This window comes from Delphinapterus leucas, chromosome 7 (assembly GCF_059928025.1).
Source record: "Delphinapterus leucas isolate spDelLeu-1000000601 "Yukka" chromosome 7, BTC_Dleu_Yukka2, whole genome shotgun sequence".
Taxonomy (NCBI): Eukaryota; Metazoa; Chordata; class Mammalia; order Artiodactyla; family Monodontidae; genus Delphinapterus; species Delphinapterus leucas.
This window is the reverse complement of record NC_143135.1, coordinates 100,799,100-100,943,278: the sequence shown is the minus strand read 5'-3', so window position 1 is coordinate 100,943,278 and position 144,179 is coordinate 100,799,100. Positions and strand designations below refer to the sequence as shown.

The 144,179-nt window shown below is 39.8% G+C and overlaps 5 protein-coding genes across 10 annotated transcripts; 1 reads left to right on the top strand and 4 right to left on the bottom strand.

Moving 5' to 3' along the window:
- Window positions 1-18,261: 18,261 nt before the first annotated feature.
- Window positions 18,262-21,038, bottom strand: LOC149748831 (protein PIP-1-like). The gene is made up of 3 exons (XM_089915786.1): window positions 20,120-21,038; window positions 19,299-19,412; window positions 18,262-18,601 (listed from the first exon to the last, which is right to left on the bottom strand). The coding sequence occupies exons 1-3, from the start codon at window positions 20,418-20,420 to the stop codon at window positions 18,477-18,479; spliced, it is 540 nt and encodes a 179-aa protein (XP_089771912.1). The 5' UTR covers window positions 20,421-21,038; the 3' UTR covers window positions 18,262-18,476.
- An 8,102-nt stretch (window positions 21,039-29,140) lies between these two features.
- On the top strand, window positions 29,141-35,026 carry ACRV1 (acrosomal vesicle protein 1). The gene is given in 4 exon segments (XM_089915784.1): window positions 29,141-29,192; window positions 31,371-31,801; window positions 33,613-33,751; window positions 34,514-35,026. Coding segments are annotated over 4 exon segments (747 nt in total). The 3' UTR covers window positions 34,639-35,026.
- Window positions 35,027-65,294: 30,268 nt separating this feature from the next.
- CHEK1 (checkpoint kinase 1) lies at window positions 65,295-103,767 on the bottom strand. Of its 3 annotated transcripts, none has more exons than XM_022560365.3 (13): window positions 98,858-103,767; window positions 98,009-98,093; window positions 96,221-96,444; window positions 95,023-95,087; window positions 94,861-94,930; window positions 90,891-91,079; window positions 90,122-90,226; window positions 87,396-87,491; window positions 83,078-83,186; window positions 82,715-82,892; window positions 82,212-82,343; window positions 77,898-77,999; window positions 65,295-76,680 (listed from the first exon to the last, which is right to left on the bottom strand). In XM_022560365.3, the coding sequence occupies exons 1-13, from the start codon at window positions 99,027-99,029 to the stop codon at window positions 76,585-76,587; spliced, it is 1,623 nt and encodes a 540-aa protein (XP_022416073.1). In that variant the 5' UTR covers window positions 99,030-103,767; the 3' UTR covers window positions 65,295-76,584. The 3 variants fall into 3 exon arrangements, with proteins under 3 accessions (XP_022416073.1, XP_022416074.1, XP_022416075.1); XM_022560366.3 differs by having other exon boundaries at window positions 98,359-98,924; XM_022560367.3 differs by having other exon boundaries at window positions 98,632-98,924.
- A 122-nt stretch (window positions 103,768-103,889) lies between these two features.
- On the bottom strand, window positions 103,890-126,424 carry STT3A (STT3 oligosaccharyltransferase complex catalytic subunit A). 2 transcript variants are annotated; one of them, XM_022560287.2, is made up of 18 exons: window positions 126,324-126,424; window positions 124,127-124,253; window positions 123,299-123,359; window positions 120,692-120,813; window positions 120,167-120,312; window positions 118,883-118,973; window positions 117,468-117,574; window positions 115,960-116,124; window positions 114,520-114,700; window positions 113,523-113,678; window positions 112,484-112,575; window positions 111,638-111,793; window positions 111,197-111,385; window positions 110,162-110,278; window positions 109,942-110,044; window positions 105,875-106,063; window positions 104,740-104,855; window positions 103,890-104,176 (listed from the first exon to the last, which is right to left on the bottom strand). In XM_022560287.2, the coding sequence occupies exons 2-18, from the start codon at window positions 124,212-124,214 to the stop codon at window positions 104,138-104,140; spliced, it is 2,118 nt and encodes a 705-aa protein (XP_022415995.1). In that variant the 5' UTR covers window positions 124,215-124,253; window positions 126,324-126,424; the 3' UTR covers window positions 103,890-104,137. The 2 variants fall into 2 exon arrangements, with proteins under 2 accessions (XP_022415995.1, XP_030620383.1); XM_030764523.2 differs by lacking the exon at window positions 126,324-126,424 and adding an exon at window positions 125,633-125,708.
- Window positions 126,425-127,829: 1,405 nt separating this feature from the next.
- On the bottom strand, window positions 127,830-143,861 carry EI24 (EI24 autophagy associated transmembrane protein). 3 transcript variants are annotated; one of them, XM_089915783.1, is made up of 12 exons: window positions 143,711-143,861; window positions 142,155-142,301; window positions 141,112-141,224; window positions 137,984-138,129; window positions 137,332-137,392; window positions 136,405-136,471; window positions 135,787-135,911; window positions 135,350-135,469; window positions 134,883-134,994; window positions 134,090-134,201; window positions 133,472-133,546; window positions 127,830-128,515 (listed from the first exon to the last, which is right to left on the bottom strand). In XM_089915783.1, exons 3-12 carry the CDS (start codon window positions 141,151-141,153, stop codon window positions 128,494-128,496), a joined length of 882 nt encoding a protein of 293 aa, XP_089771909.1. In that variant the 5' UTR covers window positions 141,154-141,224; window positions 142,155-142,301; window positions 143,711-143,861; the 3' UTR covers window positions 127,830-128,493. The 3 variants fall into 3 exon arrangements, with proteins under 3 accessions (XP_089771909.1, XP_022416001.1, XP_022416002.1); XM_022560293.3 differs by lacking the exon at window positions 127,830-128,515 and adding an exon at window positions 131,518-132,538 and having other exon boundaries at window positions 143,711-143,856; XM_022560294.3 differs by lacking the exons at window positions 127,830-128,515; window positions 142,155-142,301 and adding an exon at window positions 131,518-132,538 and having other exon boundaries at window positions 143,711-143,856.
- Window positions 143,862-144,179: the final 318 nt, after the last annotated feature.

Genomic DNA, 144,179 nt, shown 5'->3' with positions numbered 1-144,179 from the left:
AATCGAAATATCTTTTTTTTTTTCAGAAGTCACTTTTTAGAAATCATAAGCAGGGAAGGAAATCAAGATGTCCAAGTAAGAGGACATGGAGTTCACCTTTCCCTCCAAATACATCAAAAATACACCTACATGTGGAACAATTCTTATGCAAAAAAGGTGGACACTCACCCTGGGGAGTGAGCAAGCTGAGCTACAGACAGCATCCCAGTCCAGGTGTCCCATGAATAGGAGACAAGCCCCCTTGGCTGTTTGGAGAACCACTAGGACAGATAGGCTGGAGAAGCCAAGACTCCACTCATGAGGAGCACACAGGTGCTGGCTTGCCACCAGGCCAGGCAGAGAGAGTCCTGCCCTATCAGATGCCACCTTGCCATGCTCCCCTCTCTGATCTGAGTGAACTCCCTGGCACTGGACCTAGGGTGGCCGGGACTAGGGAAAAGATTTGACCTAGGGACACAGAGGTGACCCAGGGGCCTGGGGTAGAGCCCAGGTGAGGCAGCGGTGGCCATTGATGGCACTTACTCAAGCAGTGCCGCAGAAGCAGTCCAGACTTCTGATGGCAGTGCAGCTGCTAGAACTCCTGCAACCACCTTGCTGTGTACCCTAGCCCAAGCCAAGCAAACCGTCCTGGCCAGCTCACTCCTCGGCACAAGGCAGCACTAGACCTGGGGCTGTCACAACCAGGGAAAAGACACAACCATGGACTCCATCTGAGCAGAGCCACAGATACCTGCACAGGCAGAGCTCTGGGTCTCTGTAAGCACACGAGACCCACTTGCTTCAGCACTACCCACCTTTGGGGCAAAGTTCCCAGTGCAAGGAGAGAAAAAAAGCATACTCTTGGAGGGAACAGAACAGCTCAAGCCCAAACCTCAGGGCTTCTGCTCCAGCAACATAGGAACTAACTCCAGCCCTGACAGGGCAGTGCTGGCCACTGAGCAGAGAGGAAGTCCTGCCTCACACCCTATGCAGGCTCTAGCTCTTCCATCTCCAGCCACATGCCCTACCGAGGTAATAGCAGCCAGCACACCCTGAGGAAAGCTGTGACTGGTGTCCACATCAAATCCAGCAGCCCCCCACCAGAGGCATTGGGCATATGCAGTCTACATAGGGACTCGCCCACATAAGAACACCCTTCCAGACCGCATTAGATAACCATTTCACCTAAATTCACAGAGACAGAGAAAGTTAAGTAAAATGAAAAGGCAGAACTACTCTCAATTGAAAGAGCAAGAGAAATACCCTAAAAAAAATAATGAAACAAATAAACAATTTTCCAGATAAAGAATTCAAAACATTGGTAATAAAAATTCTAACTGAATTAGGAAAGATAAGTGATCTAAACACAGATCATTTTAACAAGGAAATAGAAAATATAAAAAAGACCCAATCAATGGGCTTCCCTGGTGGCGCAGTGGTTGAGTCCGCCTGCCGATGCAGGGGACACGGGTTTGTGCCCCGGTCCGGGAAGATCCCACATGCCGCGGAGCGGCTGGGCCCGTGAGCCATGGCCACTGAGCCTGTGCGTCCAGAGCCTGTGCTCTGCAACGGGAGAGGCCACAACAGTGAGAGGCCCGCGTACGGCAGACCCAGTCAAAATAGATAATTCAAGGGGCTCCAATCATGATGGTAGAATAGAAGGACATGGAGCTCACCTCCTCCCAAAAATACATCTATGTGTGGAACTATTCTCACAGAATCCCTACTGAACAAGGGCAGAAGATCTCAGAACCTAAAAGTGCAAGAAAGATCTCCATGTAATGGGGTAGGATGAAAGGAAAAAAAAAAAAAAGTAAGGACAAGACCTGCACCTCTGGGAGGAAGCTCTGAAAGAGGAAATGTTCCTACACCCTGGGAAACCCCCTCACTGGTGGGAAGATCACTGGGACAGAAAGGGAGCTTCAGAGGGTTGGAGGAGAGCACAGCAGCTGGTTTGCAGAAGGCAGAACAGAAAGAGACCTGCACAGACAGTCCATCCCACTACCCTGCACTCCCCAGCCTAAGACACGTATCTGCTGCTACACTTGGGGGCTGGGTGCTAAAACTCAGGCTTTAGAGGACAAACCCAGGGAGAGCCTGAAACTCATCCTGCATGGAGACAGCCTGAAGGGGCTGGAGTGTGGTATGGTGGCAACCAGGGGGTGTATGCAGAAAAAGCCCAGGCCCACCATAGAAGTGAAGCACCAAGGTTAAGGGGCGCATGAAGGGAGGGGTGGGGCCCACCATATCAGCCTCTTTCTCCACCTGCTCTCAACTGGCTCAGTGTCACCTTTACAAGCTCTGGGAGCATGCAAGCACAAGCGGGTTGCCTGCAATCAGAGCCAGGACTGAAATCAGAGCTGATCCCCAGGGCTGTGCAATCTGCAGATTTATACCATCACTGCCAGCTTTGTAAACTCAGCACCTGTAGGACATCCAAGTGGACAGTGGGTGCTTCCACAGCTGGGATGGGTCTGGCTTTAGCAGCTTTGGGCTTAGAGGGTGTGCACACGTGGAGGCAGGGCCAGGTCTGGGCTGCTTCCATAGCTCCCAAGGTGGGTCCAAATGCCTGACTACTGCATTCCTGGTACCTGACTTCAGTGGATCTGTGCTGGCAGATCTGTGCTGGTGGATTTGTAAACAGAGCACCTGAAGGACACCAAGGCCTACTGACTGCATTCCTATGGCTGACGAGGGGCCGAGGGCAGTCCTAACATCAGTGCACTTTGTGAGCCCACACAATGGGTTTCAGGTGACACCACAGAGTGCACTCCCTGATGGACAGCTCTGGCAAGGAATACTCAGTGTCTCTTCTCCCAGTGGGAGTGCTCCAATCCCACCTACCTCACACCACAGCTCAGAAATAGATCGGGGGGGGGGGGCGGGTGGCGGGGATTCCCTTGTGGTCCAGTGGTTAGGACTCTGTGCTTCCACTGTATGGGGGATGGATTCAATCCCTGGTCAGGGAACTAAGATCCTGCATGCCACAAGTCGTGGCCAGAAAAAAAAAAAGTTAAAAAAAAAAAAAAAGAAGCAGATCTGGGCGCTCCTACTCCAACAACTAGGGAGCAGACTCTGCCCTCTTAAAGGGCTGTGACAACCATAAAGCAAAGAGGAGGCCCTGCTCAACATCCAGTGCAGGCTCTGGACACCACAACACCAGTCACAATCCCCTGTCAAGGAGATAATGGCCATCACACATTGAGGAAAGATGTGGCAGGCATCTTTACTAAAAACAGCCCTCAAGCCAAAAATATTAAACCCACATAGGATACACAGGGACACTCCCACATAAAAATAGCCCTCCAAGACCACAGTAAATAATTGTTTCTCCTAAACTCATACAGTAAGAGAAATATAAGTAAAATGAAGAAGCAGAGGAACCACTTCCAATTAATAGATCAAGAGAATTCCCCTGAAAGAACAATGAAACAAACCACTTCAGTCTAATAAACACTGAGTTCAAAAACGAGATAATGAAAATACTGAAGGAATTAAGAAAGGCTATCAATAGAAATGCAGATTACTGTAAAAAGGAACTAAAAACTATAAAGAGGAGCCAAGAAAAACTAGACAACTCAATTGCTGAGACGAAAGCTGAGCTAGTGCCAGTAAATAGCAGATTAAATAATGCAGAAGAATGAATAAGTGATCTGGAAGGTAGAATAATGGAAATCACCCAATCAGAACAGCAGACAGAAAAATACAAACAATATAAGAGACATATGGGATAATATAAATTGCACCAATCTATGCATAATAAGGATTCCAGAGGAGAAGAAAGAGAAAAGGGGATTGAAAATGTATTTGAAGAAATTATGGCTGAAAACTTGTGAAACTAAAAGAAGGAAATAGATATCCAGGTAGAGGAAGCACAGAGGGTCCTAAGCAAGATGAACCCAAACAGACCTACACCAAGACTTATCATAATTAAAATGGCAAAATTTTAAAAAAGAGGATTCTAAAGGCAGCAAGAGAAAAACAAAGAGTTAGTTACAAGGGAATCCCCATAAGGGTATCAGCTGATCTCTCTACAGAAACACTGGAGGCCAGAAGGGAGTGGCAAGATATATTCAGTCCTGAAAGGGAAAAATCTGTAACCTAGATACTCTATCAAGCAAGATTATCATTTAGAATAGAAGGAGAGATAAAAAATTTCTCAGATAAGGAAAACCTAAAAGGATACAGCAATACTAAACATGTCCTAAAAGAAATATTGAAATGTCTTCTCTAAATGGAAAAGAAGCAAAAATCTATAGAAAAGGGAAAATCACATTTGGAAAGTAAATCACTTAAATAAGCCAGTATACAGATTAAAAAATCAAAAAATTTTCATGAAAGTGATGATAACCAAAATGCAAAAAGATAAACATGAAGATGTAAAAGAGGGTATCAAAATCATAAAATGTGGGGGAGGAGAGTAAGAAAATGTAGGATTTTTTTTTTATATGTTTGAGCCTGTATGGCTATCAGTCTAAAGCAAATAGATATAGTAATGGGTTAAATAACATACTTGCAAAACAGTAACCACAAATCAAAAACAAACGATAGAGTCATGAAAAACAAAGGAAGAGAACATAAGCATAATACAAAAGAAAATCATCAAACCACAAAAGGAAAAACAAAAAGGAACAAATAAGAAATACAAATCAACTGGAAAACAAGATTTAAAGTGACAATAAATACATATCTATCAATAATTACCTTAAATGTCAATGGACCAAATGCTCCAATCAAAAGACATAGACTGGCAGAATGGATAAATAAAAAACAAGAGCCTACAATGTACTGTCTACAGGAGATCCATTTTAGGGCAAAGGACACACACAGATTGAAAGTGAGGTGATGGAAAAAGATATTTCATGCACACAGAAATGACAAGAAAGTGGGGGTTACGATACTCATATCAGACAAAATAGACTTTAAAACAAAGGCCATAAAGAAAGAAAAAGAAGGACACTATATAATAAGAGGATCAATACAAGAAGAGGATTTACACTTGTCAACATATATGTACCCAATATAGGAGCAGCCAAATACATAAAACAAATACTAACAAAATTAAAGGGAGAAATTGACAGATATACAATAATAGTAGAAGACTTTAACACTCCACTCACACCAATGGACAGACCTTCCAGATGGAAAATCAATAAGGCAACAGAAGTTCTAAATGATACAGTAGAACACTTAAAATTAATTGATATTTTCAGGAGATTACATCCAAAAAACCCAGAATACACATTCTTTTGAAGTGCACATGGAGCATTCTCTAGGACTGACCACATACTAGGGAAGAATAAAAGCCTCAATAACTTTAAGAGTATAGAAATTATTTCAAGCATATTTTTTTTGTTTGTTTTTTTCTGGATGCGCAGGCTCAGTGGCCATGGCTCACGGGCCCAGCCGCTCCACGGCATGTGGGATCTTCCCAGACCGGGGCACAAACCTGTGTCCTCTGCATTAGCAGGCGGACTCTCAACCACTGCGCCACCAGGGAAGCCCTATTTCAAGCATATTTTCTCACCACAATGGCATGAAACTAGAAATCAACTGCAGAAAGAGAAATGAGAAAGAAAAAAATTACATGGAGATTAAGCAACATGCTACTAAAAAAAACCAATGGCCAATGATGAAATCAAAGAGGAAATTTAAAAATACCTTGACACAAATGACAATATAAACACAATCAGGAAATTCCCTGGTGGCACAGTGGTTAACAATCTGCCTGCTAATGCAGGGGACACGGATTCGAGCCCTGGTCCAGGAAGATTCCACATGCTGCAGAGCAACTAAGCCCATGTGCCACAACTACTGAGCCTGTGCTCTAGAGCCCATGAGCCACAATTACTGAAGCCCACACACCTAGAGCCCACGCTCTGCAAAAAGAGAAGCCACCACAATGAGAAGCCCATGCACAGCAATGAAGACCCAACGCAGCCAAATAAATCAATAATTTTAAAAATAAATAAATAAAAATAAACACAATCATACAAAATCTATGAGATGTAACAAAAGAAGTTACTAGAGGGAAGTTAATAGAGATACAGGCCTTCATTTAAAAAAAAAAAGAAAAGAAAGAAGAAAAAAAGAAAAGAAAATTTCAAATAAACAACCTAAACTACGACCTAAAATAATTAGTAAAAGAAGAACAAACAAAACCAGAAGTCAGCAGAAGGAAGGAAATAATAAAGATCAGAGAGGAAATAAACAAATAGAGATTTAAAAAATAGGAAAAAATCAGTAAAACCAAGAGTTGGATCTTTGAAAGCTTAAACAAAATTGACAAGCCTCTGGCCAGACTCACCAAGAAAAGAGAGGACCAAAATAAAAGAACAAATGAACAAAGAGAAATAACAACTGATACCACAGAAATACAAAATAAATAAATAAATAATAATAAGAGAATACTATGAACAATTATATGCCAAAAAAATCGACAGCCTAGAAGAAATGGACAACTTTCAAGAAACATACAGCCCACCAAACTGAATCAAGAAGAAACAGATAATTTGAACAGACAAATTACTGGAACTGAAATAGAAGCTTTAATTTTTAAACCTCCCTAGAAACAAAAGTCCAGGACCAGATGGTTTCACAGGCAAATTCTACCAAACATATAAAGAAGAAATTATACTGATCCTTCTCAAACACTTCCAAAAGATTGAAGAGGAGGTAACACTCCCGAAGACATAGTATGAAGCCAGCATCATCCTGATACCAAAACCAGAGAAAGACACTACCAAAAAAGAAAATTACAGTCCAATATCTTTAATGAATATAGACACAAAAATTCTCAACAAAATATTAGCAAACTGAATCCAACAATACATTAAAATGGTCATACACCACAATCAAGTTGGATTCATCCCAGGGTCACAAGGATGGTTCAACACTTGCAACTCAGTGTGATACACCACATCAACAAAAGAAAAGACAAAAACCACATGATCATCTCAACAGATGCAGAAAAAGCATTTGATAAAATTCAACATCCATTCATAATAAAAACTATTACCAAAGTAGGTATAGAGGGAACATATCTCAACATAATAAAAACCTTTTATGACAAACCCACAGCCAATATAATACACAAAGTAGAAAGCAGAAAGCCTTCCCTCTAAAATCTGGAACAAGACAAGGATGCCCACTCTCACCACTTCTATTCAAAATAGTATTGGAAGTCCTAGCTACAGCAATCAGGAAGAAAAAGAAATAAAAGGTATCTAAATTGGAAGGGAAGAGGTAAAATTGTCATTAGATGTAGATGACATGATATTGGGTTGGCAAGAATATTCATTCGGGTTTTCAGTAAGATGTTACTATATATAGAAAACCATAAAAACTCCACACAAAAACTATTAGAACTGATAAACTAATTCAGCAAGGTAGCAGGATACAAGACTAACATACAGAAATCAGTTGCATTTCTTTACAATAACAATGAAATATTGGAAAGGGAATCTAAATAAACAATCCATTTTAACATCACATCCAAAAAAATAAATAAAATACTTAGGAATAAATCTGACCAAGGAGGTGAAAGACTTACATGCTGAGAACTATAAAACATTAATAAAGGAAACTGAAGATGATTCAAAGAAATGGACAGATATCCCATGCTCCTGGATTAGAGGAATTAATATTTTTTAAATGGCCATACTACCCAAAGCAATATACAGATTTAATGTGATCCCTATCAAATTACCCATGACATTCTTCACAGAACTAGAACAAATAATCCTAAAATTGATATGGAACCACAAAAGACCCAGAATTGCCAAAGCATTCCTGAGGAAAAAGAACAAAGCAGCAGGCAATACCCTCCCAGACTTCAGACAATACTACAAAGCTACAATAATCAAAACAGTGTGGCGACATCTACACATGGAACAACTCCTACAGAACACCTACTGAACACTGGCAGAAGACCTCAGACCTCCCAAAAGGCGAGAAACCCCCCACGTACCTGGGTAGGGCAAAAGAAAAAAGAATAAACAGACAAAATGATAGGGACGGGACCTGCACCAGTGGGAGGGAGCTGTGAAGGCAGAAAGGTTTCCACACACTAGGAAGCTCCTTCGCGGGCACAGACTGCGGGTGGCAGAGGGGGAAAGCTTCAGACCTGCGGAGGAGAGCACAGCAACAGGGGTGCAGGGGGCAAAGCAGAGAGATTCCAGCACAGAGGATCGGTGCCAACCGGCACTCACCAGCCCGAGAGGCTTGTCTGCTCCCCCACCAGGGAGGGCGGGGCTGGGAGCTGAGGCTCGGGCTTTGGTTGGAGCACATGGAGAGGACTAGGGTTGGTGGCGTGAACACAGCCTGCAGGGGGTTAGTGCACCACGGCTGGCTGGGAGGGAGTCCGGGGAAAAGTCTGGACCTGCCGAAGAGGCAAGAGACTTTTTCTTCCCTCTGTTTCCAGGTGTGCGAGGAGAGGGGATTAAGAACGCTGCTTAAAGGAGCTCCAGAGACGGGCGCGAGCTGCGGCTAAAAGCGCGGACCCCAGAGACAGGCATGAGACGCTAAGGCTGCTGCTGCCGCCACCAAGAAGCCTGTGTGCGAGAACAGGTCACTATCCACACACCCCTTCCGGGGAGCCTGTGTAGCCTGCCACTGCCAGGGTCCCGGGATCCAGGGACAACCCCCCGAGAGAACGCACAGTGCGCCTCAGGCTGGTGCGACGTCATGCTGGCCTCTGCCGCCGCAGGCTCGCCCCGCACTCCGTGCCCCTCCCTCCCCCCGGCCTGAGTGAGCCAGAGCCCCCGAATCAGCTGCTCCTTTAACCCCATCCTGTCTGAACGAAGAACAGACGCCCTCCGGTGACCTACACGCAGAGGCAGGGCCAAATCCAAAGCTGAGCCCCTGGGAGCTGTGAGAACAAAGAAAAGAAAGGGAAATCTCTCCCAGCAGCCTCAGAAGCAGCGGATTAAAACTCCACAATCAATTTGATGTACCCCTGCATCTGTGGAATACATGAATAGACAACGAATCATCCCAAATTAAGGAGGTGGATTTTGAGAGTAAGATTTAGGATTTTTTCCCCTTTTCCTTTTTTTGTGAGTGTGTATGTGTGAGATTTTGTGTGAGATTTTGTCTGTATAGCTTTGCTTCCACCATTTGTCCAAGGGTTCTATCCGTCCGTTTTCTCTTTGTTTTTAAATTTTTTTCTTAATAATTACTTTTTATTTTAATAACTTTATTTTATTTACTTTATCTTTGTTCTTTCTTTCCTTCCTTCCCTCCTTTAGACGACAAATCATCCCAAATTGAGGAGGTGGACTTTGAGAGCAAGATTTATGATTGTTTCCCCTTTTCCTCTTTTTGTGAGTGTGTATGTGTATGCTTCTATGTGAGAGTTTGTCTGTATAGCTTTGCTTCCACCATTTGTCCTAGGGCTCTATCCGGCCGGTTTTTTTCTCTTAATTATTATTTTTTATTTTAATAACTTTTATTATATTTTATCTTATTTTACTTTATTGTCTTTCTTTCTTTTTTTCCTTCCTTCCCTCCTTCCTCCCACCCTCCTTCCCTCCCTCCTTTTTTTCTTTCTTTCTTTCTACTTCTACTAATTCTTTCTTTCTACTTTTTCTCCCTTTTATTCTGAGCTGTGTGGATGAAAGGCTCTTGGTGCTACAGCCAGGAGTCAGTGCTGTGCCTCTGAGGTGGAAGAGCCAACTTCAGGACACTGGTCCACAAGAGACCTCCCAGCTCCACATAATATCAAACAGCAAAAATCTCCCAGAGATCTCCATCTCAACACCAGCACCAAGCTTCACTCAACGACCAGCAAGCTATAGTGCTGAACATCCTATGCCAAACAACTAGCAAGACAGGAGCACAACCCCACCAATTAGCAGAGAGTCTGCCTAAAATCATAATAAGTCCACAGACACCCCAAAACACACCACCAGACGTGGACCTGCCCACAAGAAAGACAAGGTCCAGCCTCATCCACCAGAATACAGGCACTAGTCCCCTCCACCAGGAAGCCTACACAACCCACTGAACCAACCTTAGCCACTGGGGACAGACACCAAAAACAACAGGAACTATGAACCTGCAGCCTGCAAAAAGGAGACCCCAAACACAGTAAGATAAGCAAAATAAGAAGACAGAAAAACACACAGCAGATGAAGGAGCAAGATAAAAACCCACCAGACCTAACAAATGAAGAGGAAATAGGCAGTCTACCTGAAAAAGAATTCAGAATAATGATAGTAAAGATGATCCAAAATCTTGGAAATAGAATAGACAAAATGCAAGAAACATTTAACAAGGACCTAGAAGAACTAAAGATGAAACAAACAACGAAGAAAAACACAATAAATGAAATTAAAAATACTCTAGATGGGATCAATAGCAGAATAACTGAGGCAGAAGAACAGATAAATGACCTGGAAGATAAAACAGTGGAAATAACTACTGTAGAGCAGAATAAAGAAAAAAGAATGAAAAGAACTGAGGACAGTCTCAGAGACCTCTGGGACAACATTAAACACACCAACATTCGAATTATAGGGGTTCCAGAAGAAAAAGAGAAAAAAAAAGGGACTGAGAAAATATTTGAAGAGATTATAGTTGAAAACTTCCCTAATATGGGAAAGGAAATAGTTAATCAAGTCCAGGAAGCACAGAGAGTCCCATACAGGATAAATGCAAGGAGAAATACTCCAAGACACATATTAATCAAACTGTCAAAAATTAAATACAAAGAAAACATATTAAAAGCAGCAAGGAAAAAACAACAAATAACACACAAAGGAATCCCCATAAGGTTAACAGCTGATCTCTCAGCAGAAACTCTGCAAGCCAGAAGGGACTGGCAGGACATATTTAAAGTGATGAAGGAGAAAAACCTGCAACCAAAATTAATCTACCCAGCAAGAATCTCATTCAGATTTGATGGAGAAATTAAAACCTTTACAGACAAGCAAAAGTTGAGAGAGTTCAGCACCATCAAACCAGCTCTACAACAACTGCTAAAGGAACTTCTCTAGGCAAGAAACACAAGAGAAGGAAAAGACCTACAATAACGAACCCAAAACAATTAAGAATATGGGAATAGGAACATACATATCAATAATTACCTTAAATGTAAATGGACTAAATGCTCCTACCAAAAGACACAGATTGGCTGAATGGATAAAAAAACAAGACCCATATATTTGCTGTCTACAAGAGACCCACTTCAGATCTAGAGACACATACAGACTGAAAGTAAGGGGATGGAAAAAGATATTTCATGCAAATGGAAACCAAATGAAAGCTGGAGTAGCAATTCTCATATCAGACAAAATAGACTTTAAAATAAAGACTATTAGAAGAGACAAAGAAGGACACTACATAATGATCAAGGGATCGATCCAAGAAGAACATATAACAATTGTAAATATTTATGCACCCAACATAGGAGCACCTCAATACATAAGGCAAATACTAACAGCCATAAAAGGGGAAATTGACAGTAACACATTCATAGTAGTGGACTTTACCACCCCACTTTCACCAATGGACAGATCATCCAAAATGAAAATAAATAAGCTTTAAATGATACATTAAACAAGATGGACTTAATTGATATTTATAGGAAATTCCAACCAAAAACAACAGAATACACATTTTTTTCTAGCGCTCATGGAACATTCTCCAGGATAGATCATATCTTGGGTCACAAATAAAGCCTTGGTAAATTTAAGAAAATTGAAATTGTATCAAGTATCTTTTCCAAACACAATGCTATGAGACTAGATATCAATTACAGGAAAAGATCTGTAAAAAATACAAACACATGGAGGCTAAACAATACACTACATAATAACGAAGTGATCACTGAAGAAATCAAAGAGGAAATTAAAAAATACCTAGAAACAAATGACAATGGAAACATGACAACCCAAAACATATGGGATGCAGCAAAAGCAGTTCTAAGAGGGAAGTTTATAGCAATACAATCCTACCTTAAGAAACAGGAAACATCTCGAATAAACAACCTAACCTTACACCTAAAGCAATTAGAGAAAGAAGAACAACAAAACCCCAAAGTTGGCAGAAATCATAAAAATCAGATCAGAAATAAATGAAAAAGAAATGAAGGAAGCGATAGCAAAGATCAATAAAACTAAAAGCTGGTTCTTTGAGAAGGTAAACAAAATTGATAAAACATTAGCCAGACTCATCAAGAAAAAAGGGAGAAGACTCAAATCAATAGAATTAGAAATGAAAAAGGAGAAGTAACAACTGACATTGCAGAAATACAAAAGATCATGAGAGATTACTACAAGCAACTCTATGCCAATAAAATGGACAACCTGGAAGAAATGACAAATTCTTAGAAATGCACAACCTGCCAAGACTGAATCAGGAAGAAATAGAAAATATGAACAGACCAATCACAAGCACTGAAATTGAAACTGTGATTAAAAATCTTCCAACAAACAAAAGCCCAGGACCAGATGGCTTCACAGGCGAATTCTATCAAACATTTAGAGAAGAGCTAACACCTATCCTTCTCAAACTCTTCCAAAATATAGCAGAGGGAGCAACACTCCCAAACTCATTCTACGAGGCCACCATCACCCTGATACCAAAACCAGACAAGGATGTCACAGAGAAAGAACACTACAGGCCAATATCACTGATGAACATAGATGCAAAAATCCTCAACAAAATACTAGCAAAGAGAATCCAACAGCACATTAAACAGATCATACACCATGATCAAGTGGGGGTTATTCCAGAAATGCAAGGATTCTTCAATATACGCAAATCAATCAACGTGATACACCATATTAACAAATTTAAGGAGAAAAACCATATGATCATCTCAATAGATGCAGAGAAAGCTTTTGACAGAATTCAACACCCATTTATGATAAAAACCCTGCAGAAAGTAGGCATAGAGGGAACTTTCCTCAACATAATAAAGGCCATATATGACAAACCCACAGCCAACATCGTCCTCAATGGTGAGAAACTGAAATCATTTCCACTAAGATCAGGAACAAGACAAGGTTGCCCACTCTCACCACTCTTATTCAACATAGTTTTGGAAGTTTTAGCCACAGCAATCACAGAATAAAAGGAATCCAAATCGGAAAAGAAGACGTAAAGCTGTCACTGTTTGCAGATGACATGATACTATACATAGAGAATCCTAAAGATGCTACCAGAAAACTACTAGAGCTAATCAATGAATTTGGTAAAGTAGCAGGATACAAAATTAATGCACAGAAATCTCTGGCATTCCTATACACTAATGATGAAAAATCTGAAAGTGAAATCAAGAAAACACTCCCACTTACCATTGCAACAAAAAGAATAAAATATCTAGGAATAAACCTACCTAAGGAGACAAAAGACCTGTATGCAGAAAATTATAGGACACTGATGAAAGAAATTAAAGATGATACAAATAGATGGAGAGATATACCATGTTCTTGGATTGGAAGAATCAACATTGTGAAAATAACTCTACTACCCAAAGCAATCTACAGATTCAATGCAATCCCTATCAAACTACCACTGGTATTTTTCACAGAACTACAACAAAAAATTTCACAATTTGTATGGAAACACAAAAGACCCCGAATAGCCAAAGCAATCTTGAGACAGAAAAACGGAGCTGGAGGAATCAGGCTCCCTGACTTCAGACTATACTACAAAGCTACAGTAATCAAGACAGTATGGTACTGGCACAAAAACAGAAAGATAGATCAATGGAACAGGATAGAAAGCCCAGAGATAAACCCACGCACATATGGTCACCTTATCTTTGATAAAGGAGGCAGGAATGTACAGTGGAGAAAGGACAGCCTCTTCAATAAGTGGTGCTGGGAAAACTGGACAGGTACATGTAAAAGTATGAGATTAGATCACTCCCTAACACCATACACAAAAATAAGCTCAAAATGGATTAAAGACCTAAATGTAAGGCCAGAAACTATCAAACTCTTAGAGGAAAACATAGGCAGGACACTCTATGACATAAATCACAGCAAGATCCTTTTTGACCCACTTGCTAGAGAAATGGAAATAAAAACAAAAATAAATAAATGGGACCTAATGAAACTTCAAAGCTTTTGCACAGCAAAGGAAACCATAAACAAGACCAAAAGACAACCCTCAGAATGGGAGAAGATATTTGCAAATGTAGCAACCGACAAAGGATTAATCTCCAAAATTTATAAGCAGCTCACGCAGCTCAATAACAAGAAAACAAACAACCCAATCCAAAAATGGGCAGAAGACCTAAATAGACATTTCTCCAAAGAAGATATACAGACTGCCAACAAACACATGAAAGAATGCTCAACATCACTAATCATTAGAGAAATGCAAATCAAAACTACAATGAGATATCACCTCACACCAGTCAGAATGGCCATCATCAAAAAATCTAGAAACAATAAATGCTGGAGAGGGTGTGGAGAAAAGGGAACCTTCTTGCACTGTTGGTGGGAATGTAAATTGATACAGCCACTGTGGAGAACAGTATGGAGGTTCCTTAAAAAACCACAAATAGAACTACCATATGACCCAGCAATATTACTACTGGGTGTATACCCTGAGAAAACCATAATTCAAAAAGAGTCATGTACCAAAATGTTCACTGCAGCTCTATTTACAATAGCCCGGAGATGGAAACAACCTAAGTGTTCATCATCAGATGAATGGATAAAGAAGATGTGGCACATATATACAATGGAATATTACTCAGCCATAAAAAGAAATTAAATTGAGCTATTTGTAATGAGGTGGATAGACCTAGAGTGTGTCATACAGAGTGAAATCAGTCAGAAAGAGAGAGACAAATACCATATGCTAACACATATATATGGAATTTAAGAAAAAAAAATGTCATGAAGAACCTAGGGGTAAGACAGGAATAAAGACACAGACCTGCTAGAGAATGGACTTGAGGATATGGGGAGGGGGAAGGGTAAGCTGTGACAAAGCAAGAGAGAGGCATGGACATATATACACTACCAAACGTAAGGTAGATAGCTAGTCGGAAGCAGCCGCATAGCACAGGGAGATCAGCTCGGTGTTTTGTGACTGCCTGGAGGGGTGGCATAGGGAGGGTGGGAGGGACGGAGATGCAAGAAGGAAGAGATATGGGAACATATGTATATATATAACTGATTCATTTTGTTCTAAAGCAGAAACTAACACACTATTGTAAAGCAATTATACTCCAATAAAGTTGTTAAAAAAAAAACAAAAAAAACAGTGTGGCACTGGCACAAAACAGATATGTGGATCAATGGAAGAGAATAGAGAGCCCAGAAATAAACCCACACACCTATTGTCAGTTAATCTTTGACAAAGGAGGCAAGAATATACAATGGAGAAAAGACAGTCTCTTCAGCAAGTCATATTCAGAAAGCTGGACGTAAATCAATGAAGTTAGAACACACTCTTACACCATACACAAAAATAAACTCAAAATGGCTTAAAGACTTAAATATAAGACATGACAACATAAAACTCTTAGAATAGAACATAGGCAAAACCTTTCCTGACATAAATCATACCAATGTTTTCTTAGGTCATTCTCCCAAGGCAATAGAAATAAAAACAGAAATAAACAACTGTGGCCTAATCAAACTTACAAGCTTTTGTACAGCAAAGGAAACCATAAACAAAATGAAAAGACAACCTATGGACTGGCAGAAAATATTTGCAAATGATGTGACCAACAAGGGCTTAATTTCCAAAATATACAAACAGCTCATAAAACTCCAATATCAAAGAAACAAACAACCCAATCAAAAAGTGGGGAAGACCTAAATAGACATTTTTCCAGAGAAGACATATAGCTGGTTAACAGGCACATGAAAAGAGGCTCAATATCACTAATTATTAGAGAAATGTAAATCAAAACCACAATGAGATATCACCTCACATCTGTCAGAATGGCTATCATCAAAAAGTCTACAAATAACAAATGTTAGAGAGGATGTGGAGAAAGGGAACACTTGTACACTGTTGGTGGGGATGTAAATTGGTGCAGCCCTTAAGGAAAACTGTATGGAGATTCCTCAAAAAACTAAAAATAGAACTATCATATGACCCAGAAATTCCACTCCTGGGTATATATCTGGAAAAAACAAACACTAACTCAAAAAGATACATGCACCCCAATGTTCATAGCAGCACTACTTACAATAGTCAAGACATGGAAGCAACCCAAGTGCCCATCAAAAGATGACTGGATTAAGAAGATGTGGTATTTTATACATACATACACACACACACATACACACACACACACACACACACACACACACACACACACACACACACTCAATGGAATATTACTCAGCCATAGAAAAGAATGAAATTTTGCCATTTGACCCAATGTGGATGGACCTAGAGGAATATTATGCTTAGTGAAATAAGTCAGACAGAGAAAGACATGCTGTATGATATCACTTATACATGGAATTTAAAAAAATAAATGTATATGTAAAACAGAAACAGACTCACAGATACAGAAAACAAACTAGTGGATACCAGCAGGGAGAGGGGAGTGGGGAGGGACAAATTAGGGGTATGGGATTAACAAGCACAAACTACTATATATAAAATAGATAAGCAACAAAGATATAATGTATAGCTCAGGGAATTACAGCCATTATCTTGCAATAACCTATAATAGAGTATAATCTTCAAAAATACTAAATCACTATGCTGTACACCTGAAACAAATATAATTTTGTAAATCAACTATACTCCAATGAAAACATTTTTTTTAAAGAAATCATTAAGCTGATTTGAAAATCTTCATGGGACTGCAAAGAACCTAGAATATTCAAAATAACTTTGAGGAAGAACAAGTTGGAAGACTCACACTACCTAATATCAAGATTCACAATAAACCTATTGTAATCAAGGCAACGTGGTATTGGCCTAAAGAGAGACATATAGGTCAATGGAAGAAAAGGAAGAGTCCTGAAGTGGACTTACACCAATATGGTCAATAGATCTTAGATAAATGTGCTAAGGTAACTAAAAGATAAAAGGATATTTTTATAGATTATCTATCACACTATACTTCAATTAAAAATTTTTAAAGGAGAAAGGGTAATTTTTTCAACACATGGTGCTATAACAATTGGACATTCATATGCAAAAATAAAATACCATACACCCACACATAATTGATCATATTTGAGGGAACTGCACACCTAAAAAGCATGAACTTACTGCATGTCAATGATAACTTAATAAATCTGACTTTCAAGAAGTTGAAAGTAATCAAAATAACAGTACAGAACTTGCTAAATAAATGTTGTAGGTATATGATGCACTAATATGTAATCAATAAAAGATGGTAACATAAAAGTATCATTGGAAAGATATCCATAATTTATATAAAAAAGCAGGTTATAATTCTTAATATATATAAATGTATATATATTTATATCTAAACACGCACACATATCATGACCTACTTCTGCTTTAAAAAGCCTGGAAAGACATACCTGAAAATGTAAACAAGATAACATCTCTGCGTGATAGAATGGGACTGCCAGTAATGTCTACTTTTGCCAGTATTTTATACTTATTCTAAGTTAAGTATGGCTTTTACTCATGTAATTAAAAGGCGAAAACAAATATTCCAAAGAAGACCAACCTAAAAACATATGTGATTTATTAGGAAAAAAGCTGAACAGTAGAAAGAGAGGAAGACTGAGAAAGACCACTCACGTGCGTGCGTGCGTGTGTCTGTGTCTGTGTGTGTCTGCGTGTGTCTGCGTAAAATGAGGGTGGTGGTGAAGGAATTCCTTCCAACTCTAAGTTCCATGAATAAGAGGGGGGCAAGATGCTGCAGCTCTCGTGACCCTGGTCAGACTGGCAGTAAAGGAACCACTAAACTGAACACATATGGAGGGCAGGGGTCAGGTCTACCTTATTCACTGTTATATCATCAGCACCTAATTAGAGAGTTTAGCAATCAGGAAATACTTGTTGAAGACGGGAAGGCAGAGCTTGCTATATGCCAGCCAATGATGGGGGTGTGGGGGGAGGGAAGAGAAAGCCGAGACAAAGGGAAGGAGATAGAGGGCTTCCCTGGTGACGCAGTGGTTGAGAGTCCGCCTACCGATGCAGGGGACGCGGGTTCGTGCCCCGGTCCGGGAAGATCCCACATGCCGCAGAGCGGCTGGGCCCGGGAGCCATGGCTGCTGAGCCTGCGCGTCCGGAGCCTGTGCTCTGCAACGGGAGAGACCATAGCGGTGAGAGGCCCGCGAACCGCAAAAAAAAAAAGGGGGGGTGGGGGAAGGAGATAGGAATCTGAGAAAGAAAGAGCACCAAGGGTGGTGGGAAGGAGAAGGCATCTATCTGGTGGGTTAAGGTGTTGAAACATCAACACCTGTAGCTGAGTAGGTGTCAGGGCTGGGACAGTGCTGGGGAAAGATGGCCCAGTCTTTTGAGGCAGAAGTCTAGGAAAGGGCTGAATGAACAATGGAACAGGGCAAAGAAGGGCCAAGTCTCTAAAGCTTGTTACAGAAAGATGAGTCACTGCAGCACACAAAATCCACTCGAGCATTTTGTCTGAAGAAAGACATGGGGAGGCACAGGTCCCCACAGCCCTGGTATCCATACAGGAACCTGTCACCTGGAGAGGAAGAAAGACAAGAGGATCTCTGGTTTGTGGCCTCCAAGTTCAAGTGTTTGCCACATAAGAGGTAAACAATAAATCTTTGTTGAAGGAATGAGTCCTTCGGGACTTCCCTGGCTGTCCAGTGGTTAAGCCTCCACACTCCCAATGCTGGGGTCGTGGGTTCGATCCCTGGTCGGGGAATTAAGTTCCCACATGTCGCAACACGGCCAAAAAAAAAAAAAGAATGAGCGCCTCAGCTAATGAGGAGAAAGAGCACATTGTCCTGAAGAGTCAGGCAGCCAGGTAGGAAAGGACATCAAAGCCATGCTGATTGACATGGGCCACCAGTGGGCCATCCTCTCCCAACCTCTCATCCTGTTGGCACCAAGGCCTCGCGTTCCCAAAACTGCTACCACACACAAGCTCCAGGGGAATATTTAGAATCCAATTGCTGTCCTCCCTGAGTATTTACGGGGACTACCCAAGGATCCAGGGACCCCCTCAGCAAGCACTTTTTCTCCTGATAGGTCTACTGGTACAGTCAAGGCCCAGTGGCATTCCAGCACCAGATCCAGAGGACTCTTTTCTAACGTTTTAGGAAAACAAACAAACTCTCCCACACTCTCTGCTTTTGCCCCCAGGGCTCCTGAGAGAGCCAACTCCCTCAAGATCAGGCTGAGGTCACCCAGGAGACTTCTCAGGCCCCACCTACCTTCGTAGACCTTCCTCAGGAAGCACTGCTGGCTGCCTTGAGTCTGGCAGAAGCTTTCCCGGCTCTCGCAAACCCCGCTGGCGTTGACTCGGTGACACTGGAAACATTCTAGAGCTGGAAAGTCAAAGCAGCATAATAAGGCTCTTCCGGCCCAGCATCCCGGCTGCTCAGGAGGGAGCACACCTGTGACCCAGGTGCGCATGGACACTGACCAGCTCCCAGCGCCTGAGGAATGTGCTGAAAGCAGGTCATTTCTCTGCGCTTGGCTTACACCTGGGAGGAGGCGTGCGCACCTCTAGGCACAAGGTCTGCACCTGAGCACAGAGGGCTCTGCCTGTCCCCCCAGGGATGGGCTGTGCTGCTGGAGGAATGAGGTCAAGCCCTTCACTGACCCCGCTTCTAGGGCTCGTGATCACTCCTCCTTCTGGGAACAGCCCACATGCACCACCCACAAAGAACCTTCTTTGCCCCCTCTCAATTCAAATGTAGGGCTCTCAATAAGAAAGGTTGAAGCATGGGGGAGTATCAGGGATTAGAACTGAGGTGGGAGGGAGGTAGAGGCTGAAGTAAAATGGGGGAGGGAGGAGGAAGAAGAAAGGGAAGAGGAGCAGAGTGGGGCCCAAAGTGGAAGATGCAAAGGAGAGTCGGGGTGGAGGAGGAAAGAGAGGGGTGGGGTGAGGCTGTGGTCACCTCCAAGGCTCGAGCTAGGTCCTTGTGCCTTTCTCCCCACTCCCCCATGCCCATCAATCCACAGCCCCCGTGGGTCTGCCTCACCTAGACCCAGTCCCCACGGTCCTCCCAGATGCCCGGCAGGGGCTCACCTTGCAGGAGGCCCAGCAGCAAGGAGAGGCCCAGCAGCAGCAGCAGGAGGCGCGTCCCCATCTCCGATCGAGGACAAGGCAGTAGCAGGAGGTAGGGCAGCTGCAGGCGCCCGGACCCTGAGGATCTGGCTTTATTACCCCGGCAGGCACGGCAGCCAATGGGAGCCGAGGCGAAGGGCTGGGCTTCCCCAGGATGCGGAGTGAGCCAAGGGCCCGATGGGAGCCCCGCGCCCAGGCTCTGCTCACCTCCACCTGTCCTGCTGAGGGAGCCACGTTCTTTCAAGGCTTCTTTTGCTCCCATTTTAACTAGCTTTTAAATGGGAGAATCATGTCTGCCTTACTCGGCCAAAGGATTTATGAGATCCAGGTGAGCTAATAACCCTGGAGGGGTGGGGCACACACCGTGATCTTCCGTACTTCGGAGACTATTTCCTTGAATAAGGTTTAAGACAAGATACTGAAATCTTTTGATTTCAGAGAAATTAGGGGACTTCCCTGGAGGTCCGCGCTTCCACTGCAGCGGGCACGGGTTTGATCCCTGGTCGGGGAACTAAGATCCTGCATGACGCGCAGCGTGGCCAAAAAATGAAATAAAATGACAAAAATAAAAATTAGAAGAAGTGGATACTTGCCTAGACTGTTGCTCAGTAAAGCACTAAACACAAAGTAGCAGATTTGGGTTTATCTTTCAGGCAGGCTGCACTACAGACTAGAGATTTTTGTTTGTTTACACTGCTTGACGAATGTAATTTAAAAACACTGATCTGGAGGGAAAAGTTTTGTACCTTTGGCTTCAGGCTCCCTTGCAGCCCTAGGCCCACCCCAGATCCTGGGTCCCCCCTTACCCAAACATCAGACTTCAAGAATGAACATATACCCCCGCCCCTTGGCTTTAACCTTCAATCCCAGCTTAAGAACAGGAAACCCACTAAAACGGAGGGCTTATTCCATAGGGGTATAATTATTCCCCAGCCCAGCTCTGAAGTCTGAGGAGGTTGTGTCACCTGCTTCAGCCCAAAAGAGCATGACTGACAGAGCTTGCTGTGTACCAGACACAGTGCTAAATATTGGAACAGTGTTATTCAATTTGATTCTCACACAACAGCCTATCTCCATTTTATCGATGAGAAAACTAAAAGGAAGCAGTTAGTCCCAGGTGACAAAGAGGATAACTGGCAGATTCAAACCCGGATCTGCAGACTCCATTGACCCTGTGACTTTGCCAGGGAAACCTGGCAAGTCTTCTCGGTCCCAAGAGCCACCAAATTAGTGTCTGAGGACTGGATTCCTGCTGCCAGATATGGCTCCTTTAGACTCGGAAGGTCCCTAGCACCAGCTCCACATCATGAACAAGAATGGATGTGTTTCCTCAGAAATAATTTTTTATAATCTGCTAAGAATAAGGATTTTAGTTAGTGTTTTTTTTTCTGGGACTCCCAGTTAGCCCTAGTCCTAGAATGCTCTGGGATTCTAAGGGGAGGAGGGTGGGCCCCGATGCCTAGCCCAGTCCCCAGGGATTCTCTTCTCTCCACTCCCTGAAGCTTCTCCCTGACTCTCCTTCCAGAGGGTCCAGCTGTCCCAGCCCCTCACCGAGGCCAGGGACTATCCCAGCTTCTGTTCACAGTCCTTCCTGCTGTGGAAAAGATAGAGAAGACCCATTTTAACCTGAGGAGTGCTGAGGGACTCCACATTATGTATGGTGCATGAGTTATGGGTGGGGACAGACAATGTCTGAACCTTAGGGTGGGAGGACATGTCATTTAATAAATATATGAATACAGTTAATATAATACACTTTATAAAAGAAAGTAAAACCTAATTGCTTTCTTAGTGCACACTGTACAAAGCTTGACAAAATCATCTTAGCCCATAGAGGTATCAGAAAGCAGTCAACCCCTTTCTCAGCCACCATCAAGGAGGTTTAAAGGGGGCCTCCTTAGGGTAGAGTAAGATTTTATATGTTTACCCAAAAAATGGTATGCATTTTTTTTTTTAAGATTAAGAAACACTTCTCTGTTTCTTACAAAAGAAACACAAAAGACTGTAGACGTTGGTCTCCACCATTAGTTTCAATTATCGTTCCCCATCTGGATTCAGTCACAGCAGAATTCCAGTCTGTTAGTTTTAAAAGCTTTTAGCAGTTGCCCTGTCCTAGATGAGTTCCTATGCTAAATAAGTTTGCAAGATTTCAGTGTTCTGAAGAGAAGTCGATCATCAACTTTCCGAGGTTATAAGCACGTGGGTTTAGTCCACTGGTGTGCTGGTAAATGTTGAACAACTGGCTTGTGGGGTGAAGGAGGGCGGGGAGAGTCCTGATTTGTAGAATTTGTAGATTTACATGGTGTCAATGGCAATTTCAAGCTACCATCCTGACGTCACTGAATTAAGTTAAGAGATGTGCACATCATTTTACAGTATTTCTAACACACAGATACAACAGAACTGAATAACCTTAACAGTGCAGATCAATAGTAAAATGTAGTAAAATAAATAAGGAGTGATGAGGTATTGAGTATTTATCTTCGTTTCTAATATAGTTTGTCAGTTTATATGTTAATTTTTATTAATACCTGTGTTCAATTTGTAAAATTCCTGAAACTCTAACAGTCAGCTCCCATAAGCCAGTTGAAGCCAGCTCTCAGCACACCACTGGTTGAGTCACAATTATGAAAAGCCAGTGAAGGGAAAGGTAGGAATTGCTGTATCCTTTTACTCACACAATTCCCAGTGATAATATCCTTCCTCCCATCCCTGACTTGACTTGTTACAGAAGGGACAAATATTATATGGCCAGCCAAACAGAAGATTTCCCCACCTTTGAACAGGCTGCTCCTTTTGGGTTCATGCAACCTGACGATGGAGAAGGTGTTGTCTTGAAAGGATGGTGTAGAAGTGTCTAACCATCTGTTTGCAGGCTGAGCTCCTGTCGGGATGTAAGGCTACGGCAGCTGAAGCTAGAGAAGCTCTGATCTGAGAGACCCTTATTTGGAGTTTCTGCAGAGCTCTACTACTCAGGATTTTAGTTTTAGAAGTCAGTTTTGGCAACAGAAAGAGAAAGTTCTGATGAGGACAACAGAGGCCGAGAGGAAGCTGTTTCAGTGGTCCAGGGGAAAGGAGATGAGAGCCTGAACTTGGGTTATGCTGGTGGGAATAAAGAGGAGCTGATAAACTAGTTTGAGGTGAAACTGACATAATATGGAGGTAAGGGCAAGGGGGAAGTCAGTTACAGGCACACCTCGTTTTATTGTGCCACACTCCCACCCTTTATTGCGCTTCGCAGATACTTTGCTTTTTACAAATTGAACGTTGGCAGCAACCCTGCATTGAGCAAGTCTATCAGTACCACTTTTTCCAACAGCATTTTCTCACTTCATATTTTTGGTCACATTTTGCTAATTCTCACAGTATTTCAAAGCCTCCAACAGCAAAAAGATTATGACTCACTGAAGGCTCAGATGATGGTTGGCATTTTTTGTCAATAAAGTATTTTTAAATTAAGGTATATACATTTTTTAGACATAATGCTATTGCATGCTTAATAGAATACAGTATAGTGTAAACATAATTTCTTTTTAATTGAGATTTTTTTTTAATTAATTTTTATTGGAGTATAGCTGATTTACAAGGTTGTGTTAGTTTCTGCTGTATAAACATAACTTTCATCATGTGACTTGCCCAGGCATACCTTGGAGGTTGGGTTCTGGATTTAGCACAACAAAGCAAACATTGCAATAAAGTGAGTCACATGCATTTTTTTGGTTTCCCAGTGCATAAAAACGTTATGTTTATACTATACTGTAGTCTAGCAGGCATGCAATAGCATAATGTCTAAAAAATAATGTACATTTCTTAATTTAAAAATACTTTGATTAAAAAGTGCTAACCATCATCTGAGCCTTCAGTGAGTCCTAATTTTTTGCAAGAGTAACAAAAATCGCTGATCACAGGTTACCATAACAAAGTTAATAATAATGCAAAAGTTTGAAATAAGACAAGAATTGCCGAAATGTGACATAGAGGCATGAAGTGAGCAGACGTTGTTGGAAAAATGGCACCAACAGACTTGCTTGATGCAGGGTTGCCACAAACCTTCAATTTGTATAAAAGGCAGTATCTGAGAAGCACAATAAAGTAAAGCACAGTATAACAAGGTATGCCCGTACCAAGCTAAAAGTCCCAGGAACAGAGCTGGAGTACAAATGATGAATTCAGTATCACAAATGTTGAGTTTCAAATATCCTGGGATATCCAGATAGAAATGTCCAGCTGGTAGTTGGATATGTGGGTCTGAACTGGAAAGAGAGGAGTCTATGGGCCAGATTGGTGGATTTGGGGAGTCTTCCATTGGTAGGTGGTGATTGACATGGATTAAGACTTCCCAGGGAGTGTGTGAAGAGTTAAGAATGAATTCTTATCAGGAAGACTAGATGGAGAAGTACAGTTTCAGGAAGGCGGGGAGGGGAACCATGAAAATGCAGAGGGCATTGCATATTCAGAGAGTAATTAGAAGTTGTGTACGGATGTGGCCTGTGATGGAGCTTGGGATGAAGGTAGAGAAAGGGAAGGGGAGGAGTGGAAACACAAGACAGAGAAAGTACATGTGGGGACAGATTGTGCAAGGTCTTGATGCCTTCCCCTGGCAGTAGCAGTGCACAGGTGAAGAAACATGCCTTCCATTTTACTGTGCCCCCTCTGAATTTCAGGAAACTTCAGAATGGTTACCACAGCTCTGACCCCTTTCTAGGTTTCTTAACATAGATCACCATGCTAGGTATCACATAGACCTCCATCCTGGCCACTGTGAATTGCATGAAAGACCTGTGAGGTAGCCTGGCATTAGAATTTTGTGCAAAAGGGATGAGAATGAGAGGTTAAGCCATTGAGATTTTCTCTCTTGAAAACTGAATGTCAGAGTCAAGAATGCCTATTAGGACCAAAGAATAGACAAAGGCACATGTCAGGGAAGTCAGGGGTCAGCATAAGCCATGAATAAGCAGAAGTCATGAGTTAGCAGAAGTAATGAACATTCAGAAACTCTGAGTGAGCAAAAGTTATGAATCATACAGATGGCCAATAGACACATGAAGAGATGCTCAACGTCACTAATTATTAGAGAAATGCAAATCAAAACGACAATGAGGTATCACCTCACACCGGTCAGAATGGCCATCATTAAAAAGTCTAAAATTAATAAATGGAGAGAGTGTGGAGAAAAGGGAACCCTCCTACGCTGTTGGTGGGAATGTAAATTGCTGCAGCCACTATGGAGAACAGTATGAAGGTTCCTTAAAAAACTAAAAATAGAGTTACCATATGATCCAGCAATCCTACTCCTGGGCTTATATCCAGAGAAAACTCTAATCCAAAAAGACACATGCACCCCAATGCTCATAGCAGCAGTATTCACAATAGCCAAGACATGGAAACAACCTAAATAAATGTGCATTGACAGATAAACGAATAAAGATGTTTTACATATATATATATATGTATATATATATATATATATAAATGGAATGCTACTCAGTCATAAAAATAATGAAATATTTCAATTTGCAGCAAAATGGATGGACCTAGAGAATATCATATTAAATGAAATGTCAGACAGAGAAAGACAAATATTACATGATATCCCTTATATGTGGAATCTAAAATATGTTACAAATGAACTTATTTACAAAACAGAAACAGACTCATAGACGTAGAAAACAAACTTAATGGTTACCGAAGGGGAAATGGGGTGGGGAGATGGAGGGATAAATTAGGAGTTTTGGATTAACAGGTACAAACTACTATATATAAAATAAAGAACAAGGTCCTACTGTATAGCACAGGGAACTATATTCAATATCTTGTAATAAACCTAATTGAAAAGAATATGAAAAAGAATATATATGTGTATGCATGTGTATAACTGAATCACTTTGCTGTACACCACAAATTAACACAACATTGTAAATCAACTATACTTCAAAAAAGAAAAATGTTATGAATCAGTAGGAGTTATAAGTAAGTGAAAGTCACAGCATACAGAGTAGACAAAAGTCAGTTTAGAACAAGAGCAGTAAGAACGTAGGCAGGAAGACTAGAAGAAAAGAAGGTCTACCAGATAGCTATTACTAGAACTGCTGTGTATCCAGAACTATTGCAGGTCACAGACTGTGTTCAGGTCTCCATGAGGCCCAGTCTGAGTGGTGTGTATTCTGACATGTATATGTCTAATTCCCCATTGTTTAAGGTTAAGGTAAACCGAATGAGGTCTGGTATCTCTCATCTCCTCTGTACTCTTTTCTCTCTGTTACTTTCTCCCGGACTTCTCAGCTTACTTATCCCCCGTTTGGCCCCAAATAGTGGTCTCAGCACATGAGTCTAAATGACCTTTCAACTCAGCTCCCCATAGCTAATTTTCTCTGTCTTTCTGTGTTTCAACTGCGTATTTCTAGGAGAAGACTCTGACTCAGTTCATCTTTTTTAACCAGGTCACAAACATTACAGGGGCTGAGTTGGCTAGTTCTTTGGTTCATTTGGGGCAGTAGAAATTGGAGCATTAACTCATCTGGGCAGGACCCGGAATACCTCTGGATGTCTTAGCTCCAGAACTGTTCAAGTTCCATAGTGAATTCTCCATCACCACATGGGTGATGGAGCTCTATGATGAGCTCTATGATGAGCTCAGATACTCAAAGGTCGGACTTTAAAGTGCCAGACTACTGGACACAGGGAGAAGATTCCCAAAGTAGAGCCCAGTGAAAGTCAGCCTGGGTGGGGTTGGGGTATAGTTCTGTAAAGCCAACCTTAAAAAGAGGGAGGAAGAAGTTGGAGGATGAGGTTTAAGGAGAGAACATTCAGGCTTTAAGGTCTTATCTGTTAATATTGTCACTCCTGGGGAGGCGTGAGGCAGGGATGTCCCAGAAAGTTCTGATAATTACAAAGAGAACTGCTGGCATACTTTAAACTGGTAGGTGGTATAGATAACACCACTTCCTTTCCACTAATTTCCACTGCTTCTATCAACAAAAGTCTGACTGAATGTGATCTCAGCTCCTAACTCACTCCACATCAAAAAAAGGAACTATTGATGGCATTCTGTGTCATGCCTTTCTCTCCTCCAGAGGAGTGGAGCCGCAGACCTGGAAAACCTAGTTTTGTCCTCCAACTCAAGCCAAGTAGGGTTGGCCTCTGCAACTTCTGATCCCTGAGGTCCTGCTTTCTCCCATTGACCCAGAATCTTCAGCAAGCCCACTCTAGGGGCTGTCTATACATCTTCCTCCATGAAGTAGAGCAAGGTCCAGAAAAGATAATTCATTTTTTCCTTCATGCAGGAAAAATGCACATGTTATGTGTCAAGCATGCTGTTAGGTAGTGAGAATACAACAGTGATCAAGACAGACTGGAACACCATTTTCAAGGAGCTTAAAGTCTAATGGGGAAGGGACTTCCCTGGTGGTCCAGTGGTAAAGAATCCACCTTCCAATGCAGGGAACGCAGGTTCGATCCCTGGTTGGGGAACTAAGATTCCACATGCTGAGGGGCAGCTAAGCCTGCACACCACAATTACTGAGCTCGCACGCCTCAATGAGAGAGCCCATGTGCCACAAACTACAGAGCCCACATGCCCTGGAGCCCATATGCCACAACTAGAGAGAAGCCTGCACACTGCAACTAGAGAGAAACCCAAGCAGACGATGAGCTGTAACGAAAAGATCCCGCATGCCTCAACAAAGATCCTGTGTGCTGCAACTAAGACCTGATGCAGCCAAAAATAATAATAATAAGGAAAATAAATACATAAAATAAATAAATATTTAAAAAAGTCATCACACTTGCCTGCTATGTGTATTAAAAAAAAGTCTAATGGGGGAGACAAGCATTAAATAATTATGAGTGACAAATACATCTATTCTAGATCCAGCATTCAGTGGTACATGTAACAAAGTGGTCCAAGAGAGGTGGGCAGGGAAGAGGGAGGAGATGGGGGCTATGGTAGCTCTGCCACCCAATCCCCCAAAAGTTCTAGCTTAATACCAGGTGGATGCTTCACTGCATCCATCTTCTCAGCAGTTACAGCTCAAGGCACAGCTTTCAAATATGTCTTGTAGATCCCATATCACGTAAATTCTCCTGTTACCCATTTGAGTTTGCCATCTGTTTCCTGCTCAAACCATGATTGATATAGGTCATTATGAAAATACTATTAGCAGAAGTGAGCAGGGTTAAGGAAAAAATATAATAAAGTCAGGGCATCCAAATTTAGCAACTGCAAGAAATCATCATCATTCCTAGGCCTGAGGGAGCAGGGGAAGGAAAACATGTAACCATAGCCTGGTGGAGAGCTGAAGCCATGGAAGAGAGGACACCCTTCAAAAACTGTCACATCAAGACCCAGCCAGTGTCAGAACTGTGGCAGGAAGGTAATAGGAGGAATAAATACTTCCATCTCAATCCGTGTGTATGTGTGTGTGTGTGTGTGTGTGTGTGTGTGTGTGTGTGTGTGTGTGTATGTGTGTGTGTGTGTTCTCTTCTCCAATCTTCCATTGGCTAAACACAATCTAAAGCCAACCCCAACCAGCACTCAGGTGATCAACTCAAGAGAGATCATCCTTCTGGGGTCCAGGACCAAAAGGAAAAAAGGCTGATTTAGAGAGTCAAACAAAAAATAACCAGCTAATCACACCTCACTGTCAAGAACACTTTAAAAAGAGAGTAGATAGATTTTAAAATTTATTACATAGAGTATATGTTATTTTGGCAATATGAGTTTTTAAGGTAGGGCAGAGAGCCCCAATATACCATGGTGCATGAGCCTTCACAGTACAATTTGCCGTGGGTTGCCAGAGGTCCAACCTGCCTGATCGGGCGACATGAGAACCTCAGAGCACAACACATTGTGATGAATCATGGATTGTTTCTGAGGTTCTAGAATCCCAGACTCTGTGGCTCAGCACTGGGAGCTTCTGCTCACAGTCTTTTTCACGGCTCTTGGGTGCCCCACACCAGGGTGCCCTCTCTCCCAAAATCCAGATGAAGAAATGTCTTCTATTAGTGAGTCTGTATCTGCTTGGATCTGCCAGAGGTAAGTCCTCTTGTCTTGGCTCTGGGTGGACATGTAAGAGGCACCTTTAAGGCATTTCAGCCCTTGAAGAAGGCAGGCCAGTATCTTAGTTACCCAAACCAATCTAACTCAGAATTAGGAGTAGCTGAACAAGTTCAACTCTGAGAGCTACTGAACCAGTGGTGGGTTCCTCCTAGTTATGGCTTCACCATCAGAGACTGGCTTAGCACAGTCTCGTTCCTAATACTTTCAGCCACTTGACATTGTATCTGATGCTCTGTGAAATGAGAAGATTGGTCTAGGGGTTCTGTGGAGGTCCAGTGAAGGTTTGCCCCCGTGAACTGAGTGTAGGGGATCCTTGTGTAGTTAATGTAGAAGGAGAGACATGAGGAGATGGGAGTGTGGTATGCCTGGAAAGTCATCCGAGAACACAGCATGGCTCTGGACCAGAGACCTTACAAGCCACTCTTTCATTGGTCTATCCATCCAGTGGTATTTCCTCTTTCAGGACCCCCATTCAGGGTGGGCTCTGTTCCCTCCCCTCCTTCCTCCTACAGGAGAAGTGAGAGGCCATGAGCTCTGAGCTGTCTATTAAATGACAACGTGTTTTCTGTAACGTCAGTTCTCAGAGATTTTGTCTTTTGCTTTCTTAGACTTTCAAAAGTTGACTGAGAAACGTAGCTACATAGCTACCAGAAGGTAGTATGTCCTAGCCACTTTGTGAGGCAGTGAGTCATAAACTATAAGCATGACAAAGAAATTAGTGTGTTTTTCAAGCCTCCCTTCCGTATCAGAAATTTCTTTATTAAAACTTCTGTTAACTTTTGAAGGATCAGTCAAGAAGATGATATTTCTGTAACAACTTTTTAAAATTAAAAATTCCTTAAAGCCTTAGCAAATCTTACCTTTCCTTTATCAACATATTCTAATGCTAGCCTTTTGAAAGTTATTGATTGTAAGGTCTTCAAATCACTCAGAATACATACATACATACACACACACACACACACACACACACAAATATATATATTTGCAGGATTCTTACAGAGCTAGAGTATTTTGGGGACTTAGGTCTCAAAGATCCTGTAATTCAGCTTTTGGCTAGGATTAATAATTTAGTCATTATAGTCTACTCACCACCCTTCTCTAGATTACTCAGTCTAAATCAGTTACTCAGTCAAAGAGTAATAATTTTTAAAAAAAGTAATAATCAAATTGTCTGCTTGGTGCTACACTTAATAAAATGAAAGTTGTACTTAAGGATATTTGTCTGACAGCCACTAATAAGATGGATTAAATGTAGAAGAGAGTGGTCAGAACAGAACGACCAGCTAAGAGTTTTGTAATTCCAAATGCAAGGTCAGGAGGAGGGAAAACTAAAATTAGCTGAGCACTTGAGCAACGGACTAGGCACTTCACAGTTTATCTTATTGAATACTCATGACAACTCTGTAAAGTTGGTGTAAATGATATGTCACAAGGAATCTCAATTCAGGGATATAGAAGCAAAGATTGTTTTTATCTTAATAATTAACAGCAACTTGGCTTTGTGTCCCCAACTCACATGGATTGGGGTTGAGTGTGTGAAAGAACATGAACTTGCCAAGTAAAGGTGTCTTAGTGCCTTCTGGTAATTTTTGTGGGTTCATTAGATATTTGTCATCTCTAGCTTAAAATTTATCTTGTCCAAAGTTTAAAATCTTCCACCCTCAGTTTCAGCTAGAATTACTCAGCTACTGAAACAATTTGCTTTCTCTCCCTCTTGTACCTCCATTCTTACCTTTCACCCACAGGGGAACTGGAGGGAGGCTAGTGGTGGACTTCTGATTACATGAATGATGGGACATTGATTTCCTGCCGTTGGCTCTGTCAGGGAGGCACAGTGCTTTTGGTGCTGGGTGAGGAGGCCCCCATGTGCCCACTCAGGGTACACAGATCCACACAAATGTTGTGGATCTTAAAATTCTTCCCTTCAATCACAGAGGTGGTCTCTGTGTTTCCTTAACACCCCTGTCCTTCATGGCCTCCCAGGTAACTGGTTGACTGCATCCAACATCTGCAGTATCTTCAGGTGCTTGGCCTAGGCCCCCAGAAACCTAGGAACCCCACAACATTAGCCTTGCTCCATAGGAAAGCACTCTTTATCCAGACGTCCTCTCTCACCTTTACCATCTCTCTTCTGTTATTTCTCCATCCCAGGAGCATCAGGTCAATCTGATGAGCTTCCTGGCTCTATGGATCATCAAGCTTCAGTTCAGCAACCTTCAGGTGACTACTTTTCACTTGAAAACCCTTCAGATGGTGAGGCTTTATATGAGACTTCTTCAGGCGAGAACACTTTGAGTGAGCATGGCTCAAGTGAGCACACTGCGGCTGAACACGCTTCAGGTGAGCGCGATGCAGTCGAACATGCTTCAGGCGGGCACAGTGCAGTCAAACACGCTTCAAGAGGGCATGCTGCAGGTGGGCACGCTGCAGGTGAACACGCTTCCAGTGAACAGCCTTCGGGTGAAAAGACTTCTGGTGAACGGTCTGCAGGTGAACAGCCTTCAGGCATCCCGCCTTCAAGCACAATTTCAGGTGAGCCACATTTGGATGGGTGCCCATCCTTGACTTCAGGTGGGAAGTAGGTAACACATACAGAAAACCAATTTTAAGGAGTTTAGAAGAAAGAATAGTTCATACACTTCACAAACAGCTCCCAAAGAGAGCTGTTTACATTTTACATCTCTTTACATTTCTTTACAATAATCCCAGGTGGCAAGATCCAGGTTTTGTGGGGCCCTTTGGAGGTTAAACTGTTCAGAGGGCCCTCTTTAAGAAAAACAAAACAAATATAAAAGTACCAGCAGTCTCTCCAACTTCACTCTATGTAAGAAATTGTGAATACAGATGCCCACAGCTCCCCTGGAAGGGGCTCATGGAAGAAAACTTTGGTGAGCTTCATGCTAAATCTGCCTCTTAACAAACTATGTCAAAATGCTTTGCAAACCCTCTAAAGAGATGTCTAGCAGTGGAGCTTGTAGATCTCGGTTTTCATGTTTGAACACGGTGTCAATGGAAATAATAAACAATCAATAATAATAATAGAAAAGAGTTTTATTTGAGCCAAAGTGAGGACTATAGCCCAGAAGCCAGCTTCCCAGATTACTCTGAGAAACTGCTCTGGAGGAGCAGAGTTTTCAGCACAGTTCTATATCTTGTCAGAACAAAGAACATTAAACAAGTCAGGGATACATTTCTTCAAGGTTAAAAACAAACAAACAAACAAACAAACAAAAAGACCAGCACATACATGTACAGTATGGCCTTGGCACCTGGGAAGGGAGTTTTATCATCAATGGAGTACTGGAACTGGCATCCCATGAAGAGGGGTATTTAATCTTTATTTTTAACATGGACATTTTTTACTTCTGGTTAATGTGACCTTTTCTTTAATAATTAAAGCAGTTGTTCAATAGGCCACAAAGAGGCTGTTTTAGTTAGCATAAAATTCAAGTTAACTAATGTATAAGCCAGAATAACTTCTCCATACCTCACTCAATATGTGAACATTTCTTTCATCAATGGAAAGTAAAGCATGCTGACACTTTTGTCTGTTAGATCCAGAAATAAGTTCCCAGGACAAGTGCAATTCTTTGGCTCTTACTCAAAAGGGGTTCTTTAAGGAAGGAAAGCAAGATCCAAGGTTTAATGTCTCAAGTTATTACCAGACATAGACACTTTATATTTCACCCCATTACATAAGTAGCAGTATTCCAAATTTTCAGACGAGAGAAGTTACATCATCCGGCTAGAAAGTAGCAAACCTTGGATTCAAACTTAAGTCTGACTCCAAAGCTCATATTCTTTCCACTTTATGCTTCCTTAATTAGGGAATTGGCAGTGGAGGTAGAGAGGCAATATGGAATCGCTTCAAAGAGACTGTGCTTTGTGACAAACTGACCTGACTGAAGGTCACTTTGAGAATAGAGAATTGATGTAATGTTTGCAACATTACAGCATTCTAACACAGCTTATTAATCAGTCAGATTTCACTGCAAGTGTTTGTGCCTTGTGATAAGTGAGAGTGTGATGGGGAGTAGGAAAGGGAGCCAGTCACATGAGGAGTTCTATTGCTCCTATTGAGTTAGACACTGCAGAAGGGCATCTAATGATAAATGTCCAGGAAGCCACTGGGTGATGAATTAGAATAAAAGTCAGTACTAGAGAGATAAATGTGGGATTCATCAGTAATGAAAATCATAGATGAAGCAATAAGAATGAAGGCATTTCCTCCGGCACAGAAGAGAAAATATGCTCTTTCAGACACAGAGCCCTCACATCCCTAACAAGAACCAGGAAATGAAATGTGTTGTATCCACCTACTTTTTGCCCATCATCCCTCCCCAGATGTGTGACTCAAGGCTATACAACCTGGATCCTAAGGTTATTTCATCAGGCTGATCTTAAATTTTCAGGCCCAGTATTAAATTGCCACACATGCTCTTATATGAATGACCAAGGAAAATGTCTTCAAGGAGAGGGAGTCTGCTCCACTCAGAATTCCCAGCAGTGCATGTTAAAGAAGATCTTTGAAGGTATGTGGGGACTTCATGAGCCAGTCTTCGCCAGAGAACACATCAACCAGCTTGAGTACTGATGGGGAGGAGATAGGGTGGCAGGGGACGAGGAGGGAACAAGCTGTGATTCCCCAGAAACTTGGAGATCCAGGAGAACCTTATCCTTTCAAGAATCAAGAGCAGAATTCCAGCTATTGAGGGAGAGGCCCTTCCCAGCAGGCTTACGATGTCTTAAAAAGAGGCAGGGAGATTGGCTGTCTCTTCCTATTAAAGAAATGTGTGGGTTGCCCCTTGAGACATTGACAGTAAGCTCAGGAATGTGTCTATCTTGTTCATGGCTATATATTCCTAGCACTTAGCACAATGTCCAGCCCATGGTAGGCATTTACTAAATATTGAATACATAAGTTAAGTAATAAACAGTTGTCCACCAGTCTGTGTTCACAGGTTGGCAGACCTGTATATGTGTCTTCCTACACCTCTCTACCCTTACACTCAGTCCTCATCCTCAAAATAAGGAAGGGATCTTGGTTACTTCCATCCCATGAACTTCCCTTGACTGCCTGACTTCCCTTGTGGTTTGTCTGGTCCCTCACTAGAAAGAGTGGGCAACTGATCAGGGGAAGGGTCCAGAAGCAGCAGATGGAAGGGAGGAAGGGAAGAATATACAAGTTGGAGGACTTGGTCGTGCCTACATAGGGACACTGGGAACCATGGATGAAAGCTAAGATTGGAGGAGGAAGCTTTCTGCTCATTACAGTCTGCCTCTGCTTCTTTCAGGTGGAAAACTTCAATTCATTGTCCAGGGCTGTGAAAACATGTGCCCATCCATGAACCACTTATCCCATGGAACCAGGATGCAAGTTATATGCTGTCGGAATCAATCTTTCTGCAACAAGGTCTAGAAGCCTGTGCCCTTGCTTCCTGCTCTGAGTCAGGCAGCAAAAGTCCTCCATCACCCTACTGGACTCAATTTATATTTAGTTTCTTCCCCAGTCAAAAACTAATCACATCTTCCTCTGCCTATCAGACAGGAAGCTCAAATATCTTTCCTCTCCTATCCATGCCCTGTTACACATTCTTCTCTGGCCTCCAACTTCCCTATCCCCTTCCCCCATCTCTCAACATTCTTTTCTTTTTCAATAAATTCCACATGATTAAAGAATATAGACTCCAGACAGAGTCTTTTCCCATCAACCAGGGGCAGGGTCACTCTGAGCTTCCTTCTGCTCCACACAATAAAGTAGATCCATTTTATTTCTTTCTTTTTCCTTTTTTTTTTTGAATTTGATTTTATTTACTTTTTTATACAGCAGGTGCTTATTAGTCATCCATTTTATACACATCAGTGTATATAGGTCAATCCCAATCTCCAATTCATCACACCACCACCACCCTGCCTCTTTCCCCCTTTGGTGTCCATATGTTTGTTCTCTACATCTGTGTCTCAATTTCTGCCCTGCAAACTGGTTCATCTGTACCATTTTTTAGGTTCCACATATATGCGTTAATATATGATATTTGTTCTTCTCTTTCTGACTTACTCACTCTGTATGACAGTCTCTAGATCCAGCCACATCTCAACAAATGACCCAATTTCGTTCCTTTTTATGGCCGAGTAATATTGCATTGTATATATGCACCACATCTTCTTTATCCATTGATCTGTCAATGAGTATTTAGGTTGCTTCCATGAACTGGCTATTGTAAACAGTGTTGCAATGAACATTGGGGTGCATGTGTCTTTTTGAATTATGGTTTTCTCTGTGTATATGCCCAGTAGTGGGATTGCTGGATCATAAGGTAATTCTATTTTTAGTTTTTTAAGGAACCTCCATACTGTTCTCCATAGTGGCTGTATCAATTTACATTCCCACCAACAGTGCAAGAGGGTTCCCTTTTCTCCACACCCTCTCCAGCATTTGCTGTTTTTAGATTTTCTGATGATGTCCATTCTAACAGGTGTGAGGTGATACCTCATTGTAGTTTTGATTTGCATTTCTCTAATAATTAGTGATGTTGAGCAGCTTTTCATGTGCTTCTTGGTCATTTGTATGTCTTCTTTGGAGAAATGTCTATTTATCCTTCTGCCCACTTTTGGATTGGGTTGCTTGTTTTTTTAATATTGAGCTGTATGAGCTGTTTATATATTTTGGAGATGAATCCTTTGTCCGTTGATTCATTTGCAAATATTTTCTCCCATTCTGATGGTTGTCTTTTCATCTTGTTTATGGTTTCCTTTGCTGTGCAAAAGCTTTGAAGTTTCATTAGGTCCCATTTGTTTATTTTCGTTTTTATTTCCATTCCTCTAGAAGGTGGATCAAAAAAGATCTTGCTGGGACATGTCAAAGAGTGTTCTTCCTATGTTTTCCTCTAAGAGTTTTATAGTGTCCGGTCTTACATTTAGGTCTCTAATCCATTTTGAGTTTATTTTTGTGTATGGTGTTAGGGAGTGTTCTAATTTCATTCTTTTACAGGTAGCTGTCCAGTTTTCCCAGCACCACTTATTGAAGAGACTGTGTTTTCTCCATTGTATATCCTTGCCTCCTTTGTCATAGATTAGTTGACTATAGGTGCGTGGGTTTATCTCTGGGCTTTCTAACTTCTTCCATTGATCTATGTTTCTGTTTTTGTGCCAGTACCATATTGTCTTGATTACTGTAACTTTGTAGTATAGTCTGAAGTCAGGGAGTCTGATTCCTCCAGCTCCGTTTTTTTCCCTCAAGACTGCATTGGCTATTTGGGGTGTTTTGTGTCTCCATACAAATTTTAAGATTTTTTTGTTCTAGTTCCGTAACAAATGCCATTGGTAATTTGATAGGGATTGCATTGAATCTGTAAATTGCTTTGGTTAGTATAGTCATTTTCACAATATTGATTCTTCCAATCCAAGAACATGGTATATCTCTCCATCTGTTGGTATCCTCTTTAATTTCTTTCATCAGTGTCTTATAGTTTTCTGCATACCGGTCTTTTTTTTCCTTAGGTAGGTTTATTCCTAGGTATTTTATTCTTTTTGTTGCAATGGTAAATGGGAGTGTTTCCTTAATTTCTCTTTCAGAATTTACAGCATTAGTGTATAGGAATGCAAGAGATTTCTGTGCATTAATTTTGTATCCTGCAACTTTACCAAATTCATTGATTAGCTCTAGTAGTTTTCTGGTGGCATCATTAGATTTCTCTATGTATAGTATCATGTCATCTGCAAACAGTGACAGTTTTACTTCTTCTTTTCCAATTTGTATTCCTTTCATTACTTTTTCTTCTCTGATTGCTGTGGCTAGGACTTCCAAAACTATGTTGAATAATAGTGGCGAGAGTGGACATCCTTGTCTTTTTCCTGATCTTAGAGGAAATGCTTTCAGTTTTTCACCATTCAGAAGGATGTTTGCTTTGGGTTTGTCACATATGGCCTTTATTACGTTGAGGTAGGTACACTCTATGCCCACTTTCTGGAGAGTTTTTATCATAAATGGGTGTTGAATTTTGTCAAAAGCTTTCTCTGCATCTATTGAGATGATCATATGGTTTTTCTCCTTCAATTTGTTAATGTGGTGTATCACATTGATTGATTTGTGTATATTGAAGAATCCTTGCAACCCTGGGATAAATCTCACTTGATCATGGTGTATAATCCTTTTAATGTGTTGTTTGATTCTCTTTGCTAGTATTTTGTTGAGGATTTTTGCATCTATATTCATCAGTGATATTGGTTTGTAACTTTCTTTTTTTGTAGTATCTTTGTCTGGTTTTGGTATCAGGGTGATGGTGGCCTTGTAGAATGAGTTTGGGAATGTTCCTTCCTCCACAATTTTTTGGAGGAGTTTGAGAAGGATGGATGTTAGCTCTTCTCTAGATATTTGATAGAATTCACCTGTGAAGCCATCTGGACCAGGATTTTTTTGTTGTTGGAAGATTTTATTTTTCGGTACGCGGCCTCTCACTGTTGTGGCCTCTCCCATTGCGGAGCACAGGCTCCGGACACACAGGCTCAGTGGTCATGGCTCACAGGCCTAGCCGCTCCATGGCATGTGGGATCTTCCTGGACCGGGGCACAAACCCGTGTCCCCTGCATTGGCAGGCAGACTCTCAACCACTGCGCCACCAGTGAAGCCCTTGTTGCAAGATTTTTAATCACAGTTTCAATTTCATTACTTGAGATTGGTCTGTTCATATTTTCTATTTCTTCCTGGTTCAGTCTTGGAAAGTTATACCTTTCTAAGAATTTGTCCATTTCTTCCAGGTTGTCCATTTTATTGGCATAGGGTTGCTTATAGTAGTCTCTGAGGATGCTTTGTATTTCTGCGATGTCTGTTGTAACTTCTTCTTTTTCATTTTTAATTTTATTGATTTGAGACCTTTCCTTCTTTTTCTTGATGAGTCTGGCTAACAGTTATCAATTTTGTTTATCTTCTCAAAGAAACAGCTATTAGTTTTATTGATCTTTGCTATTGTTTTCTTTGTTTCTATTTCATTTATTTCTGCTCTGATCTTTATGATTTCTTTTCTTTTGCTAACTTTGGGTTTTGTTTGTTCTTCTTTCTCTAGTTCCTTTAGGTGTAACGTTAGATTGTTTATATGAGATTTTTCTTGTTTCTTGAGGTAGGCTTGTATAGGTATAAACTTCCCTCTTAGAACTGCTTTTGCTGCATCTCACAGGTTTTGAATCATCGTGTTTTCATTGTCATTTGTCTCTAGGTATTTTTTGATTTCCTCTTTGACTTCTTCAGTAATCTCTTGGAAATTTAGTAACGTATTTTTTAGCCCTCATGTGTTTGTGTTTTTTACGGTTTTTTCCCTGTAATTGATTTCTAATCTCATAGCGCTGTGGTCAGAAAAGATGCTTGATATTGGGGCTTCCCTGGTGGTGCAGTGGTTGAGAGTCCGCCTGCCAATGCAGGGGACACGGGTTCGTGCCCCGGTCTGGGAAGATCCCACATGCCGCAGAGAGGCTAGCCCGTGAGCCATGGCCACTGAGCCTGCACGTCCAGAGCCTGTGCTCCGCATTGGGAGAGGCCACAACAGTGAGAGGCCCTCGTACCGCAAGGAAAAAAAAAAAAGATGCTTGATATTATTTCAATCTTCTTAAATTTACTGAGGCTTGATTTGTGACCCGAGATGTGATCTATTCTGGAGAATGTTCCATGCACACTTGAGAAGAAAGTGTAATCTGCTGTTTTTGGAGGGAATGTCCTATAAATATCAATTAAAACTATCTGGTCTATTGTGTCATTTAAAGCTTGTGTTTCCTTATTAATTTCCATTTTGGATGATCTGTTCATTGGTGTAAGTGAGGTGTAAAAGTCCCCCACTATTACTGTGTTACTGTCGATTTCCTCTTTTACAGCTGTTAGTATTGCCTTATGTATTGAGGTGTTCCTATGTTGGGTGCATATATATTTATAATTGTTATATCTTCTTCTTGGATTGATTCCTTGATCATTATGTAGTGTCCTTCCTTGTCTCTTGTAACATTCTATTTTAAAGTCTAGTTTATCTGATATGGGTACTGCTACTCCAGCTTTCTTTCGATTTCCGTTTGCATGGAATATCTTTTTCCATCCCCTCACTTTCAGTCTGTATGTGTCCCTAGGTCTGAAGTGGGTCTCTTGTAGACAGCATATATAAGGGTCTTGTTTTTGTACCCATTCAGCGAGCCTGTGTCTTTTGGTTGGAGCAATTAGTCCTTTCACGTTTAAGGTAATTATTGATATGTATGTTCCTATTATTATTTTCTTAATTGTTTTGGGTTTGTTTGTGTAGGTTCTTTTCTTCTCTTGTGTTTCCCACTTAGAGAAGTTCCATTAGCATTTGTTGTAGAGTTGATTTTGTGGTGCTGAATTCTCTTAGCTTTTGCTTGTCTGCAAAGCTTTTGATATCTCCATCAAATCTGAATGAGATCCTTGCTGGGTAGTGTAATCTTGGTTGTAGATTCTTCCCTTTCATCACTTTAAGTATATCATGCCACTCCCTTCTGGCTTGTCGAGTTTCTGCTGAGAAATCAGCTGTTAACCTTATGGGAGTTCCCTTGTATGTTTTTTGTCATTTTTCCCTTGCTGCTTTCAATAATTTTTCTTTGTCTTTAATTTTTGCCGATTTGATTACTATGTGTCTTGGCGTGTTTCTTCTTGGTTTTATCCTGTATGGGATTCTCTGTGCTTCCTGGACTTGGGTGGCTATTTCCTTTCCCATGTTAGAAAAGTTTTCGACTATAATCTCTTCAAATACTTTCTCGTGTCCTTTCTCTCTTTCTTCTCCTTCTGGGACCCCAAAATGCGAATGTTGTTGTGTTTCATGCTGTCCCAGGGGTCTCTTAGGCTGTCTTCCTTTCTTTTGTTTTTTCTTTATTCTGTTCTGCAGCAGTGAATTCCACTATTCTGTCTTCCAGGTTACTTATCCGTTCTTCTGCCTCAGTTGTTCTGCTATTGGTTCCTTCTAGTGTAGTTTTCATTTCAGTTATTGTATTGTTCATCTCTGTTTGTTTGTTCTTTAACTGTTCTAAGTCTTTGTTAAACATTTCTTGCATCTTCTCGATCTTTGCCTCCATTCTTTTTCTGAGGTCCTGGATCATCTTCACTATCATTATTCTGAATTTTTTTTCTGGAAGGCTGCATATCTCCACTTCATTTAGTTGTTTTTCTGGGTTTTTTTTGTTTTTTTTTTTTTTGTGGTACGTGGGCCTCTCACTGTTGTGGCCTCTCCCGTTGTGAAGCAGAGGCTCCGGACGCGCAGGCTCAGCGGCCATGGCTCACGGGCCCAGCCGCTCCACGGCATGTGGGATCTTCCCGGACCAGGGCACGAACCCGTGTTCCCTGCATCGGCAGGCGGACTCTCAACCACTGCACCACCAGGGGAGCCCTTTCTGGGGTTTTAACATGTTCCTTCATCTGGTACATAACCCTCTGCCTTTTCATCTTGTCTTTTTGTGAATGTGGTTTTTGTTCCACAGGCTACAGGATTGTAGCTCTTGCTTCTGCTTCTGCCCTCTGGTGGATGAGGCTATTAAGTGGATGCATTTTTAAACAATTCCATATTCCTCAAAGTGAAGGGGTTCCCCAGGACAGGGACCATGAAGAGGAATGCAAAGTAGGTGTTAACCTTTTAGGAGCTTAAAACAGTATTGCAGATCCTTCTCTCTGACCCCAACCTTTCCATCCCTGTAGACACCATACCCACTTCTACTTATCACGGTGTTCAGAACTCACCCCTTCTTTGGCTCTTGAGACTTTTCAGTGAAACGTCCACTCTTAACATAATTATAACAATAAAATGACTCCTTTTAATTTATTTGCAACATAAACAGAGCATGTCATAATTATCTTAATTAAGTCTTTTTCTCACACACAGTGTTATTGGTTCATCTCAGCATAGAGGGGCAGGTGGAAATAGTATAATAATCCCTCTTACTTTGTTTTAGTGCTATGTTCTTCAAAGTGTTTTCAGATCTCATCCTCAGAAAAGAGCCCAGAAAGGTAGTCAGGAAAGATAATATCATCCTTAATTTATAAGTAAGAAAGTCTGACATAGAAATGTTTTATTTATTCATACTCCATGTTGTTCCAAACTTGCCATGTTTACAGAACAACAGTGAGCAAGGGCCAGATTTCAAAACCAAATCCGGGGGCTTCCCTGGTGGCACAGTGGTTAAGAATCTGCCTGCCAATGGGACATGGGTTTAAGCCCTTGTCTGGGAAGATCCCACATGCCGCAGAGCAACTAAGCCGGTGCACCACAACTACTGAGGCTGTGCTCAAGAGCCCGTGAGCCACAACTACTGAGCCTGTGTGCCACAACTACTGAAGCCCACACGCCTACACCCTGTACTCCACCAAGAGAAGTCACTGCAATGAGAAGCCTGCACACCACAGCGAAGAGCAGTCCTCACTCACTGCAACCAGAGGAAAGCCCGTGAGCAGCAACAAAGACCCAACGCAGCCAAAAATAAGATAAATAAAATAAAATAAAAGCTATTTAAAAAATCTGCTAAGTCTTTTAGATACAGAAAAATATTTCTGGTAATAGTTCTCTTCCTGATACATACCCCCTTTCTAAATTCTTTTCGGCAGTTAAGGAGGAGGTAGAAAACTTTTCCTGAGTCTGCTTGATTGTGAATGCCTTTAGCTCAAAATAATTCACAGGACAAAGTGGCACATTTTGGCACATTTCTGCTCCCTTTTAACTTTTAAAAAGTAAAACATTTAAACTAGATTCCTTACTTCCCTAACATCTTTTATCTTTAAACAGTGCTAAAATTCTGTCGTTAACATTCCTTTCCAATGTCACATATGAAGAATAAAATACCCATGAAAGACATAGTCCTTCTCTAGATGGTGTCTGAGATGTTAAGGGAGAGTGATGTTATTTATGGGGATAACCTTGACCAGACTGTAATTCATAAAAAATGAATCATTCTCAAACTGCGGTATCTTAAATATTGTTTGTAACAAGTTACCTATAACACATCCCTATGACTGATTACAACACAACCAATTTGTCACTTTTCTAGCTCAAAATCACTGGATTACAAAAAGTTGACCTTTTCAATGGATATTCTAAAGGGTTTGTGCAAATCTTACATTTTAAAGGAAGATTCTTCTGTGTGTTATAAAATGTCATCATAATTTGTCTTCAAAAAAACAAAACAAGGGCTTTCCTGGTGGTGCAGTGGTTGAGAGTCTGCCTGCCGATGCAGGGGACACAGGTTCGTGCCCCGGTCCGGGAAGATCCCACATGCCGCGGAGCGGCTGGGCCCGTGAGCCATAGCTGCTGAGCCTGCGCATCCGGAGCCTGTTGCTCTGCAACGGGAGAGGCCACAACAGTGAGAGGCCCGCGTACCGCAAAACAAAAAAAACAAAACAAAACAAAACAAAAATCTGCATGATCTCAATCTGAGCTGTTTCCACCACACGATGAATATTAGCCAAAATGTTCTTTCAAGACCAAAATCAAACCTCTGTCCTACACAAGCCCATTTCCTATCAGCTGTTGCTCTTCACACTTCTGTTTAAAAGCCCCTGAAGAAAATAAATAGATAAAATCCCTTGAAATCAACTGGGTAGTCTTAATGGTGCCTTTTGCAGAGCAAAAGTCTTTAATTTTGACAAAATCCAATTTATCAGTGTTTTTGCTCTGGTTTTTATCAAGGTTTTTTTTTATGATTTATAGGAGAGATTTATTTGAAGAAATATTATGACATATAAAAGCTACATCACATCTTAATTTCCACTCATACAGCAGTAAATTTGATATAATGCATAATTAAAAGATTTTAAAATCCAGAATAGACAAAGTACTGCACAGTCTGATCACAAAGTCAAATTAGTTGATAAGCAAACCTCCCAGAACAGCTTCATGTCAGCCGTGGCTGCAAACGTCATGTACAACACACCTGAATTGACAGATTGTATGTTAAAAAGGTAGCAACATCTGTGCACGTTGGGGATCCCTGGTGCCAGAAACAAAAGAAGAAAAACAAAATCCTACTAACATTGTAGACACTTTTTTTGAGGGAGGGGGATAAATATTAGCTAAATATATTAAATACAGCTAAATCTATCAGCTATATATGTTGAGGAAATAAATTCACGTATGTTGTTACAATTTAAGGGTAGGGAAGTTCTGGCTTCCAATAATCGTGGATTTGTTTGGTTGAACTAACCTTCCTTCAGATAACAATGATAAACTCTGGATAAAAAAATTAAAAACTATTGGAAAGTTCCTCAAAAGGAACTGGAGAGAAGTCACCCCTAAAAAGACCAGGACAGCACTGGGTGAGATTGACGGTTCCGTGGCTTTATGCCTCAGGGAACTTCTCAATTCACATATCATAGGGTGGCAAAAATCCACAGTTTACTGGTTCGAGGGTTCAAAGAACATAGGTGGGGGCTGAGCAGCTTTAAAATTAGGGGGAAACCTGGAAAGAAGGGAACCACAGAGGGGATAAACTCTAAACCTTGAGCATAAACTGTGACCAAATTCTTGGCTGACACTGACTCCAGAAGCTCAACAGCAATAGCACATGGAAGCAGAACGAACTGAGCAGAGATTTTAGCTCTTGTCTACCTCAAAGAAGACCGAGCTTGGAGTTCGAGTCAACCCAAGTTAACTACCTACTAGAACAAAAGTCAGTATTCTTCAGAAGAACATACACAGTCCAGAATCTCTGAAATGCATCATTCACTATATCTATTATATAATAAAAATTATTAGACATAGAAAAAAACAGGAAAATGTAACCCACAGCCAAGAAAATTAAAAAAAAAAAAAAAGATATTGGCCCCAAGATGAACCAGACATTGAAATTAGTGAACGAAAGCAATAAACAACTATTTGAGATATGTTCAAGAACCTAAAGGAGAGAATTAAGAGGTACAAACTTCCAGTGACAAAGAAGTCATGGGGATGTAATGTACAGCATAGGAAATATAGTAAATAATACTGTAATAACTTTGTATGGTGATGGATATTAACTAGACTTATTGTGGTGATCATTCTGTAATGTATAAATATATCAAATCACTATGTTGTACACCTGAAACTAATAGAATACAGCAAGTCAATTATACTTAAAGATAAATTAATTAAATTTTTTAAAATAAATTAATTAAAGGGGGGAAAAGAACCTAAAGGAAAGTAGAGTCATACAAATAAACAGGGAATCTCAACATAGAAACTGAAACTATTCTAAAGAACCAAATGGAAATTTTAGAACTGAAAAGTTCAATAACTGAAAAAAAAAAATCACCACGTCTTTAACGGCATATTGGAGACCACATAAAGCCAGCAAATTTGAAGAGAGATCAATAGAAATTATCCAATCCAAAACAGAGAAAAACATACTAGGAAAATTAACAAAACCTCAATGACATATGAGACAATATCAATCAATATAAGACATAAGTAACTAGAGTCCCAGAGCGGGAGACAAATAATGAGACAGAAAAAGCATTTAAAGAAATAATGGCCAAAATTTTCCCAAACTGGGTGAAAAACATAAACTTACAACTAAGAAGCTCAGTGAACTGAAGGTAGAATAAATATAAAGAAGAACAGGCATAAAATAGTCAAATTACTAAAATTCAAAGATAAATAAGAAAAACTCAAAATTGGTCCAAATAAAAGAAACATTGTAATAGGTAAATAGGAGAACACTGATACAGATGTTGGCTGACTTCTCCTCAGAAATAATGGAGAGCAGAAAACAAGAGAATTACATGTTCAAAGCAATTTTTAAATTTTTTAATTAAAAAATACCTGTCATGGGACTTCCCTGGTGGTGCAGTGGTTAAGAATCCACCTGCCAATGTAGGGGACACAGGTTCAAGCACTGGTCTGGGAAGATCTCACAGGCCGCAGAGCAACTAAGCCCGTGCACCACAACTACTGAGCCTGCACTCTAGAGCCCGCGAGCCACAACTGCTGAAGCCCGCACATCTAGAGCCTGTGCTCTGCAACCAGAGAAGCCACCTCAGTGAGAAGGCCGTGTACTGCAATGAAGAGTAGCCCCTGCTCGCCACAACTGGAGAAAGCCCATGCACAGCAATGAAGACCCAACACAGCCAAATATAAATAATATATTAAAAAAAAACACTTTCAGGCAGAATATAATAAATAAGACAATTTTCCTTCAAAAATGAAGGTAACAAAGACACTTTCATATAACCAAAAACTAAGAGAATTTACAACCAACAGACCTGCACAAGAAAAGTTAAAGGAATTTCCTCAGTCTAAAGGATAATGATACCAGATGAAACTTTGATCTACAAGAAGAAATGTAGAGAACTAGACATAGTAAACATGTAGGAAAATTTAAGACAAGACATAGTAAATATGTAGGAAAATTTAAGACATACATACTATTTCTTTTACCAATTTTAAAGGACATGCCTGAGTAAAGCTAAAATTATTTTTAATGTAAATAGATCTAATATGTTTGACAATAGCAGCACAAAGAACAGAGGGAGTAACTGGAACAATGCTTTTCAAAAGTTCTTATTTTTAAGTGAAGTAGTAAATATTAATGTTAATTCAACTGTGATAAAATATAGTAATCCTAAGAGAAAAATCATTTTTAAAATATAGAAGGGTACAGCTAAAAAGCCAATAGAAAATTAAAATGGAATATTTAAGATATTTGATTAATTCAGATAGGGCAGAAAAGGAAGAAGAGAAGAATAACAATTGGTTGGGCCAAATTGAAAAATGGTAGACGAAGTATCGAATTGTAAATAAAAATCCAAACATCAATAATCAAGAAGGACACATCATAACTACAGTGGTCTTCCTATCAAAAGGAAATTAGGTATGTATAACTGGATCACTGTGCTGTGCACCTAAAACTTACACAATATTGTAAAGCAACTATACTTCAATAAAAAAAATTAGACTCCCTCTTTTGAGAACACCGGAATCACAACTAACTGCTGAACAATCATCGACAGAAAGGCACTGGAACTCAACAAAAAGATACCCCACATGCAAGGAGAAGCCACAGTGAGATGGTAGGAGGGGTGCTATTACAATAAAATCAAATCCCATAAATGTTGGGTGCATGACTCACACACTGGAGAACACTTATACCACAGAGGTCCACCCACTGGAGTGAAGGTTCTGAGCCACACGCCAGGCTTCCCAACCTGGGGGTCTGGCAATGGGAGGAGGAATTCCTAGAGTATCAACTTTGAAGGCTAGAGGGATTTCATTGCAGGACTTCGGCAGGACTGGGGGAAACAGAGACTCCACTCTTGGAGGGCACACACAAAGTAGTGTGTGCATCGGGACCCAGGGGAAGGAGCAGTGACCGCATAGGAGACTGAACCAGGTTTACCTGCTAGTGTTGGAGGGTCTCCTGCAGAGGCGGGGCGCAGCTGTGGCTCACCAAGGGACAAGGACACCGGCAGCAGAAGTTCTGGGAAGTACTCCTTGGCGTGAGTCCTCCCAGAGTCTGTCATTAGCCCCACCAAAGAGCCCAGGTTGGCTCCAGTGTTGGGTCACCTCAGGCCAAACAACCAACAAGAAGGGAACCCAGTCCCACCCATCAGCAGACAAGGGGAGCTGTCTGTTGCCAGGCAGAGCCAACAGTCAGCTCTGTACACCACCAGTCCCTCCCATCAGGAAACTTCCACAAGTCTCTTAGATAGGCTCATCCACCAGAGGGCAGACAGCAGAAGCAAGAAGAACTACAATCCTGCAGCCTGTGGTACAAGAACCACATTCACAGAAAAATAGACAAGATGAAAAGGCAGAGGGCTATGTACCAGATGAAGGAACAAGATAAAACCCCACAAAAACAACTAAATGAAATGGAGATAGGCAATCTACCAGAAAAAGAATTCAGAATAATGATAGTGAAGATGATCCAGGACCTCAGAAAAAGAATGGAGGCAAAGATTGAGAAGATGTAAGAAATGTTTAACGAAGATCTAGAAGAATTACAGAACAAACAAACAGAGATGAACAATACAATAACTGAAATGAAAACTACACTAGAAGGAATCAATAGCAGAATAACTGAGGCAGAAGAACCTGGAATTGACCTGGAAGACAGAATAGTAGAATTCACTGCTGCGGAACAGAATGAAGAAAAAAGAATGAAAAGAAATAAAGACAGCCTAAGAGACCGCTGGGACAGCATGAAACGCAACAACGTTCGCATTATAGGGGTCCCAGAAGGAGAAGAAAGAGAGAAAGGACACGAAAATATATTTGAAGAGGTTATAATTGAAAACTTCCCTAACATGGGAAAGGAAATAGCCACCCAACTCCAGGAAAGGCAGAGAGTCCCATACAGGATAAACCCAAGAAGAAACATGCCAAGGCACATAGTAATCAAATTGGCAAAAGTTAATTAAAGACAAAGAAAAATTATTGAAAGCAGCAAGGGAAAAATGACAAATAACATACAAGGGAACTCCCATAAGGTTAACAGCTGATTTCACAGCAGAATCTCTACAAGCCAGAAGGGAGTGGCATGATATACTTAAAGTGATGAAAGGGAAGAACCTACAACCAAGATTACTCTACCCAGCAAGGATCTCATTCATATTCGATGGAGAAATAAAAACTTTGCAGACAAGCAAAAGCTAAGAGAATTCAGCACCACGAAATCAGCTCTACAACAAATGCTAATGGAACTTCTCTAAGTGGGAAACACAAGAGAAGAAAAGAACCTACACAAACAAACACAAAACAATTAAGAAAATGGTAATAGGAACATACATATCAATAATTACCTTAAACGTGTTAAGGACTAATTGCTCCAACCAAAAGACACAGGCTCACTGAATGGATACAAAAACAAGACCCATATATATGCTGTCTACAAGAGACCCACTTCAGACCTAGGGACACATACAGACTGAAAGTGAGGGGATGGAAAAAGATATTCCATGCAAATGGAAATCAAAAGAAAGCTGGAGTAGCAATACTCGTAGCAGATAAAATAAGACATTTTTTTAATATATTTTTTTGCGGTACGCAGGCCTCTCACTGTTGTGGCCTCTCCCGCTGCGGAGCACAGGCTCCAGGTGCGCAGGCTCAGTGGCCATGGCTCACAGGCCCAGCTGCTCCGCGGCATGTGGGATCTTCCCGGACGGGGGCACGAACCCGTGTCCCCTGCATCGGCAGGCGGACTCTCAACCACTGCACCACCAGGGAAGCCCAAAATAGACTTTAATATAAAGAATGTTACAAGAGACAAGGAAGGGAAATACATAATGATCAAGGGATCAATCCAAGAAGAAGATATAACAATTATAAATATATATGCACCCAACATAGGAGCAGCTCAATACATAAGGCAACTGCTAACAGCTGTAAAAGAGGAAATCGATAGTAACACAGTAATAGTGGGGGACTTTAACACCTCAATTACACCAATGGACAGATCATCCAAACAGGAAATTAATAAGGAAACACAAGCTTTAAATGCACAGTAGACCAGATAGTTTTAATTGATATTTATAGGACATTCCATCCAAAACCAGCAGATTACACTTTCTTCTCAAGTGCACATGGAACATTCTCCAGGATAGATCACATCTTGGGTCACAAATCAAGCCTCAGTAAATGTAAGAAGATTGAAATCTTATCAAGCATCTTTTCTGACCACAACGCTATGAGATTAGAAATCAATTACAGGGAAAAAAACAAAAAAAAAAAACACATGGAGACTAAACAATACATTACTAAATTACCAAGAGATCACTGAAGAAATCAAAGAGGAAATCAAAAAATACCTAGAGACAAATGACAATGAAAACACGATGATTCAAAACCTATGAGATGCAGCAAAAGCAGTTCTAAGAGGGAAGTTTATAGCTATACAAGCCTACCTCAAGAAACAAGAATATCTCATATAAAGAATCTAACCTTACACCTAAAGGAACTAGAGAAAGAAGAACAAACAAAACCCAAAGTTAGCAGAAGGGAAGAAATCATAAAGATCAGAGCAGAAATAAATGAAATAGAAACAAAGAAAACAACAGCAAAGATCAATAAAACTAAAAGCTGGTTCTTTGAGAAGATATACAAAATTGATAAACCATTAGCCAGACTCATCAAGAAAAACAGGGAGAGGACTCAAATCAATAAAATTAGACATGAAAAAGGAGAAGTTACAACAGACACCGCAGAAATACAAAGCATCCTCAGAGACTACTACAAGGAACTCCATGCCAAAAAAATGGACAACCTGGAAGAAATGGACAAATTCTTAGAAAGGTATAACCTTCCAAGACTGACCCAGGAAGAAACAGAAAATATGAACAGACCAATCACAAGTAATGAAATTGAAACTGTGATTAAAAGTCTTCCAACAAACAAAAGTCCAGGACCAGAAGGCTTCACAGGTGAATTCTATCAAACATTTAGAGAAGAGCTAACACCCATCCTTCTCACTCTTCCAAACAATTGCAGAGGAAGGAACACTGCCACACTCATTCTATGAGGCCACCATCACCCTGATACCAAAACCAGACAAAGATACTACAAAAAAATAAAATTACAAACCAATATCACTGATGAATATAAATGCAAAAATCCTCAACAAAATACTAGCAAACAGAATCCAACAACACATTAAGAGGATCATACAACATGATCAAGTGGGATTTATCCCAGGGATGCAAGGAATCTTCAATATACACAAATCAATCAATGTGATACACCATATTAACAAATTGAAGAATGAAAACCACATGATCATCTCAGTAGATGCAGAAAAAGCTTTTGACAAAATTTAACACCCATTTATGATAGAAACTCTCCAGAAAGTGGGCATAGAGGGAACCTACTTCAACATAATAAAGGCCATATATGACAAGCTCACGGCAAACACCATTCTCAATGGTGAAAAACTGAAAGCGTGTCCTCTAAGATCAGGAACAAGACAAGGATATCCACTCTCACCACTATTATTCAACATAGTTTTGGAAGTCCCAGCCATGGCAATCAGGGAAGAAAAAGAAATAAAAGGAATACAAATTGGAAAAGAAGAAGTAAAACTGTCACTGTTTGCAGATGACATGATGTTATGCATAGAGAATACTAAAGATGCCACGAGAAAAGTAGTAGAGCTAGTCAATGAATTTGGTAAAGTTGCAGGATACAAAATTAATGCACAGAAATCTCTTGCATTCCCATACACTAATGATGAAAAATCTGAAAGGGAAATTAAGGAATAAAAATTTTTTTTAATAAAATACCTAAGAAGGGAAATTAGGCAAATTATATGAGATAACTGGCCTATAATCTTTTAAAATGTCAAGGTTAAGAAACATAAGAACAGAGAATTGTTCCAAATTAAAGGAGAATAAGGAGATATGAAAACCAAAGATGATCCTGACTTAAACATAACTCAAGGGGGAAAATTTTTATAAAGAATATTATTGAGACAAATGACAAAATCTGAATATATTCCGTAAACTGTATGTTAGTATTAGAACAATGTTAAATTTCCTGATTTCTGTAAACTAAACTAGGTTTTCTATGAGAAAATCCTTATCTTTAGGAAATACATATTAAATTACTCAAAGGAAAAAATAACACTAACTGAGACTTAATGGTGGAAAAGATTATTTGGACTAATACTCACATTGAGAAAAATAAGTAAAAAACTGGAAAATATTTTAAATATCCTAAAAGACCCGAAGGGCTAACAAGATAGTATGGAATTGACACACCAGAGTTTGTTTTGTTTTGTTTTGGTTTGGTTTGAGGTATTTTTGGGTGGCGGGCATGGTGGGGCATGATGAATGGCCTGTGGGATGTTAGTTCGCTGAAGAGGGATTGAACCCAGGCCCTTGTGAGTGAGAGCACAGAGTCCTGATCACTGGACCGCCAGGGAATTCCCAGCACAGCAGAGTTAAACAGAATCCAGAGAGTAAGTGAACAACTGAAGCCACTTTTTTCCTGTGAGCATTTGACAATTTTATTAAACTAGACCTTTTATTTTGATGGTCAAAGGGAAGGAAATTTAAACCCACAGCACACAAAGAAGGTAGAGACCCTCTACTGCCTATACCCCAGTGTGGAGGTGAACCAGAAGTAAACCAGCCCTCTCAGAACTGAAGTTCAAATTCCCATTTCCTGGAGAGTACAATAAACCTCAAGTATTGAACTTTATTTAAAGTGGTTCCAAAGTGTTAGTGCCCAGTAGAAGCAAATGCACATCTTCTCTGGATGACGTTTTCTTCATTTCATGTTCAATTTACTCCTAGGAATAATTATTTAAGGATAATGAGCAGCACATTGTAAAAGATAACCTAGCAGACAAAGAAATAATCACAAGTAACAGTAGAAACGACACACAGAAACAGATCCACAAAGACTTCAGGTTGGAATTTCAAACACACAAAACTGTGTGCAAGAACCAGAAAAGAAGAAGAAATTAACTAGAATGTAGCACAGAAACAAAAATAAGTGAGAGATCAAGAGACAGGAAAGACAGAAGATCTAAACAAGTTTAACTGGATTTTAAGGAAAAGAAGAGACCAAAAAATGGGCCAAAGGCAATATCTGATAAAATAATGACTGAAAGTTTTCCAGAATAAATTAAAGGCAAAAATTCACAGACTGAATATGCCCAATGAATCCAAGCAAGATAAATAAAAATAAATCTACATCTAGATTTAGTACAGTGAAATTGTAGTTACCTCAGACAAAAAGAAAATCTAACACATCAACCAGAGAGAAAAAACAGAGTCCCTAGAAAGGAACAATGGTTAAACTTACAGCTGACTTCTCAACAATGATGGAATGGTAGTATCACTGAAATAACTATCAGCACAGAACTCTCTATAAGACAAAGCATATTCTTTAAGAATTAAGGTCAGGACTTCCCCAGTGGTGCAATGGTTAAGAATCCACCTGCCAATGCAGGGGACACGGGTTCAATCCCTGGTCCAGGAAGATCCCACATGCCGCGGAGCAACTAAGCCCATGCACCACAACTACTGAGCCTGTGCTCTAGAGCCCACGAGCCACAACTACTGAGCCCACGTGCCACAACTACTGAAGCCCCCGTGCCTAGAGCCCATGCTCCACAACAAGAGAAGCCACCGCAATGAGAAGTCTGCCCACTGCAAGAAAGAGTAGTCCCCACTCGCCACAACTAGAGAAAGCCAGCACACAGCAACAAAGACCCAACACAGACAAAAATAAATAAATAAATAAACAAAACTAATTTTAAAAAAAAGAATTAAGGTCAAATAGGGCATTTTCAGACAAGCGAAATCTAAGCACCGGCAGATCCTCGCTACAAGGAAATTTAAAAAGATAAAGGAAAGGAAAATGATCCCAGGTAGAAGACTCTAAGAAGGAATGAATAGGAAAAAATAATTAGAAGAAAAACATATGGCTGAATCTACACTATATGGATAAAATAACAATAATGACTTAAAGGATTAAAAAAATCACACATTTACATTTAAAACTTATTTACACCTAAGGGCTTCCCTGGTGGCGCAGTGGTTAAGAATCTGCCTGCCAATGCAGGGAACACGGGTTTGATCCCTGGTCTGGGAAGACCCCACATGCCGTGGAGCAACTAAGCTCATGCAACACAACTACTGAGCCTGCGCTCTAGAGCCCGTGAGCCACAACTACTGAGCCTGCATGCCACAGCTACTGAAGTCCATGAACCTAGAGCCCGTGCTCCTCAACAAAAGAAGCCACCACAATGAGAAGCCCAGGCACTGCAAGGAAGAGTAGCCCCCACTCACCACAACTAGAGAAAGCCCGTCTTCAGCAACAAAGACCCAACGCAGCCAAAAATAAATAAACAAATTTTTTTTTAATGAATAAAATCTATCTTTCAAAAAACTTATGTACATCTAAACTGCTTCTGGGAGATGGAGTAAGCATACTTTTCCTTATTCCTCCCTCTGAGTACAACCCCTGGACATTATTTATAAAACATAAAAAGAATCCTTTGAAAAGGAAACAAAAATGTAGAGACCTCAGGACTGAAGGAACAACGCAGGGTTGAGTTCTCTGGGATTTTTTTAACTTCTTATATACCAGATAGAGAGCTGAAGAATCCAGCAACCCAGAAATGCCAATGGGCAAAGACAAAAATGCCAAGGAAAGCCTATCTCTAAAAAATGAATCAATTAAGAGGCAATTTGTCAAAACAGAAAACTTTTAGATGATAACCACTCCATTAGAGCTAAACGCCACAGAAAAAACTATGGCCCCACCCCTACCTGTGCAAGCAAAGCCAAGTGAGGAGGCTGCACTTCCACCCTAATGAGGCTACAATTAGGTGCCCAGCACCCCTCCTGGGGTTGTGTCAGAGAAGGTAAAGTAGGGAGCCAGCAATTTCATCCCACGGGTCAGTAACAGGACCCTTGCCAAAGAGTGTCAGTGGGGGCCATGGGGGAAGCCAGGACTTGTGCCTCCAGTCGGTAATAAAGGGTAGTAGCTTCCCACACTCACTGGAGCTAGATCAGAGGAAGTCTAGTGGGAGTCAGGACATTCACCACCACCTGGCACTAACAAGGCAATCCTCATTGCAGTATCAGTAAAGACCACATGTGGAGCTGAAACTCACACCCCTGCACAGCAGTAATGAAGAGCTCCCCAACCTGCGTGTTAACAAAGGCCAAATGGTGAACCTGGACATCTAGCTCTACCTAACAATAACAAGTTAATATCCCTTCTCATTGCTGGAGCAGTATCACAAAAGGCCAACAAAAGCAAAAGTTCAAAATAAGATTCAGAGTACAGAACATAATTTTTGAAAATCCAAATTTCATTTGAAAAATCATTCATCATATCAAGAACCAGGAAAATCCCAAACTAAATGAAAAAAGACAATCAATCAATGCCAAAGCTTAGATGACGGAGATGTTATAATTAGCTGAAAAAGATTTTAGCAGCCATAAACATGTTTCCATGAGGAATTACAAACATCCTTAAAACAAGTGAATAGAAAGCCTCAGTTGATGAAATACCAAATGGAAATTTTAGAACTGAAAAATATAGTAACCATCATAAAAAGTTCAGTGGATTGGACTCACGAGCAGGATGGATGGGTGAGAGGAAAGAACAAGAGAGCCAGAAGATAGAACAATAGAAATTACTGAATCAGAAAAAAATAACAGAGATAAACAAACAAACAAAAAAAAATGCAAAGAATAGAGACTGAGGTATCCATGAAATTTTAACAAAAGATCAAACATTCATGTCATTGGTGTCCCAAAAGAGAAGAAAGAAAGCAGGACTGAAAAAGCATTCAAAGAAATCATGGCTGCAAACTACCCAAATTTGGGAAGAGACCTAAACTACATTCAAGAAGCTGAGAAAACACCAAACAGTAAAAATCTAAAGAAATCTACACCAAGAACCATTATATTTAAACTTCTAAAAACTAAAGACAAAGAAAAAAAAATCTTTAAAACAGCCAGAAAAAAATGACACCTTATGTATAGGAAGAAAACAATTAGAATTATAGTAGATTTCTCATCAGAAGCAAGTGGCACAGCATTTTCCATGTGCTGGAAGAAAAGAAATGGGAAAAAAGAGACCTATACCCAGCAAAATATCCTTCAGGATAAGGAGAAATCAAGAGTCTCATATTAAGGAAAACTAAGGGAATTTTTCACCAGTGGAATTACCCTAAAAGAATGCCTGAAGGAGGTATTCTAAACAGAAAGGAAATGATAAAAGAATGAATCTTGGAACTTTACTGTGGTAAGCAGGAAAAAGGTGCGTATCCTACCCTCAAAACAAGCAAATATGTCACCTTACATGGAATAGGAAAATTAAACTTGTGATGGAATTTAGGTTGCTAACTAGCTGGCTTTAAGATGGGGAGATTATTCTGGATTATTCTGTATGGGCCCAGGGTAAACACCAGGGTCTGTACAAGTGGAAGAGGGAGGCAGAAGAAAAGGTCAGAGCGATGCCATATAAGGACTAGATCCTCTGTTGCTGGCTTTTTTTTTTTTAAATTCATTTATTTATTTTTGGCTGTGTTGGGTCTTCAATGCTGTGTGCGGGCTTTCTCTAGTTGTGGCGAGTAGGGGCTACTCTTCGTTGTGGTGCATGGGCTTCTCACTGTGGTGGCTTCTCTTGTTGTGAAGCATGGGCTCTAGGCGCTCAGGCTTCAGTAGTTGTGGCACGCAGGCTCAGTAGTTGTGGCTCACGGGCTCTAGAGCGCAGGCTCAGTAGTTGTGGTGCACTTGCTTAGTTGCTCTGTGGCATGTGGTATCTTCCCGAACCTGTGTGCCCTGCATTGGCAGGCAGATTCTTAACCACTGCACCACCAGGGAAGCCCAGTGTTGCTGGCTTTGAAGTTAGAGAAAGGGGATAATGAGCCAAGGAATGTGGGTGATGCATAGAAGCTGGAAAAGGCAAGGAAATGCCTCCAGAAAGGACCACAGGCTGTGGCCAATACTTGGATTTCAAACCACTGAGACATGTCAGACTTCTGACTTATGGAAGTGTAACATAATAATTTTGTGTTGTTTTAAGCCATTTGGTTTGTGGTAATTTGTTACACCAGCAACAAACAGCAAATACAAATAGCCAGACAGAAAATCAGTGAAGATATAAAACTCAAAAGACTATAAAACCAAAGGGATCTAATCAACATTTATACACACCCACACAGCAACAACAGTTAACATCCTTTGCAAGTTCCCATGAAAAACACAGCAAGATGGACCATATCATGGGCTACAAAACATACTTCAACTACAAAAGAATTGAAATCATGTAGACTGTGTTCACCAAACAAATGGAATCAAACTAGAAATCAGTAACAGAAAGATAAGAGCAGACAACAAGGGCACCTACCAGGCACCGGTAGGGGACCATGGACACCTAAGGGGACGGGAGGAACCCCCAGCGACTGGCTTGCAGGATCTTGGTTCCCAGGCTGGAGGTTGGGCCTAAGCTCCTTTGGTGGGAACTCCAAGTCCAAACTGCTAGACTAACAGAGAACCTCAGACCCCAGGGAATATCAATTGGAGTGAGGGCTCCCAGAGGACCTCATCTCAGCACCAAGACCCAGCTCTATCCAACTGCCTGCAAACTCCAGTGCTGGAGGCCTCAGTCCAAACAGCCAGTAAGACAGGAATACAGCCCCACCCATCAAAAAAAAAAAAAAAAAAGAAACAACAAAAAAATATGTTACAGACGAAGGAGCAAGGTAAAAACCTACAAGACCAAATAAACGAAGACGAAATAGGCAACCTACCTGAAAAAGAATTCAGAGTAATGACAGTAAAGATGATCCAAAATCTGGGAAACAGAATGGAGAAAATACAAGAAACATTTAATAAGGATCCAGAAGAACTAAAGAGCAAACAAAGAGTGATGAACAACACAATAACTGAAACTAAAAATACTCTAGAAGGAATCAATAGCAGAATAACTGAGGCAGAAGAATGGATAAGTGAGTTGGAAGATAAAATGGTGGAAATAACTGCCAGGGAGCAGCATAAAGAAAAAAGAATGAAAAGAATTGAGGACAGTCTCAGAGACCTCTGGGACAACATTAAATGCACCAACATTCGAATTACAGGGGCTCCAGAAGAAGAGAAAAAGAAAGGGACTGAGAAAATATTTGAAGAGATTATAGGTGAAAACTTCCCTAACCTGGGAAAGGAAATATTCAATCAAGTCCAGGAAGCACAGAGTCCCATACAGGATAAACCCAAAGAGAAACAGGCCAAGATACATTAATCAAACTATCAAAAATTAAATACAAAGAAAAAGTATTAAAAGCAGCAAGGGAAAAGCAACAAATAACGTACAAGGGAATCCCCATAAGGTTAACAGCTGATCTTTCAGCAGAAACTCTGCAAGCCAGGAGTGGCAGGACGTATTTAAAGTGATGAAAGGGAAAACCCAACAACCAAGATTACTCTACCCAGCAAGGATCTCATTCAGATTCAATGGAGAAATTAAGACCTTAACAGACAAGCAAAAGCTAAGAGAATTCAGCACCACCAAACCAGCTTTACAACAAGTGCTAAGGAACTTCTCTAGGCAGGAAACACAAGAGAAGGAAAAGACCTACAAAACCAAACCCAAAACAATTAAGAAAATGGTAATAGGAACATACATATCAATAATTACCTTAAACACATAAGGACTAATTGCTCCAACCAAAAGACATAGACTGGCTGAATGGATACAAAAACATGACCGGTATATATGCTGTCTATAAGAGACCCACTTCAGACCTAGGGACACATACAGACTGAAAGTGAGGTGATGGAAAAAGATATTCCATGCAAATGGAAATCAAAAGAAAGCTGAAGTAACAATTCTCATATCAGACAAAATAGACTTTAAAATAAAGACTATTACAACAGACAAAGAGGGGCACTACATAATGGTCAAGGGATCAATCCAAGAAAAAGATATAACAATGGTAAATTGATACAAACAGATGGAGAGATATACCATGTTCTTGGATTGGAAGAATCAACATTGTGAAAATGACTATACTACACAAAGCAATCTACAGATTCAATGCAATCCCTATCAAACTACCAATGGCATTTTTCACAGAACTAGAACAAAAAATTTCACAATTTGTATGGAAACACAAAAGACCCCGAATAGCCAAAGCAATCTTGAGAATGAAAAACGGAGCTGGAGGAATCAGGCTCCCTGACTTCAGACTATACTACAAAGTACAGTAATCAAGACAGTATGGTACTGGCACCAACCCAGAAATATAGATCAATGGAACAGGATAGAAAGCCTAGAGATAAACCCATGCACATATGGTCACCTTATCTTTGATAAAGGAGGCAAGAGTATACAATGGAGAAAAGGCGGCCTCTTCAATAAGTGGTGCTGGGAAAACTGGACAGTTACATGTAAAAGAATGAAATTAGAACACTTCATAACACCATACACAAAAATAAACTCAAACTGGATTAAAGACCTAAATGTAAGGCCAGACACTGTAAAACTCTTAGAGGAAAACATGGGCAGAATACACTATGACATAAATCACAGCAAGATCTTTTTGACCCACCTCCTAGAGTAATGGAAATAAAAACAAAAATAAACAAATGGGACTCAATGAAACTTAACAGCTTTTGCACAGCAAAGGAAACCATAAACAAGAAGAAAAGACAGCCCTCAGAGTGGAAGAAAATATTTGCAAACAAAGCAACAGACAAAGGATTAATCTCCAAAATATACAAGCAGCTCATGCAGCTCAATATCAAAAAAGCAACCCAATCCAAAAATGGACAGAAGACCTAAATAGACATTTCTCCAAAGAAGATATACAGATTGCCAACAAACACATGAAAGGATGCTCAACATCACTAATCATTAGAGAAATGCAAATCAAAACTACAGTGAGGTATCACCTCACATGCGTTAGAAAGCCATCATCAAAAAATCTACAAATAAATGCTGGAGAGGGTGTGGAGAAAAGGGAACCCTCATGTACTGTTGGTGGGAATGTAAATTGATACCGCCACTATGGAGAACAGTATGGAGGTTCCTTAAAAACTAAAAATAGAACTACCATATGACCCAGTAATCCCACTACTGGGTATATACCCTGAGAAAACCATAATTCAAAGAGTCATGTACCACAATGTTTACTGCAGCACTATTTACAATAGCCAGGACATGGAAGCAACCTAAGTGTCCATCGACAGATGAATGGATAAAGAAGATGTGGCACATACATACAATGGAAGATTACTCAGCCATAAAAAGAAACGAAATTGAATTATTTGTAGTGAGGTGGATGGACTTAGAGTCTGTCATACAAAGTGAAGTCAGAAAGAAAAAAACAAATACTATATGCTGACACATATATATGGAATCTAAAAAAAAAAAAAAGGTTCTGATGAACCTAGGGGCAGGACAGGAATAGAGGCAGATGTAGAGAATGGACTTGAGGACACAGGGAGGGGGAAGGGTAAGCTGGGACGAGGTGAGAGAGTAGCATTAACATATATACACTACCAAATGTAAAATAGATAACTAGTGGGAAGCAGCTGCATAGTACAGGTAGGTCAGCTCTGTGTGTTGTGATCACCTAGAGGGGTGGGATAGGGAGGGTGGGAGGGAGATGCAACAGGGAAGGGATATGGGGATATACATATGCATATAGCTGGTTCACTTTGTTATACAGCAGAAACTAACACAACATTGTAAAGCAATTATACTCCAATAAAGATGTTAAAAAAAAAAGAAAGATAAGAGCAAAATATCCAAACAACACATAGAAATTAAAGAAAATATTTCTAAATATTCCATAGGTCAAAGAAGTATCAAGGGAAATAAAAAATACATTGAACTGAATGAAAAGGAAAATACAACATGCCAAAATTTGTGGCACAAAGCTAAAGCAGTGCTGAGAAGGAAATTCGTAGCAATAAATGCACACTTTAGAAAATAGTGAAAGGCTCAAATAATTTTCCTAAGTTCCCATCCTCAAGAACTTAGAAAATGAAAACCAAAATAAACCAAAACTAAGCAGAAGGAAGGAAGGAACGATAAAAGCAGAAATCAATAAAACCAAAACCAGAAAAATAGAGAAAATCAATAAAACAAAGAGCTGGTTCCTTGGAAAGATCTATTAAAACTGACACAGCTCTAGCAAGACTAACGAAGACAATAAAGGGAAGATACAAATTGCCGATATCTAAATGAAACAGGGGATATTACTACAGACTCTGAAGACACCAAAAAGATAAGGACTACTATGAACAACTTAGATAAAATGAACCAATTCTTCAAAAAACATAAAGCACCACTACTTGCTCATTATAAAATTAATAACTTTATAACTATTAAGAATATTGAATCTATAATCTAAAAACTCCCCCCAAAAGAATCTCAGTCCTTGATGGTTTCACTGGAGAATTCTACAAAATGTTTAGAGAAAAATTAACACTAATTCTATACAATCTCTTTCAGAAAACAAAAGTGGAAGGAACACTTCCCAACATTTTAAGAAACCAATGTTGTTACCCTAATACCAAAACCAGACAAAGACAGTGCTTAGAGAGAGAGAGAGAGAGAGAGAGAGAGAGAGAGAGAGAGAGAGAGAGAAACTGCAGACCAATATTTCTCATGAATATAGACCAAAAAGTCCTGAACGAAATATTATTCAACAGAATTCAGTAACATGTAAAAAGAATTAAACCGTTAAACACCATAATCATGGGATTTATCCTGTGGATGCAAAGCCAACTCAATATTTGAAAATTAATCAATGTAACACATCTTATTAACAGGCTAAAGAAGAAAAATAACATTATCATATCAATTCATACAGAAAAAAATTACCAAAATTCATCATTCATGATAAAACTCTCAGAAAAACAGAAACAGGAGAATTTCCTCAGCTTAAACAAAGAAACTACAGGTAACAATTTCCTTAATGATGAAAGACTGATTTTCCCCCAACACTGGGACAAGGAAAAGATGTTTACTCTCACCACTCTTATTCAACATAGTGCTGGAAGTTCCAGTCTGTACAATAAGAGAAGAAAAGAAAATAAGAGTCATAAAGACCAGAAAGGAAGAAATAAAACTGTCCTTATTTGCAGATGACATGATGCTCCATGTAAAAAATTTGAAGGATCTACAAAAACACTCCTAGCCCTAATCAGTAAGTTCAACAAGATCACAGAACACACTCTCAATGTACAAAAATCAACTGTACTTCTATATACTAGCAATGACCACTTAAACATCAAAACTAAAACTACAGTATTTTTTCCAGTGGCTCAAACAAAGTGAAATATTTAGATATAAATCTAACAAAATACGTATAGGCTGTGTAGGTTGAAAACTACACAATGCTGATGAAAGAAATCAAAGATCTTTGTTTAAATGGAGAGACATACTATGTTCATGAATTGGAAGACTCACCACAGTAAAGATTTCAATTCTCCCTAAACTGATAGCCAGGTTTAATAGAATTCTTATTCAAAACTCAGCAATAAGGAATGACATTAGCAAGATGACAAACTAGGTAACTCCAGGCCCTCGTTCCCCCATGGAAACATTTTACAAAAGCAATTAGAGACTTGCTAAAATACCTTTATAGGAGCTCTGGAAAACAGTCAAAGGTCTATAGCAAACAAGTGAACATCCAACCAAGAAAAACCCACATTAAAAATGATAGGAAATTTCATGGCATTTTTCACTTATCCCTGCCCCATCCCCTTTTCCAAATGGTATAGTCAGGAGGAAGCAACAGCCCACAGCCAATACACGCCCTCCAATGTGAGTGAGCAGAGCAGCCCTTATCAGCAAGCTTCTAACCTGTATGGGGGCTGCCTGAGGGACTGCTCTGTTTCAATCAACTCCAGAGCTCATGTAGGAAAAAGCAGAATAGCTCAGATCTCAGGCTGTAAATAAACATGGGAAGCAGTAAGCACTGCTGGTGAAAGCTGCAGAGGGACTGCAGACTAAGAGATGCCTAGGCAAGAAATTATGAGTGGGTGGTAGGAATGTAAAATGGTGCAGCCACTATGGCAAACAATATGGTGCTTCCTCAAAATATTAAAAATAGAATTACCACATGACCCAGCAATTCTACTTCTAGGTATATACCCAAAAGAATTAAAAGCAGAGACTCAAATAGATATTTGTATACCCTTGTTCATAGCAGCATTACTCACAAAAGTGAACAGGTAGAAACAATCCAATTGCCCATCAAAGGATAAAAGGATAAACAAAACATGGTATATAAAATAATGGAATATTATGCAGCCTTAAAAAGGAATGAAATCTGTTACATGGTACAATATGAACAAAGCTTGAAAATAAATGCTGAGTGAAGCGAAAACCAGACACAAAAGGAAAAATATTGTATGATTCTCCTTATATGAGGGATTAGAAGCAATCAAATTCACAGAAACAGAAAGAGGAGTGGTGCATGCCAGGGGCTAAGGGGGAAGGGGAAATGAGTTATTTTCTAATAGGTATAGAGTTTCATTATGGGAAGATGGTTCTGGAAATTTATGATGGTGATGACTGCACAATGGGAAGGTACTGAATGCCACTGAACTGGACACTAAAAAGTGGTGAAAATTATAAATTTTATGCTCTATGTATTTTGCTACAACTAAAAGTAAAACCCAGCAAGATAAAAATAAAACCCAGAAAAGATTATTCTGAAATTTATATGAAAAGGCAAAGGACCAGAATAGATAAAGTAATTTTGAAAAAGCAAAATGGAAGGAATCAGTCTACCCAAATTGGTATTAACATATACACACTACTATATATAAAATAGATGGTCAACAAGGACCTACTGTATATCACAGGGAACTCTACTCAATACTCTGTAATAACCTATATGGGAAAAGAATCTGAAAAAGAATGGATATATGTATATGTATAACTGAATCACTTTACCGTACATCTGAAACTAACACAACATTGTAAACTAACTACACTCCAATAAAAATTAAATTAAAATTTATAAAAAATTCATATTATATAGGTATGGTAATCAAGACTGTGAGGTATTATTGGATAGACAGACATATACGTCAATGGAACAGAACAAAGAACCCAGAAACAGACCTACAAATATACCCAAATGATTTTTTATAAAGGTGCAAAAGCAATTCAATAGAGGAAAGATAACCTTTTCAATAAATGGCAGTGGAACAACTAGATATTCAGAGGCAAAAAACTTACACTTGACCTAAGGCTCACAATTGAGCCTAATTTTTGAATTATACAAAAATTAACTCAAAATGTATAACAGTCTTGGGCTTCCCTGGTGGCGCAGTGGTTGAAAGTCCGCCTGCCGATGCAGGGGACAAGGGTTTGTGCCCCGGTCTGGGAAGATCCCACATGTCACGAAGCAGCTAGGCCCATGAGCCATGGCTGCTGAGCCTGCGCATCCGGAGCCTGTGCTCCACGACGGGAGGGGCCACAACAGTGAGAGGCCCGTGTACCAAAAAAAATGTATAACAGTCTTAAGTGTAAAATGAAAAACCATAAAACTTAACAGAGGAGAAAATCTTCAAGATCTAGGTCTAGACTCTTTGTCTAATAAATACCAAAAGAAGAAAAATCCATAAAAGGAAAAATTAATAATTGGGCCTCATTAAAATTAAAACCTTTTTCTGTCTTCAGACCTGTTAAGAGGATGAAAATGCAAGCTATAGAATGGAGGACATATTTACAAACCACATATTCCACAAAGAACTAGTATCTAGAATATATAAAGAACTTCTACTACTCAATATTAAAAAAATCCAATTAGAACATAAGTGAAAGACATAAAGAAATATTTCACCAAAGAAAGAGAGATGGCAAATAAGTACATGGAAAGATGTTCAACATCATTAGCCACTAGGGAAATGCAAATTAAAATCACAATGAGATATTACGACACACCTATCAAACAGAATGTCTAAAATAAAAAGTAGTGAAAATACCAAATGCTGGTGAGGATGTGAAGAAACTGGACTGCTCATATATTGATGGTGGAAATATAAAATGGTATAGAAAAATTTGGAAGTTTCTTCAAAAGCTAAACATGGGACTACTATGTGAATCTGCAGTTGCACTCCTGGACATTTATTCTAGAGAAATAACTACATTCACACAAATATCTATACACCAGTGTTTATACCTGTTTTATTCATAACAGCCAAAAAAGTAGAAGTAACCTAGATGTCTTTCAACAGGTGAATGGTTAAGTAACTGTGGTACATCCATACCATGAAATACTACACAGCCATAAAAAGGAATTAAATCAGTATAGGATAACAGCCTGGGTGAATCTCCAGAGTTATGTTGAATGAAGAAAGCAATTCCCAAAAGTTACAACACTGTATGATTCCATTTATATAACATTGTTATAATAATAAAATTATAGAGATGGAGACTAGATTAGTGGTTGCCAGAGGATGGGAGGGAAGTGAGTGTGGTTACAAAAGGGAAACCTGAGGGATTCTTGTGGTGATGGAAATGTTCTCATGACTGTATCAACGTTAACACTCAGTTTTGACATCGCTTTACAAGATATTACCATTGAGATAAACTGGGTAAAGAATAAACAAGATCTTTCTGTATTATTTCTTACAACTACAATTTTGAAGCTACAATTTTCTCAAAAACGTTCATATAGACATATTTACATACAAACACACACATAATACTAAAATACACAACAACAGTATATAACCTAGAAAAGTGTAAGGTCTCTTGATTATCCAGAGTACTTGGAATTAATGTCAGACTTTACATAATTCTGTAACCCCCCAACCCCCAAAGTAGAAAAGAGTTATAGTTTCAATCTAGGAAAGGAGGAAAAAATAAATGATTTTAAAGAAAATACCAAGCAAGACAAAAACAAGACAAAAAAGGGAGAAAAGAATATAAACACAATGGGACAAAAGTAAGATGGTAGAAATAAATCCAAATAATTACAAGTAATTATAAATCCAAGTAATCACACTGATGAAAATTAAATAAGTGTGCTAGTTAAAAGACAAAGATTGTCAGATTGGATTTAAAAATAATCAAAAGAAGTATACTTCAAAAGAAGAATATTTTACACACGATTTAGAAAAGTTAAAAGTAAAAGGATGAAAAAGATATGCCATGCAAACATTAACCAAAAGAAAGCTTGTGATGCTGGATTTAGTTATTTATTTAAAAACCTTTTTTTGAATTAACATTAAAAAAAAAAGCTTGTGAAGCTGTATTAATATCAGGCAAAACACATTACCATATCTATAAAGTGGGTCACTTCTAAATAAATAAATGATTTAACTCACTAAGATATGACCAGTTTGCACCTGTATGCAACCTAAGCACATAGCCCCAAAATATATAAAGCAAAATTAATAGAATCAAAAAGATAAATACACAAGTCCACATAGTGGATTTTAACTTACTTCTTCAGAAATTCATTGAATAAGCAATAAGGATATAGAAAATTTGAATATGATTACCTGATTACATAGATATATATATATAGAAGTCTGTCCCCAACAACTATACATACCATATTCTTTTTAAGCACAGATGGAGTTTTTACAAAAATTAACTGTATTCTGAACAACCAAGCAAGACTCAACAAATTTCAAAATACTGAAACCATACAAAGTACGCTTTATGACCACTTTTAGCTTTTTATTGAGCTAAAAATCAATTTAAAATGCTCATGAAACTATTACCACACAGGAATTCTCTATTAGGTATATACCCAAGGGAATTGAAAATGTATGATCACACAAAGACTTGTACAATAATGTTCACAGCAGCCTTATTCATATAGACAAAAAGTAGAAGAAACCCAAATGTCCATCAACTGATGAATAAACAAAATGTGGTATACATGTACAATGGAGTACTGATACATGCTACAACATAGATGAACTTTGAAAACATTAAGTAAAAGAAGCCAGACACAAAAGGTCACATATTATACAATTCCATTTATTAAGAATTTACAATAAGCAAATCCAGTCATACAGAAGGTAGATTAGTGTTTCCCAGGGGCTGAGGGAATTAAAAATGGGGAGTGACTAAGGAAGCTCACACAGCATCTTAGATAGCCTCATCCACCAGAGGGCAGACAGCAGAAGCAAGAAGAACTACATTCCTGCAGTCTGTGGAACAAAAACCACATTCACAGGAAGACAGACAAAATGAAAAGGCAGAGGACTATGTACTAGATGAAGGAACAAGATAAAACCCCAGAAAAACAACTAAATGAAGCGGGGATAGGCAACCTTCCAGAAAAAGAATTCAGAATAATGATAGTGAAGATGATCCAGGACCTCAGGAAAAAAATGGAGGCAAAGATTGAGAAGATGCAAAAAGTGTTTAACAAAGACCTAGAAGAGTTAAAGAACAAAAAAACAGAGATAAACAATACAATAACTGAAATGAAAAATACACTAGAAGGAATCAATAGCAGAATAACTGAAGCAGAAGAACAGATAAGTGACCTGGAAGATAGAATGGTGGAAATGACTGCCGTGGAACAGAATAAAGAAAAAAGAATGAAAAGAAATGAAGACAGCCTGAGACCTCTGGGACAACATTAAACACAACAACATTCACATTATAGAGGTCCCAGAAGGAGAAGAGAGAGAGAAAGGACACGAGAATATATTTGAAGAGACTATAGTCGAAAACTTCCCTAACATGGGAAAGGAAATAGCCACCCAAGTCCAGGAAGCACAGAGAGTCCCAGGCAGGATAAACCCAAGACGAAACACACTGAGACACATAGTAATCAAATTGACAAAAATTAAAGACAAAGAAAAATTATTAAAAGCAACAAGGGAAAAACAACAAATAACATACAAGGGAATCCCCATAAGGTTAAACAGCTGATTTCTCAGCAGAAACTCTACAAGCTAGAAGGGAGTGGCACGAAATATTTAAAGTGATGAAAGGTAAGAACCTAAAATAAAGATTACTCTACCCGGCAAGGATCTCATTCAGATTTGACGGAGAAATCAAAAGCTTTACAAACAAAAGCTAAGAGAATTCACCACCACCAAACCAGCTCTACAACAAATGCTAAAGGAACTTCTCTAAGTGGGAAAAACAAGAGAAGACAAGGACCTACAAAAACAAACACAAAACAATTAAGAAAATGGTCATAGGAACACACATATCGATAATTACCTTAAACGTGAATGGATTAAGTGCTCCAACCAAAAGACACAGGCTTGCTGAATGGATACAAAAACAAGACCCATATATATGCTGTCTACAAGAGACTCACTTCAGACCTAGGGACACATACTGACTGAAAGTGAGGGGATGGAAAAAGATATTCCATGCAAATGGAAATTGAAAGAAAGCTGGAGTAGCAATACTCATATCACATAAAATAGACGTTAAAATAAAGAATGTTACAAGGGACAGGAAGGACATTACATAATGATCAAGGGATCAATCCAAGAAGAAGATATAACAATTATAAATATATAGGCACCCAACATAGGAGCACCTCAATACATAAGGCAACTGCTAACAGCTCTAAAAGAGGAAATCAACTGTAACACAATAATAGTGGGGGACTTTAACACCTCATTTACACCAATGGACAGATCATCAGACAGAAAATTAATAAGGACACAAAAACTTTAAATGACACAATAGAACAGATAGATTTAATTGATGTTTATAGGATATTCCAACTGAAAACAGCAGATTACACTTTCTTCTCAAGTGCACATGGAACATTCTCCAGAATAGATCACATCTTGGGTCACAAATCAAGCCACGGTAATTTAAGAAAATTGAAATCATATCAAGCGTATTTTCCGACCACAATGCTATGAGATTAGAAATCAATTACAGGTGGAAAAAACGTAAAAACCACAAACACATGCAGCTTAAACAATACGTTACTAAATAACCAAGAGATCACTTAAGAAATCAAAAAATACCTAGAGAAAATGACAACGAAAACACAACGATCCAAAAACCATGGATGCAGCAAAAGCAGTTCTAAGAGGGATGTTTATAGCTATACAAGCCTACCTCAAGAAACAAGAAAAATCTCAAGTAAACAATCTAACCTTATACCTAAAGGAACTAGGAAAGAACAAACAAAACCCAAGTTAGAAGAAGGAAAGAAATCAATAAGATCAGAGGAGAAATAAATGAAATAGAAACAAATGGTACAGATGAACTGGTTTGCAAGGCAGAAACAGAGACACAGATGTAGAGAACAAACGTATGGACAGCAAGTGGGGAAAGCAGGGGGGAGGGGGGAGGGGGCTAGTGGCCGTGGGACGAATTGGGAGATTGAGATTGACATATATACACTAATATGTATAAAATAACTAATAAGAACCTGTTGTATAAAAAATTAAAATAATATAAAATTCAAAAAAAAGAAAGAAAACAATAGCAAAGATCAATAAAACTAAAAGCTGGTTCTTTGAGAAGATAAACGAAATTGATATACCTTTAGTCAGAGTCATCAAGAAAAAGAGGTAGAGGACTCAAATCAATAAAATTAGAAACGAAAAAGGAGAAGTTACAATGGACACCAGAGAAATATAAAGCATCATAAGAGACTACTACAAGCAACTCTATGCCAATAAAATGGATAACCTGGAAGAAATGGACAAATTCTTAGAAAGATATAACCTTCCAAGACTGAACCAGGAATAAATAGAAAATATGAACAGACCAATCACAAGTAATGACATTGAAACTGTGATTAAGTATCTCCCAACAAACAAAAGTCCAGGACCAGATGGCTTCACAGATGGACTCTATCAAACATTTAGAGAAGAACTAACACCCATCCTTCTCACACTCTTCCAAAAATTGTAGAGGAAGGAACACCCCCAAACTCATTCTATGAGGCCACCATCACCTGATACCAAAACCAGACAAAGATACTACAAAAAAAAGAAAATTACAGACCAATATCACTTGTGAATATAGATGCAAAAATCCTCAACAAAATACTAGCAAACAGAATCCAACAACACATTAAAAGGATCATAAACCATGATCAAGTGGGATTTATCCCAGGGATGCAAGGATTCTTCAATATACGCAAATCAATCAATGTGATACACCACATTAACAAACTGAAGAATAAAAACCATATGATCATCTCAATAGATGCAGAAAAAAGCTTTTGACAAAATTCAATACACATTTATGATAAAAACTCTCCAGAAAGTGGGCATAGAGGGAACCTACCTCAACATAATAAAGGCCATATATGACAAACCCACAGCAAACATCATTCTGAATGGTGAGAAACTGAAAGCATTTCCTCTAAGATCAGGAACAAGACAAGGATGTCCACTCTCACCACTATTATTCAACATAGCTTTGGAAGTCCTAGCCACAGCAATCAGAGAAGAAAAGGAAATAAAAGGAATACAAATTGGAAAAGAAGAAGTAAAACTGTCACTGTTTGCAGATGACATGATACTATACATAGAGAAATCTAAAGATGCCACCAGAAAGCTATGAGAGCCAATCAATGAAGTTAGTAAAGTGGCACGATACAAAATTAAACCACAGAAATCTCTTGCATTTCTATACACTAACAATGAAAGATCAGAAAGAGAAATTAAGGAAACAATCCCATTCACCATTGCAACAAAAAGAATAAAATACCTAGGAATAAACCTACCTAAGGAGGTAAAAGACCTGAATTCAGAAAACTGTAACACTGATGAAAGAAATCAAAGATGACACAAACAGACGGAGAGATATACCATGTTCTTGGATTGGAAGAATCAATATTGTGAAAATGACTACCATACCATGTGAAAATGACTACTATACTACCCAAAGGAATCTACAGATTCAATGCAATCCCTGTCAAATTACCAATGGCATTTTTTTACAGAACTAGAACAAAAAATCTTAAAATTTGTATGCAGATGCAAAAGACCCCTAATAACCAAAGCAATCTTGAGGGGAAAAAAAGGAGCTGGAGGAATCAGACTCCCTGACTTCAGACTATACTACAAAGCTACAGTAATCAAGACTATATGGTAGTGGCACAAAAACAGAAATATAGATCAATGAAACAGGATAGAAAGCCCAGAGATAAACCCACACATCTATGGTCAACTCATCTATGACAAAGGAGGCAAGGATATACAATGGAGAAAAGACAGTCTCTTCAGTAAGTGGTGCTGGGAAAACTGGACAGCTACATGTAAAAGAATGAAATTAGAACACTTCCTAACACCATACAGAAAAATAAACTCAAAACAGATTAAAGAGGTAAATGTAAGGCCAGACACTATATAACTCTTAGAGGAACACATAGGCAGAACACACTATGACATAAATCACAGCAAGATCCTATTTGACCCACCTCCTAGAGAAATGGAAATAAACAAAAATAAACAAATGGGACCTAATGAAACAAAAGCTTTTGCACAACATAGGAAACCATAAACAAGACTAAAAGACAACCCTCAGGATGGTAGAAAATACTTGCAAATGAATCAATGGACAAAGGATTAATCTCCAAAATATATAAACAGCTCATGCAGCTCAATATTTAAAATAACAAACAACCCAATCCAAAAATGGGCAGAAGACCTAAATAGACATTTCTCCAAAGAAGACATACAGATGGCCAAGAGGCACATGAAAAGCTGCTCAACATCACTAATTATTAGAGAAATGCAAATGAAAACTACAATGAGGTATCATCTCACACCAATTCAAATGGGCATCAGAAAATCTACAAGCAGCAAATGCTGGAGAGGGTGTGGAGAAAAGGGAACCCTCTTGCACTGTTGGTGGGAATGTAAATTGATACAACCACTATGGAGAACAGTATGTAGGTTCCTTAAAAAACTAAAAATAGAATTACCAGCAATTTTTGGTATGACCAGCAATCCCACTACTGGGCATATACCCAGAGAAAACCATAATTCAAAACGACACATGCACCCCAATGTTCATGCAACACTATTTACAACAGCCAGGTCATGGACGCAACCTAAATGTCCACTGACAGATGAATGGATAAAGAAAATGTGGTACATATATACAATGGAATATTACTCAGCCATAAAAGGGAATGAAATTGGGTCATTTGTAGAGACATGGATGGACCTATAGACTGTCATACAGAATGAAGTAAGTCAGAAAGAGAAAAACAAATATCGTATATTAACACATACATGTGGAATCTAGAAAAATGGTACAGATGAACCGGTTTGCAAGGCAGAAATAGAGACACAGATATAGAGAAAAAACATATGAATACCAAGGGGGGAAAGCCGGGGGTGGTGGTGGTGGTGGTGGTGGGATGAACTGGGACATTGGGTTGAAATATATACAGTAATATGTATAAAATAGATAAGTAATAAAGAGATAAATAAATAAAAATGGGGAGTGACTATTAATGCATATAAGGTTTCTTTCTGGAGTGATGAAAACGTTCTGGAATTAGATAGTGGTGATAGTTGCACAACTTTGTAAATACACTTAAAGCTACTTAAGGCTTTAAAAGGTGAATGTTATGGTATATAAATTGTATCTCAATAAATGTTTTTAAATAAAAACAATTCCGAAAGCTTTGGAAACTCAGAAACATAATTCTAAATAATCCATGAGTCAAAAAGTAAATCATAAAGAAATTCGAAAAAATTTTGAGCCACATGACAAAAATATTTGTGGCATGAAATAAAGTGATACTTAGAAGGACATTTATGATTTTAAATACTTATATGCAACACATATAATTGACACAGGACTAGTATCCTGAATGTCTGTATTTACAGAAAACACACAAGACAGATGAAAACATGTAGAAACTGAACCACAGTGATGCAATCAGAAATTCAGACTAAAGAAAATTATACAGTAAACCAGTTGGATTCTTCTACCAATAAACTGCAAGGGGAAAAAAAAAATCAGAGAGAGGGAGGATGAAAGGGGGACTTACAGACCAAAAGCAACTTAGACACCAGTCAATTGCTAGTATGGACTTTATTTGGATCCTGTTACAAAACATACTGTAAAAAATAAGAATTGGAAATCTGAACACTAGATGTATATCAATGAAGAGCAATGAGAAAAGGATAATCTTTTCAATAACCAGTGCTAAGTTAGATAGGCATATGGGGGAAATATGAAAATGGATTTCTATCTAATATTATACACAAAAATCATTTTCAGGTAGATTGTAGATCTAAAGGTGAAAGCCAAAACTATAAAGCATTTGGAAGATAACATACAAGAAAATCTTCATGATCTTGAAGTAGGGAATGAGTGTGTGAATAGGAAACAAAAGCTGCTAGCCAGAGGAAAGTCTTAATTGGACTACAAGACTACAATCTTAAATGAAGTGTGAAACAATAAGCCACAGAATGGTATACATGCAACACAGAACAAAGAACTAGTATGCTAAACATACAAAGAACTGAAATCATTAAGAAAAAGAAAAAGCAGTAGAAAAATGAGCAAAAGACTGGAACAGGCACATCGTAAGTTACCCAACCTCATTTAAACTTAAGAACAAGCAAATCAACAACACACTGAGATATTATACACCAACTACTTTGTGAAAATTCCACTGACAACATCAAATGTAGGTGAAAATTTGGAATACTAGAAACATGTTCTGCTGCCATGAAAATTCCTATGCTTTAGTAGATCATTTCAAACTGTTTTTCTAGCAATGGCAAATTCTTTTCCTATGGCAATATAAGTTGGTACAATCACTTTAAAAAACAGTTTGCCATTATTCTACTGAAGCGGAAAATATGGATATCCTAAAACCCAGCAATTCCACTTCGATACATACAATAGCATGAATATAAAGTAAAAGCAACAGACAAAAAATACATACAGCCCAATTTTATTTATATAAAGTTGAAAAGGGGCTTCCCTGGTGGCGCAGTGGTTGACAGTCCGCATGCCGATGCAGGGGACACGGGTTTGTGCCCCGGTCCAGGAGGATCCCACATGCCGCGGAGCGGCTGGGCCCGTGGGCCATGGCCGCTGAGCCTGCATGTCCGGAGCCTGTGCTCCACAAAGGGAGAGGCCACAACAGTGAGAGGCCCGTGTATGGCAAAAAAAAAAAAAAAAAAGTTGAAAAAAGGGAAAAACTAAACTGTATCATTTAAAAATGCATAAATAGCTGAGAAAACTAAAGTAAGTCAAAAGGATTACTATAAAAATAAATTTTGTGATTACTTTCAGGGGAAAGGAATAGGTTATGATTGGGAAGAGGTACATTAGAAGGCTGCTGAGTGTCTCGAAATGATCTTTCTTCAATTGAATTGTGGTTAAGCAAATGTTGACTTTATAAATGCTTGTTAAGCTGTACATATTTTATGTATTTATATTTATCTCCACAATCACACACACTGCACACACCAAACTAAACACACACACACACACACACACACACACACCATAATGGATCTTTTCATCAAAGTTTTAGCTGCTATAAATTCTTCTCCCCACATTTCCACACTCTGAAAATTTTCATTCATAAGCAGCTATTACTTTTCATAATGGGAGTAAATACCTTCTCCCAATAGCATAATGAACATGGCTGAAAAATTATGGCAGCTAATGTTTATTGATTACCTTTTTATGCAACACAGTATACTACACTCTTCATATACATTAACACATTTAAGATAAAAAACAACTCTAAAAGGTAGCTATGATCAGCCTCTTTACAGAGGTAATTGCCAGTGTTCACATAATTATAAATGTCAGAGTTAGTCAATCTGAACTGCACTTTTCCCACCATTCTACACAAAGTCCAATAGTTGATAGTTTACTAACCCTTCATTCACCTTCCCCTTACAATATTCTGTGGCATTTTCCTCATCTGATATTTAACTACTTCATTCATTTATTCAACATTCATTCATTTATTCAACACATTTATTTAGTATCTACTATATTCCAGGTACTGCTCTATATACAGGATATACAGGGGTGAAAAGTAATGACAAAGTCCAAGCTTATATTTTAGTGGGGGAGGCAGACAATAAACAAATAATTTCAGATAGTGATCAGTTCTGTAAAGAAAATAGAATAATGTGATAGTGATTAGGGGGTAGCAGAAACATTTGGGCTGAGATTTGAGTGCTAAATCAGCTATGCAAACTACTGGAAGGGGTTCCAGGCTGGGGACGCTATAAATATCAAAGTCCTGAAAGGGAAATGAGCCTTGGCATATTCAGTGAAGAGAAAGAAGGCTGCTCTGCCTGCAGTACAGTGAGCAAAGAACACAGAGAGTGAACCATGCAGGGCCAGGTCAGCCAGAGCAAGGAACTTAGATTTCATCTTGATGCAGTGGGATGACATTGGAAGCTTTTAAGGGAGTGTCACAGAACAATTTACCTCTAAAAGAAAAAAAAATAACTTAGGACCTATGTAAAGCAAAGACTGTTGGGGTAGGGGGTGAGGGAGTACAGGTGGGAAATGACAAGAGTGGAAGTGGGAAGATATCCGTTTTTATTAAGAAACCCAGGGAGGAGATGAAGGAGCTTGAACTAGAGGGGTAGCAATAAAAATGGAGAGAAGTGTTCAGCTTCCAGACATATTTTGAGGGTAGAGCAAATAAACTGAATGTCTATTTCTTTGTTAAGTATTTATTGCATGCTATAATGTACCAGGCACTGTTCTACGTGCTGGGGATGCAGAACTGAATAAGACAAATAGGGTCCCTGACCTCAAGGAGCTTATATAGTACATATTCCAATGGGAGAAATAGACATTTAATAGATAAATAAAAATACCCCATAATGTCAGATAATAAATGCTATGATGAAAAATAAAGGAGTGTGGCAGAGGTGGGGTAATATATTAGGTAAGTCGGGAAAAAGACTTTGCATAGGAGGTGACACTTAAGCAAAGACTTAAAAGTGAAGCACAGGCCACACAAATACTTTGGTAAGTACTCCTGGCAGAGGGAAGAGCAAACGAAACGATCACCTCAACGATTTTGAGGTGAGAATGTACCTATGTTGTGAGCAGAAGAGCAAAGCCGAGGTGGCTAGCGTGGGATGAGCAAGTAGAAGTGGCAGATGAGGCCAAAGAGAACATATCCCATAAAGCCACGTAGGTCGTAGAGAATATTTTGAATTTTATTTGAAGTGTGACAAAAAGCTATGAGAGTTGAGAGCAGGAAGGGATACTTGATTCACATTTTAGAAGGACCAGTCTGACTGCATTTCTGAACTACTGAAGGACAAGCAATATGAAAAGAGAGATAACGATGGCTTCGATTAGAATGGTACTATTAGAGGTATTACATTTGCTGAATTAAATAGGAGTTGCTGAATTGAATACAAAATATGAAAACCGTGTCGAGGATGATTTCTAGAGTTTTGGCTTAAGAAAACTAGGGAGTGAATATAACGTTTACTGAGATGGGGGAAGCTAGGGAGGAATAGGTTGGAGGACAGGGATCAAAAGTTGTTTTTGTTCATGAGATGACTATTAGTCAAGGGGAAATTTCAGGTAGGCTGTGGCTATAAAAGTCTGGAGCTCAGGGGATAGGTCAGAGACAACTTTGTTTTTGAGTTACTAATGGCTGGCTGACAATTCTCAGGAACAAAATTTCTTTCATATTTGGGAATGTACTGGCTCAATTCTTAGGAGCCACCTATAAGTTCAATCGTATTCCTCCTATGGGTATACTGCAGTAATACCATTTACCAGGATATACTATATATGATAAACTCTATAAAATTTCATGTCCTTGGCTTCCTTTTTTTTTTTTTTTTTTTTTTTTTTTGCCACATCACACGGCATGTGGGATCCTAGTTCCCTGACCAGGGATCAAACCCGTGTCCACTGCAGTGGAAGTGTGGAGTCCTAACCACTGGACCACCAGAGAATTCCCTGTTCTTGGCTTCAGACTAAGATAATTGATTAATTTTTATAAATTACCAAGAAAAGAGAATACTGGGTCCCAATCTAACATTCAAAAATTAATATAAATTTCATTGAAAGAACAAGGTCTTACTAAAACTAATAGGTAAAAAAAAGCCAGGAATCAGATCTACGTCCATTATAGCTTCCTTACATCCCCCCCCGCCTTCTTTCATGCCTTATCACCTAGAAGCTTAGTCACCAATAAGTTCACAGAGTTAGCTATTCATTTTCAAAATAGAATTTATTTCTGTAATAAAGAATTAAAATATAGCTGTGAAAGTAGAAAATAATATAGAAAAATATTTAAAATGTGCAACAGTAATTTTGAGTAAAGGTAGTTAAGCACTAGAGGTTATGCTCAACTTCTACTTGAAAGACCAATCATATATATTATTACCTACACCAGAAAAAACATACCTACTTGCAATTTTAATTAATAATTATAATTCAAAAACAGGTTTACACACCTGGTCAGGCTCTTTTAAAAATATAAGTATAAATCTTGGGGATATATTTTTTGAAGCTGGCTTCACTTCACAGGCTTATAAATCTACTGTCCCAAAATCACAAGGTTGTTTTTACTAATTCATCCATGTAATCAAGCCAAAGTGGCGGAAATATGTACTTTTTGGATGAAACCTAATGTTTTGGTAAAAATGGAACAGGAGTATCATTTTTCATTATGTTGCTATAAAAGCTGGTAAGCTCATGTATCCCCAGAGCTTGGTTTCCACCAGGTGGGTCTCAAATTCAGACACTAAATGCAGATGAAGAAATATCTAGTGAATTCTATCTATCCCTTCCCCAAAGTTTTACTTACAATTAAGATATAGGTATTATTTGTATGAAGAACATACAAAAAGAATTGGAAACTGTTTGGCTAGAGGGAAGACAACTCTTCAGGGACTACTGTTTGCAGTTTGCAGAACAGGATAATCTTCTCTAGGAAGAATAATGTCCACATAGCAGCACTATATTCACCAGGAATCCCAGAGCCAGTGGATCTATCATGTAGCAGGAAGCCAAACCTTCTGGCTGCTCACAACATCACTCAGCTTCCCTTTAATCTTCAGGAAGTGTCTCTTGAATTCCAATCCATCACCCTATATTAGGAATAATATCCAAAACTAATGTCAAAAAAACAAGAAAAAGAGACTATGCCATAAAATCAAACTTTCTTTAGGGGTAAGTAGAGACAAACATCCATGGATATGTCCAGATACAGTTATCTTCCAGTCCTCTTATGAATACAAAATATCTTGGTAGAAGAAATGGCTACATAAATAATTCTGACTTGACTTTGGGCCCATCACTGCTCCCACCACCCTGGGCCCAGAGAGCAGAAACAATGGCATCCTGTCCATTTCAAGGGTTGGTATCTCTGGACCTGTTTTTCATAGGTGTTTATAAACTAAAAATAAGCTACACAACTATGCTTTAAGTCTTGCCACAACAGAGCCAGTGATTCAGTTATGAGAAGGGTTTCTCTACACTAGGATCTTAATTTAATTCCATACCAAGCATCTGGACAATAGCACTGCAGCAAATCTCCAACATAAAGAATGTGACCAACTCCTCCAACCTCATTTAGAGCCACATACAATCTTTCGGTAAACAGAGGATATGATACTTTGGTCTTATATTTCAAGGGCTTTAAAACTGTAACCTCAGAACCAATAATTTCTAAAGAAAGAATCAGAAATGTGAACAAAACTCCATGTATATGAGTATTAATCATAGAGTAGCTTGTAACAAACAGATAAAGGTTCATTAATTATAATGTGCAAACATTTGGACAAATCATAATTTTTATGAAAAATATTAAACACAAATTCAATAAGAAAAAGCTTAGAATGCTACAAAATATTAAGGGTAATTATTTTAAGGACAAAAATAATTTAGGACTATTTTTATTTTTTTATTTGTTATTTATTTACACATTCTACAAAAAACAAAAACTTTTATAATAAGGAAAATGTCATTTGAAAAAACTGTTTTAGAATAGCTAATGACAAGAACAAATGTTCATAATATTAAATTTAAAAAACCAGTTACCATATATTTATAAATATAATGCCATTTAAAAAAAATCTACACATAAGAGTAATTCCATAGAGGATATATTATAAGTAATAGTAAGGTTATTGTAATACAATATCAAAAATAAATCTGTATTCTCTTTGGATGACAAAATTAAAGTTGATTCTTATCTTCTTTATACTTTTTTGTGTTTTTAAAATTTCTAAAATGAACATGTAATACTTCTTTCAAAATAGCAAAACAAAGTTTTTTCTTTTAAAAAGTGTTCTATTCTACATACCTTAGAAAGCCGGAAGTCGACCAAGATCTTCTCATCCATTTCTACCAAATTCACTTTGAAAATGAGTTTATTGTTTCTTCTATCAGTTGTTGATACAGTAACCTAAGACAATGAAAATAAGGTCAAACCAGATGTGTGGGCAGAAAATACTCTAAATAAAAACTATAATCTTAGTTCAGTGATACTACTGGGATAAAAATTTGAGAGACGCTTTTATAACAGGAGCTGCGCCAGCTGAAAATCCCACTCCTTCTAGGACTTTCCTCTCCCAATGGGTATGTGTGTGTCCAACCTGTGTGTCCAAGACCGACCTGTAAACAGGACGCAGCTCCGTTATCGGGGATTGAGTCTATGTGAACTCTTAGCAACAAAATAAATTTAGTATTTTACCAAGGTACAACCAAAAGAGGAAACAACTGAAGAGAATAAAAATGGGGGACTTCCCTGGTGGTCCAGTGGTTAAAACTCCATGCTTCCAATGCAGGGTGTGTGGGTTTGTTCCCTGGTCGGGGAACTAAGATCCCATGTGCCATGCAGCATGGCCAAAAAATGAAAAAAAAAAGGAAGAGAGAGAGAGAGAGAGAGAGAATAAAAATGGACTGAGAGGAAAAACAAGATTATTAAAACATAAAGAAAAAGAGAGGCCAGATTTGTGGGTAAAAAGCTATAGTGGCAATCAGAAGATGGTGAAGGTCTTAAGAGGCCTTTCAACTTCCACTTTTAGTGTTTTAGAAGCTCAGGCTAGAAGAGTGACATGGAAAGAAAGGCCAGGCCAACAGCCAGCACCAAGACCCCAAACGTGGATGAGGCTGGCCTGGACCACAGAAAAGCCATCAACTCCAGCTGGATGAATGAGCCCGAGCAAGATCAGCAGGTTTGCCTAGTTGAGCCCAGCGCAAATTACAACAACATTTTTAATAATTCTCACCTCAAGAAATGACTATTAAAGAAACACAGGTGTACCACAACAGTGCAACACTGGAACAACATTATGTTTTGAGAAAACACAAGACACTCAGCATATCTGAAGTAGGTTATTAAACTTCAAAGACAAAGAAAATTCTCCAAAGATTCAGGCAGAAAGAATTAATTGAGGAGTAATGTCGGTAAAAATGGGAGATTAGGAAACTTCAAAAGCCCATTAACTCCACAAAAGCAATGAAAAATCTGGCAAAAACTGTCAGAATCAACTTTTTCAGAACACTGAAAACTAACGAAAAGCTTGCAGCAACACAGGGGCACTCATACAGAACAGATGAGCTTTCTCACATTGTAACCACCTTATTCCCAACTCCCACTCCTCAGCTCAGTAGTAGCCTTGAAAATAACCATCCACATTCCAGGTCCAGGTACAAATGCAAGAATAAACCTCATTCATAAACTGTCTTAAGCTGTTCTACCTTCCTGCAAGACCTGCTCAACACGCTTGTCTTTATTTTGCCTGCCTAACTACACAGGACTTGTGTTAAAGTTGCCACCTGGGGAGCATCTGTCAAAAGTACCTACAGGCAACTGCTTTAACCCTTGCTTACTGGGGTAATGCAGAACAGTTGGGACAAACAGATTACCTAAAAAGGCTGAAAGGAAAGGTTTAGGAGTGAGATGTTTTTGAGGGATAAGAGTTCTGAAAATCTCTCCCATATTCCTGGGACTGTAAAGCCTATACTTATGCACAGGGCACTGTACATGCTCAAGAAAGGTCTGAGAAGGCTCTAAGCTCTGCCTCTGGCTGACCATGAGGCACCACACAAGCAGGAACTGAAAGCTAACGCAGAGCTGTAAACTGCCTGGCTGGGTATTGACGGCATGCCCCAATACGCACATAGAACCCCTCTGCAAAAACTAGCTTTTGGTTCCAGGAATTTAATGTTTAATCATTAGCTCACCATTGAGCTAACAGAACAAAGATTTCAGAGATCACACACAACAAAGAAGACAGACACTGTAATATTTGATCAGAAATGTCACTAAACAATCAAAAACTACATCAGTTGTCAATGATAACAAACCCTGGGAAGAGGGGAAAATCTATTTCCAGGGTTGTCACATTATAATATTCAAAATGTCCAGTTTTCAATAAAAAAGGATAAAGCATACAGAAAAATGAGAAAATATGGCCTCCACACAGGAAAAAAGAAGTCAGTAGAGAACGTTCCTAAAGAACAGAAAGAAGAATGAAGAAAAATGAACAGAGTCTAAGAGACCTGCGGGACATCATCAAGTGCATCAGAATATGCACAATGTGAGTCCCAGAGAGAGAGGAGAGAATGGGGCAGAATGAACATTTGAAAAAATAATGGCCAAAAACTTCCCAAATTTGATGAAAAACAATCCCATCCAGGAAGCTGAATGAACTTCAACTAGGATAAAGTGAAAGACATCCACACCAAGATACATCATATTCAAACTGTTGAAAGACAGTGATGAGAGAATCTTGAAAGCAGCAAGAGAAAGTGACACATCATGTGCAGAGATCCTCAATAATATTAACAGCTGATTTCTCATCAGAAACCACGGAAGCCAGAAGGCAGTGGAATGACACAAAGAGCTAAAAGGAAAAAACTGTCAAGAAGTCCATATCTGGCAAAACTATCCATCATAAATGAAGAAATGAAGACATTCATAATTAAAATTTGATAGAGTTTGAAACTACCAGACCTGCCCAAAAAAGAAAGAGTAGGGGCTTCCCTGGTGGCTCAGTAGTTGAGAGTCCGCCTGCCGATGCAGGGGACACAGGTTCGTGCCCCAGTCCGGGAAGATCCCACATGCCGCGGAGCGGCTGGGCCCGTGAGCCATGGTCCCTGAGCCTGCGTGTCCAGAGCCTGTGCTCCACAATGGGAGAGGCCACAACAGTGAGAGGCCCGCGTACCAAAAAAAAAAAAAAAAAAAAAAAAAAAATTAATTAATGTAATATACCTTATTAACAAAGGAGAAAAGTTTAGCCAAAAAGTAGATACATCCCAGATGTCCATCAATGGATAAATGGATAAACAAAATGTAGTCTCTCCACACGATGGACTATCATTCACCCATTGAAAGGAATAAAGTATTAATAAATGGTACAACATGAATTAACCTTGAAAATATTATGTTAAGTAAAAGAAGACAAACACAAAGGGTCACATACTATACAATTCCATTTATATGAAATGTCCAGAATAGGCAGTTCACAGAAAGTATATTAGTGGTTGCCAGGGAGGAAGGTATGAGGAATGACTGCCAATTGGTATGGAGTTCATTTGGGGGGCAGTGGAAGGTTCTAGATTTAAATGGTGATAGTTGTATAATCTTGTGAATATACTTAAAACTACTAAATTGTACCCTTTAAAATGGTTAAAGTGATAATTTTTATAGCATATGAGTTTTATCTCAATAAATCTACCTAAAAAAAAAGAGTGTATTATCTATACAAGTGAGAGGAAAATCAGGCTGGTCTCAGATTTCTGCACAATCATATTTTTCCCTAACCTTTAATTTTGAAAGCTTACAAATCTACAGAAAAACTGGAAGAATTGTGCAATAAATAACCACAAACCCTTTATTGGTCTTATCAACCTAGATAGCATGTTTACTTTTCTTTTTTTATGTGATTGTCTTTTTTTTTTTAACTTTTAAACTAAGTTATCAACGGCACACACTTCACTATGTGCCTCCTGCAAAGACATTCTCCTACAAACCACAATATTATCATCACACCAAAAATCTGACACTGATTCAAAAACATTATCTAATATAAAACCCATATTCAAATTTCCCCAACTGTTCCAATAACATCCCTTATAGCTTTTTTTCTTTAAATCCATGATCTAGTGAAAGATCATGCCTTGCATTATTTATCAGGCCTCTTTGGTCTCCTTTAATACAAAATATTCCTCTTTTTGTTTTTCATGATATTAAGATTTGTGAAAAGCCTAAAGACAGGTTAGAATGTCAATGTTATAAAAATGCTACAATAACATAAACAACAAAAATTGGTAGATGGGAGCAGGGAGATGGAGGAAATATGGGATTGTTCATGGATCCATCTTTCATAGAAGGGAGTTGATTGTTAACTGTTACAATTTAAGTATAGTACATAGTTTTAAAGAAAATGACTTGAGTCTCTTAGTGTCTTTAATAACCTTAAAGAAGTCTTTTAAGAAATATTATTTCTTAAGATAAAGAACATTTTACTTAAATTTCTTCAGTTTCAACTGTTTCTTTTTCAAATTAAACTAATTATGTTTTTAAAATATACTGACAATGATAGTTTTTTATTCAAATATTTAAATTTTTCTTCAGGAAAAAAATATAACAAAAATCAATGAAACATACCTGATTCATACAACTTTTCTTCCACTGATAGCCCAATTTCTCACAAGTCTCTTTCAGGCATTGGTAAGATTTGTCAGCATCCAATTTGGTAAAAAATCGTGTCATTCTTTTGACCAAGCGCTGCCAGGGGTTCTACATGTCAAATAGAGGAAAGCTGAATAAATCATCAGATTTATCACCAAAAGCAGTCATATCATAGCTATTTGGTCTGAAAATTTTTTTCTCTGACTTAAGATTCTTATACATCAGAGTCTCCCCTAGGAATTCCCTGCTGGTCCAGTGGTTAGGACCCTGCGCTTCCACTGCAGGGGGCATGGGTTTTATCCCTGGTCAGGGAATTAAGATCCCATGTGCCATGATGTGGCCAAAAAAGCAAACAAAAAACAAAAAAATCTGTATCAAGTTTTAATATTATATTTCTTAGATTTATATATTAAAAGAAAAAAAAGACTTTAAGACAATAAAAAATAAAGGGCTGCCATTATTTATTCGAAAAACTTTACCTGTGAGGATCCTGGGGTGCCGAGCAGCTGACTATTCAGAAGCATATGATCAGGACATGTGGGCTGGGAAAAACTGATCCCTTGTACCAGTTTATCAATGTATGAAGGGCTGGTGTCCCATAAGGAAAGGCCTGTCCGTGGTTCTGGCTGAGAAGTGGAGTACTTCACATTTTCTTCACTGCAGCATTAAGATATGGAGAAAAGTATATCTTTAAATAAAATTCATCAGGCCTTTCTTATATCACATTACCATTCTCACACTGAAAAACATATTCATCATAAGAAAACAATGTATACTTGTATTATTTTTCATGGGGACTATTATATCCAACAACTACTTGATTTTTTATTAATCAGTCTTACCTAGAAGCACTGTTTACTGGAGAGAAGTCCAAATTCGATTGAATATGCTTAGAGAATCCGCCAGGAGACTCTGATACACCACCTGAAGTGACTCGGGGCCTCTTTGCCCCTAAAAAAAAAACATAAATCCAAACGCTTTCAAGTTTTCTATGCAGATATTTTTTGTTTGTTTGTTTGTTTGTTTATGCAGATATTTTTTAATTAACCCAGCTGACAACTTGAAGAAGTAAAACCATATCTAAATTCATTTATTTAACACAAAATATTTATACGACAAATAGTGGCTCCTCCTACATGATTTTATGAGAAACGTGGTCGTTAGGAACTTAGTAGGACTCACTTGCCAAATTGTATAAACTACACATTTCATAAATCCTGACCTCTAAGTATGTTCCAAGTGCAGGCCATAATTTTAATGGTACCATTTATAGTAACAGAATAATGTTCGATGAAGACTGAGAGACCCAGCTAAGGCATCAAAATTTTTTAAAATAGAAAATAATTTGTGATGATGACAATGAACATTATGAATCTGTTCTACCCAATCTTCTTTGCTCCTCTAGAAAAGCTTTACCTAAAATAATCATTATATAGAATATGATGCGACTATAAATTCATGGCTACTACCCTCAGCTGGATCCTCAACCTGGACAGTTAGTCCTACGTTTCTCTAGTCAGTTTCCTCTCCCTTTCCGCAATGATTCTTTCAAAACTTCTATACTCCTGTCAGATTAACCAAGACCACCCTCCAGGACCTCATTACTTAGGATATGATACCATCTCCCATTTCACAAAGAAAATAAAGTCACTGGAAACTCCCTCAACTTGCCACTACCAAATCCGCTAACTTACTTGCATTCCTACCCATCCTCTCCCCTTCCATCCTCCCATCAAATGTCCATCCCTCTACTTGTAGTTGAGCCCATACCCTCCTTTCTCCTCAGGGACCTTGACGCTCTTTTATTCCTTCTCTCTTAGACTTTGAGCCTCTTCCTCTCAACTGGATCTACCCCCAAACCATTTAAACATGCTTAAGTTTAACCAACCTTTTTATTTATTAATCCATTCATTCAAATATTTTATTAAGCCTACTATGTTATCAGGCAGTAAGATGGGAGAAACGGCATGTTGTTATGCTGATAAGAAAGATCCAGTAAAGAGGGAAGAGTTAATAATGAAGCAGAAACAGAGAAGAATTGCTAGACTGAATAAGCAAAAGAGAACTGCATCTAGTGCTCAAGAGAAAGGGCTGGTTTATATCTGGAGCAATTTAGCCAGAGCAACGGGAGAAAGCAGAGTATACGAGCACAGAGGCAGTTAATCAGGTGGGTAGAGATGGTGGTAGGAGTTTGTGGGAATTCCTTTGTTATTGCTTCTGTTTCCCAGCGAAATAGGAAGTATTGCCACCAACTGAGAGTGAGGATGGAGAAGTTGAAGAGAAAATGAAAGGTATAAAAATGTGATTTAGGAGAGTAGTGTTGTGAAAGAAGTGGGGAAATGCATTATGATTGCCTGGAAGGATTAAGGGCCCACTTGAGATCAGTGATCTTGAATTGAAAGCAGACAGTGCTGCATATTTTTCTTCACCTGCAATCAGCTGTGGAGGTATAAGTGTAGAGTGGGTACAAAACAGGATTAAACTTAGCTTAGGTAGACTTGCTCAGTAAGTATGATGAAGAGAGAATGGGCAATGGACTTCCCTGGTGGCACAGTGGTTAAGAATCCACCTGCCAATGCAGGGGACATGGGTTCAAGCCCTGGTCTGGGAAGATCCCACATGCCGCAAAGCAACTAAGCCCGTGCGCGACAACTACTGAACCTGTGCTTTAGAGCCCGCGAGCCACAACTGCTAAGCCCGCGTACCACAACTCCTGAAGCCCATGTGCCTAGAGCCCATGCTCCACAACAAGAGAAGCCACCGCAATGAGAAGCCTGCGCACCTCAGTGAAGAGTAGCCTCCACTCGCTGCAACTAGAGAAAGCCCGTGCGCAGCAACAAAGACCCAACACAGCCAAAAATAAATCAATAAAATAAATAATTTTTTTTTTTAAAGTGAGAATGGGCAAGGAAGTTGAAGATAAATGTAAAGAAGTCATTACAGTGACTAACCTTGGGATTTAAAATAGTGAGGATGGAACTTGGGACCGAGAAGGGGGCAGATAAAAGATAGTGAAAAGGTAGTAGAATTGATGGACTGCAAGTCCAGGTGGGATCAAAGTGTTGCTGGAGTCAGGGTACTAGAGGGAGGAAACCAGAAAAAAATGTACTGGTGGTCCAAGCAGGATGCTTGAAGACAAGATCGCTAGAGGAGAGAAAGTCAAGGAAATGTGAGGTGATGACAGTGGAAGGACCATCTAAATGAATATTTAAATTACCAAGAACCATGACAAAAATTACGTCAAGAGCTGTGCTGGAGAGAGTGACAGTGTGGCAGGAATTTTAATTTGAGGTTCAGAAGGTGATTATTACGAGGGAATAGTGGGTGGTAGAGTCTGATAATAGGATTCAAAATGACGGGCAGAGGAATATGAACAAGGAGGATGCCTGCTCCACTCCCAGATCAAGGGTATGAGGGTGCAGGAAAGAAAACACCTACCACCTGAGAAGAAGCAATGTCCTGAGAAGAAGCAATGTCCTCAGGGGAGAGCTGGATTTCAATTAGAATAAGGTGAAAGGTAAAAGAAACATTCAGGGAAGAGTTAAAAATTCCTCATTCATCTCTAGCTATTGTTCTCTCTCAGCCAAACTTCTTTACTGAGCTGTCTACACTCTGCTTAACTCTCTTTTACACTAGAATCCCTCTACAATAGAGTTTTTTGTTTTTTTTTTTCGGTACGCGGGCCTCTCACTGTTGTGGCCTCTCCCGTTGCGGAGCACAGGCTCTGGACGCACGTGGCATCTTCCCAGACCGCGGCACGAACCCGTGTCCCCTGCATTGGCAGGCGGACTCTCAACCACTGCGCCACCAGAGAAGCCCTAGAGTTTATTCTTAACTCTCCACCAAAACTGTTCCTGCCAAGATCATGAATAACTGCCGTGTCATGGAATCCACAGGACAAATTTACTCCACATTCTTCTGATGTCCCATCTCTCTGGCTACTTTTCTGTTTCTCTGGCCTCTGCCCATCACTTAAACACTGGCATTCCTTAAAATTTCATATACTCAATTTAATTTACTACCACAGTTTAAATCACCATCTATTTACAGAAAGCACCTAAATTGACATCTCCAGCTTAGCCCTGTTTCCTGAGTTACACACATGCATGCACACAAGCACACGCACACACACACACACTCCTATGAGACAGTTTTACTTAACTTCTCAAATTCAAATAAAATGTCCAAAATCAAATAAAATTTCCCTGCAAATCTGTTTTTCCTTTTGAGTTACATCCAAGTAAATGGTTTCACCATTTACACAGCTGTTCAAACCAGAAAGGAGACATACTTTGACTCCTCACTCTCCTTCATTTTCCACATATAAACAATCACCAGTATTATCAACTCTAGTTCTTAAATTTCTCTGGAATCAACTTCTTCTTTCCAATCCCACTATCACTAACCTAGTCCAGCCTACCATCTTCTCACATCTAGGATCAAAAACAGTGAAAAAAAGTAGTTAGAAAGATCTTTCAAAACCAAACACATAAGCATGTCATTTCCTTGCTTAAAGTCTCTCAAAAGGTTTTCCCAACAGCCTTCGGTTAAAGCCCAAGATCCTTAACGTGGCTTACAAGGTCTTCCACGGTTTGGTTGCTATCTACCTCTCCAACCTCATCTCAAACCTCTCTCTCTCTCTCTCCCTTCTCCATTCACTTACTTTCTCAGCAAACATTTACTGAATGCCTGTGATGGACCACACACTATGCTAAGCACAGGTAATGCAATGATGAACAAGCCAGACATGGTCCATGCCATACTGGCCTTCTCTCCAGTTCCTCAAATGCACCACTTTCTAACCTCCAAGACATCCCAGATGCCGCTTCCATGTTCAGAATCTGCCACTCATCTTGCTACTACTCTTCTGGCTAGCTCCCCTTTAACCTTCAAATCTTAGATTTAACGTGATTTCCTCAGCAAGATAAGTGTTCTTTGTCACTTAAGGCTTGGTCAAATTCTTAGCTGTAGTACCCTGACTTTCCACTTTATAATTATTAATGAGCTTAAAATTATTTTTTCTATTTCTGGTTTTTGTACTAGACATTATAATCTTCATGAGGACAGAGACCACAGCTCTTTTGTGTTGTTGACTTATACTGACTTTACAAGTACCTTTTTTTCACAGAAAAAAAAATACTTGTATTTTAAGGATATTACCTTTCTTGAGTGGTTTGTTGTACCATCTATCTTTTTTGATGTCTGGGATGGTAATCCTTACTGATGGATTCTCAACTAGGATTTTATGCAGCAGAGCTGAAAACAAAACATTAAGACAACATTTATAAAAGACTCAAATAGATTAGAAAAGCCTACAGCTTGTGGTGTAGAACACACATCCTCTATTGCTTTCCTTATGTCCAAATATTATTTCTGGGGAAGAGAAAGAATAAAGCTACTGAATTTTTGCTTTAATTTCATGCATTCTTTGCTACTGTCTATATCTTTGAATATTCTTCCCAGAGCTGACTCTCAGTTGTTTGCAAATAAATAGAACAAGAGCTAGGTGGAAATGTTTCTCTTCACTTGATATTTATACAAAGATAGCAAAAAAAACCCCCTTTTATCCATTTTCAATACCAAACTTCACTGTTCCAATATGTCATATTAAGTCCTCATTCACACAATTTTATAAGGGAAATTTACTTTCCAATAACTTTTTAAAAAATATTTATTTATTTGGCTGCGCTGGGTCTTAGTTGCGACACATGGGATCTTTGCTGCTGCACACGGGATCTTCACTGCTGCAATGTGGGATCTTTAGTTGCGGCATGTGAACTCTTAGTTGCAGCATGCATGTGGGATCTAGTTCCCTGACCAGCGATCGAACCCAGGCCCCCTGCATTGTAGGCACTGAGTCTTAGCCACTGGACCACCAGGGAAGTGCCTCCAATAACTTTTTAAGAGACAGTAATAAAAGCAACCATCATCCTAAGGTACCTTAATTATATTGATAAAGAATTCATTCATCTCCCAACACCAAAATAATTTTCTAATGGACTGAAGATTTAAATGAAAAAAATAAAGCCTTAAAAACATAAATGAAAACATAGGTAATTTTTTTCTAATGCTGAGGGTAGAAAAGGCCTTTCCAAACATGATGATATAGTCAGAAACCACAAAGGACAGGTGCTAGATTTAAATAAATAAAAATATAAAACGTCTGGGGACTTCCCTCGTGGTCCAGTGGGTAAGACTCCAGGCTCCAACACAGGGAACCCAGGTTTGATCCCCGGTCAGGGAATGAGATCCACATGCATGCCACAACTAAGAGTTCACATGCTGCAACTAAGAAGCCCACATGCCGCAACTAAGACCCAGTGCAGCCTAAATAAGTAAATAAATAAATAGCTACTTAAAAAAAAAAGTTAAGTTTAAAAAATATATATAAAACTTCTGCATGTCAAAATAGCATAAACAAAATAAAAATACACGACAAATTGTCAAAAATATTTGTAACGAATGCAAAGATCTAATGACACTAATATGTTTTTCAAAAACCTCATATAAAGTAAAAAGAAAACCTCCTACCAAAAATGAGCAAAATAGACACGTTCACAAAAACAGACTAAAAGCTAATAGATATACAATGAATATACAACTTCATTGGTACTAAATTTAAAATAAAAATAAAAAACAGAGGGGCTTCCCTGGTGGCGCAGTGGTTGAGAGTCCGCCTGCCGATGCAGGGGACACAGGTTCGTGCCCCGGTCCAGGAAGATCCCACATGCCGCGGAGCGGCTGGGCCCAAGAGCCATGGCCGCTGAGCCTGCGCGTCCGGAGCCTGTGCTCCACAACGGGAGAGGCCACAACAGTGAGAGGCCCGCGTACCGCAAAAAGAAAAACAGAATACGGTTCTTATATGTAGGCCTATTAGATTAGTCAAAAAAAAAAAGTTTAAGGGTCTTCCTTGGCAGTCCAGTGGTTAAGACTCCACGCTCTTCCACTGCAGGGAGCACGGGTTCCATCCCTGGTCAGGGAACTAAGATCCTTCATCCCGCACAGCATGGCCAAAAAAAAAAGTTTAAATGTAAACTAGTTAGACTGTGATGAAATGGTACAAACTTTCCGGAAAACAATTTGGCAAAGTAAACAATAATAATTAAAAACTGTATACATCTTTGACCCTGCAATTCCACTTCTGGGGTTTTACTTTAATTAAATAATTTAAAGGTATGTGCAAAGATTAAGTTATATGGATGATCATCATATCTCTTTCACAGCAGTGAAAAATTAGAAAAAATCCTGAATCTCTAAAAAGGTGAACTGGATAAGTATAGTAAGCCAGCCATGTCCATATAGCAGAATATCATCACAGTCTTTAAAAACAGTGATGTAGACCTACAATTACAGTCATGAAAAAATGTTCACAAAGCATTAACACACACAAAAAAACTGGTTACAAAATAACATGTATAGTGGGATGTCATTTTTTGTGAAAACACACATACTTATAAATAATATACATATATAACAAACACATAGTTTTTACTACAAAATATAGAAGCACATATCAAAACATTAAAAGAAGCTATTCCGTGGGAGGGAGGGAGACGCAAGAGGGAAGAGATATGGGAACATATGTATATGTATAACTGATTCACTTTGTTATAAAGCAGAAACTAACACACCATTGTAAAGCAATTATACTCCAATAAAGATGTTAAAAAAAAAAATAAAGAAGCTCTTCCTGAGTGCTGGGATTATAGGGTTGGATTTTACAATTTTTTAATTTATTATTCTTCTACTTCCTCTATAAAGATCATGGATTATTTACATAATGATTTAGAAGTTAAAAAGAAAAAAAAATGTAAGAAAAAAATTCAAATAGCACTAGGCTTCATTATCCAAGAAATCAGTACTTTACATCAAAATAACCCAGTTACCTAGAGGAGCAGAATCGATTTTTTTCCAAGGGTTGAGGTATGTTTTTTTTTCTTTCCAATCACAATATTCCTGACAACTATCACTAGGCTGGTCCCACGGCAATTCTGAAAAAGAAACAAGTCCCAGTTTTCTGAGTGTTCAAATAATTATACAATTTTAAGGGAAAATAATCAATGACACAAATCCAGTAAAAGTTTCCTCCAAATTAATTCAATATGGTTTCCAAACTAAGAATGCCAACTCTAAGAAATTTTAGAGGCACTTCTAAGATAGATAGTCCACTTCCTGCCTTACTCTTTTCCAAAAGTATTCACATGAATTTTAAAAGAGAGAGCTACTGTGATATTTCATTTAATAGCTATACATACTTCATTTTTAAAAACCTTTGGGATTAAAAGTTCCAAATTAGTTACAAATAAGTTAATATTAAAATACTATCACATAAATATGGATCCCCTTGATTCATTTCATTTATTTTGGTATAAGAAACCTGGCTTTCCTAAGGACAGGAATTTTATCATGATTAAAAAACTCAAAGCTGCTGCATAGCACAGGGAGATCAGCTTTGTGACGACCTAGAGCGGTGGGATAGGGAGGGTGGGAGAAAGGCTCAAGAGGGAGAGGATATGGGGATATATGGATACATATAGCTGATTCACTTTGTTGTACAGCAGAAACATACATAACATTGCAAAGCAATTATAATACTCCAATAAAGATGAAAAAAAATTACGCAGAAAAATAAATAAATAAATAAAAAGCTCTTACCTCCAGCCAACATTGCAGTAAGTACTATTCCACAGGACCAAACATCAACTGGTTCTGCATGAAATTCTTTTCTCTTTAGAAGTTCTGGAGCAACATACGGTAAAGTACCACACATCTTGTTCAATAAACGCTCACGATTATTATGCCGAAACACTGTTGCCAAACCAAAGTCAGAGATTTTGAGGTTATCTAAACCAAAGGAAAAGAGGATGGCACTGGATAAAAATGTTTTGTAAATAGATATACTTAAAGGAGTTGAGTTGTATTGGAAAACCACTGGTGTTATGACCAAAAAGAAATTTTAAAAAAGAAGAAATTAAAGACATTATCATATAGTTAAAACTAGAAAAAGGCCTCATGGCTTCTATTAACTTAAGACAAATATTGTCAATACACAAACAGTATGGACCAGATTAAAGAAAGATCCTGGAGTCAAAAGGGCCTTCTAGAAAAGAGCACTCCAGACTTAAACACTGAAAAGAGAGCCATGCCCTCATCGGGTTGTGCAGAGGGCAGGAGGGAGACATCAATAACATACTAGGCACAACTTTTCCAGCAGTGGACAAACCCAGCTGGCTGGACCGAAACTAAAGACCCACAAACCACCAGAACTTCTTGTCAAGGTGGCTAAGTTTAGAAAAGGAGGATGACTCTGTACAGAAAACAAACCAGAAGAGCAAATTTCCACTCTAACTTCCCATCTTCAGCACACACAAGCTATCGGCAGAACCTTCACCTTAACTACACTTAGTGAATATCTACCGTAACTGAGTGACACTGTGCTAGCCATGTAGGTAGATAAATTACTGAAGACTAACAATAACAACTGCTGTCGAGGTTATGAAAATATAGAACATTACAAGATCTTACAGAAAGGGAATCTAACCTAGTCTTCAGAGATAGGGGAGACTCCCCTATTATTAGGTATCAACTGGTAAAACTTTTTTAGAAAGCAATCTGGCAAAAGATGCCAAAATTTGAAATACTCATGCTCTTTGAAGTAGGAATTCCCACTTCTAGGACCATACCCACAAAAATACTTCCACAAATTCACAAACATAAGGATATCCATACCATAACAATACTGTTTGTAAATAACCTAAATGTCCATCAATAAAGAAATGATTAAATCTTATAGTACACATGTACAATGAGATTATATAGGTAACAAACAAAAAAACACAAGGTATATCTATATGTACTGACATGGAATCAGGTATAAATGGAAAAAACGGCAAGTGCCATAATAAATATTCATTATAACATGACCTAATTTTTATATTGGCCTGTGCATTAATTTATAGAATAGTCATCACTGCCTTATATTTTTTTAAAGCTAGAAACAACTTAAATGTTCCAAAACAGGGGACTGATTCTTTAAAAATCAATTACATCCACCCAATATAATATGTAAGCCACTGATGTTTACTTCTATGACTTGGGAGGTGGCCACTGTAATTATCCTTTTAACAGCTGTATATGACACAATCTTGACAAATCACTGAGATTAAGAGTTCCAAGTTACCTATAAGCAATAATCACTGAAAATACTAATGGATGACTACAGTATTCCTTAGAGTCTGTAGTTTCACTATGTCTGTGACATAATACTTAGAGAACTGTATATAATAAATTTTAAATTGAGGAGTGTGGTTACTTCTGAGAAAAAGAAAGGGGCACACATTTGGAAGGAATACAGAGGAGGACTTCAACTATATTGATAATGTTGTATTTCTTTTTTAAAAAATATTATTATTGAATAGAAACAAAAGATTATTTATATAATATGCAAGATATGAAAAATCATTATAATCAACATCCACTCACCTAACACCTAGTTTAAGTACACTCTATTTTCTTTGAAACCTCCTATAAATCCTTCCCTTTCCTAACTGCAATCCTTCCTTTCTAGAAGATTTTATGTAGCTTGAAACCTATTTAATAAAAAAAGGACTTAATTTGTATATGAGGAATGGGAAGAACTGATTATAATACCATCAAAGCTATTAATATTCAAAAAGTAATGGACATAGAATGAAAAATAGAAGCAGAGGGAAGTCTCCCAGCTTGTGCTCTCATTTCTTGGGATTCATCAACAGACCATTCTACAGTTCCTTTTCCCAATACACCAAATTTTTTGAATATCTAAAATTTTGCTACATACTTTATGGAACAACTTGCAGAAGGCTAAATAACCAAAGAAGGGTCTTAAGTAGCTAGGTTAGTAGATGGGTTAATAAAAAGATACCTAAAAGATATTAACCAAAATATTAACACTGGTTATAACTGACTGGTGAATTTCTGGTGATTTTTTACTTTCTTTTTTATACTTTAGATCTTATTTCATGATTACTTTTATCTTTATAAAGAGAAAAAAAACAGTATTTTTAGTTTGGGAACAAAGTTTTCACATTCCAGATATTACATACTCACATCTCCATTATTTATATAAGCTGGCTTAATTTATCCCCTTGTATGAAGGTCAATTATAGAGTTCAGAAAGAGATAGAAGAAGGCTGATAAGAACATACACTGGTACTTATGATGGGGCACGATAATGCCAGAAACACTAAACCTCAGGGTTGGACAAGATGTGAAAATTACTTTGGTCCAACCAGCCAAGCAATGTTTAAATTCCCTTTACAATATCCCTGATAATTAATAATCCAGTGTTTGAATCTCCTGTTAAAAACCTACTACAGGGACTTCCCTGGTGGCGCAGTGATCAAGAATCCGCCCGCCAATGCAGAGGACATGGGTTTGATCCCTGGTCCAGGAAGATCCCACATGCTGCAGAGCAACTAAGCCCGTGCGCCACAATTCCTGAACCCGAGCTCTAGAGCCCATGAGCCACAACTGCTGAGCCCACGTGCCACAACTACTGAAGCCCACGTGCCACAACTACTGAAGCCCACGTGCCTAGAGCCCATGCTCCGCAACAAGAGAAGCCACTGCAATGAGAAGCCCGTGCACCACAACGAAGAGTAGCCCCTGCTTGCCGCAACCAGAGAAAGCCCATGCTCAGCAATGGAGACCCAACGCAGCCAAAAATAAATTAATTAAATTTAAAAAAAAAAACCCTACAACAAAGCAACCTGTTAAGTTCTGGGGCAGATCCATTAATGAGGGTCATCTTTGTACTAATCCAAATTGCCTCCACATAGTTTTCACCCACATACTGTGAAGAACTGTATTTAACAATTAGCAAATTTCCCTTGAGTTGCTCAATTATGCCTTATTTTACATAGTTTCTAGCCCTTTCAGCATTCTGGTCACTCACCTATAAAAGTACTTCGGTAGCCTACATGCCTTTCACAGTACTGTTCCAAACACCTATTATTCCCGTCATGGCCTTCCAGAGAAGTGCTGGACTGCTGCCTTCCTCATTCTCACCTTATCACCTTAATTTTCCAATGATCAAATTACATGGGTGACTAATATGAAGTCCGCTGCCTAGTAAGTCTTTTTAAACCTTCTTTGCTGCCAAAGACATGCCATTAAACTGTACTTATTTCGTTAGTTTTTTTCAATCCAAATACTGAATTGAGTAACGATCCAGTATGTGTTAAATCTAACCCACCTCTCTGGTCTGCTAAATTCATTCATCTAATAAACATTGTTGAAAACCTACTATTTGCCAGGCACTATTCTAACACATTAAACAAAACAGACAAAAATCACTGCCTCATATGCAGTGGATATTTGTCACCTTTTTCGATCCTGATTCTATAAGCTAACACTAACACTATCCATCCCTCTCAGTTTTTATGACATCCATAAAATATAACTAAAAGCCCTGCATCTTTATCCAAGTCCTAAATTAAAAAGAACAAATACGTCAAGGCTAAGGTCCAGGGTATTTCAATTTAATATTTTTTGCCCTGAAATTTCGGTAATGGAAAGCCTTGATCCTGCCTTTGTATGGCTGTACTAAAATGATTAGGTAGCAGCAACAAAATGCTAAACTTACCCCTTTCATCCAATAGGAGATTTTCTGGCTTAATATCCCTGTGAGTTATTCCAATACCATGCAGATAAACCTAAAAGAGAAGCAGAGGAAAGCATACCAGAATAGGGTAACTTACTTCACTAAGACTAATTTTAAGTAAAAGTTAGAGACAACTGTACCTACCACCCCTGCCATGAGTTGATGGAAGAACCTCTGAGCATCTTGTTCAGGCATGCCTATGTCTGGCTCTATAAGAATTAGTTATGAAAGTTAGTTCACCAGGTAAATATAATCAGTCATCAACCACACAGTCTCCTAATTCGAAAGTTAAACATTTGTGATTGTACTTTAGCAAAGAGAATCTAATGCTAACAGTGAAAGGATTCTGGAGTCCACTAGTACATATAGTACTTAATAACTCACATTTCCCCATGTGTTAAGTGGCAAAAATAAATTAACATCACAGGAAAAGTACAGAGAAATAACAAACTATCACCCAAATCAAGAATGCAAGCCATACCTTGAAAGCCCCTACTTATACTTATGCCAATATTTTTTCCACTCCTGAAATGTAATTGCCGAAGTGGAAGCCTACACAAATCTAAGTTGATTTCACTAAGTACTTAACAACAAATTTAAACTTCATATAATTTCTCGCACTACTACAAAACCATGAATTCCTGTGAAGTTACTTCAGGAAATACAGTTTTATTAAGAAAGGTTCTATTGTCAGTTATCTTTTTATATTTTTATCTCCCTCATTAACTTTTGATTTCTTTTATTCCCAACTTTTCTGAGATAGATACTGAAGATTCTAATAATCACTTATTAACTGCTAATACAATAGCTCTAAATAATAAATTTAGATCCACAGAATATATTTTATGTACTTCTTACTGTTCTTTAATATCAAGACTTTGAATCTACACAGAAAATTTAAGCAGCAAGCACAGATTTTACTTAATATATATAAAGCAATCGTAGAAAATTCTCAATTTCACTTATGTAACAACTTGCTATTATTTTGGATCTGTAAATGTATGCAATGATTTCATGAGACTAGAATGTCTACAAAGAAAAAAAGCTTTTTCTGCATATGCATACATCACACTTATGATTCTTCACCATGAGACCACAGTTTACCATTCTTAAACTAGCAATCCCACCCCAAATCACTTATACAACTTGGGAAAAAAGTTTCTTTGATGACTCTACATATGCATCCAGTGTTTACATAAGTTGCAAAAACAAGAAAATTTACTCCAATTTCACTATTGCATAAGCAAGTCTGAATGGACAATGAAGAAGCAGCAGTCCCAAGATTAAAAAACAAATTTAAAAACTTATTTAGCATAAGAATTATCTTCAATCTTTTCCATACCTATTCTATCAAAAAGTTCTCCCCCACTACAGTACTCCAGAAATAGATACTGGATATTGCCTTCTCTCCTGTGACCATAGAATTTCACTACATTCTCATGATTTAACATTTTATTGATACAAATCTCTTTCTTAATATTTTCTGGACAGTCTATGGCACGCTTCATGTCCACAATCTTCACTGCAACTGCTTCTTCAGTTCTTCTATTCACAGCAAGTTGAACTCTAAAAAGAAAAAGGAAGAGATATAATATTCCAGACATTTGAATTATATTTCTTTTAAAACTTCAAAAGGCTAAACATAACTCATCCAAAACTATTTTACCTTTATTAGTTTCTCCACCTGGGAGAAACCATGGGAATGGTTTACGCCATGTTCTCAACAGATACTACTCCTTTCTGAAATGTGAAGTATGATAGCTAGTGTTCCAAAGAAGTCAGTATGCTGTACATCCAAGTCATTTAATAAATTCTTAATAAACTAAAATGGGATAATAGCAATTCTAGGCCACATCACATATACACATGCTCTATTCATTTAACTTGTTTTTCTTTCACTTTTACTGAGCTATAGTTGACATAAAGCACTGAAACGATTATCACAAGTTTAGTGAACAACCATCATTTCATATAGATACAAAATTTTAAAAATCGAAAAAATACATATTTTCCCTTGTGATGAGAACTTAGTATTGACTCTTTTAACTTTCATATATAACATACAGCAGTGATAATTATATTTATCATGTTGTACATTACATCCTTAGTACTTATTTATCTTTTAACTGGAAGTTTGTACCTTTGGACCGCCTTCATCCAACTTCCCCGCCCCTACACCCTGCTTCTGGTAACCACAAATCTGATCTCTTTTTCTATGAGTTTGTTTGTTTTTGAAGCATAACTGACCTACAACACTATGTTAGTTCCTGTTACAACACAGTGACTCGATATTTCTATACATTTCAAAATGACCACGATAAGTCTAGTTAGGATATGTCGCCTTACAAAGATATTACATAGTTCTTGACTATACTCCCCACACTGTACATTTCATACCGGAGACTCATTTATTTTGCAACTGGAAGTTTGTACCACAGGTATTTCTCTCCTCCCCAGCACCATCCTCCCCTCTGGCAACTACCTGTTTGTTCTCTGTATCTAACTCTATTTCTCTTTGTTGTTTGTTCATTTGTTTAGTTTTTTAGATTCAACCTATTAAGTAAAATCATACAGTGTTTGTCTTTCTCTGCCTGACTTAAACTTAGCATAATACCCTCTAGGTCCATCCATGATGTCCCAAACGGCAAGATTTCATTCTTGCTCTATTCATTTAATTGTAATAACATTACCTAGCATTTATTAATCCGATACTATATGTGTCTACAGTAACTGTTCTAAGTACTTGTGGGATATGCCATTTTACAGAGGCACACAAGGACATTAAGAAGCCTGCCTAAGAACACAAAACAATGACCAGCAACGTGACTCCAGAGTCTGTTCATTTGCTCATTTAACCACTATGTTTGAACCCCGGGAAGGAGTATGTGGGAGGAGAAATTGACTTCAGAATTCTCCTCTAGCTCTTTAGGAAGAGAATGTTTTTGTTTTGTTTTGTTTCTAAAAGGAAGAAAAAAAAATAACCCTTACAAAAGATTGTGTAGCTTCAGTTCCCCAAAGTTTTAGATTTCAAATACAAAGATCTGTTCTCCAGAATAACCAACTTGTACTCGAAGGAGACAATAGAAAACTAAAGCAAGTGTGAAGTCGGGGTAAAAGGACTCAAACTCACTCTCCATAGGCACCTTCTCCCAGGGTTTGCACCAAGTCCCAGTCTTCCACAAAGGGCACTGCCATGACTCCACTAAGTCCCGCGGCTGTAAAAGCAGGAACCCAGAAAAGACGGTGGATGAGGACACGCTTCAATCATCTGTAAAGCCGCTGAGCTCCGCCTCTTGCCGTGATTCTTCAAGGTGAATCACAGCTCCTGGTTTCCCCTTACACCTCATCCATATTTTACCCAAGTCTTTAAAGCACAAACAAGTATTCTAAACTCTGGCATTTCGTTGGTAACTCACAAGCCCCGTTCCCACGCAAAGCGAAGGCTGAAACGCCGCCTTCCAGGCGGCCGAGGAAACGTACCAGTGGCGCGGAGGAGTTGGGGGACCAGTGCTTTACGGTGGGGGACTGGGGAAGGGTGTGAGAGGTGAAGCGTCGGGCTAGAGTAAGGGGATGTGGACTAGCAGAGGAGGAAATAAATCGCTACGAGGACCGCAGCCGCTCCTCCCGACCCGCTCACTCCCAGTTCCCACCCCCGCCCCGTCCCCAAGGCCAGGAGGAGCTCGGGGCGGAGCCAAACTGCCCCAAGAAGCGGAAGGAAGGGCTGGGTGACACGCGGACGGCTGGGGCCCAAACCTCGGGTGCTCTCGGCCTGCAGAGGAAGTCTTCTCTCCAGTCCCGTATAACGGGATCCGCCTGGCACCCCACTCCTCCACCCTCCGAAACCGCCCCTCCGCAGGAGTCTCTCCGATCCTCTAGGCTCGGCGCTGAGAACTTTCTCTCGCTGTGCCCCTCCTAAATCATGTAGCCCCCGAACTCCGGCTCCAGGAACTTTCCCTCTCTACCGGCCGCCCTTCCTCACCAGGCCGTCCTTTGCCCGCCACCACAGGAATCCAAATGCAGGGCTTTTCCCGCCAAAACTTGCTGGCGTCACATTGTCGCAAACGCGCGCTCCCTTGCCGGAAAGCAAGGAGGCGCGCGTTCCTGGGCCGGCTGCTCTGCAGATTGGGCCGGCCAGGGCCTGGCGCCTGCATTCCCCGCAGGCTCACGCTGGCCGGGGCCGGGTTACTTTCAAATCAGGAGGAGAACCTGGCTGAAGAGGTTTAAGAACTGCCGAGTGCATCGGTGTGAATGACCTCCGGGCCCAAACGCGAAGTGGGACCCAGGTGCGACCTCGGCCGGCCGGCTGGCTGCCCGTCCTCGCGCTCCCGGGGAGAGCAGCACTGCGGGGCTAGCTACCACCGCCCCGGACCCCCCGAGCATCTCGCCCCGCTGCCTGGCAGGGTAGCGAGGATCACACTCCGTTAAGTGCTGTCTCTGTAACTTTAAAGCGCGGCCCAGATAAAACTGGAGCCGAGAAGCCAGGGACAGCTGTTGAGCATTGATCCTGTTTAGAATGAAAGGAACTTTGTGATAGGAGCGAGAAGCATCAAATACTGGCTGCACTGCAATGGGGGGTGGGAAGGCATCGGGATGAAGAAAGCTACTCTTTTGTAGCTGGAGGTAATGTCAGGATAACCAGTTTTACCATGTCTCGTCCGAACAGGCACCAAAACAATACCTCCACTCAACCTTTTTGAAGGAATTACAACTGCGTAGCTTAGTTCTACCTGCTCTCTCTTTAATGTGTAAGGAACGGGCAGGTAGAAGCAACAACGCTGCATTTTACAATGCAAATTTTAAAAGCAGAATAACCAGTTTAGGTGCGAAAGTAAATTCTGAAAAAGGGACTGGCTAGAGAACAAAACAATGTGGAAAAACTGAAATAGATACTCCCTCTCAACAGTAAACTAGACTGGGAACTCAAGGCGCAGGCAAGATCATCTATTCTCCAATTCTTAAAACTGGGCCACATACAATAAGCATAACTAGCTCTTGATTGTGATACTGGTAAAATAAGTGTAAAATATGTTACACAAAAATGCATACATTTGTTTAAAAGACAAAAAACAAGACCAGAACACTTCGAAATGCTTATGTGAGAAGTTTTTAACCGTGACATCACTGTTTAGGTTTCGTATAATAAAGTAAGTTTTCCAGATCGTTTACTCCATTTTCTCTAGTTTCTGCACTGCATGCTGCAAACAAAGAATATGAAGAAAGTAAGAGGAGGACCCGACCGGCACAGTTCCTTTGTGTCTAGATAGAATAAAGGTATCTTAGCCTGAAAAAAATAAGGCATACACATCTCAGGCAGAGTATCAGTTAAAGAATAGATGCTCACAAAAACCTGTTCCCTTCTGAAACCTTACTAAAATAGTAAATATTAAGAGTAAATATTAAAATAACTTAATAATGAAATATTAAATTTACTATTTTAAAATAGTAAATGTTTAAAAGGCAATAACCCACAAACACAGAACATGACAAACAAAATTTTTGCCAAGTGGAAAGTCTTTAGATGAATGGTAATTTAGATGAAAGAAAGATGAATCCTAAAGCCAGCAATGGGAAAGCAGAAAAGCAGTTTGGTTTACATCATAGAACTCACTAAAGGCTCAAGTTGAATTAGTGACAACAGGTACTGAATGAGGTGAAGGTGGGGCTAAAAGAGGGTGAAAGACTATGTATGAAGCGAATAGACCCTTGGGTCCTCTCCCTCCTCTGTGTATACAAGGAACTGCCCCTCCCCGAAGCTGGTACTAGACTTGAGAGGGTAAATACATGGTTATCTGAACTGGATAGCATCAGGCACAGTTAAGGGTTAGGTACCTAACTGAAACCAAAAGGATTAAGTTTATGCACTGAAGGTTGAACCTGTGAGCCTTCTTTCCTCACTTTACTCCCAGAAATCTGGCAGCCTGGCTTGTATACTTCAGAGGACATAAAAGCCTTCTCAAGGGAATCTTACCTATATAGAAGAAAAGATCTAAAGATACCAATATCAGGGATCTCATAATGTAACAATGCAGCCAGATCACAGGAGAATGAAGCCCACATTCAATAAGCCCCACCCCAAACCAAACAGACCTTCCAGTCTTTTTAGGGTCCCACTCTTTAATAAGAGCTAACAAGCAAGACTTTGAAAAGGCCTTTAATATGAAAGATGTCCAAACAAAGGAATATTCAAACAAAAAGCTCTTGGATATTAAAAAAAATACATGATAGTAGAAAAAAGTAAACAAAATAGATAGGTTAGGAACAAAAAGTTCAGGAAATCTCCAGAAGGAAGAATAAAGATGGGAAACAGAGGATTAAATATAAGAATATTGGGAGACTAATCTAGGAAGTCCAAAATCCAAGTAACTTATTTTTCACAACAAGAAAGGGAGTCGGGGGAATCCACAAATGACTCAAGAAAACTTCCCAGACAAAAGAACTTGACCTTCCATACTTTTCCCATACTTTCCATACTTTACTTTTCCAAGGTTAAAGTACCCAGCTTCTGAACACATCATTGGGAAAATTTCAAAATAGTACATACAAAGAGGTCTGGGGAGGGAGTGAGAGGGAATGGACACATACAAAAAAAATAAGAATCAGAATATCATTGCATTTCTCAGCATTTAGAAGACAGAAAACAATGGGCCAATGCCTTCAAAAATAATTCTAAGGAAAAGTTAATCCCAACCTGGAACTCTATACCTAGCCAACCTATGAATCGTGTGATGACAGACACTCAAGACCTCAAGAAATTTATCTCCCACACACTTTCTTAGGAAGGTAGTGGTGATAAATCAAGAAAGAAGTCAGGGGATTAACACACAATATAACAGTGAAAGGATACACCAACCCAAGAGGTGTGTAGCAAACCTAGAGAGTAAACCAATCCAAACTGGAATATACCAGAACAGACGACATCTCTAAGAATGAATACCTAATAAGTTGAACATACTAAAAGGAAGCTGGCACAAATGAAGGTGAGTCTGGGGAGAAATCAGTGACAAGTACAAAACACAAGTGAAAAAACTCCCTTCAAAAATGTTATGCAGAAAAAAAAGTAGTAACATTATATATACCACGTGGCCTAGTTGTGAAAAGCCTTAAGGTAAAAACTACTGAGTTAACCTAAACCATAACTATAATAGAGCCTTGAGATGGTGAGAATATATGTGTCCATGGGAAGAGCAGGATGGTGAAAAAGAACCAAATCCTCAATTTCCACACTAGAAAGTCAACAGATGATACCTAAAATTGAAAAACCAACACATAGCAAAATAAAGCAAGTCATTTAATGATATGGAGGTAAGTAATATGAGAATCAGCTGAGTTGAAAGTGGTTCCCTCGGGGGGGGGGGGTGTGGAAAACAGTGTTGTTCCTTTTTAGAATTATTTGATTTTCTTTTACACTAAGTGCACTGTAACAATGGAAATTAGAAGTAAATTTTTAAAAACTATAGCTTCATGTACCCTAGAAAGTAACAAAATTAAAATCATAAGAGTAGGGCTTCCCTGGTGGCGCAGTGGTTGAGAGTCCGCCTGCCGATGCAGGGGACACGGGTTCGTGCCCCGGTCCAGGAAGATCCCACATGTTGTGGAGCAGCTGGGCCCATGGGCCATGGCCGCTGAGCCTGCGTGTCCGGAGCCTGTGCTCCGCAACGGGAGAGGCCACAACAGTGAGAGGCCCGCGTACCGCAAAAAAAAAAAAAAAAATCATAAGAGTAACAAGTACAGTGATAAAGGGTTATCCCATTCCTACAGAGGTAAATCACTAATGATCTCTAACTGGTATTACTCATATTGGTTAGAAAAACAAACAAAAAACCCACCTCTGAATAACCTCTTCCACTAGGGAGGAATTCTGTATATAAATCAAGTCATGTATTTACATATAGTAAATCAAATCTTACATCAGATCTAAATCTCACCCACAGTTGAAGCACGTGGTACATAAAACTGGTTTGGAAGGCTGCTTCCTGGGTACACAGGTAGACCTGAGCATACCTTTAGGAGCACCATTTTGACTTATCTGAAAGTCACGTCATTGCTCCTGTTTCTTAAACAGGTAACAGTAAAGCGTTACCTTGTATTTTTTTTTTTTTAATAACTAAGGGTTTATACACATCACTGACATATGTCTTAAAATACATAAAATACCCTATTGTAACTGAACATAAGGCTCTTTGTCCTGACATTAAATATAGATGGAACTCCTGTGCTTTTTGTAGCTAATTTGGCAAGGGCTTCAGAACCAGATCATGGAGCTTGTTAGTGATATATAATAATAGAGGCTGAGACTAACGGAGAGAGAAGCTCACCTTTAAATATTCACAACAGTTTTAGTGCATGAGCTAAAGGAAATCGCTAAAGGATAAGTGAGAGTACTGAAAAGCTAGATTTCAGATAGATACGTATGGTTACAAATCAGCTAATTCAAAAACACCTACTGACCATCAAGTTCTATACACGATGTTGGAGGAGTTTCGTCCTCTCCATTGAGAATAATTTCACTGTTTGCCTTAAGTCTTCAAAACTACTGATTTAGTATCACTGGATTTACTCCTGCATAAAAACAAAAACACCTAGCTAGTCCCAAAGGCACTGGTGAGATCAGGTCTGGCTAGCCACCTTCTGTCCCTTGTAGTCAGAGCCTCTAAGGACAAGAGGTGTTGAGAACAGAGACATGATGGCAATGCAGCTACCTTTCCTGCCCAGAAACGGCACTCCTCTGGTCCCACAAACTTTTATTCATTCAGTAAAAGCTTACTGAGCACCCACTATGTGCAAGGCATTGTGCTAGGTACTGCAGTTTTTGAAATGACAAAATTGTTTGTATATGTAGGATCTGAGCTAGTCCTTGATAGTTCTCCTGATTTGAGAGAGAAAGACAGAATGCCCCTATGTGGCTCATTTAGGGAGCTAAGAGCACAGATGAGGTCTGTTTTCTGTCCTTCTATCAGCCCAGCATAAACTTTAGGCTTCCTCAAATCAGTCATAAGTCAAAACAAATAAGGCACATTTTTAAAAAAATTCCCCCCTTTAATTGACCAAAGTAAAGCCATGACATTTCATTTGGTAACCTGCTCAGAATTATAAAGATCATTCCATTTGGCTCAGCCCATACTGCCCAGGACAAAACCTCCAGACAATTCTAATCTCGTCGCGCTCTGTTCTTATAAACTGCATATTTTTAAACCATCTTCAGCGCCCTAAATGTGACACACTCAGTGCGAAGCAGATCAGAGCCGAACGGACGTAACATTTATGTCCTTGACAAGCCACGATTATCCAGGTCCTTCACCTGCCAACAGAAAGGTATCAGTTTAATATTTACAATCATCAGGTCAACATGGGAGAGCTTCTCTACTGAGCTGGGTTCACCCAGATGGGGACAGATTATGTTGGATTATGCTGCCTGGTTTGGCTCTGGTGTGGGACTAGCTACTCTTCCAAATACAGCAAGAGTTCTCAACCTTTTCTTACGTAAGAGATATAACACACTTCTATGTGACTCTCTATGCCATAAGTTCTTCAGTGGGAGAGAAGAAAATGTAGTTCGAAAACACACACACACTCTCCTCCTCTCCCTCTCTCCCTCTGTCCCTCTTTCTCTCTCCCCCCACCGCTCCAAGACTGACAATCACTAAAACAGATCAAGTCTGGCTCCAACTGGAAAAATATCACTGTAACCACTTCCAGGATGACAGAAGACTGGAGTGTCTACTTTCTAAGAACAATCTAAAATAAAAATATTCTAAGTGAGTCGCAAGCTACTTTTTAGACATTAGAAATATCCCTATTTTATAAACATGTGGCCCCGTTTTTAAGCACTAGAGCTGCTTTCTCAGTGTTACATCTGCTCACCTTGTATATCCTGACCAGCCAATGTTCTGTGGTATATGCTTCCTCCAGGACATCAAGCTCAAAGTCTTTATTCCCAATCTCAGCATTCCGAACACGGTCATAGCCTAGTGGACGCTCTAGAGAGTGACAAAAATGGAGACACACATCTTTCTACAGTGCTTATTTCCTACAGAAATACTAAGTCAACTTGATTAATCATCCCACTGGAATGTTATTCCCTAGCATGCAGTTTGTTTAGAGAGTAGGGCCTGCAGAAAAGGACATCAGTTAGTAAGGGCAAATCAAGTGTTACCCTAACTCACGTCCTCTCCGAGATGATGCTTGGCAGAGTGCACGGAGGTTATCTCTTCTAAGAGACAGAGGGCTGACTTCCAAGCACCTTTGTTCCTGAGGATTACCACCCATGGCCTCTGTGATACACTAGCAACCCTTCTGAACCTATCAGATGTCACAGGCCTGCATCTAATTCAAAAGTAGTCCCAACTGCAGAACTAAGAAAGGAAAGAAGTCGGAAAGAAAGACTTAATCAAATTACTTTCAATTTATCTGAAGAAATGTAAAGTCCTTTATCTCGCTCTATCCCCTTTCACGTTCCTTTCTCCACTACAATACCGTTTACTGAGAGGCAATAAAAAGTAATGGGCAAAAGCACAAAAGCTAGAGCCAGACTGCCTGAGTTTAACCTGACCCTGCACTAGTTATGTGCCTTTGGGCAGTTAAGGAACCTACTTGTACCTCAATTTCCTCATATATAAAATGGGAATAATATTAGTATCAACCTTTTGGATTGTTATAAGGATTAAATGAATTAGTAGATATAGAGCACTTAAAGCAGTGCCTGGCATATAAAAAACACTGTATGGGGCTTCCCTGGTGGCACAGTGGTTGAGAGTCTGCCTGCCGATGCAGGGGACACGGGTTCGTGCCCCGGTCCGGGAAGATCCCACATACCGCGGAGCGGCTGGGCCCGTGACCCATGGCCGCTGAGCCTGTGCGTCCGGAGCCTGTGCTCCGCAACGGGAGAGGCCACAGCAGTGAGAGGCCTGCGTACCGCAAAAAAAAAAAAAAAAAAAAAACACACTGTATGTGTTAGCTATTACTGTTGTTACTGTTGTTATTATCAGGAATCACTCACTGGCTTCTGTGTAGACTTGTCCAAAGCGGTAGTAACACATCTTGTACATGAGGCAATTGAGCAGCACTGGAGAACCCTCACGGTCCACACGGAATTCTCCAGTTGGAGTATAATAATCATGTTCCTTGATATGTTTGCCTGTATCTGTGCTCCCTCCAATCCGGACCATCCACAGAAATTTGTTGATGTCTAGAAAAAAAAGAAAAAGAAAAAACTGCTGTTATCACAAAGGTTGCTGGAGCTAAATCACCTAATGAAAGGTCACTATGTCTAAGGAAATTCCCCCAAATACTTTTCTAATGGGGTATAGTACCATTTAACTCTAAGTTATAAAAATAACAAAGCTAATGTATGGTCAAAACTTTTTTCCTCAAAATATACAGCCTTTCCTATAGATTTTCCTGTAGACTCCTAAAATCCTACGCTATTGGCCCAGACTTAGGTCGTAACTGAAGTTAGTCCCAAGTATTAGCTAGGGCTAAGCTGTCCAATATATTAGCTATTAGCCACATGTAGCTGCTGACACTTGATATGTGGCTAGTCCAAATTAAGATGTGCTGTAAGTATAAAATACATGATGGATTTCTAAGACTTAGTCCAAAATAAAACAAAAAAAAGTGGGTAAAATATTTTGGTTACACATTAATGTTTTAGATATATTCAGTTTAATAAAATTATTTAATTCATTTTCCCTGTTTCTCTTTACTTATTTTGATATGGCTAATAGAAAAAAAAATTTTTTAATAAATTTATTTATTTTATTTATGTATCTTTGGCTGTGTTGGGTCTTCGTTGCTGCGTGTGGGCTTTTCTCTAGTTGCGAAGACCAGGGGCTACTCTTCCTTGCGATGAGTGGGCTTCTCGTTGCGGTGGCTTCTCTTGTTGCGGAGCACGGGCTCTAGGCACGTGGGCTTCAGTAGTTGTGGCACACGGGCTCAGAAGTTGTGGCTCGCAGGCTCTAGAGCACAGGCTCAGTAGTTGTGGTGCACGGGCTTAGTTACTCCACAGGATGTGGGATCTTCCCGGACTACGGCTCGAACCCCTGTCCCCTGCATTAGCAGGTGGATTCTTAACCACTGTGCCACCACGGAAGCCCCGCTAATAGAAAATTTTAAGAATACATACGTGGATCCCACATGTCATTGGACAGCAATGACCTAGGGAGTAGCAGCTTTACCAAAAAGGTAGAGAAGAGAGAATGTGCTCCCTCTTGACCTACAGTTCAAAGTTACAAACTTCTAAACCACAGGTATGAGAAGTCAACATTTCTATGTCAAACACACTACCAGGCTCCATAAATACTGACAGCACCATCAACTCAGGTTATCTCTTAGAATATGTCACTCCCTGTATCTCCCCCAAAGGCTTTAGGGAAATAGACGATTAGTATAAGATGAATCATTGATCCGTAAGAAAAGATTCCTACTGCCCTACTAAAAAGGGTTCCAGGGAATATCACAGTGAAGAACACAGACTCTGGATCTGGACTCTGGATAAACTGCCTGGGTTTGAATTCCCACACTGCCAATTCTAGGTGGGTGACCCTGAACAAGTTACTGAACCTCTCTGTGCTTCAGTTTCCTCATATGTCGAATTAGAAAAACAAGAGTATCTGCAACGATAGGGCTGCTACAACATTATAAGTAAAAGCATGTTACCTTACATATTGTTTGTCACATAGTAAGTATTCAAGAAATAATATTATTATCCTCATGGAATGTCTGCAATCGTACCTCCATCTTTCAAATGGAAAACCTGAAGCACAGCGACTTGCCTAGACCACACAGCCAGAAATAGGACCAAAAATAAAACCCCAGAGCATCAACTCAACTATCTTAGAGTACTGATTTTATAGCTCCCTGGCAGGTATGTTTGAAGCAAAAAGCTGACAAGCTTTGAGAATGGAAGACTGCACAGCAAAAGAAATGATCAACAAAATGAAAAGGCAACCTATGGAATGGGAGAAAATATCTGTAAACCATATATCAAATAAGGGGTTAATATCCAAAATATATAAGGAACTCATACAACTCATAGCAAAAAAACCCCCAAATAATCCAATTAAAAATGGGCAAAAGACCTGAAAAGACATTTTTCCAAAGAAGAGATTCAAATGGCCAACAGAAAAATGAAAGAAAAGGTGCTCAACATCACTAATCATTAAGGAAACACAAAACTACAATGAGGCATCACCTCATACCTGCTAGAATGGCTCTCGTCAAAAAGACAAAAGACATGCCGGTAAGGATGCTAAGAAAAGGGAATACTTGTGCACTGCTGGTGGGAATGTAAATTGGTACAGACACTACAGCATCAGTAGGGAGGTTCCTCAAAAAATTCAAAATAGAACTACCATGTGATCCTGCAATCCCACTTCTGGGGATATATCCAGAAGAAATGAAATCAATATCCCAGAGAGATATCAGCAGTCACTGCAGCATTATTCACAATAGCCAAGACATGGAAACAACCTTGGTCTATCGACAGATGAACAGATAAAGAAAATGTGATAGATATATATATGTATCACGGAATACTAAAGATTTCAGGGAACTATCCATTTCTACCACATACGTGTGTACATTCACATATATAAACATACATATGCACACAAACATACATACATACACAAATACTTTTCTGTACTATTTGGATAATTATTATTAGCAAGAAAAAAACCTATAATCACACACAACCAAATGGTGCTGAAACAATTGCTTGTGAAAGTTCAAATCCATGGGACCACATCCCTGCTATCATCATTCTTCCTCTGCTTGTACAAGACACACCACACATAGAAACTAGTCTTATTACTTTATACTGACACTTTACATATACTATCCAGGTGGATTCGTTAAGTCTGTCTATATCAGAAGCCAGACATAATCTAAAATCTGAACATCTCTAAGAAGCAACCACATATTCAAAGAAAATTAAGACAGAAATATGAGGTAATTATTAACTGCAGAAAACAAGTTATTCTAGATAAGAATGTAACCATGGTGTACAGGTTGACTCAGCAGTAAATAATATTTACTTAGTCAGGATGAAAACACTTTATCTGGATTTAACCAAAAACTGATCATTAACTCTACTGAGAAGATGCAAGACAGAAAGGGGGAGGGGATCATACAAAGAACTAAATTCCTTATCTACCTTAATAAGAAGTTGACACAGCGTATCTAAAATGATCGATCAATGAATAGCAGGATATACATATTATTTAGAAATATGTACGTAAGTACTAGAAGAAATAACTGAAGGAATAATTTTCCTGGGAACTGGTGTTATAAAGTAGTTTAGGGGCAGAGGACTTTTTTTTTTTTTTTTTTTTGCAGTATGTGGGCCTCTCACTGTTGTGGCCTCTCCCGTTGCAGAGCACAGGCTCCGGAAGCACAGGCTCAGCGGCCATGGCTCACGGGCCCAGCCGCTCCGCGGAATGTGGGATCTTCCCGGACCGGGGCACAAACCCGTGCCCCCTGCATCAGCAGGCGGACTCTCAATCACTGCACCACCAGGGAAGCCCTACCATTTTTATTATAAACCTTCAGAAGTATTTAACATTTAAAAATATAAACAGGTATTGCTTTACTTTTTTTAAGGCAGAGAACTATATTTGGATGACTCTTCTAAGCATACGATTTTGCTAATAATCACAGGGAACATGGTTAACATATGTCATATAAATATATATATATAAAACATTTTAAGTTGGCAGATGATTCTATGGCTTAAACCCACCAAAAAATGTTAATTCTTAAGCTCATTTTCAGAAGCCTTATATTCTCTGTTGTTCACTGGTTGTGGAACTACTCCTAAGTCTTTAGACAATTATAGCATGCCATATCTACATGAGAAGAATTCTTTATATCTACTTCCTATCTGTTGCTAAATAAATAAATAAATGAATAAAAATAACCAAATCTCAAGTTGCAAATACTTAAAAACTTCCCCAACTAAGAAAATATGTTGATAAGATATTGGTAAAAGGATAGAAAAATAAAGAGATTCATCTAGTTTTCTTAGAATCTATGCCTTGTAGCTAGAAGTAGAATCAAGTACATTACCATCAGAGGAATACCCAGTGAGGCCTCCAAAAATGACCAGCACATAGCTAACATCAAGCTCCCTCATGATCTCGTAGGCTTTTTCTTCTGTGGATGCCATTGCCTAGAAAAACACACGCACGTTTCTCAGCGCAAAATTCCAGGCCATATGACCCCTCATGGAGAAGTATTTCCCACTAAACCCTGTGCATCAAACACTCAAATGACCCCTTCACCTTACCTGCCCTACTCGAGAAATATGGGTATTATTCCATGTGTTGTTATCCACTAAAATAGTCCGATTCGCCATAGCTGTAATCTGGTAGCCATAATCCCACCATGACATGACCTTCGCATCCTGAAAGAAGAATGGGAGATGGAAATAACAAGCTTCTCACTGCCTCCAAAATCAAATACAAGAGGGGTGGAAGGGCATCTGACAGGAAGTGAGATATTGCTAATTAATCAGTTTCTTCACAGAATAACATATGCCCAACAAGAAAATACATCTTGGTACCTGGTCCTACATTTACATACAATCATGAAATCTCAACGCAAATTATACAACCCAACATTGCCAATGCTTTCATCCCAGATCATCTTATACAAACAAGCATAATGGTGCGGGAGGTGTAGTGGGCCGTGCAGTATTTCCAAATAAACAGCCTGGTGTCCTCAGATAACCGTATTAAATAAATGACCAAAAACAAAGGCACAATAATCAGTTACTAAAAAGAAGGGGGGTGGGGGAGGGGAAACAAATCACAGGATAGGACGAAAAAGAATTAAGAAATTCTTATAAGAATCTAACTCAGAAGTGCCATTCCCAGCAGCTATTGGAAAGAAAATCACTTCAGATTCTCAAATGGTATAAACCAAAATGTTAAAAGTGGTTATCATTAGGTGATCCTTTATGGAAAATTTATGTCTCCTTTTTCTTTTCTTTGCTTCTATTTTCGGATTTTTCTACAATAAACATGCATTATTTATTAACTATTTTTCTTCTTTTATAATTGGAATGGCCTACCTCATGATAAAATCACCATGCTGTCAATACAAGTGTCCAAGCAGAGTGCAGATAATTACCAGTAAAGGTCGCTTACAGAAAAAGTCCTGAATTGAATGGAGGTTGACCTTTAAGGCTCATTCAACACCAGGTTCGATAGCTCCAATTTCTCCAAGCTTTCCACCCATCTAAAAGCTATCTGATTCATTCTAACATCCAATGTCTCTCCCTTCCTCCTACCGCACAATCCCACGCCTCCCAAAGCTTCACCTCTGGAGTATTGTGACGAAGCCAATAGTACGCTTCTCGGAAGTCATCAAAAATGATCCTACTACCATCCCCACCACGAGCAGACAGTACAATGGACGGAGAGGAGTAGGCCTCGCTGGTCACCCAGGTTGAATGAAAGGTATAGGTGATGAGAAAGAAAGCCATGACGAGTATCATGCCACTTGCCACCTAGACAAGGAAGAACAACTGTGTTGTAAACCAAATTAAATTTATGTAACACAGAACAGCTTCTTACACACAGTCAGTAATATAGATGAGATGACTCAGAATAAATTAGAGGCTATATGAGTTCATTCCGAGCTGACAGTGCTCTACTTTACTCCCCCTCACTCAAACAAACAAACAAAATACAAATGCAAACACACACACAAAGACACACACAGTTCCCCAAGGCAGTGCTTTGCGTTGCTTAATTCTCACTTCATTCTTAATAGGGTAGGTAGAATCCTGTTGTTTCTTGTTCTTCTTGTCTGGTCTACTTATGTCCAAATTCTTCATATAAGTGGAGAGCACCTGAGAGACTCCGATGCCAGAAAGAATGCACATAACAGGCGCCAACACTAGCATCAGACGCACCTAAAAAAAAAAACGGAAGCAAGATCACAATCAGTGTTTTACAAATTACAGATTTCAACCTATTAGTAGATGATGACATCAATTTAGGGGTTTTCAACAAACATGATTTGTCAGTGAAATGGAACGAAATAGAAGAGAAAATACTTGATACATCTATAGTAGAATATATATATTTTTTAAAGTTTGTTTTTCAGGTCTACATGTATATATGTATACCCTGAGCAATGATATGATATAAAATGTATTTCTTAACTGTGGTTTGGGATCAAAAAAGTGTGAGAAGCACTGACTTAACTGCAATATATAAACTCTCTTCTCTCTTTTAACAACCTAGCACTCAGAACCCAGGCCTTTAAGAAAAAAACATCATCTCCCTTTTTAGGACACCAGAAAGAGAGGGGAAGGAACCCGCCCGGGGTCAATTTCTCCAACAAGTGACAAAGTGCCTTTCCCTAACACAAGGGTTATGAATCCAAGGAAGGTGGGCCCCACAATCAGAATGTATGAGTGCCCCATACATTCCTGGGAAGGATCAACAACAGTGAGCAGCTTTACTACGCAGCCCCTCAAGCGCTCAGAGGGAAGCCCCGGCACAGCATCAATACTGAACCTGCCATGCAGGGGTACGAAGAAAACCCTCAGAGCTAGGGGTGGAAAGGTTCGCTAAGACTGCAGGCATTCATTCCTCACCATCACAGCTGAAAAGTACATGCTGGTCACACCATACATGATGATGAAAATCCGGGCATCAGACAGGTTGCTAAAGCAGTAATAAAGACCAACTACAAAAGTAAAAGTAAAAAGAAGTGAAAAGCTGAAAAAACAATCATAGATACATGCAAAGATGTTACTACAGCACTCTTTAAAACAGCAAAAAATCTGAAACCACATAAATGTCCAACATTAAGGATGTAGTTAATTACAGAATATTTATAAAATAGAATAAAATACATCAATTAAAGTACTGCTGTGGAAGTTTATGGACCATATGCCTTCCTCTTTACACACCTCTGTACTTAAAAAACTAACAAATGATATATCTTATATATTATTTCTCTAAAGTAATACTAAATAACAAATTATCATGATTATGAAATTTTAAAAGTCAGGAAAAACTCTATCATCTCACTTCTAATCAATAAATAAATGGATGAATATACATCAAAGCGTTAACAGTAGCAACAGGTGTGTGGTGAGAACTCCTGAAATTTTACTTTTTAAAATATTTGTCTATATTTTTACAAATGACAACTTACTTTCATAATAAGAAAAAAAAAGTTACTTTAATAAAAAACAAAGTCCCTACCACTGGTAAATTCTAAGATATATCTGAATTGGCCAGAAGATAAGTTAGATGAAGAAGTTTTACAGTCAGCTATGCCTATTCTCAAAATTCAATACTGCCAAGAAGATAAATGGGGAGGAGTCAGGGATGAGGGGTGGGGTATACTAGAAGCACTCAAAAACCCTGAACTAGGGCTGAACTGTAACTTATGATACAAATGAACAGAAAACTGTGAGACTCTGAACTTGCCAGTATCTGCAATTGTTCAACTTCTGCTCTGCTTCAAATATTAGAAAAATGTGCTTAGCCATCCTCTGTACTGCATAGATAAACAGGCAAAAACCAAAAACAACAACAAAAGCACAAGGATGAGGGTATTTTACTTATTTTGAATCAAATGATGATTCTTAGAAAGAAGATCACTTCAGAACAAGGCAAACAGACCTGGAAACATGAAGACGAGAAGCTGCAGGTCGAAATAGTACGAAGACCAGGTCGTAGGCTGATGCTCGGACACAGAGGCGATGATGGGGATGTTGTTCTTGGCATAAGAAGGATCCAGCAGTGAGTAGAAACGGCCTGTCCAGGGAGATATTTTTCCTGGCAGCAAAGAGGCAACAAATATTTCACAATTACTTCTGAAACAAAATAACATGTGATCCTAACTAATCACAACTTTCCATTTTAATAAGCTTCTCTGAGACAGAGGACTAGGTTTTTGTTTAAATGCCACCAATACTTTGAGAATTTCACTCCTTCCTTTCTTTCAAACTTGAGAGTATTTTTGTCAGCACAGTCAGTAGAATAAAGTCAGGTTGTATATAAACTCAGAGAGAAGGGAGGCAGAGATACTTCCTAGAAGGGTTTTAGGACCAATCTGGTCAAACCAAGGCCAATGCTATAAACTAAGTCACTCAGCCCTCCAGTGGTGCTCTGAATACACAGAGTCTTGGGCAAAATCAAATCAGACTCTGAGAAGTGTACGTGAGGAAGATGAAGAGAGGAGGAAAACGTGGCATGCTACCCAAACTAAACAGTCACGGTTTTGTCATATGGGATTAGATGAGGCCACACTGTAGGGCAAGCAATGTTAGGATTTCTCCCACCCTACCAATAGGAAAGAAAAGGACACACACACACACACACACACACACACACACACACACACACGAGAAAGATTAGCATGGTAAAATACAGTCCTGTCACCAAGTGTAGGTCTTCTGAGATTAAGAGCTGATCTAATATGATTTTCTTTCTATGCTGAATCCAGACACTGGCTGACAATAGGATTGAATGTGCAGAAGTTGGACTTTATATGCTTGAAATCAAGAGAAATAGGAGGAAAAGAATGAATCTTTCTGTGGCCAGGAAATAACCCATATTTTTGGAGTTTATTCTATGTTCATACCCATTTACACTTAATACTAAAAGCCTTCCCTACCTGTCAGCATGAGGAGAGCTCCCACGGTGAGAAGGACAAAGCCTACCAGCGAGATGACACTTCGGAAAAGAACTTCAAATTGCTGTGGATTCAACTTGCTGCGTAGATAATCCACAAAGGCATGGATCTGGCAGAGACCAAAGACCCCAAAGGCTGCCATGTGCTCTGATGAAAGGACGGGCTGTAGGTGAAAGCATATGTATGAGATTGTTAGGAAAAGAATGGGTCCAGCCTTGACCTGAATTATCCTGACCAAGTTCAGACCAAAGGGTCCAATGAGTTCTAAGGCCACCAAGGAATTAGGACCAATCTAGAGGAGGGTCTAATTCACCTACCTCATTTTTCAAAGAATATTTAGAGTCCTCCAAAGTGTACCACACTCTATCATTATCACATCTCTGGCCTTTGCTCAGGCTATTTCTTGAGTCTCGATTGCAATTCTCACTTTCCCAAAATTTGCATTCACAGAAATTCTGATCATTCAAGGCCCAATGCAAATACCATTTCCTCCTAATCTACCAAACTGAAATCCATCACTCTCCTCTATATTCCACACACTTTAGATCTCTTCCATAACTTAGACCAATGGTCTCAAACTCCACCAGGCATAATCATGGCAGGGGACAGGAAGAGGGGGGGTTTAGACAGACTGCTAAGCCCTACCGCCAGAGTTTCTGATTCAGTAGATCTGTGGCAGGTCCCCAGAATTTGCATTTCTAATGAGTTCCCAGATGCTGCTGACACTGCTCGTCCAGGAACTACATTTCTAGAACGACTAGACCACAGACTAGTGGTTCTAGAAGCATGTGCTTCTTTCCCAACAAGACTGTGACTTCCTTAAGGGCCAGAACCACATTTTTACTTTTAACATTTCCCAGGTATTAGCAAACTGCATACAGCAGGTGATCAGTAACGAAAAACTTGCTGACCTGAATAAGGGTTCCACTTTCGTAAGAATTTTACATGACAAATCACACATACCACATTATTCTCTGACTTAATAGCTGTCTCTTAACCCTGTTGGGTAATGTGGTTAAAAGGTTCAGGCTTTGCTTGCTAAAGAACTTTCACTTGGGCCTGATTAAGAAGTTCAGGGGTCATTACTATTAAATGGAGTCATTCGCCTTAAAAAGGACTGAAAAAGATAACTGTGATCACTCACCTTAACTCAGCTCAACCAAAATATCCCTCCTCCTCCCATAAACCTAAGCCAAGTTAGGAGTCATTAAATTCAAACTTCATGAACAAATATTAACACACTCCAGGAGGCAGACTTTAATGACCAATAACTGTTGCTTCAGTTAACAGAAGCAGTGTTAGCAAGGTCAGACCTGTGAATAAGTTTTACTATCCTCACCAGAATCCAAGATAAATCAATTTAGTTGGAGCTGCTTAGAAAAAGTGGAAGAAGCTAAAAACCTCACGCAGTCTAGGGCTCACCTGGAAACCCACAAAGGAGATCTGCATGGAAAGGATGGTACCCAGGCAGTAAACAGTACAGTAGGCCACATAGATCCGGTGGGAGAAACGTCCTGTGAGCATCAGCACCAGTACATGAAGCGGGATCAAGTTGATCAAGAACACATAACCTCCCCATGAAGAGACCTAGGACAGAATAAAAAAGAAAAGTTCGTCTGAGCACTCCTCCTTGGATCACCACCATTGTACCTTAGGATGTTACCTGTGACCTTTTTTTTTTCTTTCTGCAGTACGCGGGCCTCTCACTGCTGTGGCCTCTCCCGTTGCAGAGCACAGGCTCTGGACGCACAGGCTCAGCAGCTATGGGTCACGGGCCCAGCTGCTCCGCGGCACGTGGGATCTTCCCGGACCGGGGCACGAACCCGTGTCCCCCGCATCAGCAGGTGGACTCTCAACCACTGCGCCACCAGGGAAGCCCTACCTGTGACCTTTTTAAAGAACATCTCTTTACAGTAACCAAAAACTTTATTTACACCAAGTGGTTTAAAGAGTTTAAATAATTGACTTCTTTAAGTAGGAAAATCAAATTAACACCCATTACTGTAACTCAATCCTCTGTTTGCTATGGCTCCTGCCATCACGATCACAAAACAAGAGGCCCCCAACTCTCAGCATTAATCTGGATACACCCTACGGTAAGGTCACACAGAGGATTTAGGGATTCAAGGGAAACGTGATCAAGTGGAAGCAGTTAAGGAAAGAAGTCTCGGTGTTTACAAGTTTGAACAGAAAAAAATATACGTCAGGAAAGGAAAAATTTAAGGGGAATTTATGTTATAAAATTATAGGGATAGATAATGAATAAAATTATGTTAGCCCATAATCTATTAACACAGATTAATGCAGACTATAAAAATTAATAATAATGGGCAGATAGTAATGTGCCATGAGAGAAGGGTGAGCAGAGTACTTTGGGAACGTGGTGAGAGGAGAGATTAATTCAGATATGGGCTAACATAATTTTATTCATTATCTATCCCTATAATTCCTTAATTATAAGCCAATACTCCTATTCATTAACTATCTTTATAATACCTAACACTGTTTTACCAATAACATTCAATAAATACAGGCTGCATTGGAAATAAGTCAATAAAAGTCACTACAGTTCTAAGAATACCCACTCCTCTCATCTAGGAAAATAGAGCAAATGATTACAATGTTAAAACAACAGTACCAACCAACACTAAAACCAGAAAAGAGAGTTGGCCAACCAATATGTACCCATAGGAAATACAGTATCTGGAAACCTTTAAAAATTAAAAGAATTATCTCTATCTTGCTATTATACAATGGATATGCCTGCCTGCCTTGGATTAGGCTTTGTATGGACACAACAGACTATATAAAGACTTTTAGCCTCTAGTTCATGGTCTCAAAGCCGAAGAGCTACTTCCAATTTATATCAGTTGATCCCGATAGGTATTCAGACATAGAGAGACTCCTGAAAGTAGGGAGTGAAGAGTTACCATGTAGAAATAAGCAAGGGCACACTTGGCTGCCCAACAGATGGAACCAGTCTTTACTGCTTTGATCCACATGTAGTAGGTGAGTAGCATGCAGAAGATGGCAATCCCTGCAGAAAGAACACAAAAATCCAGTAAAAGGCCATGCTGGAAGAGTATTTCATACTGTTCTGGAACAAACTACCTGGATTCATATCTCAGACCTACTACCCAAACAGTGTAATTACTCTACCTCCCTTTGTCTCAGTTTCCTGTAAAAGAGTCCATAATAGTATCTACTTCATAAAACTATTGTGAAGACAAATTTAACTATTGCATGTAAAGCACTTAGAACAGTACCTAGCATGCAGCAAGCACTCAGTAAGTATTAGTCATTATTACTACTATTCTTTCCAGGCACTAAATTCCCTGCTGTTTCAGTCCTAAAGATATCCCGTACTATCAAGCACCAGCCTGCCTCTACATCTTACCACAAGCTGGTCCATATGCCCTGACTGCCTCTCTCCTTAATGTCTGCCTAACGAAGTTCCAACTTCAGGGCCCAGTTCAAATACAACTACTTCCAAAAAGCCTTCCGTGATCCCCAAATCTGAATTAATCTCTCCTCTCACCACGTTCCCAAAGTACTCTGCTCACCCTTCTCTCATGGCACATTACTATCTGCCCATTATTATTAATTTTTATAGTCTGCATTAATCTGTGTTAATAGATTATGGGCTAACATAATTTTATTCATTATCTATCCCTATAATTCCTTAATTATAAGCCAATACTCCTATTCATTAACTATCTTTATAATACCTAACACTGTTTTACCAGTAACATTCAATAAATACAGGCTGCATTGGAAATAAGTCAATAAAAGTCACTACAGTTCTAAGAATACCCACTCCTCTCATCTAGGAAAATAGAGCAAATGATTACAATGTTAAAACAACAGTACCAACCAACACTAAAACTTAACTCTACTTTTAGGAGTACAGAGATGAGCCAAAGGCCTTATATAAGGAAAATTACCAGCTACCTTTCTAGAGGAAATGACAGAGAGAAAATATAAACTTGTCTGAGGTCCCTTCCTGCCCATTTTTTTTTTTTTTTTTGGATGTGGACTGTTTTTAAAGTCTCTATTGAATCTGTTACAGTATTGCTTCTGTTTTATGTTTTGGTCCCCTGGCCGAGAGGCATGTGGGATCCTAGCTCCCCAACCAGGGATCAAACCCACACCCCCTGCACTGGAAGGCAAAGCCCCAACCACTGGGCCACCAGGGAAGTCCCTTCCTGCCCATTTCTAATCTTCTCACCCAGACACCATTTTTGCTATCACTAAACAACAGATTTGAACCCAGATTCTACTGCACTTCATGAAGCTCTACTAGATAATGAGGTGAACAGATCCTCTTCAGCCCTCTAAGTCTTACCTTCATTATCATAGGAGCCAGCCACAGATCGGGAGATATAGCCAGGAACTACAGCAATCATGGCTGCAGCAAGAAGTCCAGCTCCTGCATCCTGTAAGACAAGAGGGGTAACAGGAAGTTAACACCAATACATCTATGAAAGAGAAGAGAGGATCCACTAGTCCAGTCTGCTTACAATGGGCCCAGAGAACAGTCTGACACTTTCCACAGTAGATGTGATGCTAGAAATGCTAGAAATGTTTGCAGCACAAGAAAGCTACATACTTCACAACCAATTCCCCGCGATGATGACAAGTCTGAAACTGAGGACACACACATGCTAAGAACAGAAAAATCATGTAAGCTGTCAGATGCTGCCCCAGAATGGGCTACTTGGCTGGAGTACCCCCAGACTTATGAGTCCCTACCCCTAACAGTATCTGCACACCACAGGAGCACCAGTCACCCCTCTGCAAGCTATCCAAGGACAACCAAAGGAAGACCACACGGATTGGAGCTGAAAAGCCACCGAAGACAGGTGACAATCTCTCTGGACTGAAGATGCCAGGATCTTAGATAATAAAGCTGGAATATTCCTAGGCAATCTGTGAACTCAGGAGAGAAGAACAACAAAGTATAACCCACACTCCAAAAAAGGAAAAGGACTTGTCTGTTCGTAAGAGTCAAATTTGGAACAAGGGCAGCAAGGAGAAGGATAAAAACGTTTCCAAATTAAACTCAAGCCCTCCTACTAGTTTATCACCTCTCAGGTATCTCCCTGACACCATAGCCACAAACTAAGAATAGCATGCAAGGAGCCAGGGTCAGCAATGCAGAAACCTAGAAGAAGAGAGTCAGTATTATGGAGTCTACTACAAAAGCCAAGTGGTTTAAGAATTTTTAAATAAACATTTGAAAAAAAAAATCAGCAAATAATTGCTAACTGTCCATTTCCAGTAGGAAGAACTAACCACTTCGGAATGCTTCTTGTAGTTATTTTTCCTCTCCCTTAGATTGTGAGGAATTCAAAATCTAAACCTCATTTTAAACATTTTTTTCCCCATATGTAGCAATTTATATTTGACCTTCATATGTTCTCTTCTAAGGATAAACAGTTGCTAATGACAAGAAACCACATATTCTCGGGAGGGGCTGGGGTGAACTCAGGAACTCGGCTCCGCAAAAGCTGGCTTTAGCCTCTGGCTCCCTGCCCTTCTAAGGCTTTCAGTCCCCCACCCTTTAGCATCAACTTGAGAGGTTCAACAACATTCATTCCCAAGCCTCCTGTCACCCCAAATCCTTCACCTTGAGCTCTTTGGTAAGGTGGTACGTGACGATGGTGGTGAAGGAAGAGAAGAGAGGGGCCAGGAACACACAGACATTCCGAATGTCGATGGTGATGTGGAAAAAATGGAGGACATGGTAGATTGCTGCAGAGGTGATCATTAAGCCTGTAACAAGAAGAAGAAGGGCCAATAGGTTATCCTAGTAAGACAAAGACCTTAAGGGAAAGAGAAAGGGAAAATCCAAGTATCAATAAAGTGATAACACCGGTTTTGACAAACCACCAGAAACACTAATACAGCAACTGCAGGAGGCCTGTAAATTTCTCTCCTATGGATTCAAGCAGAAGTCCAGAATTTATGGAAAACTACCCATTCCCACTCTCCCATACATGTTCTCCCTTCTATATAAGATCTACTTTTAGGAATCTGCAAGCAGAATGAAATTACAAGTGTCACAAAACAAAGATATTAGAAATAAAAGACACTGTTCCATAATATAAAAATATCTTACTGCTGCAAAGGAAAAAAATCCTGTTCCCCTCACCTGGGTAAATTGTTCCTCCAATGATTCGTCCCAAAGGGTACCAGGCCCGGTCATCAAACCAGTTATGGAATTTATAAAATCCCTCCTCAGCCAGGAACCGGGTAGTCCGATAATTAAAGTACCTATAACAAGAAAGAAATGAATTGTGTCTCCTCCTCTCCATACCCAAACACTTGCCTCAGTTTGCAGTGACTTTTGCTCCTCAGGTTACACCACTGAGGAACTTATCATTACTCCAATAACAGTCAGTTTGGTACCAAAAAGTATTTCAAGCATGAAAATCATTTTACATCACCATAAGCCTCCTCATTTATAGCTCCATGCTTGTCTCAGTTAAAGCACTGCTTCTCTCATAAGGAAATGCAACCGTAGTCTAACCTTATAAGAAAACACTCAAGAAGGATGCTTCACCAGGCTGGCATGTAGTAGGCATTAGCCCCAGTCAGAAAATTCAAGCACTCCAAAGACAGGACAGCTGAGATGTGGACACCAAGAGACTTGACTCTTTTCAAGTGACAGGAACACACAGAAGAATATTTCCATACCACAGGCAAGGAGACAAGGATAACTTTAGGTGATGAGCATCTCTAAAGATGTGGGTGTAACACCATACGCAGGATGAACATTTTTTAGTCCACTCCATAACACAAACTTCTTTTTTTTTTTTTTTTTTTTTTTTTTGCGGTACGTGGGCCTCTCACTGTTGTGGCCTCTCCCGTTGCGGAGCACAGGCTCCGGACGCGCAGGTCCAGCGGCCATGGCTCACGGACCCAGCCGCTCCGCGGCATGTGGGATCTTCCCGGACTGGGGCACGAACCCGTGTCCTCTGCATCGGCAGGCGGACTCTCAACCACTGCGCCACCAGGGAAGCCCCCACAAACTTCTTAATAAGTGTTTAAACTTGTAATTAGATCTACTCATGTTGTTATCTAAAATAGTTCTGAATGCCACCTCCATGGTAGCATAAAAATACAGATTACATAAAAAATACTTGACATAAAATGCGGACACAGTTCTTTAGGTCCAAGCTATGTAACCCCTTCTCTTAAGTTTCTCATTTAAAAAGAAATAAAAAAGACAAAAATATATATGGAAATAATAAAAATATAAACAAATAAATAAAATAAAGGGAGCTGTTTAATCACTAAAGATAATCATTACTAACCATCTTTCCTGCCCACCCCTCTAACCCCATTTCCTCGTTGGTCAGTCAAGTTTTAGCAGCTGAAGTAAGTAAAGTAGCAGATGGCAGAAATCTCTATCCTTCTGGTTGTTGCTGATGAATGTTATTTTGGTAACTGTCAGGGAGACAGAAGGGATGGGGGTAGAAGGCGGTCAGCGTGTGTCAGAATCATGTCCTTTACCTAACAGTAGGAGAGGCAGAGTGACACAGGGGAAGTGCAAGTTAGTGGGAAAAGGTCTGGCCTGGGTTCACACCCTGGGCCTCAGTTTCCTGCTCTGCAAAAGAAGTGTCAAATCACATGATCTGTACAGTCCCTTCCATCTCTACAACTACAGAGCAGATGCTCTTGCTTTCCCTGACCATCTCATCTCAGTGTTTGCTCATCTAGAGGGTCTGAGAAAAAGCCCTAACAGACTGGTGATCAAGAAACTAAAGGATATAAGTTTCCTCATTCATGAGAGAGAAAACAAAAAACAGAAAAAACTGATTTGGGAGGCCCCAAAGAAAAGATCTGTATGCCTCCAAAGTGCTTTCAAATATCTACACAAAACAATACGACAAATCTGTAAATACATGCAGGTATTAAACTTGAATCCATGCTCCATAAACTGAATATGCTATTTTTAAGATATCAACGATGTTTCAAGAACCTATGATTCTGGTTCTCCAAATTTTTAATTAAGCCTTAACGTTAGGTAATATAATATAGTTACTCCAGTGTCTAGAAACAGACAAACGTAGATTCACATCATGGCTCCTCCATTTACTCTGTGTGTAACCTTGAATGGTCTTTGCCAGCCTCAGCCACATTTGTGGAAAGGAGACACCACTACCTCCTTCTCGTAGGGTTATTGCAAGGATTTATAGATAATCTGTAAAACAGTTCTTGGAACAAAATGAAGCTCAGTAAATGTTTTTCACCTATGCCTCTTTTTATCTAATAAAATCTCCAATCCAACTCACAGCTTTAAATTTTCCTCAGTGTCTTACAACTTAACTGATAGGCCCAATTTCTATCATATTCACTGTTAAACAGAAAAAAGTCACAGATCTCAAGATCATGACCTATAATTTTTCTTTTGAACCTCAAACACACACCAGGCCCAGGCCCCTTTCCCTCAGTCTGCACCATTAACTGTCTACCAAGCTGAGAAGCCAGGCTTCTCTTAGCTTAGCCAGATCTTAAGTGATAGGCACACCAGCAACGCCTCTCTCATTTTTTAAGAGTTTGAGAGACTCGCTCAAATTCCAACAGAAATGTTTCAAAAGGAGACAATTATCTCCTTTGGAAAACTTGAGAGTTTTCCTCCCAAAATGTATAGAAAGTCCATCCCCATTACAGAGAGCTCACTGGAACGTGAATCTGAAAACCATGAACCTAAATGCTTCCCAAAGGAAATACCAGACCAAGCAAAGGTACTCACGGATCAAATTCATGGATGACACTTTCAAATCTCAGGACAGCAAACAGACGAGTGGAGAATGCTGCAAAAACCAGAGAACTATTATTTTAATGGTAATGTACCATGAAAAACAATAGTAGGTAGTAATATTATAGAGAGAATAGTATTATCCAGCACACAAGTCACAGAAAATGCAAAATGATGCTGAATATTTATCCATTCCTCCCACACAGAAGAAACAAAGAAGTTCGCCTTCCCCTGACAATGACACCTACATTTCCACTTCAGTAGGACACATTTAACTACTTATTGTCGAGGCCTATGACAACACATTCACCTACTAATATTGCACCCAATTTACACGGTCGTCTTGTATATATGTTGACCTCCCCTCCCCACAACCTTACCTCCCCAAACCTTAGTTTGAGGCAAACTAAGAGGTAAGGAAATCAAGACTACTTATGACTCATGAAGAGCTAGAAAAACCTAAGAAAACAGAGTAAGTTCTGGAGAGATTTTCAGAAATACTAAGGCAGGCAACCACAGAAGACAAGTATCTTTTACAAAATTCAGTATCTCAGAGTCCCCGGTATCTCTTTCAGTCCTAAGAGAAAACAGAATTAGTACAGTGTGCTTCTCATTCTGTCCCAGATGATCACTAGTCCCAACTTTTATAATCCTTGTGTTTCTTTTATTTTGCTTTCGCAAAATTCTACTGATTGAGAACAGTAAAAAGAACACATTGCAATCTGCTGGAAAAAAACAAGGCATTTAAGAGAGCCATTGTTGATTTTTCAAGATTTTCTCCTTTCCATATCTGAAGAAAGAGAGGTCCACGTGCACACTCACATAACACAGCAGCCATTGACAGAATTAGAAGCTTCAGAAGTGTGTCCTGCTTCTCATAGGACAACCGTAAAAATCCCAGCTTGGTCATCTTGACATCAATGGGTGGCAACAGATGACACTCAAATAGCTAAAATGGAAAAGTCAAGACCATAAGATATTAAACACCTTCAATTTACCTAATTCAGTTTCATATTTTACGGTGGTAGAGAAACACAGAAACAGGAGTAATGCGCACACCAGAGAGGGTCAGGGCTAATACTAATACCCAAGCCAAGCCTGAATTATGACCAACTGGCAAGTAAGTAGGCACGTCAGGTCTGTGAATCAAGGACGAAAAGGAATGAGACTCTATCACCACAATTCTGTTTCCCAGTCCTCCCAGCTAACAAGCACATAAGCACAATTGGCAACAGTGTGGTACAACAGGAGTAAAGAAGAAACACAGAAAAAAGGGGGTTGGAGGAAGACATGCAAAGAAAACAGGAAAGACTGGAAATACAAAAAAGAATAATTAAATGGAGAAACAGAGCATTCAAGAAAAGGCAGGATTGTATGAAAGAAAGCAGGGAATGAGCACAGAAGTGAAAGCAGAAGGCTGAGAAATAGAAGTCATGACTGAATCAGCAGTTTACAGCCCTAAATTTCAGCTTCAACTGACTGGCTGCAAACTTTCTGTTCCCAATCCCAGTGGGGTTGCAGGGTCAACTAGAGAGCATGACTGCTCACTCACTAACGCAGGTACAGTCATGCACTCAGAAAGAGAGGAAGATACACATAGATCACTGCACTTTCAATCGCTTACATCACACTATAACTACTGCTCAGATCTACACCCACTTCCCATCAGCTGTCTCAAAGCATCCTGGAATTGACACTGCTGATTTAAGCCACTGATCCCAGAGACAGCTCATGGAACCAGATGACAATCTGGAAGGAAAAGAGAATAAAATTTTCCTACTAAAGCAAAGAAGGGTTGGGCTGGGGTGGGGCGGGGCGTACTATATTAAAATAAAATGTTGAGGGAAGCAGGCTGTAGACCATTCAGAAGAGTGATCACTTGGCGGACAAGATTTATCAGCACTAATTAGGAGGTTAGCTATTCTGTTTAAGACAGCACTGCCTTCTTAAACCATAAACTGGTCAAGGACTAAGTGACAAAGAATATAATAAAGAATATGCAACACTGTACAAGACTGCAGGGGAAAAAAAGGAACCTGGATCCTTCCTGATCTTTCTCCCACTATTACTAGAGGAAAGGAGTGGAAAAAATAACACTGGACAGGGTGGAAGGCATGAAGAATCATATATTTCTAGCTCCAACTGTGGGAAATCAAGCATCTTTTCCATAACTGTCCCAGAGGGGTGGTTTTACGTTTAATCCTAATCCCAAAGGAAAACCTTATCTTGAAATCAAAACTAAACACCTAACTCCAGGAAGTCCCTAATCCAGCCACATCCCTCAGGTTTGTACTTGTTTTCTCCCACGCCTGAAACAGGAAAACTTACCACCGCTGAGCTGATATGAGCCACACGCCTAGAAGACTAAGCGGACGAAATGAGTGCTAGAACCTCTACCTGAAAACTGAGTAAAGGAGCTGGTAATTTAGGCCAGGACCTTAAGGGAGTTTCCATACTGTGCTCTCTGGTCGTGTTCGCACACCGCTAAAGCAAATAAAGGCAAAGTCACTTTCCTTAAAGCACCTGGCATCTGTCCTCCACCTCGCCTGTGCCAGCAAGCTGTGGCCCCCTGTCCCACCCTGACTCTAGTTCCGAAGACGGCAACTTGCCCACCTGCTGGCTCACACTAGCCCCACCCTCCCCCACTTCTGCTCACTCCTGCGCGTCCCTCCTCCCTCCGTCTCCCACCTTCACGAAATGCAACACCCCGGACACCACCCAGCGCCATCCCACAGCCCAACCCCACCGCCTCAGCATCCTGAGCGCCATCCCCTCCAGGACTAGTCCCAGGGTCCGATCTTTTCCACGCCCTCCTAGCCTAAGCGCCCGCCCAATCCTAGGCCCCCGCCATCCTTCCATTCCAGATCGTCCCCCACACGCCCCACGCCCCCTTCTCTGCAAGGCCTCAGACTCTGCCCGCGCCCGCGCCCACGCCCACGCCTGACGCCGTTAAAGCCCCACCAGCGCCTTGGACTGCACTTGCCCCTAACCCTCAAGTTACATCCTAGGGTCTTCTCACCTGACCCGAGTTCCTAAGGAATCCGCTCGCCTCCCCCTGCCATCCGTTCAGCGGCGCACCCAACCCTCGCAGCGTCGGGTCCGCCTCCCGGACCTCTCCCCATTGGTTGACTCAGGGCCAATACGACACTTGAAGAGACCGATAGGATGATGGAACTGTCTGTCAGACTCGGAGGCGTGGACGAAGCCGCGCTCCCACTTTTTAACTGGATAATACAGGTATCATTTAGTAGCCGGAAGGCGGGACTTCGTGCAACCGCCGAGCCATGATAGGCCGGCTCATGAGAGCGAGAGCGCGGAAAGAACACACTCGGAGCAGTTTGGTTGAGGGCCGAGCAGTGACGTGTCGGTCTGCGGGCCGCGAAGGAGTCGCGAGCGGAAGGTGTGGCGCGTTTAGCACAGTCACGTGACAAGAAGCGGAAACTACGCGAAGGAATGGGCAGAAACTACAAACCCCGAAAAGCGGGGCTGAGGTCGCTCGCCTCCGTTTCTGAGAGTTTCGTTTCTTTATAGGTAGAAATTGATGTTGCCTAATATAAGGTTAAAGGAGAGGTGGGAAGAATTTTCTACCTATTCTCAATGAAACCTCAATCGTTTCCCGGTCCAGACCTCTACATCTTGGGCAAGATCTTTGTCTGACAGTTCGCTCAAGAGCTGTTTGACTTTGCTCCGGTAAACTGCGATGGACAAGAGCCCTGCAAATGTCACGAGGCATTTATTTCCCTTTCTTAAGCCCCTGACCTCGTGAATGAGCATGCCTAGGGCTAAAGGGGTCGTCGGGGTTCGGTGGAAAGAATCTACGCCGCGGGCTGAGTCCCCCACGGTCGCAGAGGCGGTCCTCCCAAAGCGTAGACAAGCTTCTTCCTGGAACCAGCTTGCAGCCTGGCGGTGCTTTGCGCACCCCTTTGTAAGTAACCTGCCAGTGAAAGCTGCCTTGCCTCTCTTCCCCTTCTCTCCTCACACACAAAGAAACGTTGCTTGAAGGCACGGAAAGGGGCGAAGTTTCAGCAGCCAATTCCATCACCTCTCGGACACGCACTCCCACTCCCTACACATCTCAGTGAGCACGAGCCACACCGACAAAAATGGGAGCATCCGGCAACTGTTCAAATGTAGTGCCTGCGGCACTCCTTTCTCTTGGCGGTTACTCTACTGTTGAATGCAACCGACCAAACTTACTGAAAGCATATTAAATCAGTACTTCAAAATCACGTGTAGTTTTCAAAATTTACACGACCAGGTTCACCCCAGGATGAGTCAATAGATCTGCTTTTTCGTTTTGTATTTATAATGTGTTCAGTGTAATTTTATTAACAGAAGGAAAATGAAGCTGAACCTGAAGGAACTGCAGAACTTCAAGCAAATGCTTCTTCAAAACGAGTTTTTCTTTAAAAAAAAAAAAGGAATTAAAATTAGAAAGATTCCTTTACATAAAAAAAAACTGCTTCAAGAACATTTAAGATATCGAGGTTCTTTTTTTTTTTAATTACTAAACCTGTTTCTTAAAGGGATATGTTTGACTTCCCAGGTGGTACAATTGTCAGCTTTTTCAGAAGTCAAAATATACTACTAAAGAATACAGTTCAAAATCTAAGCCAAGCATCAACTGTACTCCAATAACAACTTCTAAAAAATCTAATGCTATTTTTAGGATGATTCTTTAATATCAGTTGATAGGGAAAGGCTTATAAGTAAAAGTCTGGATGGCAAAATCATGGGGAAAATTATAGTTATTATAAACCCAGAGATTATACACGAACATTCAGGGTATCAGTTAATCTCTCTCCCTCCTGACTTATTGGACCAGTTTTGATTTGGTTCCAAAAAACTTTTTACAGTCCTATCAGTTGCTTAAAATAATGCTATTTTTAGCTTGCTTTATAGGAACTGTCATTCATGTGGAGCTTTTGGTCTTTCTTGAAGTGTCTACTTACCTCTTTTATATTACTGATCGAAAGAAACATGTCTTCATCTCACCTGGAGCAGACCAGAGTAACAGTACGTTTTCTTCTTGAAGATGTTCTCCCCAGAACCCACCTTTCCAAGTATGCTGTATAGCTGTATTACCAAGATTTCTTCTCAATGCACTCTGATTCCACTGTTTCATGTTGTTTGGTTGGGTGTTTGTTTTAATTAGTCATCTATTTCTTGGAATTTTCACTTTGATAGATTCAAGTAACTTTTTCAGAAAAGCTGAATGGAAAGCAAACAATGCCTTTATTTTGTCCTTGATAGCATAGCTAGGTTTAGAGTTCTAAGAACGAAATTGGGACCCACCCATCCCATATACAGACAAGCACACATAAAAGCATACTTTCAAGGCACTACAATTTTATCTTCTATTACTCAGAGTTGTTCTTGAGAAGTCTAATAGCAATGTGAGTCAGTCTCTTGGAGGTAACCTATTTTCCTGGTGTTTCTCCATAGAGATCCCATCTGGTTTTTTGGTTTTTTTCTTCCTTTCATTGCTTTTCACTTGGCAGTGAAAAGCATCTATATGAAAAATCCAATTTTCATCGTTTAAGTCCCGAAACTTTCCTGATTTTATTGTCTCCATGCTTCTGTTCTCATTTTCTGAAACAAATGTCAGATCTGATTCTTCGATACCTCCACGAGTCTTAACTTTTTCCATGTCTTAATCTTTTTGCTCTTTGTTCTGAGAAATTTCCTCAATTTTACGTTGTAGTTCTCTCATTTAGCATCCTCGGCATCACTTCTATAAGCCATCTCATTTTATTTCCACAACTGTTTTAACTTCCAAGAACCTTCCTATTCTGTTCCCTTCTCACAATCTGTTCTTACTTCATGGATGCAATAGTTTACCAAGTTTCTATGAAAGTAGTTATTAGAATTTGTTAACTTTTATTTCTAGAATTACTTAAATTTCCTCCAGGTCCAGGTGGGGTTACTGTGTATCTTAGAAAAGCTCCTGAAATGATGCTGCTGTTAACCCATGGTTAAGAACTACTTATCTAAATGATCAAATGGTTACTCTTTGTCCCACAGGTCTGAAGGTACAACATTTAAACTTGAAATCAGAGAATGAGTCCAAGGATGGAAGCCTGAACACATGGCATAATCTCTTATCCTACTCAAAGATTCTCTGAATTCCAATGTTTTATCCAACTTCGAGACCTATGGAAAATAAGTTATTTGAACACGTTAATTCTTAAGAATTTGATCATTTCTCAGTCTCCTACACCGTATTGTTAGGTCCAAGAGGACAGCAGTCATCTTTTTGGTTCACCCTTGAATCCTCAGTGCCTTGCAGAGCCTGACAGAGAAAGCGCTCAAATGACTGTTATGTACTTAAGTCATCTGTTCCCCTCACTTGATCCTTTACTGGTTCTATGGACTCGCTTTAGGTTTATCCAAAATATTTCTCTGAATGTACAGCTCTTATTGTTAAAAAGACCGAACTTACACTGACCTGGAGTCAGCTTCCTTATAGCTTCTGTGGGTTGAACGATAGCACAGGAGGAATGTTAGGGTGGGGGCAAAGAAGGGGGGTGGTGAGATGACTGCTGAACAGCCTTCCATCACTACTGAAGAACCAGTAACATCTACCAGAGCAACCTCCACACAGGTAACCACGGAGTACAGAAGCTGAACAAATGTACTACTTCTATAATCAGAAAGTAAGTGGATGGAAAATGAACAGTGAACAACTATAGTTGCCCTTTTATTCCCACAGAAGTTATCCTTTAAGGTGGTTCACAAACCCCTAACCATTAGTTGCCCTCTTCTGGGTTTATTCCAGTTTGTCACAATTTCTCTTAAATTTTCTCTTGGCCCCTTACCAAGTGCAGAGCAATGAAAAAGTCAGTGCATGAATTTGTCCATTTAAAAGTTTCCAACAGACTTAACATACTCAGGTCTAGAAAGCATTTACTTTGTACAGTTACTATAATGGACAACTCAGCTCTAGATAGGATAAAAGGGTCGTGTTTTCAACACACATACCTGTCCGAGCTGTGATGTCTGCCCCTGAAGAGAGATTTGTGAACATGATTCCTTAGATCCTCCTGGCTGTATGATTGAAACTCAAGCTCTCACTTTCGTCTGTAGTGATGTGCCCTCCCTTGTTTTCAGTTACTATTAGTCTGCCTTAAACTGCCATTCTGAACTTGGCAAAAACAGAGCCTACTCTCCCTTTGATCCCCATTTCCTAATCGCTGCCCTCACTGCCCATATGCTAGTGAAAAGAGAAGTTTACACTGCTTTTGTGTACATCTCATGAAATTAGGAATACCTACAACAATAGACATTTGGTAATCTAGCCTTTGTACAGGCCTGGCCTCTCAGTTACACTAATAAAACTTTACAGATTCCTCACATCCAGTGACTTAAAGCATTTTCTACAGCCAGGCACAGTGCTGGATAATATCACTTGCCTTCCTCTACTCAACTTCCCTCACCCTTCTAAGACCAGCTTAGCTGACACAAATACAAATTTCAGGCAGCAAAGACGTGGCCATTTTAATCTCATTTTAAAATCTACAACAACTAATCTTAAGTAAGGCAGTCGCTGATCAGTTGCAAGCTGATGAAATACTGAGGTCTTCTTCAACCGCCCCCTCGGCAACCTGAAAGTAGTTCTCTGCAATACTACTGTCAAATGACCAGAGGGATACTGAAAATAAATCTTAAACTGTCTTTTACAATTTTTTGTTCACAAGCTGGAAACACCTACTTCCAAAATACCCACTATTTTAAAACCTCTATATTCAAATTTGGTTCACATCTGCTGGCAACGATTTTTAAATCCTTACTTTGTCCCGTACATAGTAAAGGTTTCTGTTAACCAAATGTCTAACCTCTTCCCTAATGAGAATGTTCAATTCTTGAAGTCTAGAAGGCCCTCTCTTCATTCATGAGTACACAGGACAGATGCACATATAGGCTTGAAAACAACTCAATCCCAAACTCTTTCACAAGATGTTAACATGATTATAATCACATAACCCAAACTTCTTCAGGGAACATTTTTCAGAACTAATCTTCCAAATTATCCAAGACAAAGTCCTGGGTTCCATGCATATGTTTCTTGAAGTGACGACTTGGAAATTTCAACCATTACACATTTGTGGGAAACAAGCTCACGTTTGTGATGTCTTAAAACTGTGCAAGTGCTTTGACGCCTGCCCCTCCCCCCATATTTAGTCTCTTTAAAATGACAGGAAAACACCAACCAATCACAGGTTTAATGGGTTTAATAAGTTTACCCCTTCAGTTCCTATTTGCAGCACCCAATATTCCTTTGAAATACCAGACAGACCCAGCAGTGGCCAACAATAAAGTTCAGACCTCCAGAGTTTAAAAGTTCAGGTTCTCTGAACATTCTGTGTTGCAGTGGCACTTGTCCAAAATTGGTACCTCCCTATAGCTGGGGGAGCTTTAAATGTACCAGTGAAAAAAGCTTTTTCCCCTTCAAGGGGAAGAAAGAAAACCACTCCTCAAAACCCAGCAGATCTGGCTGTGAGGTCTTTCCTCCTGTCCCATCTCTTCAGGCTTGTTTTTTTTTTTGCAGTGGAGCAAGAGACCAAATCCAGCCTGAGTTATAAGAAACAAGACAGTGATGGCTATAACGGGAGTGACCAGGAGCAGCAGAGTCTCCTTTACTTCCCACGTCCAATATATGTGCTTCACAGAAAAACCAAAACAACAGGTCCACAAAATACAACAACTAGAATTACAAAAATCCATTCATCCAAGGGTGGTGGAAGGCAGGAAGGGGAGGTGGGAGGATAAATGGCACAGGGAGAAAAAGTATTCAAATCAGTCCAGGCACGGGGGCTGGCAAATGCTAGAAAAGAGCTGCAGAAAAACCTGTGGTCCTTTCAGACTCACCGGTGTTTAAAATCCATACTGGTGTCAGGACGATTCTGCCTTACGTGCACCAGACAAAAATCCCGATTCCTCAGAGAGAAGGTAATATGCACAGGGCCCTTGGCAGAGTGGGTCCTGCCTTCCCTGGTCGGGGAGGTGAACAAGAAAAAGAGCTGACGCGGCATCCTTCCAATCCCACCCATCCCCTCTGGGTGGCAGGCGACTCAGTGGCCCTCAGCAGCCTTCAGTTTGGCAGGAGATGGGTGTGGTGAGGGGAACTTCTCTGCAGAAGTTGAACTACTCAGGGCAGACTGCAGGTAGACTGTCTTGTGGAAGAGTCTGTTGCTTAAGAAAACCACCAAGGAGAAGAGGCGCAATTGGAAAAGGCTAAAAGGCAAAAGAGACCCAGCCTGTTAGACACCCCCAGTTGAGCAAAATTGTTTTAATTATTTGACAACTTACTTGACTACTTTCAATTTAGAACGATACAGGGGAAAACAAGACACCAGAAATTTGATCAAGCATGTACAGAGGTTAGACACACAGATTAAACAGGCAGCAACTAAAGAATGCACTGGGTCCTGTCAGAAGTGCAGTAGTATCACCATTTGCAGTATCGGGGCTTAGAGGAAATAAAGTTCTATTTTAGATTAATTCTGATTCAAGAAGTACCTTTCTAGGGTACAAACTTCAAGCTATGTCTGAAGATATCATATGCTATGTGTATTTCATTTTCAGGAGAGCTTCAAGAGAAAGTTAGTTAAGATACACACTTAGCATTTACTGGATAGCAAGAACATGCAAGAACCCAAAGCAGATTGGAAATTTCTAATAAGTATATCCTCACTGACTTAACCAAAATTGATCAAAAGATTGCGCTTTTCTCTGAAGTGATAAAACTTTCAGAGTGCTAGTGTTACTAAAGATTCATTTTAAAATACTTTGTTTTACTGTCATTATCAATAAACTCCTGTAGCCAGAACACATGGCCCACTATTTTTAAAAAGTTGGCCATTCTTACAAAATGAGCTCAATTACAGGTATAAGTGCCTTATTCGGTGAACTGTTACATTTTAAGAATATGTATAATAGCAGCAATTTCTGAAACACATATGTGCACATATGCATGGGGAAAATTTTGGGATACATCCCAGAAGTGTTTCTCTTGTTGAACTGTATATTAATAGTTTCCTGCAATGTAAGGTTATTTTTAAAAAACCTTAACAAAAATGTCTCATTCACATGATTGCAGTGTTATGGTCCCAACACTTTAGACCAAAAAAACTTAATACATTTTAGCTAATACTGGCTAATACTTACTATGCTTTGCCAGGGGTCTTTGCTTCATTGGCGCTGATAATGAATAAAGGAAAGAGGATAGAGAATAGGCAGCCACTGTTTAAAAAAAAAAAGAAAGAAAAGAAATAATTAGTCACCTTCAAAACAGCCATGACTTTGAAGATATTAGAAGCCCAAAGTTCTTTGCCTCCAGTGCTAAATATCATGGCTTGATGCACCCTTAATGTATCAAACACATCTTTAAAAAAAAAAAAAAAGGATTTTTCTAAGCGCTGGCTATGTTTAACATTGTTCGAGGAAGCAAAACAGAAGAATATGGCATATATGATCATGCAGACTATATTTTAATGCTGAGAATTCCCTGGCGGTCCAGTGGTTAGGACTCCGTACTTCCACTGCTGGGGACCCGGGTTCGATCCCTGGTTGGGGAACTAAGCATGCCGCAAAACGGGGCAAAAAAAAAAAAAAAAAGCTAACTGACAAATGTCTATGACTATCTGTCAGGGAGAAAAAACCCTACAGACCTCCTGATGGCCAAATAAGAATGCAGAATGCCTAGCACAGAACCAGGCATACAGAAGGTGCTCCCTACACTGAGTATTTTTACCAGTCCCCTTCAAGTCCCTACAGTCAAATTACCTGACAATGTAGGAGGACTGCATTGCTGTGAGGAAAGCCAAGGGCAGACCAAATCCAAAGTAGTAAGGCCAATTCCTTTCTATGTTTGACAATCGCTGGTGCATTTCAATTCCTAAAACAAGGAGCCAATACAATTAGGCTGCATATTTCCTTTTAGTCAAATGACTAAATATGGTAGACAGTTTATTTGAGGTTTGAGTTGTAGGTACCGAATTGCCATTTAGAATACAACTAAAGCATATAAATTAGAATTGTCCAAATCTGATAAAGCTTCTATGCGAAGGTTTTACAATTGAACAATCATAATTTCAAAACTGGCGGGCTAAGTGAATTCTGAATTACAACACCAGAATCCTTTGTAAGTATTAGTCTTGAACAAAGCAAGAATCAAAAAAAGGCAGCTATCCTCTAGGAATCAATTAACCCCTTTCAACCAACCACACCCAAATATGCCAAGGACTTTCAAAATATCCCCCCAAATAATCTGTATGCACCAACATCAGATTAATTTCTCTAATTCAAAATAACTCGTGCTCATTTATGCCATCTTATGGCTGTCAGAGCTACGTGACATTAAGCTCCATAAGGATGATGCTACACTGCTACATTCCCCAGCAACAAAGTTAAGGGTTAACCCCCCAAGCCAAATCTAAGTCCCCTCTTGCCAAAATGTCTGCTTCATTACAAAGACGATTTGCCAAGGGCCTAAGTATTGAAGAATTTAAGAAGTCTACTTAGCAGCACCATTTCCAAATTGGGCCTCCAAGTTCTGAGTTTCTTTAGACAGGCTTACCTTTATTGAACCAACGATATTCGAAGCAGTATAGTGAGTAGAGAAGAGACATATGCAGGAGACTAACCAGCTGACCAACAAGATGGATGGGAAAGAGACTCACAAACATCCCCTGAAGAACAAGTATGGAAAATCTTAATTCCAAAGCTTCAGAGACCTGACACTGTTCACCTGCCACTCTGAGCCATCACTCTCTACCTAGATAGCCTGATAGTTGCTTCTCAAGTTTCTAAATAGCAGGAGAGTGAAGAATGCTCAGGGTGGCAGGGAGGAGCAGGCAAATTCATGTTTCTTTACCATTTTATGATTTTAAGTCTCTAGTTGTTTCTGTGAAAAAATGATTTACAAATCATTGCCTCCCAAAACGTATCTGCTGAGTATAAATGTGACACCCTGTCTTTGTGAAGCTCCCTCTAGTGAATCTTCTTTTCTTAATCTGCTCCACGTGCCCAGAAGGCCAGTCTCACCTGGAGGAGGAAAAGAGCCTGCAGCAAAAGGTTGAAGAGCATGTCAGCAATTATTTTGCTGACACTAGGGAATGGGTGAGGCTTCCTCCCTGATACCTCGAAGGCCAGGTCAGCTATATCCTGTAAGAGAGAAAGGAGCTCACCAAAACATGAATTAAGTGGCCTCAATACCCAGCCCCAAAGCTAAGGCCACTGATCTGCCATGAGACCTGCCAGGGGAGAAAAGCCCCTGGACATCTGGCCATGAGATGCTCTGGAGACCTGAGAGGATAATTCCATTTTACAAGAGCACAGAGATCACCCACTGGCTGCTTGACCAAGAAAAGTTAAGGCGGTGAAATCGCTCCCTACATGGCCACTAACTTCGCAGGCTGAAACCTGCCACCAGGCGATCCATTATGCCATAGAACCCAGACTCCATTCTGCCCTGGACCTACCTGAAACCAAATTGCATTCACAACTTTGCTAAGCACAAACAGGGGGAGCACCCAAAGAGCACTGAAAATTGACGTGAGGAAAAACTCGAGCCACGACCAAACATCCCCATGTAGTGACGGATCACCTAAGAAAGGCGGAAAGGCTTGTTAGTTTAACTGGAGAAATGGAAAACCAGAAGACCAAATGTGCAACCCCTACTCCACACACATACATCTTTGGTTCCTGCCAGCACATCACTGCACCTATTTCAGAGAGTCTTATTCTTCATAGACACACCAAATTCTGGCCACAACTCCAATTCAGAGTAGCCAAGGAGATGTGCTGCTTACCTTGAGACAAACCTGCTTACCGGGTGGTGACTGATATGTCAGTGACCAGCAGTACACCGTATGCAGGAAACCACCCTGGTTCAAATCCCAGCTATGCCACTTACTAACGGTTTAACCTTGGTAACCAATTTCCATTTCCTCATCTATAAAATGCTATCTGTAACAATACCCAAAGGGTTGTTGAGAGATTTCAGTTAAAAACATCTAAAGCTGCAGGTACAGAGGAAGTATTCAATAGACTGAGGGAGACACGGAAACACCTCCCACCTCGGCAATGGACATACTTACCAATAATTTGGGCCGTTACTGACTGAAGCACGGGAATAAACACTCGATAAAACAAAAGGAGACTGAACTAAAGGAGAGAGGAAATAAGGTAAACATTAAAAGCCCTTCTTTAAAACAGGAGTTCCAAGTTTCAGTGTAATTATTTTCCAGATGGAAGTGTCTTTTACAAATTAGGAGCCCTGAAGTGGTACCAAAATTGGACTCAGTTCTATTTCCCAATTCTCCAGCTGAGGAGTACAAACCTGACACTGCCTACGAAAACAGTAAAACTTCTGGGGGACTAGAAGAACATTTCAATTAGTAGTCACACCAAACTACAGGCATATACTAAGTACACAGTCATATTTTATTAATGAAAGCTAACACCTAAAAACATCTGTGAAATGTTTAGATTAACAAGTTGAATTATACTGAATTTCAAGTCCAAGAAAATACTTAACTATTTGTTCTTCAAAGTACTCAAATTTCACTTAAGCCTGTGTTGGTTCTCAGTCAGCTGTAGGCAACCTTCTGGTGTGAGTTTCAATAGTAATCAATTTGAGGACATTGCTATGACCAGACAAAGGGAGAAGCTTGCCCATATCCATCTCTTTCCCCTCTGAGCCCCCACAGTTGCTCTTAACCAAAATGTCCAGACAATGTCACAAGAAATTGTTACCTATTAACATTAAAACTTGTGAGTAAGTCATTTAAGAAAAAAGTGTACATTCAGGGCTATCTATTCCTGACATTTACATACAAGTTTTCTCTGAGTGGGAATAAAATGAGTGAAGGTGCACAGAATCCTGAGTCATGGCCTTAAGCACGCATTAGCAGGTGAAAGCTACCTGTCTCAGTTTCAAGAAGACAGTTGAGAACCATGAACACCAAAATAATCTGAATAAAGATGCTTATAAGGCACCTGGAATTTGACGAAAAAGAACTTACCCAGAATACTCCACCATTCCAAGCGCAGCACTGAAAAATTCTACTAACAATACGTGGTTCACTGGAAAAGACCACATGTATTTAGCTTAAAAGGCATACAGGCTATTTCCATAGTATCATTCAGTAGCTCTCCTTTTTACATCTTTTGTTGACATTTTATTTTTCCAGCACCTACTGTTATCCCAATGTTCTCTCCTAATGTCAATAAGAAAAGGCTAAAAATATTTCAAGAGAAGCAGTTTTTCTTAAAAAAAACAAACACACAAAAAACTATATTTTCTAAATTCCAAGACTGGAGACTAGAAGAGGATGTCTGAGGTTCTTCTATCAAAATCCACACAGGCACTCCTAGAAGTATCCACCAATCCAAGTAATTTTTTTATGGCTCTCTATTCACCATCCTGATTTCTTTTAAACACCACGACATTTTGAACAAGGATTACTGCTAGACACCAGTTTAATTCAATGTGAGGGGAGTGGGGGGAAATCACCTGTAACTTTTTTGGGGGAGAAAGCACAAAAGACAAATAATGGGGTATTGAAACTCCAAGTCACTATGTAGTGTCTGAATTCTATACTAAGTTTAATCACTTCCTAAAGTGCCCACAGAAGGGAATTCAGATGTTTTCTGACATCAGCCTCCACTCCTTACCTCTCTTGCTTCCTCTCTATACTCTGGGCTCTCCTCTGAGCCAGGACACTGCTTGCCCTTCTTCGACGCTGCTCCTCTCTCTTTTGCTGAATTCGAGCATCTAGCTTTGAGATGGTACAAATTCCCCAGATGGAGTCTTTGATTCCCTATACACAAGAGTATCATTTTTAAAGAGGGAAGATTTTGGATCAGAAGACTTTCCAAAGTTACATACAGGAAAGTGATGAAATAACAGTGGAAATCATGGTACTTAGTTTGCTACAAAGCTTAGCGGACCCTTGATACTTTTGTATTTTGAAATAATTCCCAATTTACAGAAGAGCTACAAGAACGGAGAACTCCCTAATACCCTTTCTCAGGATTCACCACTATTTTGCCACATTGTTATTTATTCTTGTTTACATATATATATACATTTTTTTAGATCATTTGAGTAGGTTGCTGTGTCATGTCTCTTTACTTTTAATTGTTCAGTGTATATTTCCTAAGAATATTGTTCTTAGGAAATATATATAGTTATCTATTAAAGAAATTAAATATTGAAACAGTTTAATCTACAGTCCATATTCCAGTTTCCCCATTTGTCTCAGTAATGCCCTCTATAGCATTTTTACCCCTCAAGTATCAGACATCAGTTCAGAATCACATGTTGCATTTAGCTCTCATATCTCTTCAGTCTCCTTTAATCAGGAACAGCTCCTTAGCGTGTCTTCCTTTATGAAGTATACAGGTCAGTTATTTTACAGGATGCCCTCAATTTAGGTCTGTGTCCTCATGATTAGGTCCCAGGTTACATATTTTTGGCAGGAATATCACATAAGTGATGGTGTGCCCTTCCAGATATTACATCCAGAGGCATGTGATGTCTGTCTCACCTTGCTGGTGATGTCAATTTTACATATTCAGTCAAGGTGTTATCCAGCTCCATTGTATGGTTGCAAATTTTTCTCCTTGCAACTAATAAGTAATCTGTGGGCAGACATTTCTGAGACCAGGCAAATATCCTGCTCATCAAGTCCTCTCCCCTAGATTTAGCATCAATTAACAATTCTTGCCCAAACCAATCTTGAATAACATGGTTGCAAAATAGTGGTTTTCTACTCCCTCTAACACTTACCGATACTATAAAGCCAAGTTATTGCCCTCCTCTATACTCTTCCAATATCAATCTAATGTCTACAAGTACAATCTACATCCTGTACTAAACTAGCAATACTAGGGTAGATTAAACACTGGTCTCAAGAAAGAACCAGGGCTGGACCAAGGCTAATGGAAGACACAAAGAAATAATCACTGTAAAAGTGTGGAAAGCTGTAGGATAAGAGCATGCCACATAAGACAGAAACCACATTGTAGTGTAGCTGGAGGAGAATGTCCTTAAACAGCATATGCTGAGGAAGAGGGTTGTTAAGTCTATAAGTCACTGATGGGGGCACTTGCCAATGACTGGAAGAGCCCCAATGGCAGAAAGGTTACTGTTATTACTACAAACATCAGAACTGCCTATTACCCAGTTCAAAGGACTGCACTCATTTATCCACCCACTCCCATATTGAGCATCTTCAATGAGCTAGACAACATATGGAAATGCTCAGGAAACTTATAACTCAGCAGGAAAAGTACACAAGTAAACCAAAAGAAAAAAATAAATAAAAATTTATAGTTTAGTAAGTACCACAACAGATTTATGTCCAAAGTAGAGTGGGAAGGACTAGGGTATTCAACTTCATCAAGAAGCAGAAAAAAGGGGACTTCCCTGGTGGTCCAGTGGTTAAGACTCCACACTTCCAATGCAGGGGGTGCGGGTTCGATCCCTGGTCAGGGAACTAAGGTCCCACATGCCACGCAGCCAGAAAAAAAAAAAAAAAAAAAAAAAGCAGCAGCAGAAAAAGGCATTCTGGAAGCAATGGCCAACCTGGATTTAAGAATGGCATTTTCACCTACTGTTATGAGCAAAACAAATTTTAGAGAAAACTGTCCGGATACAGAGAAATGCACAAGTTTATGAAGTACCTGCCGACAGGAGCATAAATTGGCAGCATGCACCTACCTGGTCTTTTATCTACGAGTAATGTTTAATCTTATTTTGCTTTTTAACTTCTAAATCTTCTACAAACAGTTTAAAATTAAGATAGTTAAGTTCAAAGGGCTTAGGGCCTAGTATGTGCTAGGATGATGACAGCATCCCCACTTCTGAGATACTTACAGTCTAGTGGGGCAGACAGACACACAAAGTTCACGTTGTACAACTGATCCAGGGTTGAAATTTTATCACACAAAAGGACATAAGGTATTAAAAGAAGATCACATGAATTCTCTTTGGCCCTTCTAAGATATTCCTTCAATTGCCCCCCTTTGATTCTAAGATAATAAACTTTTAAACACTCCCACTCCCCGTCAGAACTGGCCTCTCTCCTGCTCCCAGGAATAGAGCTACAGGGGCTACAACTAGGGCATTAGACCTCAGACCGCCACTATAATGGAATGTTATGCTACTGATCATGTGGGTGACTACATCCTAAACAGATCTCTATGGGACATTTTTCTAGAGCATCATCATCTCCGCCTTGTAGAATGGGAAAATAAGACAGGTCCTATAATGTAGATCCGGACAAAGTAGTTCAGGTAATAGCACTGTACCAATGTTCACTGCTTGGTCTTCAACAACATACCATGGTTACATACGATGTTAACATTAAGAGAACCTGGTGAAGGAACTCTAAAAGTATTCCAAAATAAAGTTTAGGGAATTCCCTGGTGGTGCAGCGGTTAGGACTCCACGCTCTCACTGCCAAGGGCCGGGTTCAATCCCTGGTCGGGGAACTAGATCTCATAAGCCATGTGGCATGGCCAAAAAATATATATATTGATAAATAAAGTTTATCAAAAAAAAAAAGAGGGTCTGGGGCCAAGCTGAACAGGGTTTCAATACTACAGACACTCACTAGACAATTCTCCCAAGCTTCTGCGAGATGCAGGATAATACCTCTCCCTCGAGTAGTGTGGATTAGAATGAAAACTTGTAGGTGAAGAACCCAACAAACATAATAAAAATTTCAAAAATACCTAAAGGATTTTCTAGTCAGTTCCTGCAGCAAAAGGGTCAAAAGATGACTTGACGTACTCACTCTGGCAAGGTCCTGCAGAAAGGTTTTGACACTGTCAGCCATCTCTTCACCGCCCAAACTATCAACTACACAAAGGAGAGAGAAGTGTTCCCAAATGTCTCATCATGAAGCACCTGGAAACAGACGGAGCATAAGCGGGGAAAAATATTTATCTTCAAGTTACTCACGTACATTTCTACATGATGACGTTTTCCACATACTTCTCTAATAGGATTGCAGTAGATTCTAGCACTTAGGTAGATACTAGCACTGTTAACTAAGTGAAGTTACACCTGTAACTACTGAAAAACCTGAAATCAATAAATTTTTAAATCACTTACCACCCTTTCACTTTTACATGGACTAGTAATCCCTTCTCTGGGCCTTGATGTCCCTAACTATCCCTCCTACACGTCCCAAGTACTTTTGAGATTTGAGATCATGAGATGGGTGATAATTACACTACAATATCTGTGCTTGATGTTACTTGAATACAAATACAGGAGCAAAATGAAAGTTCTAACAAAAATTACTAAATATGCACTTCATACACAGGGCCCTCCAGCACACAGATAAGTTCAAAGTATGATGTGAAATTTCCCACCAAGACCCCCAAATATGCCTTCCCTGTTTTCCAACTTTAAATGTATACATATATGTACAATTTCAACAAGCATGCAGGAAACAATGAATTAAACTAGGCCAAAACAAGGTTAAGTCCACGTGTATAAACATTCTTTAACACACTACAGCTTTCCCATTTTATTTATTTCTTAGGTGAATGAGAAATCTAGCTTCATAAAATAATAACTTGAAAGTTCACGTGTATAAGTATTTTTAAAATACTACGCTCCCATGTAATGTCTAAGGTGAATGCAAAACCCATTTTCAAAAATTTAATTAAGGACTTGGGATTCTAAAATTCTCAAACCTGACTAAACCAATCTAGGGTATTCTTAATTTAAGAGATAGACCATAATGACAATTTCACAGGCAGCTTCTATACACCTCGAATTTCAAAACATAAGCACACTTTCCCTAATGACCACTTCACCAAACTGTACCTTATTGACCCAACTGGACTACTGCCACCCAGAACAGGAAGTGCAGGGAATACAGCAGAGGGAAGGCAACTTGCACAACACTGTATGTACCATCTTCTCCTTGGGTCAAATCCTACCCAGATGCACTCACTTCAGGTAGAGAAGTTTCTAGGGTAAGAAACTTTTGTTAATGCTCCCACTTAAAAACAAACAAAAAACACCTGAGTGACAGGATACTCAGTGACAGGTGAATAGTTAATGCTCAATGATGATATATAAGACACTAGTTTCTAAAGATTATCATGGATTCACTTTTAACCATCTACTTCCTCATCTATGAATTAAGAGTATTAAAATTTTTCATAGGCTTTGAGTACAAAGTGCAGTAACATGAAAATAAAAACTTAACTTCTACATAAACATAATCCCACTACAGAATGAGCTAACGTGGGAGTTTAAGGAAGCCGATTAGTTAGTCTGGGTTTCTCAAGGTGCTGACACAGCTGGAAGGATGTGGGTCCTAATCCAAGGAGAGGAGCTGTGTTACCTGAACCATGGCCATTAACAACTGGCTTCTGCAAGTACCAAGTGGCAGGTTACCTACTGACCAATAGTGGCCTGTGAAGGACAAGTCACTTCAATTTTATATGCAGATCCTATTTGAATTATCCGGAATATCCAGAAATATTACCCGGTTGACAAAAAGTTCAGGCAGGGAGAAAAGCAACCTGCCAAGATTTGAGACCAGAGACTGTATAACACGGAGGGAACCCTCCAACTGTGGTGGACGTAAGTGAGATGCATCTGGTTCACAGCATTTCACAGACGGAGGAACTGAACCTCCAAAGTTAAATGGCTTGCCCAAGATTACAGCACGTGAAAGGCTACAGCGAACTTCAAAACCCCGGTCTCTGAACCCTCAGTCGGGGCTTTTTACTCAAGCTTTGCGATGAGGATTTTTGTTTAACCCGAGCATCCCATGGACAAAATGTCTCGTAAGCCTGTAAATACAACTGGCCATTAAATTCCTAAACAGTAATGAGAACTTATTAAGCATCTACTGCGGCACGGTCCTGTACTTTCTAAGTCACTAAACCCAGAAACCCAAGTCCGGAAAGCAGGAGGCTGTCACATCCCACTCCAGTTTCACTAAAGGTAAGCATCCTCACATCCCACCGGGCTCCCCGGATGCTCATAGCCCACAGGTCCCTTCGGACCTGTTTCCCCCCCAGCTCCTTGGCAAACCCGACTGGAAGCTGGTCTCCCTCCGCAACCACAGCCGTGCACGAGGCGCGGGGCACGCTCTCATCCCGTCACGCGGGGAGCTAAAGACAGCCGCGCCGCACCTGGGCAGAGGCTCGCCGGCGACTGCGGGCTGCGTCCCGCGCCCCGGCCCTGCCCCGCCGCCGCAGAACCTTCCCGCCAGGCGTCCCCGCGCGCAGCCCCCACCCGCACCTCCCAACCCCGCGCTCGGGCCCTGCTGCCCTCACACGACCTCGCCGCCCTAGCCACCGGGGCCCCTGCCGCGCGCGCAGGCTGCGAGGCGCCAGGGCCTGGTTCGGCAGAACTGCACCTACCCGGCAGCTTTGCCCCCGCGGCTCCGGCTCCGGCCCGGCCCCTGGCCCACCGCTGGCCCGCTCGGCTCCTCCACGCCCCTCCGCACCCCTTCGCGCCCGGCCACACACTCCCGCCAGGGCGCTCCCAGGGCCGGGGCCGCTGCGCCCACACTGGGCATGCCCGGGCCGCACGGGGCCGCTGGGAAGTCGGGCGGGCGCAGAGTCCAGCCGCCCGGGCGGAGGGGGCGGGGCCGCGGCGGCGGAGGGGGCGGGGCCGCGTGGTGACTGAGCCTGGGAAATGCAGTCCGTCTTCTGGGCCCACCCGCGCCGCTTCCGGGGTTGCCGTCCTTCCTGATCCCGTATCGTGTTCTTTGCTCCCTCCCACTTACTTCTGCAGGTTTGCTTGTCTTTCTATTATGAAGCCTAACAACAGAACAATAAAATGCAGAAGTATCTTGGTCTCTTTGGTTGGAGACTTCAGTAACCAAAG

What these genes read in the sequence shown, in the direction of transcription:
- LOC149748831 (XM_089915786.1), bottom strand. Translation starts at nt 20,420, where the DNA reads ATGGGAGCAAAAGAAGCCTTGAAAGAACGTGGCTCCCTCAGCAGGACA. An exon ending in GCTGCTGGGCCTCCTGCAAG is followed by an intron (nt 19,413 to 20,119) that starts GTGAGCCCCTGC and finishes TTGACTTTCCAG; the next exon opens with CTCTAGAATGTTTCCAGTGT. An exon ending in CCTGAGGAAGGTCTACGAAG is followed by an intron (nt 18,602 to 19,298) that starts GTAGGTGGGGCC and finishes CTTCCTCTCCAG; the next exon opens with GTGACAGGTTCCTGTATGGA.
- CHEK1 (XM_022560365.3), bottom strand. Translation starts at nt 99,029, where the DNA reads ATGCAGGCGCCAGGCCCTGGCCGGCCCAATCTGCAGAGCAGCCGGCCC. An exon ending in ATCAACTCATGGCAGGGGTG is followed by an intron (nt 94,931 to 95,022) that starts GTAGGTACAGTT and finishes CTTCTCTTTTAG; the next exon opens with GTTTATCTGCATGGTATTGG. An exon ending in CCAGTAAACAGTGCTTCTAG is followed by an intron (nt 82,893 to 83,077) that starts GTAAGACTGATT and finishes TTAATGCTGCAG; the next exon opens with TGAAGAAAATGTGAAGTACT.
- STT3A (XM_022560287.2), bottom strand. Translation starts at nt 124,214, where the DNA reads ATGACCAAGCTGGGATTTTTACGGTTGTCCTATGAGAAGCAGGACACA. An exon ending in GTCAATGGCTGCTGTGTTAT is followed by an intron (nt 123,360 to 124,126) that starts GTGAGTGTGCAC and finishes TGGTTTTTGCAG; the next exon opens with CATTCTCCACTCGTCTGTTT. An exon ending in TCTCGTCTTCATGTTTCCAG is followed by an intron (nt 112,576 to 113,522) that starts GTCTGTTTGCCT and finishes TTACTTTTGTAG; the next exon opens with TTGGTCTTTATTACTGCTTT.
- EI24 (XM_022560293.3), bottom strand. Translation starts at nt 141,153, where the DNA reads ATGGCTGACAGTGTCAAAACCTTTCTGCAGGACCTTGCCAGA. An exon ending in AGGCTCTTTTCCTCCTCCAG is followed by an intron (nt 134,995 to 135,349) that starts GTGAGACTGGCC and finishes CTTGTTCTTCAG; the next exon opens with GGGATGTTTGTGAGTCTCTT. An exon ending in ATATCGTTGGTTCAATAAAG is followed by an intron (nt 134,202 to 134,882) that starts GTAAGCCTGTCT and finishes TCCTTGTTTTAG; the next exon opens with GAATTGAAATGCACCAGCGA.